The sequence below is a fragment of the Ylistrum balloti genome, unplaced genomic scaffold, assembly GCF_031769215.1.
Source record: "Ylistrum balloti isolate Yb309-2 unplaced genomic scaffold, AGI_CSIRO_Ybal_v1 Utg371090, whole genome shotgun sequence".
NCBI lineage: Eukaryota > Metazoa > Mollusca > Bivalvia > Pectinida > Pectinidae > Ylistrum > Ylistrum balloti.
In genome coordinates this window covers 110697-232578 of record NW_026782601.1, presented here as the reverse complement: position 1 = coordinate 232578, position 121882 = coordinate 110697, and the positions used below count along the sequence as shown (strand labels likewise).

General features: G+C 35.1%; 3 protein-coding genes across 3 annotated transcripts; 2 read left to right on the top strand and 1 right to left on the bottom strand.

Annotated features, from left to right (window-relative positions):
- Positions 1-8517: 8517 nt before the first annotated feature.
- LOC132560653 (AP-1 complex subunit beta-1-like) lies at positions 8518-23409 on the bottom strand. The gene is made up of 22 exons (XM_060225318.1): positions 23392-23409; positions 22775-22852; positions 22357-22462; positions 21774-21909; positions 20767-21012; positions 19358-19482; positions 18182-18317; positions 16856-17010; positions 16331-16471; positions 15803-15968; positions 15493-15581; positions 15112-15214; positions 14875-14973; positions 14099-14358; positions 12791-13043; positions 12384-12476; positions 12004-12149; positions 11002-11131; positions 10690-10861; positions 10328-10482; positions 9865-9939; positions 8518-9561 (listed from the first exon to the last, which is right to left on the bottom strand). Exons 2-21 carry the CDS (start codon positions 22809-22811, stop codon positions 9865-9867), a joined length of 2823 nt encoding a protein of 940 aa, XP_060081301.1. The 5' UTR covers positions 22812-22852; positions 23392-23409; the 3' UTR covers positions 8518-9561.
- Positions 23410-23467: 58 nt separating this feature from the next.
- Positions 23468-29532, top strand: LOC132560651 (peroxisome assembly protein 12-like). Its single transcript, XM_060225316.1, has 8 exons — positions 23468-23636; positions 24391-24499; positions 25054-25163; positions 25893-25976; positions 26503-26723; positions 26993-27164; positions 28311-28399; positions 29308-29532. The coding sequence occupies exons 1-8, from the start codon at positions 23514-23516 to the stop codon at positions 29423-29425; spliced, it is 1026 nt and encodes a 341-aa protein (XP_060081299.1). The 5' UTR covers positions 23468-23513; the 3' UTR covers positions 29426-29532.
- A 23955-nt stretch (positions 29533-53487) lies between these two features.
- Positions 53488-116709, top strand: LOC132560649 (DNA repair protein RAD50-like). Its single transcript, XM_060225313.1, has 27 exons — positions 53488-53637; positions 60380-60461; positions 61484-61635; positions 61792-61864; positions 62047-62211; positions 64150-64245; positions 65749-65760; positions 70143-70238; positions 73961-74092; positions 75610-75792; positions 76354-76587; positions 76907-76939; positions 80260-80338; positions 103359-103533; positions 103941-104594; positions 105189-105266; positions 106367-106438; positions 107775-107890; positions 109355-109517; positions 110494-110658; positions 112251-112373; positions 113114-113292; positions 114184-114289; positions 114658-114816; positions 115114-115122; positions 116319-116403; positions 116672-116709. The coding sequence occupies exons 1-27, from the start codon at positions 53488-53490 to the stop codon at positions 116707-116709; spliced, it is 3609 nt and encodes a 1202-aa protein (XP_060081296.1).
- Positions 116710-121882: the final 5173 nt, after the last annotated feature.

Below are 121882 nucleotides of genomic sequence, written 5' to 3'. Positions count from 1 at the left end.
CTTGCAAAATTTCTGATGAACAGTTTCAATGTCTTTTTGGTAATGTGTACCCCATAACTCGGCACTGTAGAAGAGTATGGGGGCGATCATTGCATCAAACAGTTTAAAGGCCACAACTGGGTCCCTTCTACCCAGTTTTACGAGACAACTCTTAACCATGTTGAGTGCTTTGGATGCTTGTTGGGCAAGCGTTTTACATGCCTTCCCCCATTTAAGCCGACATGAGAATATTAGGCCAAGGTATTTATAACAGTTCACAGTTGACACAGTATTTCCGTCGTAGGACCATTTTTCACGTGATGAGAGATGCCCGCCATTTTTAAATACAACAACCTTTGTTTTGTCTAGATTTACTTTCATGTTCCATTTTTTACAGTACTTCGATAGTATATTTAACTTTCTCTGGAGACCAGCTACTGAATCACTAAGAAGTACAAGATCATCCGCGAATAACAGATGAGTAATGTTCCTGAATACATCCGAGATGTATATGCCCGTCTGGTACATGTAATCACTTCCATCATTTAGCATCGTAAATAATTCGTTAATGTACATAGCAAAAAGAAACGGGCTGAGGATACACCCTTGCCTCACACCAGATTTGCAGTGAAACAAATCGGATAGACCATCACCAGCTTTCACTTCCGCTTTAACATTCGCGTATATGTCCTGTAGTACTTTAATAATGCGGCCATGAAGGTTTTGCTTTACCAAAAGTTTTTCATGATTTACACAGTCAAACGCTTTAGCGAAGTCTACAAAACCACAACAGAAAACATTTCCTTTTTTGGATAAATACTTCTGTACGAGTCCTTGGAGATTGAATATCTGGTCCACGGTCGAGTATCCTTTACGGAAGCCAGCCTGTTCCTCAGGGAGTTCATTGTTGGAATCAGCCCATTTAGTCAACCGAGTACATAATATTTTCGTAAATATCTTGCTCATCACTGATAGCAAGGAAATCCCTCTGTAATTCCCAGCGTTATTTATATCCCCCTTTTTATGGAGCTGGACAATAATACCGGTGTGCCAGTTTTTCGGAAACTGGCCAGTCTGTAGTATTAGGTTGAACAGTTTTTGTAGAACCCGCGACATACCTAGATGTAATGTTCTTTTGAAAAATTCTCCAGGAATGGCGTCTTCCCCTGGCGATTTGTTGTTTTTGAGGCTATGGATTGCCTCCTTCACGTCTGTTTCAGTTATGTCATCATTCAATAAAGAATTCACATGAGGTAGTTCACATTTATCACACTGGTGGTGATGGTCTTGCACAAAGTTTGACACTTCCACATTAAACTCAGTAATTCCTGATGATGTAGTAGGGTTCAGTAACTCTTTAAAATGACTCCACCAGTCACCAGGGCTTATATTATTAGTTACAAAAACTCCTCGTTTGAGGACCGACTTCACTTTGGTCCAGAAAGAAAGGGAATTTTTCGCCGAGGCAACTGAAATAAGGTCTTTTTCTACTGCTGACTTGTACTCACTTCGCTTATTTTGACACATTGCACGATATTGCTTTTTAGTTTCTATATATCTCTCCAACACCTCCGGATTACTGGTATTACGGAAATGATTTAGTAATGCACACTTTTGTTGTTTTAATCGAGAACATTCCTCATCAAACCATACCGCTTTACGGGGTAGAGTATTCCCTTTAGATACACAATTCATTTTTGACTTATTACCAACATCACATAGCAATTCAGTAAGTTTGTTAGTAAGGTCGTCTACACTCAATCTTTCCTCGGCCAACAAATTGTCTAACTGACTTTGAAAGATATAATCATTCACTAGCTGATCAAACTTTTCTACGCTTTCAGGTTTCCACTTGTACCGGACATAAGGATTTGAGCTTGAAGCTGAGGAATGAATAACATTATTTGTACTAAATAGTTTCAGATCAAATTTTACAGGAAAATGTTTGGATAAATCACAAGATAATATACAAAGACTTGAAACATTGGTAAATAATGACTTGTTGACAAGTATGTAGTCTATTTGGCTACCACCTGAACCACTTATATAAGTCAAATTTCCTTGCATATCATTTTCCACTCGACCATTTGCAATAACCATGTCCTGTAGTGCACACATTTCCACCAGTTCATACCCATAGTTATTTAACCTTGTATCTACATTGTTACGTGTAGTGATAGCAATTATATCACTTACATAAGCACAGTCTAATCCTGGTATGTGCGCTGTGGAGTCACCAATGATATAGTCTCTAAGGGTACCAGACCTGGCATTTAAATCACCTGCTACGAGAACCTCATAATCCACATAATTGTCTTTCACATCAGTAATAGCTGTATCTAGAATACTAATACCACTGTCAGAGTTTTTATTTTGGTAAAATACAGAACCTTCCGGGGGTATGTAAGCAAACCCTATGATAATGTTAGAACTAGCTCCAACCTGTTCTATATCAAATTTAAGCCATACCATCTCTTCATATTTATCTAACATTATCTGTGATATATACTGACATAGTTTTGACTTCACAAACACAGCAACACCTCCAGAACATCTTCGTACATCTGATTTTCTTCTATTTTCAAACACGGTATAGTCACTAAGGAGATTATAGAACTCGTTTGCAAACTTTTGAAATGTTTCTAAGAATGCAACAATGTCAACATCTTTAATTGTTTCATAAATTTCAGCAGAATTGTTAGACATTTTATAACGCAATCCTTCAATATTCCATGTTATGCAAGTAAGATATTCATTGTTTGAAAACATATTTACACACTGCGGGCTTTGGCCGAATCCCTATCTTCCATTTCTTTGTTGAGGGGAATGGACAGGTGTGATGTCATTTATTGAATCGTCATATTAGTAGAGTATACCATCTATCAGGATTTTGTCATAGCGCATTGATACTTTTGACCCTTCTTCTCTTGCTCTTACGAAAAAAGAACTCAGTTTCCTTCGTTGCTCTTTAACCTCAATTGGGAAGTCTTCTGATATCCTAATATCACCTGGCAGTAACTTGGCGGCTTTAGCACTTCTCAACACTTTGAACCTGTCTTTTAGTTTAATTTATTTCTATTAACCAATATTTGTTGGTCACTACAATTAGATAAATAATGGAACTCGTCTCCGATTTCGTGAATATTACAAATGTTACAAATTCTATTCTCTCTAGGTACATTATTCCATCTGCCGATTTCAACAGCTAATTCTAAATTACAAGTTCTAAATCTACAATGCATGTACTTACACAATCTGGAAGGGAAATCCAGCAAATATTTCTATAGAACCAATTCATGTTTTTAAATTCTATAATTTGTTCCTTTGGGGGAATTAAAAACTTAATTTTTCCAGCTATAAATTAAATTATTTTTAAGAGTATGGAAGATAATTTTTTCAGGCAAGGTATATTGATGACTTGTTGGGATTCGAAATCACATTCTTCAAAGATATATTTGATACATTTAGACCACTGTGTATTATAATTATTAGTTATCTGATACAGTTAATGTCTCAACTTGTTATGTGAAGATTCTATCAATTTGGCCCAAAAAACGACCATTCGTATTTTGATATTAATACTAAATGGAAATATTCCGAGTTCACAGTAAACCATGAAGTTGGGGGTCGATATTTTCAATTTGAGAATATGTTTACAAAATTTTTAATGTAGACTTTTTAAAAGTTCACAAAATCCTCAAACTTCACAACCGTATACAATGATGGGTTTTGTAGCTTTATCAATTATATCTAATTTACAGTCAAGGGAAAGATTCTGATTTCTACATTTAGCAATAGCACCATATAAGGCTCTTAGACCCTTTTCATATAATTGTTTAATATTAAATTGAGTTAAACCATTACGTGTGAAATAAACGCCTAGATATTTGAAAATGTTCACTATCTCTATAAGATTCCCGTTATAGGTGAACTGTACATCATTCGACGCTCCCCCTCTACCCAAAGCCATTACTTTTGTCTTTTCAATATTAACCTTAAGGTGCAATTGTTGTGTATACTTATAAGATGTATCAAGTTGTTTTTGTAAATCTTCGACAGTGTCTGCTAATAAAATAGTGTCATCAGCGTAATATAAACTTGTAGTTCTCTCTCCAAATTCTCTGCCAAATTTGATAGACCATTGCAATTATGCGTTATCAAAAAAATTGCTAAGTCATTTAGAAAGATAGAAAATAGGAATGGCGATAAATTTTCCCCTTGTCTTACTCCAGAATTACAATTAGAAATATTAGATACATAGTTACCTTTGATTACTTTATCTTTAGTACGATTATACATACTATTTATTACGTTAAAACATTTTCTACATATATCACTAGTGATTAATTTGTTCCATAGACCTATTCTCCAGACACTGTGGGACGACTTTCCGAAGTCTAAAAAGCACAGTACATACGATTTTAAAGTTTTTGAGGGTTCAATTAAAGCATAGAGTGGAAATATATGATAAATGGTAGAATGTCTTCGAAATCCAGCTTGATTTTCAAGAACAAGTTGGATACTGCCAGCATATTTATTAAGACGTTCATTAATTATAGCAGTGAATGATTTACATAAACAACTAAATGGAACTTAAAACTATACCCCGTTATTTTTTTGTATGATCTTTGAACTATTTTCATCGTTGAAAGTATAGCAGTCGGTTTGAGCTATAGTACACAATTTGGCAGTGAACATGATACCGCGTATTTTTTTTTTTTTTTTTTCGTGGTACACCTTGGATTTCTTTCACTGTTGAAAAGTATAGCAGTCGGTTTGAGCTAAAGTACACATTTAAATATTTGTAGTTAAAATATAAAATAGTGAAAGCATAAATTTGTCGGACACTTACGCATACAGCTGTGTTATTCTAATGCCTCTGCTAGGACACAACTCGGGACCCCGGGCTACAACTGTTACCATGGCTACATCTACCCCAGAGCTATTACTTTGGTTTACCAGGGCTACATCTACCTAAGGGCTGTTACTGGTCTGATTGTCATAAAAAGGGAGGCGGGATAGCGGCGGCAGTTGATCACTTATGTGAAGGAATAAAGATACTTGTAAACATGCGCAGCGAGGGGAATTCCAGAGATAACAAATACGGTACTTGGTTTGAGTTTTTGTGAAAAAGATTACACATCAACATGTTGAAGTGCTCCCCCCGGTAAACATTTAAGGCAGTGTTTTTATATGAGCAAAACGTTTACATGGATTTTGTTTATTTCTCATATTTTGTACGACACTCTTCACTGCTTATCCTACTGAGACGGGTCGGTATTAGACCGAATATTCCTATCCTATTGAGACGGGTCGCTATTATACCGAATGTTCCTATCCTATTGAGACGGGTCGCTATTATACCGAATGTTCCTATCCTACTGAGACGGGTCGCTATTATACCGAATATTCCTATCCTACTGAGACGGGTCGCTATTATACCGAATGTTCCTATCCTATTGAGTCGGGTCGCTATTAGACCGAATGTTCCTATCCTTTTGAGACGGGTCGCTATTATACCGAATGTTCCTATCCTACTGAGACGGGTCGCTATTATACCGAATGTTCCTATCCTATTTAGACGGGTCGCTATTATACCGAATGTTCCTATCCTATTGAGACGGGTCGCTATTAGACCGAATGTTCCTGTCTCTAGAGCGATATGAGTATAATGAATGAAAATATTTTTAGGCGTGAATATTGACATTAAATTATTAATTCTAAAGACAGATCTTTTTGGTCTAATGTTTCACATAGCACAAACCAGCCGGTAAGGGCCTTCGAACATCTCCGAGTTAACACATACACGTCCCTAGTAGCTGCGACCGTCAGCTGTACGCAGGAGCAATGACCGCTGTATTACTTCTCATTAATCTGATGACATTCGGCACATACATGAAAACAATGTCCCGTCGGTTTGGTCTCCCTGATCAGACCAATTAGCTCCAGTTAAATGTGTTGTAGGAACAAAATGTGTACGAAGGCCCACATCGGCCGGCCACGGAGTAGGTGGATCGTAGCCATTGGCTAAGATGAGTGAATATGTGGATGCTCTTGGCTAAAAGGAGAAGGTTTGTGGTAACCTTACATATGGCTAAGAGGAGAAGGTGAATTATACCCTTGGCTAAAAGGTGTAGGTGAATTGTAACCTATAGGCTGAAATGAGTAGATGAATAGTAGCCTTTGTCTAAGAGGTGTAGGCATAGGCATGGTATCTTGGATGGGAGTAGGTGAAAGGTAAATTTTGGTTAAGAGTATGGGAATGGTAGCCTTTTGCTAAGAGGAATAGCCATATGGTAGTTCATGGCAAATAGGAGTAGGTGAATGGTAACTTTACCCTTGGCTGAGAGGAGTGGGTGAGTGGTGACCTTACCCTTGGCTAAGAGGAGTAGGTGAATGGTAACTTTACCCTTGGCTGAGAGGAGTGGGAGAGTGGTGACCTTACCCTTGGCTAAGAGGAGTAGGTGAATGGTAACTTTACCCTTGGCTGAGAGGAGTGGGTGAGTGGTGACCTTACCCTTGGCTAAGAGGAGTAGGCGAATGGTAACTTTACCCTTGACTGAGAGGAGTAGGATGGTGACCTTTGGCTAAGAGGAATAGGCACATGGTAGTTAATGGCAAATAGGAGTAGGTGAATGGTAACCTTACCCTTGGCTGAGAGGAGTAGGTGAATGGTAACTTTACCCTTGGCTGAGAGGAGTGGGTGAGTGGTGACCTTACCCTTGGCTAAGAGGAGTAGGCGAATGGTAACTTTACCCTTGACTGAGAGGAGTAGGATGGTGACCTTTGGCTAAGAGGAATAGGCACATGGTAGTTAATGGCAAATAGGAGTAGGTGAATGGTAACCTTACCCTTGGCTGAGAGGAGTAGGTGGATGGTAACTTACCCTTGGCTGAGAGGAGTAGGTGAATGGTAACTTACCCTTGGCCGAGAGGAGTAGGTGAGTGGTGACCTTACCCTTGGCTAAGAGGAGTAGGTGAATGGTAACCTTACCCTTGGCTGAAAGGAGTAGGTGAATGGTAACCTTACCCTTGGCTGAGAGGAGTAGGTGAATGGTAACCTTACCCTTGGCTGAGAGGAGTAGGATGGTAACTTTAGGCTAAGAGGAGTAGGCAGATGGTAGTGCTTGGGTATCAGGAATATGTAAATGGAAACCCTTAGCAAGTAGTAGTAAGTGAAAGGTAACCTGGTGTAAAGAGGAGTGGTTACATCATAACTGTTGACTCTGGAACATTCAGAAGAATTTTCTGAAGGATTATATACCTATCTACACATACTTTGCCCTTCTCTTGGTTAACATGTTGTCATACCAGGCTAAATTATCAACAAGCTTATGAGATATATTTCACATTTTGGGGCTAGGTCAACATTTGGTAAATATAGAGTCAGTCTTTGGTGAATATTTTTATTAAGGTGCTGAATGTTTGTCTTGTCTAAATATACACCATCAAGAGGTATTGTTTTGACAGTATGTGTTGACCTCAAAATGTCATAAATAGGTTCAAAATACATCTGTAACAAGTTATCAAGCTGGTCAATGTGAGCCAGGGTCTCTAAATTTACATTTTGAACACAGGTGAAATCTAAATAAACTAGTAAATAGAAATTCTTATAACACAACCAGTAGAAGATTTGAGTGTGACGATGACTACACAGACACCTTAATCTTATAACACAACCAGTAGAAGATTAGTGTGTGACGTTTCGATGACTACATGGTCAGCTTCATCTTATAACACAACCAGTAGAAGACTAGTGTGTGATATTTCAGTGACTACATGGTCACCTTCATCTAACAAATGACCAGTGTGGAGCATATTAACAGCAGGTAGGTAGTGCACAAGATGGTAAGGAATAGACCAATTTGTGGTTGTGTTATAAGAACTTCATCCTGGGTAATCCAGGGGTTATGATCACTTTTGCTCTCTGCACCCCTGGAACATGTCATGGCAAAACTGAAGGCACAGGCGAAGTAATTTGATTTGTTCTGGGAAAAAAACCCTGACCAATCACAGGCCAGTACACTCTGTATGAATATTACAAAGGTGCGACACCTAACTTCAAAGTCATTACAATATAGCTGTAATTGACCTCGAGATTCATTTGATATATATTAAAGGATCAAACTAGCCTTTTTGTCTTGTTCAAAATGTATATGGAGCCTTCAATTTTGCCAGGACATGTTCCAGGGATTCAGAGAGCGGAAGTGACTGTAACCCCTGAAGTATCCTAAAGTATCAAGGATTAAGAAATTCTATTGTCTTCAGAAATAGCTATAACTTGTCAAACTCCAGGAGGATGTTTTTCGGGTCTTTGAGTAATTGTAATTGTCTGGACAGAATGTATCCTCCCAACAACCATCTGACTTCTGCTATTTGACTGTGGGTGGTTGTATGGTGCAGTGGTATCGCACTTGTCTTCCACCTAAATGTCTGGGGTTCAATTCCCGCAATGGACGTGACAAGGTATGGGGTAACCCGATTAATAATACCAGTTTCATATGTCCATGTGACCAATATAACAATGTTAACAAAATAATCACACTTTAACATTTATTACTGAAGATCCTGAATACGACAACATACAGAAATAAATTATAATGATAAGGATGAACCTTATTGTTTACACAGTAGGAACTCAGTGAGAACAACCTCTTTTAAATTCATGTACATGTATATACCATACTGTGAAAAAAAATTATGATCATAAACTTTGTTCATCGAGACTGAATGTTGAAAGATTGGTTTCCACAATATTTGGAGGGTTTTAAGTTATATAACACAATTCCATTTTCTGGAAGAAAAAATGGAAGCCACAGTCTGGCTTTGGCGTCTCTTACCACATGCTTCAACAAGGGGTATCATGGAAGGGACATAACTCGACAGAAAATCGTTAAATCAAAAATTAAGGGTCCGAACAAGCAGCATGGCCAGCATCACTCCAGACAACTTTTGTCCACAGAAGTTAAAGACCTGCACTTGATTTCTTTTATCAAGATACAAACAAGGGTGTTTGATTTTAAACTGTATTGTTACTGTATTTATAAAACGACCAAACACAATGAATAATTCCGTGGAAGAAGATCAGTTCTATGTTAACCTGGATGGCCCTAGTAGATATGTTTAGGGGATTGCCTAAATGATAAGTATATACAGTTTTTATGCTTTTTCCCTACACTTTGTTCACTACAAGTATGTCAAGCTGTATTGGTAACTCTGGGAACCAATTTTTGTCGTCTTGTTCCAGATATGGATTAAAAGAAATAGCATATATATTCTCAGATTAATAACTAACTTTTGTTTTATGAAACACATACTTAAATACTGATAATATTTTAATCGAACGACATTTCATCCAAATGTTTTGGTGAAATGTGCCATGTAAGTGTCCAATAGTATTATCATTCTTCTGAAACATAATTCAAAATGCTCCACACAAACACTCAGTGTGATGACAAATACTACAAAGCTGTCTATAATTTTTTCTGAATCAGGGTTAGGCATATTTTCCTCTGATAAGTTTTGTAAACTGTAGTAAACACATCTAACATTGCAGTTCTTGTCAGACACTTCCATTGGAAATCTAAAAAAAGAACAAAAAAACACCAAAAAATAAACATTATACAAAAATGTCATATAAAGATATGTTCTACTAACATGATTTCCGTCAAAACTGTATGAATTAACAGCGAATTTAGAACTTTCACCTGAACATTTTAAATATCTTTGTGATTGACAGCTAAAATCTGGGATTATTAAAGCAAAATACTAATTTGAAATTTCAATGTTTGATGAAGAATAAAATATAAAAAAAACCTTTTGTAAAATGATTTTGCAAGTTGACTGTTCCTTAAAGCATTAACAAATTAAAATACAAAGTATGTACCTAGTTGTGGAGGATAGTGTCATAAGCCTGCTGTACACCAGGGTAAACATCTGTCGCTCTGGCTTTCAGTGACAACTGTAATTATAAAAAGAAACGGAAATGGTCAGAAAAGTGTAAATTCAAAATAAAGAAGTAACATTCATGTGAAATTTGAAGTGAATAACATGAGTTCATTAATTAAAATGAATTCTCCATCTGATTCAGACAAATCACCTGAAAGATAAAAAATATCTCCATTTGATATGCTTCCTTTTCAAAAGATTGCCACGCAAAATAAAACAGATTTTTTTTTTTTTTTTTTTTTATAAACCTGAGGTTTGGATTTAATTGTCAACACATCTAAACAAGCATATGAACAAAACTGTCCCAGGAGTCGAGAAATTCAGACAATAATGTTAACAAAACTGTCTACCAAATGCCGTAAATCACATGAGATGGCATGTCTACTACAGAGTGTGCATACCATGAAGTTCTGGTTACTGGGCTGGATCTTGAGCTCGGCAAGGACCCATATTCCATTAGTGAGTTTGAGTGACTGATACAGCATATCCTGGCCCTCAACATTACGCTTAGCAATCGTAAAAATGTTACTGTTTCTTAACTTCTGTTGCACAGTATCTGAAACAAAACGTAAGTGTTGATATAGTTAGAAAAAATCATTTGTTATTGATTACTAAAGGTATCTTACCTGCCTAGAGCAAAGATTCAAATGAGTACAGCTCTGGAACTGTCTCAAATGTCACACTTTACAACTTTACAAAGTTACATTAGAACTCATGCAGTCTGATTTATCAATAAAATGTTACATCTTCCAAAAATGCATACCTGCATTGTGCTGCACGTTAGATATAGTACTCTGGACCTCGTTAGTGGCAGGTATATCCTTCCAGGTAGCCAGGAACACTCTCTTGTCCATTTCACCATCCTCCACGAACAGCACATGCATTGGGATACTACAGCTAAAGTAGAACACATCGATATTGTTCTTAACGGCCACCTGTAAAACATAAAATATATCAATCTGTATTCACACTAAAACATGTATTTTCAACTTTAATATCAAACCAATGAACACTTTTTCCTACCTTGTGTACACTAATTAAGAACCATTAAGATTGTTCTGGTGTGACTTTATACCTGTAGATTAGTCAGGGGATCCATCTTCTGTACTGGGCCCATGTGATTAAGCTCAAGAGAGGCTGATGCCCCTTGGTTAGGAGGCAGTGGACTTTGAACTTGTAAAGGTGCTGCAGCCGTCAAACCAAAACTGTCAATTAAAAAATAAAGGAAATAATTTTGATGTAATTAGCCTTCAAATGAACACCATGGAAACACTAAATTGAAGTGAATCGTTTTCTTGTCATTTATCATATATTAACAACTATCACAAATACTAATCAAAGTGACTTTGCAATAAAAAGCCAATTTGTGAAAATCTGAAGTTGAAAGACACACAAACAGCTACATTGAAGATTTTGAATAAAATTTTCTCAATACAAAAAAAACTATGAACCAAGTCCACAAATTTTTATTTAAATGTATGGATAATGTAAGATTCAGTTGATCACTTAACTAAAATTCCTTTGCAAATATTCGATCTACTGTTTTAACACAAACTTAAGTAAAAGATATTATTTTTCACAGTAGAAATGAAATGAGTTCTGGTTTACTCTCTCCATTTCATTAATTCTTTGATTTTATTTCATCCAGGAAAAATTCAATCCCTGAAAAAACAGCATTTGTGACAAGAACATTCCCAAGTTCAAGGAACTTTTATCAATTGTGAGTAAATAATCATCATTCATTATCAGAACAGTATAAAAACTTCTGAATTGAACAAATTAAATATGATTTTACAGTCATTTCTTTCAAAGACAATTCAATTACCAATTTCAACGCTGAAATCATGAAGAAGAGTCTCCACGTAACTTTTTATAAAATACATTATGCCATTGATACATTTTCAGAGGGCTACCCTTTCCATACGGAAAGTTAAATTGAAACCCGATTATTTCATACATGTGTTCTAAAGATCATGCAACAAGCTTTAAATAATGGAAGTTCTTCAGCCAAAGCAATGCTATGGAATCAGACATGTGATCAGGAGGTGATAGTGATGTGACAAAGCACAACATTTACCTGTTTTTATTGAACTGAACAGCAAATCCTGACATTGGCTGCATAGCTTTATTTGTAAATGTAAACTCCATATAAACTGCATTCTGTTTGCGTGAGAATGTTCCGTTAATTTCCAATCCTTTACCTTTAGCAGCTTGTAACCAAACCTGTAAAATATGATGAATTTTTCAGTAATTATTGCTGTTTCTTTTCAATAATGATGAGAATTCTCTCAATTGACACAACAGTTTTTTTCATTAATTGACAAAACATTGGTTTTCAGTTGAAGAGAAGAAACAGATATCTTAGTGATTTTTTTTCATTATTTGATAAAAGCATCTGATTACAGCTGATGTGAAGTGACAAACATCTGTTTTCAGCTGACAAGGACCTGTACTTACTTCTGATGGTGGGACATAGGACTGCGTCTGTGGCATACCAAAGATGTCCCCAAGTCCTCCTAATGTATCTCCTCCAGTCACTGGCCCGCCAAGCTACCAAAAAACATAACAGATAAAACATGCTTTCTAAAACCAGAAAAGAAGGTTTTTTCATTCACACCCTGTTTTTGTTTGGCTATCGTGTTATATGTAACCAGATGTCTCAAAATTTTGTGAGGAGATTGACAAGCGCTATCTATATAGTAACCTAATATTCTACTTGACATCAGCTAGTTTTCTTTGCTTTTAAATGTTTAGCATTTTGCCATAGGAGTCAATAGTTTCATTCTTTCCAGTAAAATGTACCCTAGAGAACTAGTCTAAGCACTCCCATGTAAAACACTTGTTTTCTGACATGGTATACATACAAGAGAGTCGAGACCCTCGCCAAGGAGATCCATAGCCCCAGAGGTCTGTACAGGGGTTTGAGAGGTTGGGTTGGAGTACATCTGCTGCTGTTGCATGGAGGGTCCCCCCAAGTCCATGTCGAGGAGGTCCCCAATAAGGGAGTCCACACCCGGGATGACTGTTGCCTGGGGTGGAGGCTGGGCTGATGGCATTTCTCCCCCGGGGGAAGCAGTATCTGGTGCTCCCATTTCCTCTGTGTCACCCAGATTTCCTCTGTAATATAGAATTACCATGTGTTTAAACATTCTCTAATTACAATATTTAAAGCTTGTTTAATAGACTTTCATATCATATTTGTCTCCAGGAACAGCGTTTTAAACCCCTACCTTACTGGAGACTATCAAAGTACAGTAAAACACAGATCAGTTGAAGTTGACGGTCCCAAATGAAATACTCAACTTATCCAATGGTCAGTCACATTTCTAGGACTAGATCTGCACTAATGACTCTGTTCTGTGAGGACTACAACCATACTTACAATTGTGACCTGTGTAGAAAAGAAGTGTATTCATGGCTGTGACCTGGGAGGACTAAAACCGTACCTACGACTGTAACCTGGGGGAACTAAAACCGTACCTACGACTGTAACCTGGGAGAACTAAAACTGTACCTACGACTGTAACCTGGGGGAACTAAAACCGTACCTACGACTGTAACCTGGGGGAACTAAAACCATACCTACGACTGTAACCTGGGAGAACTAAAACCATACCTACGACTGTGACCTGGGAGAACTAAAACCATACCTACGACTGTGACCTGGGAGAACTAAAACTGTACTTAAAACTGTGACCTGGGAGGACAAGAACTGTACCTACGTACCTACGACTGTGACCTGGGAGAACTAAAACCGTACCTACGACTGTAACCTGGGGGAACTAAAACCGTACCTACGACTGTAACCTGGGAGAACTAAAACCGTACCTACAACTTTGACCTGGGAGAACTAAAACCGTACTTAAAACTGTGACCTGGGAGGACAAGAACTGTACCTACGACTGTGACCTGGGAGAACTAAAACCGTACCTATGACTGTAACCTGGGGGAACTAAAACCGTACCTACGACTGTAACCTGGGAGAACTAAAACCGTACCTACGACTGTGACCTGGGAGAACTAAAACCGTACCTACGACTGTGACCTGGGAGAACTAAAACCGTACCTACGACTGTAACCTGGGAGAACTAAAACCGTACCTAAGACTGTAACCTGGGTGGACTAGAACCATACTTAAAACTGTGACCTGGGTGGACTAGAACTGTACTTACGACTGTGACCTGGGAGGAAGTGCCCTTTTGAATGAGGATTTGGATCCCTCTACAAACGAGTTGGGTGGCTTGTGGTAGACTGATGCAAGACTGGAAATATGACAAATAAGCTCGTCTAGAAGTGTTGGCTCAATCAGGTCAGTCTCCTCAGAGATGAGTGGTTTCTCTGCTAGAACGACATCCTTTGCAGCTGCTGGATCTGTGGACAACAGTCGCCAGTAGATGTAGCCTCGGTCGCGAAGATCAGGGTTATCACTGTCCTGTAAAACAAATAAAAAATGCCAAATGGGCCAATACTAGTCTATAGGTTAAGGACTGAAGAGCTAAGTTGATAACAGTTCCACACGATACTGGTTAGTTTACTCTGAACATTTCATTTTAATTTGAAGGAATTCCCAGGGAACATGGTTGTGATCTCTGATATCAGGATATCTATTTCCCACAAAGTGAACTTGTATGCAGCAAACTGAATGATATGCTGTATCTACTTGTGTGTACCTGAGGATAAATGTAGCTATATCTTCCTGTGTGTACCTGGGGATAAATGTAGCTGTATCTACTTGTGTGTAACTGGGGATAAATGTAGCTGTATCTTCCTGTGTGTACCTGGGGATAAATGTAGCTGTATCTTCTTGTGTGTACCTGGGGATAAATGAAGCTGTACCTACTTGTGTGTACCTGGGGATAAATGTAGCTGTACCTTCCTGTGTGTACCTGGGGATAAATGTAGCTGTACCTTCCTGTGTGTACCTGGGTTTAAATGCAGTTGTACTTACCTGTGTGGCTAGACTTAGAACTTGTTGTACAAGCTCCTGAGTGTCAGTGGGGCGTTTCAGGAACAGTTTCACAATGGCTGTCAACAGCTGTAGCTGTACCTGTAGACATTATAGTAAGTGGTTAAATCAATACTGTCAACTGGTCTCTATCATTGTTACTTCAAATCATGAATTGAACATCTTTACCTTAATAGCATTTCATTTTAATAAAAATTTCTGTTAATCAATATACTGCACCTGTGTGTTCTCATCCTGGAAGCCCTCCAAGAAACTTTCGAGTAGCTCATCAGCATTGTCAATTCTCTCAGCATACTCCCCAATGATCCAGATCATAGAAGCCCTTGTGATTGGAATTGAAATCTCAATTTTTGATGTTTTATCTCATGTCATTTCAGTACATTTAATTAAAAAGACATTAACATAAAATACATCTTTTAACAAAAATTCCATTTTCTCACTCAATAACATTTTTAGTTTGTGTTCTTGTGTTCCAATAATTTCAGTCAACCATCACTAAGGATATTAAAACAATGAAGAAAACAGTGGTTTTAAGTGGTTTTCTGCTCAAAGTGTTAAATGCTGTTTATTTTGATAATTATAATGACCACCCAATACTACCTGGCTTCTGGTTCATCCAATGTGTCCAGATTTTCACATAAAGTGGCAATAATGCTCTCATACTTGTTGGGGTATTTTCTGAAAATATCCTGAACAAAAGATCAGAACATAGCTGTAAGTCTAAGGATACATTACCTAAAATAAATAATTGTATACCGAAATTAACACTAAATTTCAGTGATGTGTTTGCGAAAGTAACTTAAGCAAATTTTGACATGACTGCAAATTTTGACATGACTAGTTAATGAGTTGATATTGAAGGACATTTTCTTAGGAAGATAATCTTTTCAGGATTGTAAAACATTTTTACCTTAATGACAACAATGGCTTCTTGTACAACATAGTTGACCTTGGTCTGAATGAGGTCAAGGAGTGTGCTCACACATCTTTCGGCAGCCTGTTCTACCTTAATAGCACAACGCCCTATAGCACGTACAGATTTACGCACAAAGTCCACGTCTACTTCTGTAGCATACCTGTATAAACCAAAGATTTTTGTTCAAAATTCACCACATAAAATTCTGTTTTACTTTATATCATTTAAAAATGATAATTCTCAAAAAAATACAAGTCTAAATTCGTTATGATTGTTTGAAGATTTGGACAAATACTAGATCTTTCTGTTTATAGACAGTTATCATGCAAAATACAAAATGATTGTGTTGTGAAACCTAGTGGTTACAGAAGTTTGTTTTTCATTTGCAAAACCAATATTTTTTTTTCATTAGTGAAAAATCCTTGCAACTAAAATACATTTATAAGAAAACAAGACGAAAAAATCCTCACAGAGTTTGTTGGTTTTACTAATGAAATAGACCAAGCTGTTTTACACACTTACTCCTTGAGTTCAGCCAGAACCTGAGCTATGTTAGCCTGTGTGGCAAGACGAATCATGATATCCAACTTCTCCAGTTTCACATAGATGGGGTCATTGTATTTGACGAAGAATACCTTCATCTCATTCTTCAATATGTCAGGTCTACAACAGATATACACATCAACACTTCATGGCTCCCATGGCTTCTCCTACTGAGAGATTTCCCAGTTAAACTAGTTTTACTGTGAAAAAGTATTTACCTCCTTCCAACCCAATTAAAAATGTTTGATTATCTTAAATATTTTGAAATTTGGAGAGAAAATTAAGATGTAACACAACAAAATTTATATGAATGTGAATTAATTTCACACAATAAACCAGACAATTATTTTGTTCCATATAATGAACAACTGTAAAAAGAAAGTCTTTAATTCAATTGAATGATAAACGTATTGAGAATATTTTAATCCTAGACAGTATTAGAAGAGGCTTTTAAGACCTTGCTGGTATATTTACAACTGTAAAGAAAAAGTTGAAACTGCCTACCTTTTCTGGACAATGAGGTTGATATTACGGAGGGCAACATATTGGATTTCAGGTTCTGCAGACAACAGGGTGACAAGGGGAGGAGCTAATTTCTTTACCAGCATGGATACATATTCACTGTTTGGTTCTAACATCTCCATAAACTTCATCACAACCTGTTACAAAATAAAGCTATCTATCATCCACTACTTACTAACACAAGTACGAAACCTAAACAAAGGGCAATCACTCTGATTATACTAAATCAAATACTTGATTTAATTTCTGATCTGTCCCATCTGATAAAGTACATACATCATTTCTTGTCATTTATACATGGCAAAGCATATAGGCTAGTTTTTGCATTTATATACGTCCCTAGTGATTTGTTACAACAATTTACTGGCAAGTAACATGTATATCATATTTTCTGGATTATAAGCTGCATCGTTTTTACTTCGTGAGTCGGGTGTGTGGCTTACGTACCAGTGTGACTTATATTTAGATAAGAAAATTGGCAAGATTAAAAAAAAAAACAAAAACAGGAAGTCATACCAGTACACCAGACTGTACTGTACTTGCAATCATATGCAGGATGATTTGAAGATTGATATAAAAACAACATTCTCATGGATTTAATTTATCATACTTTTTAATATGAACCACTATGATATGTTCTGAACTTTCCTTGTTACTTCCAAGCCATGGCAGAAGTTAACAATAGCCTTTTGCACAATGAGATTGATAGGTCATTGAGTTATAGGTCTAATTCCAGAACAACCGCCATGCTTGTTCACGATATGAATTGCTTTGTGTAATTTACAAGAAGAAATGATATGAGACTATAAGAATTTGGTCAGCATACAAAAGCCTTCATTAATATTTAACAGGACAGACGCTGATGGAGTTTAGTAAATCGTCTGGCCCTATATCTGTGCATAGATAATCTGTGAAGGCACCCGAGCCAAACAAGATCGATACTTGCTATTTTACGTTTTCTGAAATACATCTATGATTATCTAAAATTATCTGTGTAAAATTTATTTGCAAATTTAATTAGATATTTCTCTAATGATCTTGATAAGTTGCCCTCTGTTGTCTGTTATATGAACAAACTTTGGTCAGCGTAATGGTAACCACTTCGTAGGAACTGCCTTCTGATTTCTGTTACCGGTATATCAAATGTCAACAAGTGATCACCCTATCATGAGAAAGGGTGCAGCTTATATGTGATCCAATAAAAAATGCAAAAGCTGGCCCTGCAGCTTACATACCAGTGCGACTTATAACCCGGAAGAAATAGTACATTCAGTTAACATATAGCATTCAACAATGGCAGTCTCTTACCTTGACTGCTGATAGGACAACTGCGGCGTTGGCATGGGCCAGGCGAGGAGTCACTCTCTCAGAGATGCTTTGGGCCTCCTTGTCATCCTTAGGAGTATAGTTGGAAATGGCATCCAGGATAAACACCTGACCCCACCTGTAAATATTACCAGGTCATCAGATAAATAAATGAAGGATGAACACCTGACCCCACCTGTAAATATTACCAGGTCAACAGATAAATAAATGAAGGATGAACACCTGACCCACCTGTAAATATTACCAGGTCATCAGATAAATAAATGAAGGATAAACACCTGACCCCACCTGTAAATATTACCATGTCATCAGATAAATAAATGAAGGATGAACACCTGACCCCACCTGTAAATATTACTAGGTCATCAGATAAATAAATGAAGGATGAACACCTGACCCCACCTGTAAATATTACCAGGTCAACAGATAAATAAATGAAGGATAAACACCTGACCCCACCTGTAAATATTACCAGGTCATTAGATAAATAAATGAAGGATGAACACCTGACCCCACCTGTAAATATTACCAGGTCAACAGATAAATAAATGAAGGATGAACACCTGACCCCACCTGTAAATATTACTAGGTCATCAGATAAATAAATGAAGGATAAACACCTAGCCCAACCTATACACATTACCAATAAGACTGAGAATTGTTACATTATAAAGAGGGGAAAATTTATCTATATGAAATAGTGCTATTCACTGAGTGTCTTTTGCACAATCTTGGACATTGCAGGTGAAAGACACTGCTGGTGGACTTTTAGTCCCCTACGTTTGCTGAAACCTGCATGCCACATTTTAATTCATTCAAACAACAGCATGGTTCAGAATATACACATGTAGTTGACGTAGTTCAAACATTGACAGATATATGAAAATTTAGAAATTTAATGCATTATGGAGATTAAGCACCTCCCAATCTAGGTTTTGATTTTTCTTTTTATCACTTTGGATTTTCCTCACTCACCTCCTAGGCTTCAATATTAAAGCCCTTAGCATCACTGACGAGCCATTGAAGGATAATCCATTTTAATTAATTGTTTTTCTCTACTGTATCTAACTCTAAATTTGTATTAAAGGTGCTATTTAATTGTCTTTTGTACAGTCTTAAAGAACAATAAAATGTTTGTTGACCAATATTTCTACTTACTCTGTACACTCATTGAGAGCGGTGAGAAGCTTGTTAATGGTGTTACCATTCATCACCAACACCTGTTGAGCAGTCGGTGATGACTCCAGTATCTCCGTTATAGCTGCTACAGCATTGGCCACTACCTGTAAAACACTGAAGAATTCAGTAATCCAGTCTCAATCAATCATTTCTGTCATTTCTGTTATAAAAATTAACCTCCTTTTCAGTATAAAGGATTCTGAACTTTGATGTTTTAAGATAAGAAACTTATAATTCACAGATTTTGAAATTTTTCTATGAAAAAAGGCCAGTAATTGCTCAAGGCATTGTCTATTTTTGAGAGTACCTTTTCTTCAGTAACATAAAAACATCACTGTAAATTTCTAGCCAGTAAGCCACTGATAACCTTATGAAACACTGCAGAGCAAATACAACTCCAAGATTTTTTTCAAATTTCAAAATCTAATTCCCTCATCAAAATGAATAACACAAGCTATCCCACCTCACCAAATGGTTACAATCTTTGCCTAAATGTGCTTTTCAAAAATGTTACATGCCTGTGAACAAACGAGTTTGATGACACTTTTAATTTATCATGTCAAGCATGAATCGGGACAGATCTGCAAATATCAATACAGACTTTGAAAAGTTTAGTAGAGATTCATCAGGAAGCATGTACCATCAAAACCTAAGTAATGTGCACAGGTACATTTTGGGGCTGAAAACATGAAAAAAAAACCCTTCTATTCGCATAATGTGTGCACCCAAAAATTCCAGTCAATATTGATCCCCAGGAGCCAAGAAATCAATCTCAGAATTTTCAGCCAACACATCAGATCAACGATATAAAGTCCAAAACTTAAAAGTATTCTCCTCAGGTTCTGTTTTCACTTCATTTACTAACTTTTCATTACCTTCAATTTTTAAAGGTATAACACAATTACAAAAAAAAAACAACAAAAAACAAAAAAAAAACAAAAAAAAAAAAAAAAAAAACTGCGTAATGTTTGTGTTGAAATTACAGGTACAAGTCATTATCTATCTATTGATAACCAAACCAGGTAATTACAATCTCTGTGAGTCAAGTTTTCTTTCGTGTCTCTCGGTCACATGCATGCGCCAGCTGACCTAAATTGTGGCCCTAACTCTGTATATGCAAGCAATCTGTACACAGGGCACGGAATGGCATGGCAAGGAATGTAGTGTAGCCATGCATATGTGTCACATTACACATTTTAGTAAGATAATGGTGCCTGGACTACCCCTTTATTCTCTCTCTCTCAAAAAAAAAGGAAAACTGTGCACATTACATGGGTTTTTACAGGAAGATCAGTAGGCTGTACTTCTTTCATATTTGAACAGCCCTGGTATAACTTGTCAAACAAATAAATAAAAAAACCCAAGACAGGTGGTTATGTGTTACTTGCCATTGGGTTGGAGTCAGACAACATATCTTTAAGGAGATCCAGGAAACCTTGGTCCTCCACCAGCTGAGCATTGATATCATGGAGCTTTGCCACACAAACTGCAGCTGTCTTTCTCACATAGGGGTCCTCATCCTTCAGACAGTTCCTCAGAGGCTGACATAGGTAGTCAATGATCTTGTCCACACGAATGCAACCCATAGTCCTTACAGCAAGAGCTCGGATCAGAGGATTAGCATCCTCACAGTCCTATGTTATTTAACATAAAAAGTTTTGAAATTCCCAATACACATATAACATTTTAGGCCTGGTTTACTTTCCTTATTTGTACATAAACAATTTAAAAAAGTTACTGGTATGCATTTTTATATCAGGATGTTACAAGAATTTCGTCCCTTTAACAAGTAGAAATCAATATCAGTATAAAAGAAGAAGTACTGCAATATGTTGAATGCATAGAACTGTTGGAATACATTTCAGCATCGGATTGAAAAGTAGATTTCAAATTAAAAATAGCCTGAAAATTAATCAAAAGATATAGCCTTACTGTAAAACCATAAAATTATGTTGCAGATTTATTGTGTTGATTTTGTAGGCAATCTTTATTGAATGAATACTAGAGGATTTCATGTGTTGTTTTTATCCATGATATCAGGTGTATATCAACCCCACAAAAATAAAAGATTTTTTACTTTTTTTAAAAAATTTTTTTTTTATTTTACTACAATAACCAAAATAAAATCTTGAACAATTCCTATAAAGAGAAAATGTAGTCAAATTTGTGATTCATGATCACATAGGTTTAGCTTTGTTGGCTAGAACAGCCATTTATAATCTGGAGGTCCTCAGTTCAAAGTTAGCTACAGCTAGGTGTTATTACGGTAAGAACATACTTAACTAAAGTAGAAACTTTAAGAAAAGTATTTACAAAGTGTGAGTATTTAATAACACACCAACACAGGAGTAGAAACACATGATTAATTTAGCAACTGCAGGCAGTATGACCTCACCCTGACAAATGTGTTGACAGCCATAATAGCCATGTCAGGCTGACTCTTGGCATAGTTCATCAGGTATAAATACACCAGTTTCTTCAGCTCTAAGTTGTCTGTCTGTATGCAGTTGACAACATCTGGAAACAGGGCACTGAAAATATACAAAATTATTTTCTATATTTAGTAACACTTAAGAAATCAGAAAACAATTTGGAAACAATAAAATGTCTATAGACCATGAATTTCTCTACTTATATACAAATCAGTATCACTGTTTGAGAGATTACAATAAATGTTAATTGATATCAAATGGAAAATCTACAACCACTCTAAGGTCTTCTCATACTTAACTGATGCACAAACTTTAATTGATATTCCAACAGAAATGATGTACAAAGACTGAGTGTTTGTGAGTAGATTTTACCAAAACTATGATAGAATATATCTTGTATATTTGGTTCTCCAAAGTTCATTCAAAAAGAAATGTATAACACCTGAAAATGTTGATTCTTTTTCTACGGGTACTTCATACATCCTTTTGACATGCTTGCCCCTATTATTTTCTGACCTGACATTCTTGACTCAGTCTTTCACTTACCTCACATCCTTGCCAACTGTCATACTAGCGATAACCTTCTTTACAGCCTCTTTCTTCTTGTCTTTCTTATCGCTTTGGAGCTCTGCTTTCAGTTCAAATATTTCACCTGAAATTTGAAGATCACTATATTTGAGCAGTTATCTATCGTCTGTAGTTTTCTCATGATTGTAGTTTTTTGGGGATCTGTGTTGAAGTTAACTTGTGTTTTCTAGAGCCCACATTTTTTGACCACCTTAATGAAGTGTACCTTATTATACGTGTGGTAGAGACTGTTTGACTATCATATTGCTTTTGTCTAAAAGAATGGGGGTGGATGGGGGCTGCAGAACTTCAAAATTACCATTGGGTAGCCATGCCAATAGAAAAAAAGGTAAGAAAGTGAACTCTGAACTTGAAAAAAGTCCTTTAGAACCTTTACCTTTTTTGGTGGTAGTGAAATACTTTGAATCTGTCATCTTGGTTCAGCTAACTAATTGCACTATCAGGTGAAAAAATCCTGAAATAAAACAACACACAATATACAGATATTATATATTTTTAAATAAACTGTAACATTGAGTCGTTTGACTTGTTAAGTGTTGAATCATATATTACGTTTACTGGTCCAGTGATCCTCTTATTGTTCTACATGTAAAGAAATGTATACACAGCAGCAAAAGGGGGTGTGTCAGGATCACTTACAAATCGATATATTTAGATTTAGTCTCGGAGTTTTATCATCCAAATGAAATTTGGCAAAAATTTGTCTTGCGTATCTAAACTACTTTAATTCTATTAAAATAAGAATGAGAAAAAATTCCTGATATCCTGATAAAATACTAAAAATCAACCGATTCTACACTATTGACGTTTGGCAGTCATTAAACCGGAAGTAGCCGGTGAAAAATAGAAGATGAATATTGGGATAAAAGGAATGTTCATATAGAATAAATCACATCAGCCAAGGAAACACCACATATTCATTGTTCTGTTGATAATGCATTTCAGATTGTCTGCCAACCGATGTTGTAGATATAAGGTAGGTTGCTTACTTACTGCAAATAACTTCCGTCGTCGTCGACACGACACCGACCTTCACCTTTTATCCAAAACCGGAAGAAGAAGACTGCAATCCAAAAACAATTGTAGTTAGATGTTCCTTTACATATTTATCAACCATGGCAGAAAGGGCTGCACACATTACATCAGCGTCATTCACAACAAAGCCATCAATTTTTGAAATTTTAGCCCAAGAGAGTCTGATGACAACAATCCGACCAGCCTTAAAGCACGCAGTAAAGGTACAAGCAGTCGGGTCTAGATCTGTAGCGGTACAGAGTGAGTGACTGGGTTACTGACTCTGAAATCGCTCAGCCTTTGTTGTCTTTTTTAACATGATACAATTACGTATTTGCCAGTGTTTATATTTATCTTATGTTAAGTACTATCGTTTACAACATTCTTATGATTATAAGTTATTTTATCGTTAAGGGGAGGTAATTAAAGCATCACAACATTTGCTGAAAAAGGGGGCAGTTTACGCATCATCTTATACATGTTCTGTCTCTGGTGACTATGGTCACATTCAGTATTGATAAAATATAAAGTATTGATGACAGATCGATAGAAGTAGCCAAATTGGCTTGAAGACTTGGCTTCAAATAACCAAACGATTATAAAGTATCACATTTACACAAATTCAGCTATTGGACAATTCAGATGAAATTTCGATATACATGGGCAGTCATTGCATACAATAATGTACATTGTGGTTTGGGATTTGATTTGACTATTGCACAGTTTTACATCATTCTCAATAGAGCTGAACGATAATATGTACCCAATCATAGTGTATATTGTCTGTTGCAATCTGTATGGAAAAGTTTAAAATAGTGTTTTGATTTGTACTATAACACTACTCTCAAGTAGGGGTTGTAGTTTAAACAATCAACACAATTTTATTAAAAAAAAAGTTGGAGGAGGATAATAATACTTTAAATATGGTACATTTTAAATCAGAATAGAACATTTAACTTTCAAATCACCCAATTACAGGTTTTAGCTGAAAGCAGACCAGATAAGTTTGGCTGGATGATACGATGGTATGATGAAATTTACACAAGTTTGGACTTGGTTCTCCAGAATTTCTACCTCCGTAATCACTGTAAGGTTAAATAAGTTTCGAATAAATATTGTATTATAATCACTTGACAGATTTATTTCTTCTCTTCATACTTTGTGTATCCTTATTTACGTTGAGAATAGATATGATTACTATGTAAAGATTTTTATTGTCATTGGTTCAAATTTCCAAAGTTACCCTAAAAGCTGATTATAAAAGGTGTATATTTCTCTAAAGCCATGAAACAGACAAGATGATTTTTTCTATCCATTTTTCAAGATATTTATAATCATATTTTGCTGTCTGATTTTGTCTTAAAAAATTTACAAAAATTATTTAAAGTCTCAAAAATAACATCCTTCACTTTATTTGAAATGTAAAACTTAATGTGTGCTAATGATTTAACAGCAAGATTAACAAATTTTGAATTTTTTTAACTTCCTGAAACTGTCAGATTGAGGAAATTCCAGATGAAGCCTTTATTTAATGAAAACTTTTTGGTGCAGCTTTTTTTTTTTAGCTTTTTCTCCCTGAGTTAGAATGGTAATTACATTAACATTTTCACCCTAATACAGATAGTATCTAACAACTTACAGGTTCTTCATTTGCTGAGAATTTCTATGGGATCAAGCGAGTGCCTTTATCAGGAATGAGTGTTGGTGATAAACTTCCTCCTCAGATTTTCTGGAAATCCATTGTCTGCCTGGTGGGTACAACAACCAGTCTTACCTTTACATCACTGATGATTTGACCATAGTTGTATAAAATAAACCCCAGATGATCGTTTCCATGTAATAAAATGTATGACGTCATTGAATGTATGAATCTTCGATCCTTAGTCCCTGACCAAGACCTGGGGGACTATAATTTGCATTCAGTCCCTCAGTTCATTTATTCTTTTGTCTATCCTTCCATCTTTCTCTCTTTCCATCCATCATTTGTCTATTTTGTCCAGGCTCTATCTCCTAAATTTCTTGTCAGTGAAACTTCATACTTTGGCTATAGGTACACCTTGGTGAGACAATTTGCTTTGTATAAAAATAGATATCTGGCCTACATTTTGACCTATGACTTATATCAAAGAAAAAGTTGGTCTGGGATCTATCTGCTACGCTGCTTGTCACTTTAACTTTATATTTGGGATATGAGTTCACCATGGTTGGGCATTGCTTTCTTGTCATATAATTTCATGTTTGGTATGGGACTGTAAATCACTGTATTGTATTGTTATACCAAGTTTATAAGGTTTGTGAAACCTGAAGAATTGTTAAAGAAATACTATATTATTTGGTCATTCTGTATGATAATCATAATATATGCATAACTGAACTAAAAGGAGATATTCTTTTAAATCAGCTATTTGGAAAATACCTGCTTTAGAAAAATCATTTTTATGTACCATATGTTTGGACATGTATTATTATTTGATTTCTAGGCTTTAATACCGTATATCAAGCATAAGATTGATAAAAAGTTTGAAGACATGCGGCATAGACTGAACATTGGCAACATCTCCCAGGTACAGTTGTTTGTGTGGTTACTATTTAAACCTTAGACAGTTACAGTTATGTGTATAATTACTATTTATATTCAGTTACATTTGTTTTGATTACTACTGCTGCCCTGTCAGGTATAGTTGTTTGTTTCTGTTACATTCAAGTGAAAGAAATGAGAAGAAAGAAATGGAAATGGGACACATTTTAATGTTTAAGATTCCTGTGTTCAACAATGAAAACCAAAAAGAAACATCAATTTTTGACACTGCTTTTACCTGTTTGTCTGCTCATTGTCTGAGATAGAGCAGGGTTGTAAAATATGGTATAGTTTGTGGTCCATGCTATTCTTTGCTGAAGTCATATTACAGTATTGTGTATTAGTCCTTCACAGTGTCTGATGTCCTAAGTCTCTGATTGGAGACATGCATTTTGTAGCTTAGTCAGATAAACCAGATATTGGTTACAATATGTACCCAAGATCTCCACAGCATTCAATATATATAAGGTATACATGTACATTGTTTTTCACTGTCATATTGCTTGTTTCAGCAAAGCGTTGTTGGAAGTCTATCAAGAGCGTTTGTGGGAGTATATCCTTACATCCACATGACCTGGGAAGGTAGTGTGTTGTGGTATCAGTTAGCATACATGTTCGGTAGAGGAAGATGGCACACACCATTTGTCAAGCTGGCTGGGGTGGAACTCTGTCATGTACAAGAGGAAGATCTTGCTTCTGCTGTTGGTTCACTTGTAGACTGGAACTCTGCCAGGTATTGTACAATCTATGAATAAATATGTGGAGGTTTGATAAAGTCTCAATATTACACTTAGATTGTCCATGTTTGGCCAATTCTTCAGTGAAATGTATGACCTTTTAAATGATTAGCTGATGGTTATGATAGAATTAAAATAAACTAATTTATTCACCTATGTAGAAATAAGGTTTACTGTTATTTATTTAAAATTAGCCAAATAATTTTAGGATAGGTCATTAGAGGCCATACAAGTTTATACAACAATGATTACTCCTTTATTGTAGTTCGTCTGAGCGACTCCAATACATTGCGGAGAGGGCCTTGAACCTGACGGCCACCTCCTTGTCCACTGGACTATCTGTAGGCGTGTTCTTCCTGCAGTTCCTGGATTGGTGGTATACCAGTGATTCCAACGCCCCAATGTTGATGTCACTTCCTGTCCCAGAGGCACCAAAAGTAAATCAAAGTTCACAACCTCTATTGTAATACCATTAATAGATTTTAGGACCAATTAGGGTCATGGAAATTTTGCATTACTTTTACCTTACCAGCATTAGATGGTGTGCAATTCAAATTGTGCTGTGTTTGGTCCGTTGTCCATCTGTCCATCCATCCATCTGTAAATGTTATAGTTATCAGTATTTCTTAGGAACTACAGGATGGATCTTTCTGCAATTTCATGTGTAGGTTCCTCTTGGCCCTAGCTGTGCCTGTTTGATCGAAGTAACAAAACTGTTGACAGGTGGACATCTTTGAATTTGACAATGAATTGTTATCACTGTTTCTTGAAAAGTTCAATTTAAGTGGACTGGACACGATTTTGTATCAGACTGGCCTGAATTTACCAACTTTTTTCATTGAATGTTAGTTAGCTATGTAATGAAGATTTGATCAGTTTTTGTTTGAGGAAAAAAGGTAATTCTTATACCTCAAATCTTTTTTATTGCACGGTTATAAAAATTGCTTGTACCTTGTTTTCATTAAATGCATTGTAGAAATTCAAAGAACCCTTCGAACACTTTGATAATATACATAAATGAATTAGAATATATAAATATTTGTGTACATCTGTTTGAAATTTCAGTAAGAGTTGTGTTAAAGGAAAGGATGTAAAACAGCATTGTTGGATTTTGTCTTTTTACTTGTATTGCCTTATAAATTTGTCTCTGTCGTAAAATTAAAACTTCTTCTTTTGAAAGAATATTGTGATTACATACTTTTTAAACATTTGTTGAATATTTGTTCTTTTATTACTATATCCCCCACTTACATATGGGAGGTGGTGGTGGTATATATTTATCACTTTGTCTCTATGTGTTTGTATCTGTGATAACCTTGGAAATAGAAAACTTGTGTACAAGATTTTAATATAAGATGATTAAGATATATGTTTGTTAGCCCCTGCTCACATTGATTCTGGTTTTTGTTAAAAGGTAACAGAACGGTTTCAAATTTTGTAAAGCTGAAAATGATTGTATATGGTAATTAACTACATTTTACATCGATCTGAATGTTAAGTAAATATTGTTTGGTTTTAAAGATAAATTTACTACTTATATTATTTGAAAACTTGAATATTTTGTGAGAAATGGTTTGTTTTAGTGTGATGAGGACCTGTCAACGCCCCCTTACAATGTCTGTCCAGTTTGTTTAAGGACGAGAACCAATGACACAGCCTTATCAGTGTCAGGGTAGGTAACGCATCATATATTGTTGACAAAAGATTTATTTGATTTTGATATGAATTGTAAAGTAGGGAGTTTGATTATTTCTTAGAAAAGTGAAAATCTACACAACTGAAAACAGAGAATGTTCTTTTTGCTGGGATGTATAAGGAGTGATAGTTCCACTTGATATGAACTGTCTTGTACATAGTAGGCTGCTGTCTGTAGATTGTTGTAATCAGACTTGACAGCATTTTAAGCGCTCTTGGCTGAGACAGGATGTGAAAAATCTATAAATAGTACTTGCAATGACCACTGTTTTATGAAGAAAGATTTGGATGGGGATGTTTGATAATGAAAGTGAGAGGTTCCTTCCCAAATGAGGGACCAGCAAATTATGCTGTTTGAAATTAGTCACAGTCCAAGGGAGATAAATCAGGCTTCCTTATCAATTTACCATATTAAATGTTTTCCAGTCTATAAATTAATTTTTTTTTTCAAATACACTTTTTTCTATCTTATTTTAATCGCTATTGTTGGCCTTGGAATCAAACTTCAAATGGCAAGGTGGAAGGGGAGTGTGCTAACCCTGTATCAACTGACCACACCTATCGATTGACATATCAAAACCTGACCGTTATCAAAATGGTCAGATTTTCAAATATCATCTGGACACATGACCTGTAGTAACCAAGACTTGTTGACCATGACGAAATGAAAATTGACATGCTGCCCTTACTGTCCAGGTTGTGACCGTTCATTGTAATTGTAGATTAAAACAGTCTATATGTAGACAACTCCTAATTATATGAACGCCACTGTCAAACAACCTTGTTAAGACATAAACTTCATTGTTTCATGTAAAATATTTAATATATGGTAGCTTCAGCTTCTTTATTTTCATTACAGTTGTGCTGAAAATATTTCTGTTTTAGGTATGTGTTCTGCTATCCATGTATTTATGAATATGTGAACAAACACCGATGTTGTCCAGTAACCAGCTATCCAGCCTCTCAAGAACACTTGATCAAACTGTATCCTCCAGACTCTTGACAACAGCTGCTCAAGCCAAACATCTGAATGATTGTGTATGGTGGGACATATATTTATAAAATTATTGTGATGAGTGTTTAAGCATGATTGTTAAAATTTCGTTAATTATTCAAAATGTTATTGTTAAAAATTTTATGAAGAATTTTGCATGTTTTTAATTAAAACTTGAGTACTACTAACACTTCTTGTATCTTTTCTCTTGCTTACAATGTACAGAAAGTTTGTGCTTTACACCAAACCATGGTCACAGGATATGCTAGTAGTATATGACCTCACTCAACCATATCATACTTTAAGTTTTGGTTAAAGGGTCTTCACCAGCAAAGAAACAGATGATTTTCAAACAGCTTTTTTATGTAGAAAAAAATGCCCAAAAGAGATGAAAACAGGAAAGTTGAAGGACGAGAAATTCATTGATTTATTCAAACTCCAATATAAATTATACAGTATAATGTCATAAAATAAACAAAGGATAAAATAAATTTATCTCGATTATACTTTCCACTTGGTAAGCCTCAGTGTGATCATGCATGTGTGTGTCTGTAGCACAACGCTTGTGCACAACATAACTCAAACATCCCTGAACATATTTACTTAATATCAATGTGATAGAATCACATCATCAAGATCGAGAATTGATTGGAGAATGATGGTCATCGGTCAAGGTTAAGAGGAGGGTCAAAGGTCAATTGATATAAAATAGATTCCAAGAATGTTTAGAGTTTTGGTGAAGTCTGATAATCAATTGATATTAGATAAACCTTGTGTCAGTGATCAATCAAAAGTACATGGTTGTCTGAAGATTATAAGAAGGTTCAGTATGTTTTAGAGTGTATAGCATCAGCAGAATTAGGTGTCAGAATTTACTGTGTCTAGTATCAGCAGAATTAGGTGTCAGAATTTACTGCCCTTAGTATCAGTGGATCTAGGTGTCAGAATTTACTGTCCTTAGTATCAGTGGATCTAGGTATCAGAATTTACTGTTCTTAGTATCAGTGGATCTAGGTGTCAGAATTTACTGTCCTTAGTATCAGTGGATCTAGGTGTCAGAATTTACTGTTCTTAGTATCAGTGGATCTAGGTGTCAGAATTTACTGTTCTTAGTATCAGTGGATCTAGGTGTCAGAATTTACTGTTCTTAGTATCAGTGGATCTAGGTGTCAGAATTTACTGTGTCTAGTATCAGTGGATCTAGGTGTCAGATCTAGGTGTCAGAATTTACTGTTCTTAGTATCAGTGGATCTAGGTGTCAGAATTTACTGTCCTTAGTATCAGTGGATCTAGGTGTCAGAATTTACTGTGTCTAGTATCAGTGGATCTAGGTGTCAGAATTTACTGTTCTTAGTATCAGTGGATCTAGGTGTCAGAATTTACTGTTCTTAGTATCAGTGGATCTAGGTGTCAGAATTTACTGTTCTTAGTATCAGTGGATCTAGGTGTCAGAATTTACTGTTCTTAGTATCAGTGGATCTAGGTGTCAGAATTTACTGTCCTTAGTATCAGTGGATCTAGGTGTCAGAATTTACTGTTCTTAGTATCAGTGGATCTAGGTGTCGGAATTTACTGTGCATACTATGATTTGATCTTGGTGTCCATAGATGCCATTTTCCATATCCTGTGTAAGGTTGCCTGGATTTTACTGTCAGTTTGTATACAAATTTCACTGAAAAAGTATTCTGATTGTGTGTTAGATAAATCTGTCAATTGAGCAAAATACTGGCAGAAACACAAGGTTTTGTTTGAGAGCTAAAGACAAGCACCTGTCCTACATTTCTGAATTAAAGGTCAAGATTCAACATGAATGTGATTTCTTTTAAATCTACAACCAGACAGTGGTAAATGGTTTTCCACCTGAAGGAAAATAACACTGACAATGATCTGGATTCATTTAAAGTCCTTGTGTCCTTACAAGTTTTAAGTAATCCAATTGGTGCTTTGAATAGAAACAATATCAAGTCTGCATTCAATTACATTACATATGTACAAAGTTTTGAGATACAATGTATGTAAACTCTTTTAGTATTCCTTATGTAATTCATTAATTGCTGTGGAAGAAAACTCCATTAAGGTAATAAAACTTAAAAAGTTGATTTTTAACTCTAAAGCTTTAAATATTTTAAATATCTAATCATACATAAAAGTTTTCTAAAAGGAATTTTGGAAAGGAAACTGAAAAAAAATTAATGGCTTCTAAAAATAGTAATGACTCTGTAATACAACTCCTAGAGAAAAGTTGGTGTAAACCAGATGTTGCTGTATATTGAAAATATTAAAACTTCAGAAATAGCTGAAAAATACTAGTTAAATAGTGTGGTCAGATCTCATTTCTTTTGATGAAAATATGAACTACAGATTATTTTATCTGTACACAGTGTCTGTGGTTCAGTCTTTAGCCCACCACCTCTGGATCATAGGTTCAAGGTCAGTGTGGAAAATTTGCCAGGTACTGATGGCTGGTGGCTTGTATTCCTCCACAAACATTGGCTTACCTCTGCCACCCAAACCTGGCACACCCTTAAATGACTGGCTGTTAACAGGACAAATTTTAACATTAACTCAAACCACATTTATCTGTACATTACATTATCAAGTATATAATTATATTTACGTAACTATCTCATGCTTATAATGCTATTTCACGTAGGTTTTATTTGATGTGCATTGTTCGATATGCGCATTTGTAAATGTTTGAAAATGTACCATCTTCCTAGTATCACACTTATATCAAAGACTTTTAAGAGGAACATTTTATCAGTAATTGAATACTGTTGTATGGTGTTCATGAATCTGTAATTACGGTAGCTGTCCTTACGTTTCAAGTCTATGATTTATCCTTTCTGAACAAACTTTTGAAGGATTTTGATTTAAGATCTACCAGGTATGTAATTTTTAATAAAAAAAACAAATAGAAAACTGTGGAAAGTGCTTACTATCAGAAATTAGAAATACTGACTTATATTCATCACTTTGTGCGTCTATTTCTACATGACAGAAACCTGTGCTACCTTCTGATATCATTGATAGATCCAAAGTTCTTTACTAATAGCTTCAAGTCTACATTTCTATGTAAGGAAGGTTCTGAGTGAAGCTGGTTGTCCAACTATTTGTCGTTGTTCTGGAGGTCACTGTACTTATGACCTTTAAAACAATAATATTCTATATTTCTTTATCAACTGAACTAAACCACCACAGTCAAATATATTAGTGTTTTGGTACAAAGGTTAATCAAGTATGGGTTACCTATATGAATAGTGTCATGAACAACACTACCTCATGTTTGTGTGTCTCGTGTCTGTTTAGACTCCTCAGGACAATTCACACTCCAATGATCGCTCAAAGTGGAATGAATTTGTGAGTCCGGAAACAATTTAATGGTGTATTGTGTATGTCAGGGTAATTGTTGCGAGTCATTGATTGTTGTCGGTACCAGCCGTGCGAGAGAATCCGACCGTTAGGTGTATTTTAGTTGTCCACCATAGACTTCGCCCTACTATTACAGTCTGGTTAGCTGAGTACACTGTATCTGTAAAACATATTTTCTAATTTTTTTTTAAATTAATTTTTTTTGCCAGTATTTTAAAGTTGAGAGAATTGTCCTATTTGTTTTTATGTCTGTCTTTTTTCTTACACCAATTTTTATCTTAAAAACTGAATCATTTTAATTCAAAATGAAAGCCTGCAGTAACTGTTGCTGTGCTGACTAGACATAGCAGACTGACCTTAAGTAAAACAGCATCATTGTCATCACTGAAATCAGTGGATAAATAATATATCATAATCAGTGATTTTATTTTTCACTATTTTATTTGAATATGGATCTGAATTGGACCTTGGGTCTTTAGTTTCAATGACATTTGATATAAAAACAGAAACTTTCCTAGATGTCACTTTGTAAACCTATAACAGAGGTGAATAGGGTTCTATAATACACATATTCTCTTCTGTTTGCACAGATGATAAAAGTATCTTATGTCATATTTATCAGACATTAAACCCAGGAGTTAAATATTTAATCTCAAATCAACACTGGGGGGATTGAGGCACAATGTCTCACAATCGATTAATATATTGGTAAATTCTTCGGGGAACTGCTGTGGATACAAAAAGTCCTCACTGAAAAACGGTAGAATGTAGGACGTGAGTGAAGGCAACAGGTACAGCTCCTTTTCCAATCACAATTTATTTGTGCATCAAGTTGTTGACATGTTTCAGGTCCAAGTCTTCACTCTCGACCTGAATTTAAAATTCTCATGTGGCATTTTGCTGAATGCAATAGATGCTGTGGATTTAATAGCAGGCAGGTCTTTATTGTCAAAGGAAAATAAAAACTAAAATGTTACCACGACATGTTTCTCCTATAGAATTAGGAACAAATGCTACTTTAAAGTCTTAATCAATGTATGTATATTATATAGGTAAGAGTTTCCTGAGTGTTATAACTAACTAGCTGTAGGATGTTGTCTTTTTGGATTAGCAATCCATCATTAAAATCATTATACATCATTGATTTACAGCTGAGGGTATTTCATATATGGAATTCGGCCACACTTTAAGACAAAAGCTGATGACAGCAGTAGGCCTTCCTTTTGTCCTGTACCTGACCCCCGACGGGACATTTAATGCCATTGACATGCTATTAACCAATCAGGTTTGAGTATTGGAATCAACCCTACTGGTAGTAATACTGTGTCAAAGTATAAAAAAATCTGTATGATCAATAGCTAGAAGCCAGGTGTGTCAGAGTGTATTTACATACACTGTAATATATCTACCTGGTCATTTACCTGTTGGTGAGGAATCTACCTGGACATACACCTGTTAATGAGAAATCTACCTGGACATACACCTGTTAATGAGAAGTCAGGTGTGTCTTTATGGACTCTTTTCATCTGTTGGGTGGAAGTGTTCTGACCAATTCTGATGGACCATTAGGTGCTCTCTACAGATGGAGGTATTGAGTGCCATTACACTGTCAGTGTGGCCCCCTGGTGGGTTTTAAATTTCGGAGGTTGGGATATAAAGTGCTTTGAGTGTCAGAATGGCCAGTAGATATATCATACAAAATAGGAAAAAGGTAAGTTACAACATGTTTATCCAACACAATTGAAATTCTTTATATAAATATCGGTTTTTCTGCTTAAATTTCAACAATTAAGAACTTGAAGCTACACCCTGGTTTTCAATAGGTATCAAATAGAGAATAAAGTGTTTGAATAAGAAAGTTTGAAAAGTTAGTAGAGAGAAGTTATCAGGACTCTGATAAAGAGATGTGTGATTGTTTGGTTTGTAGATAGACAGGGAGTAAATGGAATTAAATCTCTGCTTTCTCTACTGATTGATCTCGTAAATAACCGACCTCAGATAGCAAGCACACACATATAAAGATTGACTACAGCATGATATAATGGTCAGAATTTCACCTTCTATAACTCGTATCATCAGTTTCTCCCAGTCGATGATGTCAGACCAGGGTTCCACTCCCTGGATGTTTTTGGACCAGGGAATGCTGCCACAAGTTTACAGCAATTTACCTACATTTTATCAAATCTGATATATCTCTGGAATTCAGTTTGTCAAGTAGAAGAATCGTATCATTTTAAGAGGTGTTATTGACGAAAACTTACTGAAGTTATTTCCATGCAGTACTGATGGCTAGTGAAGTTTGGGTTTCTACAGGACTCTGGCTTTCTACAATAACCTTCTGATTCACAATGGCACACATTTCACGACAGTGCATGGAGAAAAAGTTATTTGATTTACTTTTCAAAACAGGATCAGTAACCCAATAATTCATGTAAGATTTCTCAGTGAAGATTTGAATTCTGTATTGGATTTATATTTGGAATAAACTGATGTATTTGATATTGTAATAATCTGTATCTAATCCAGGTGAATTTTCCTGAATGGTGATGTATATGACATTAACTCCTGTTTGTTGAATGTCTTGGTAGGATTATCAATATTTCTGCTGTGTAAAGATTGTGTAAGTTTTGGATTAAAACTGGATTTACATGGATGTAATGTAATTCTGATGACATAACAAGTACACAACAATCAATCAGTTTTCAAACATTGGAAAATATATTGCTTCCATTCAGGAAAACCTTGTATACTTGTTCAATGCCTCACCACACCACAGAAACATTTAGAAGTAGATCAGTTTGACATATTGGCTGGATCTGATGTAGAAAATTCAATAAAATGGAATCGGTGATGTCATGGCTTAATTCCTCTGATCAGGTGAGTTCTGTCAACCTTTATCTAATGTCCTGATGTGTGACATTTATTCAGAAAGATAACTCCTGCATGTGGTGTACATTTGAACTTAGATTTCAGACAAGTTAGATTCATGAGGTGCTAGACCAGTATGCATGGCATGTCAACACTTTTCCTTCCTTAGTTCCTAACAACAGGATATCGCAATAAATAGCAAACATTTTGATGAATTGAAGGTTGTTTCAGGAATAGAATGAACATTTACAGAATCATTAATGCTACGATTACCAAAGAATAGATTTATAATTCAGTGTCTTGATTTTTTAGTGGTTAACTATTAATTTACCTACATAGAGTATATATATAGTATACATAGAGTCTCTAACTAGGCTGTCAGTATGAAATGTAACAGTTGATTGAGGTCACATCCAAACAAAGTGTTGTGCTGTGGAACAGGAAATGAAAGAAAATCATGATTACACATCTCAAAAGATTTATAACACTCTTGACTAATTCATATTTGACTGTTTGATGATTTTGTTTGAGTGAAAACTTAAAGTTAATTGCAAGTAATTGAAAGTTGATAATAAGCTTACTGTATATTTTTTCTAAAACAAAGCTAACAAAAGAAGATGATCTGTAGTGAGAAGCTAGTGTACAAGATATCTCACACCTAAACAAGTTAATTCCAGAAATTATTGTATGATTGTGTTCTACGTCTGGTTAGCTTTAGGTCAAGGTCATAGGGTTCAAGGTCCACCATGTGTTAAGAATTCCTCATTACTTTGTCACACTATTCTGTTCCTCAGGGAGAAATTGTCTTTTACCTTTATTTGTTTGTGAATCAGTTTTATCGTATAACACTAATACTTTCATAGAGGAATCAGTTTTATTGTATAACACTAATACTTTCATAGAGGAATCAGTTTTATTGTATAACACTAATACTTTCATAGATGATATAATTTTATCATGAGGAAAGTTAAATGACATTGAAGTTGAATATCATATCTAATTTCTGTTAATGTTTTACATTTAAATAGATTTAATGATCACTCAGGTGAAGGGCAGAGGTCATTCTTCATAATTTCTGAAGTGTATGTAGTAATTAGGAGTGTGGTTTGAGTTAATGGTTTGGGCTATGTGTTATATTACCAAGGTAACCTAGATAACCCCTATAGTCAATTAGGTTTTACATTAAAATGGAATTTGACAAATTTGATGAATCATCTGTTTATTTTACTCTAGTATACTATTCTAGGGTAGAAAGTTGTTGACAGATTGATATAGTTGAAATTTACCTCAGGTAATGCAGGCTCCAGTAAACAGTCATTACTACAATGACAAATGATGTAATTCCCACCACCCCTAACCCTTGCCCAGTATGTTATAGACATAGATTAATGAAATCCCATTACTATTGGATTTATCACAAAATGTCAAAATACACTTCTTACCTGTATTGAATAGAGTATGATACTCACAAAGACTGGTTACTGCTGTGCTTACACTTGCCAAAGATACATGTACATAGAATTTTAGATAATAATTACCTATTGATGGACAGCTTTTCATTGTCAACTTTATCAAGAGACTGAGAAAAAGATTAAATTAAAAAAGTATTAAAATTCCTCAAGATAAACAAGTAAAGAATTAATAATGCACAGCTGTAAATGTTGGATGTGTTTGATAACATGCAATACAAAAAATCATATTCAGTGTTTATTCCTTTGTGGAGAAAATACATTAATTGATGTAAATCATATATAATGGATAATGTTTTGATCTGAAATCAAGATTAAATTGTTAATATCTCATTATCGGACGTTCGATCTTCACATCAAGTTTACCTTAATATCCTCGATATATGGATGTCTTACACCCTGGAAGCCATTAAATGAAGAGAATGTCATGAAAATGACCATATCTGATTTGTTTGGTAAAGCATGAATTATTGTGATTTAATATCTGTTGTTAAAAACACATTCTTAGTATCAAAATGACATTGGATCAATCTTTATTTGAAGTAAATGTTGTTTCTATATCTTTGAGGTGTCTGTAAGAAAAGTGCTATGTTTTGTATAGATTGGTCATATAAGAACATCCTGGTAACATCAAACAAATGCAAGTCTATTGGAAACATCAACAATGCTTATTCTTTCAAAAGAAATGATAATTTAGTTTAACCTCTGCTCCTTTAAATAATTTTATCTTTGTTTTTTTTAATAATTTGATCTTAACAATGTTCCTATAAGTAATTTGACCTTTGTTCCTTTAAGTAATTTGACCTTTGTTCCTTTAAATAATTTGGCCTTTAATTTGACCTTTGTTCCTTTAAGTAATTTGACCTTTGTTCCTTTAAGTAATTTGACCTTTGTTCCTTTAAGTAATTTGACCTTTGTCCCTGTAAGTAATTTGACCTTTGTTCCTTTAAGTAATTTGACCTTTGTCCCTGTAAGTAATTTGACCGTTGTTCCTATTAGTAATTTGACCTTTGTTCCTATTAGTAATTTGACCTTTGTTCCTCTAAGTAATTTGACCCTTGTTCCTATTAGTAATTTGTCCTTTGTCCCTCTATTAATTTGACCCTTGTTCCTATTAGTAATTTGACCTTTGTCCCTTTAAGTAATTTGATCCTTGTTCGTCAAAGTATTTTGACCATTGTTTTTTCAAGTAATTTGTCTTTTGTTCCTTGAAGTAGTTAGATCTTTGTTTCTTTAAGTAGATTGACTTTCTTCCTGAGTTTAATTATATAAATAATAGGGGCTTTGGTTATACAATTGGTAGCGCAGCAATTCTGGTGAAAATCCATGGTGTGTTATTCTACAATTCTTACCAGTGCAGTTTATGCATCTTAAAAAATGAGATCACAGATTGTCCTTTGCTGTCATGATGGTCTCTAAGAGAAAGACAATTTACCTGAATAGCAAGTGGTGGGCCTCCTGCATGTTGTTCAGTATAATAGTCCATCAGCTTTTGCAAGGAGACCCTGCTTCAAAATGACCCTGTTTGTTCATGGGGCAGTAAAATCAACAAACAAGCAAGCATATTGGTTTCTTTTCTGTGACAAAAATTACAACTTTATTGGGTTGCATATGTTTATTGCTTCAATGAGTGTTGTACAGTACTGTTCTTATAATGGTATATACATCTGTTGGGTGTATGTATTGAAGGTATCTGTTTGTAAACATGTACTCAATGACTCCAAGACTGATATATACCATGGCCATGAATACAGTGGAGTTGATTGACCAAATGTCTTTAATTTAAAGTCAATTAACTTATGAACCTTTGTCTCTTTGTGCGGCTGTCTGCTCTGTGATACAGGAGTACCATTTGTACTAATTAAACATTATTTGTGATATAGCAGTTCCTACATTCACATTAATTAAACATTACTTAGACAAACATCTAATGAACTGTTGAAACTGGGTTTTATTTTGATTTCACACACTGATTTAATATTGTCAATTGAGTGAGCATTTAATACATCTATTGATTGTTTGGATGAAAAACAACAACATTAATTAATTATAATTGGATACTGAAGGTAACCCATTGTCTGGATTATAAACAACAACATTAATTAATTATAATTGGATACTGAAGGTAACCCATTGTCTGGATGAAAAACAACAGTATTGGTAAATTATAATTGGATACTGAAGGTAACCCATTGTCTGGATGAAAAACAACAACATTGGTAAATTATAATTGGATACTGAAGGTAACCCATTGTCTGGATGATAAACAACAACATTGATAAATTTTAATTGGATAATGAAGGTAACCCATTGTCTGGATGATAAACAACAACATTAATTAATTATAATTGGATACTGTAGGTAACCCATTGTCTGGATGATAAACAACAACATTGATAAATTTTAATTGGATATTGAAGGTAACCCATTGTCTGGATTATAAACAACAACCTTGATTACCAGATGATAATAATTGGATACTGTAGGTAACCCATTGTCTGGATGATAAACAACAACCTTGATTACCAGATGATAATAATTGGATACTGAAGGTAACCCATTGTCTGGATTATAAACAACAACCTTGATTACCAGATGATAATAATTGGATACTGAAGGTAACCCATTGTCTGGATTATAAACAACAACATTGGTAAATTAAAACTTAATACTGAAGGTAACCCATTGTCTGGATTATAAACAACAACATTGGTAAATTACAATTGGATACTGAAGTTGTGTTTTAGTCGGTGAAGTGATGTTTTTGAATTTTGTAGTTGCTCGTTGAAAGATGAAAGTTTGATGTGTTTGATGGAATATCTGGAATATGTTTTGTATCTGCCATTTGTGAGGTATATTTAGTGAATTGTAGGACGTTTATTGGTGCTTTTTGCCTGTCCCTTTAAAGGCATATTTGATCTGTGATGTGCAATATTTGATAGTGCAATTGGTGTTTGTGAGATAGAACATTTGACCTGTATCTGCCCAATATTGAATTGGTTCTTGGTTCAAACTTGTACGTAGGGATCTTAAATATCAAACACTCCCTGATCTTGGGAGATCTGTAGGTAGGATTATCTTTGTCACTCCTGTAACAAGTGATGATATGTCACTTTATTTCTCTGACTTATCGCCTGCTAGGGACATTTGCTATTTAGCAATTTATAATCCTGATTGATTTTGCAGCAATCCTGTGATCGAAGAATTGACAGAAGTGCTTATAACGGATAGGCCCACTTAGTCAGGAATCAATGTGCTTTGGTCAAAGTGGTAGTCACAGTGGGGATGGGGAATCAAAGGGAGAAATGGAGGGTTTAGTTTCAAAGGTCAGGAAACAGGTGACCTGATCATATCTGGTACAAAGGTACATGTGTACATTGGAATGAAGTATTTTTTTTATATCAAATAGGAAATTGTAATTCTGAGGTAGGAAGTTATAACTAATGGACATTAATTTTTCCTTTAAAAGGGACATTGGTTAAAAGCTGAATAATTGTTTGGAGTTTTACATCTGTCATCCAGTAGGAGTTGTGTAACACTTTCACAGCAGTGTTTGAAGCTGAACCAGCTTTGACTCTGCTTAAGTTGATGATTGTAACCACTGTTTGGGGAGGTATACTATCAGACAGTGGTATTAGTGTCATTAGTGTGACTTGTCACAAGTAGCCAACACCAAGGCCCTGTGAGGTATATACATATGTGTGTCAATAGTGAGACTTGTCACAAGTAGCCAACACCAAGGCCCTCTGAGGTATATACATATGTGTGTCAATAGTGTGACTTGTCACAGGTAGCCAATACCAAGACCCTGTGAGGTACATAGGTATGTGTGTCAATAGTGTGACTTGTCACAAGTAGCCAACACCAAGGCCGTGTGAGGTATATAGATATGTGTGTCAATAGTGAGACTTGTCACATGTAGCCAATACCAAGACCCTGTGAGGTATATACATATGTGTGTCAATAGTGTGACTTGTCACAAGTACCCAACACCAAGGCCATGTGAGGTACATACATATGTGTGTCAATAGTGTGACTTGTCACAAGTAGTCAACACCAAGGCCCTCTGAGGTATATACATATGTGTGTCAATAGTGTGACTTGTCACAGGTAGCCAATACCAAGACCCTGTGAGGTACATAGGTATGTGTGTCAATAGTGTGACTTGTCACAAGTAGCCAACACCAAGGCCGTGTGAGGTATATAGATATGTGTGTCAATAGTGAGACTTGTCACATGTAGCCAATACCAAGACCCTGTGAGGTATATACATATGTGTGTCAATAGTGTGACTTGTCACAAGTACCCAACACCAAGGCCATGTGAGGTACATACATATGTGTGTCAATAGTGTGACTTGTCACAGGTAGCCAATACCAAGACCCTGTGAGGTATATAGATATGTGTGTCAATAGTGTGACTTGTCACAGGTAGCCAATACCAAGACCCTGTGAGGTACATAGGTATGTGTGTCAATAGTGTGACTTGTCACAGGTAGCCAATACCAAGACCCTGTGAGGTATATAGATATGTGTGTCAATAGTGTGACTTGTCAAAGGTAGCCAATACCAAGACCCTGTGAGGTACATAGGTATGTGTGTCAATAGTGTGACTTGTCACAAGTAGCCAACACCAAGGCCATGTGAGGTACATAGGCATGTGTGTCAATAGTGTGACTTGTCACAAGTAGCCAACACCAAGGCCGTGTGAGGTACATTGGTATGTGTGTCAATAGTGAGACTTGTCACAAGTAGCCAACACCAAGGCCGTGTGAGGTACATAGGTATGTGTGTCAATAGTGAGACTTGTCACAAGTAGCCAACACCAAGGCCATGTGAGGTACATAGGTATGTGTGTCAATAGTGTGACTTGTCACAAGTACCCAACATCAAGGCCGTGTGAGGTACATACATATGTGTGTCAATAGTGTGACTTGTCACAGGTAGCCAATACCAAGACCCTGTGAGGTACATAGGTATGTGTGTCAATAGTGTTACTTGTCACAAGTACCCAACACCAAGGCCGTGTGAGGTACATAGGTATGTGTGTCAATAGTGTGACTTGTCACAAGTAGCCAACACCAAGGCCTTGTGAGGTATATAGGTATGTGTGTCAATAGTGAGACTTGTCACAAGTAGCCAATACCAAGGCCGTATGAGGTACATACATATGTGTGTCAATAGTGTGACTTGTCAATAGTGTGACTTGTCACAAGTAGCCAACACCAAGGCCTTGTGAGGTACATAGGTATGGGTGTCAATAGTGAGACTTGTCACATGTAGCCAACACCAAGGCCGTGTGAGGTACATAGGTATGTGTGTCAATAGTGAGACTTGTTACAAGTAGCCAACACCAAGGCCCTGTGTCACAAGTAGCCAACACCAAGGCCCTGTGAGGTATATAGATATGTGTGTCAATAGTGAGACTTGTCACAAGTAGTCAACACCATGGCCCTGTGTCACAAGTAGCCAACACCAAGGCCGTGTGTCACAAGTAGCCAACACCAAGGCCCTCTGAGGTATATAGATATGTGTGTCAATAGTGAGACTTGTCACAAGTAGCCAATACCTAGGCCCTCTGAGGTATATAGATATGTGTGTCAATAGTGAGACTTGTCACAAGTAGCCAACACCAAGGCCGTGTGTCACAAGTAGCCAACACCAAGGCCCTGTGAGGTATATAGATATGTGTGTCAATAGTGAGACTTGTCACAAGTAGCCAACACCAAGGCTCTGTGTCACAAGTAGCCAACACCAAGGCCGTGTGAGGTACATAGGTATGTGTGTCAATAGTGTGACTTGTCACAAGTAGCCAACACCAAGGCCTTGTGAGGTATATAGGTATGTGTGTCAATAGTGAGACTTGTCACAAGTAGCCAATACCAAGGCCGTATGAGGTACATACATATGTGTGTCAATAGTGTGACTTGTCAATAGTGTGACTTGTCACAAGTAGCCAACACCAAGGCCTTGTGAGGTACATAGGTATGGGTGTCAATAGTGAGACTTGTCACATGTAGCCAACACCAAGGCCGTGTGAGGTACATAGGTATGTGTGTCAATAGTGAGACTTGTTACAAGTAGCCAACACCAAGGCCCTGTGTCACAAGTAGCCAACACCAAGGCCCTGTGAGGTATATAGATATGTGTGTCAATAGTGAGACTTGTCACAAGTAGTCAACACCATGGCCCTGTGTCACAAGTAGCCAACACCAAGGCCGTGTGTCACAAGTAGCCAACACCAAGGCCCTCTGAGGTATATAGATATGTGTGTCAATAGTGAGACTTGTCACAAGTAGCCAATACCTAGGCCCTCTGAGGTATATAGATATGTGTGTCAATAGTGAGACTTGTCACAAGTAGCCAACACCAAGGCCGTGTGTCACAAGTAGCCAACACCAAGGCCCTGTGAGGTATATAGATATGTGTGTCAATAGTGAGACTTGTCACAAGTAGCCAACACCAAGGCTCTGTGTCACAAGTAGCCAACACCAAGGCCGTGTGAGGTACATAGGTATGTGTGTCAATAGTGTGACTTGTCACAAGTAGCCAACACCAAGGCCTTGTGAGGTATATAGGTATGTGTGTCAATAGTGAGACTTGTCACAAGTAGCCAATACCAAGGCCGTATGAGGTACATACATATGTGTGTCAATAGTGTGACTTGTCAATAGTGTGACTTGTCACAAGTAGCCAACACCAAGGCCTTGTGAGGTACATAGGTATGGGTGTCAATAGTGAGACTTGTCACATGTAGCCAACACCAAGGCCGTGTGAGGTACATAGGTATGTGTGTCAATAGTGAGACTTGTTACAAGTAGCCAACACCAAGGCCCTGTGTCACAAGTAGCCAACACCAAGGCCCTGTGAGGTATATAGATATGTGTGTCAATAGTGAGACTTGTCACAAGTAGTCAACACCATGGCCCTGTGTCACAAGTAGCCAACACCAAGGCCGTGTGTCACAAGTAGCCAACACCAAGGCCCTCTGAGGTATATAGATATGTGTGTCAATAGTGAGACTTGTCACAAGTAGCCAATACCTAGGCCCTCTGAGGTATATAGATATGTGTGTCAATAGTGAGACTTGTCACAAGTAGCCAACACCAAGGCCGTGTGTCACAAGTAGCCAACACCAAGGCCCTGTGAGGTATATAGATATGTGTGTCAATAGTGAGACTTGTCACAAGTAGCCAACACCAAGGCTCTGTGTCAGAAGTAGCCAACACCAAGGCCGTGTGTCACAAGTAGCCAACAACAAGGCCCTGTGAGGTACATAGGTATGTGTGTCAATAGTGAGACTTGTCACATGTAGCCAATACCAAGACCCTGTGAGGTATATAGATATGTGTGTCAATAGTGTGACTTGTCACAGGTAGCCAATACCAAGACCCTGTGAGGTATATACATATGTGTGTCAATAGTGAGACTTGTCACAGGTAGCCAATACCAAGACCCTGTGAGGTACATAGGTATGTGTGTCAATAGTGAGACTTGTCACATGTAGCCAATACCAAGACCCTGTGAGGTATATAGATATGTGTGTCAATAGTGTGACTTGTCACAAGTAGCCAATACCTAGGCCAATATTTATCTTTCTGTCATATTTATGATGCAGATTGAACACTTTATTGACCAACATCTTGTGAAGTCCCAATATCCATGTTAATTTATGGTCTCACAAGTGTCCAGCTGGGATTGTACAGTTTGATAGCCTTGTCCTGGTGTCAGCTGATCAGGTATGTTTACGTGAACCATTTCAATGCTTTTTAGATATACATTGCTGTTTCCCTTCATACGTAAAGTTGATATTCCATTAATGGAGATATCTTGTGTTTTAGTTGTGTAACTTTGAATGTATATCTAAATAAAGGCTTGAATATATCTAATATTTAATGAAATGTGATTACATCATTTGAATGGAACTTTTGATGGTGGTTTGGATGGTAATTCAGATTCTACATTGAATGTAGATCTTAGAATTCAAAATTAAATATAGATTTTAAAATTCAACATGCAAAGTAGATTTTGGAAGCCAAGATTGAACGTGATTTTTAGAATTCAAGATTGAACATAGATTTTAGAATAAAAAATTGAATGAAATTCAATTGAGTGTTGAAAAATGTTTTGATACAACTTTGAATATGCTCATCTGGAGTTTCGGATGTACATTTTAGTATTGTGCTGAAATATATATGAAATTTGAAGTGTGCAGATTACAAAGATATAATTCAAAGTTTGGAATCTTGGTTATATTTACAATCTCAGAATAATATTGATATTTACAATCTTCAAAAATGTAGCAATGTTTGTAAGCTAATACTAACATTCTTAGGAGTATGAAAAGACCTGGTGTATTTATTGAGCACTCAAGAGAACCTCTTGTGATTTGGAGATTGATCAATATTGGTGAATTTTGGTATGACAAGCTTCCCTATTCTGGTGGCGTGGGTCAAGTGGGACTTTCAGATGTTTGCCTGTTTAGATGTTGAGCAGATTGGAAATCAATTATGGTGTGAAAAGTCACATTTGTTTGATTTGTTATCACACATTCTTGGTCTACAGAAATATTTTTCGTTTCAACTAATAAGTGCCATTACATGAACAGTTCTGATTTGGTCTACCATGTAACTACCAAATGATAAAGATTGTGTTTGTTTTGCTTGATATCTTATATATACAAATCATTAGGTTGTCAGAACTTCTGAAACACAAAGATTACAAACCATTTGTGAAAAAAGAAAACAATTCTAAAATAAAACAAATGTTTCTTATTGAATGAGAAGAAAACACATACATTCTACAGTGAGATAGATATAAAAGAGATAGAATGTATTACTAGAGACAAACCTGTCTAAAACAATATGTAGCAAAACCTGTCTTAAGGATCATCTGTCTACAATTTCATTCAAACTTGTGTTGGAGATCACCTGTCTATAACTACAGTCAAACCTGCTTTAAGAGACCACCTGTCTATAATTTAAGTCAAACCTGCCTTTGAGATCATCAGTCTATAAATAACGTCAAACCTGACTTAATGAACACCTCTTTATAATTCAGTCAAACCTGCGTTAAAGGACCACCTGCCTATTACTACAGCCAAACCTGACTGAGAGACCACCTGTCTATAACTACAGTCAAACCTGCTTTAAGGGACCACCTGTCTATTACAACAGTCAAACCTTCCTTAGAGACAATCAGTCTATAAGTAACGTCAAACCTGACTTAATGACCACCTGTTTATAATTCAGTCAAACCTGATTTAAGGGACCACCTGTTTATTACTACAGTCAAATCTGCTTTAAGGGACCACCTGTCTATTATTATAGTCAAACCTGCTTTAAGGGACCACCTGTCTATTATTACAGTCAAACCTGTTTTAAGGGACCACCTGTCTATTACTACAGTCAAACCTGCTTTAAGGGACCACCTGTCTATTATTACAGTCAAACCTGCTTTAAGGGACCACCTGTCTATTACTACAGTCAAATCTGCTTTAAGGGACCACCTGTCTATTATTACAGTCAAACCTGCTTTAAGGGACCACCTGTCTATTACTACAGTCAAACCTGCTTTAAGGGACCACCTGTCTATTATGACAATCAAACCTGACTAAGATTATAATAATCTCTAACAAGTCAAACTTGTGGATGACATTTCTATACAGGTACATTGTACCTTTTCCTTCGTTCCCTAAATTTTTGAATAGATTGTTTTTTTTATAGAATTAATTTCTGTTTTTTACTTTCTCTTTGCTATCATTATAGACAGATGTGATGAAATTGTGTGAACTATGCTATAAGGACACGTGTTGCTGATATATTACCTTGTGGTGTTTTATTTTGATGGTGGAAATAAGACCTACCAGGAATAGGTAAGATTGAGTGTTTGATAAAGTATTGAATTTGTACTGTCAGAGTTAGATTCAACACCACAGTATGGATAGGTCTATCATCGGGTTTTAATGGGATCAAAGTGGGCTGGTTTATTTGATCGATCTGGGTAATGCAATACCTGAAACAATGAGGGGACTGTTGCTGGTGTAAATGTAAAATTTCTAGGTTTACAGTATTGTACCAGGGAGATATAGGAGCATTATGTCAAAAGACAGGAAATAAAATCTGTTCCATTGATACAGGACAGGTTTTATATTTCAGTAATCAGGTCATCCGTTTCTCTAGTGTAAATCTCGATTACGGTATGTCACCTCTATCTCCCTAGTTTAAAGTTGCTCTTGGCCAGCTCCATTTCTCTAGTGTAAAAATGGACCCTGCCAACTCAAGTTGTGTTATTGTCCTGTATTTTTAAAGTCATGAATATTTGATATTGAATATCAATGATGATTAATAAAAGAGCATAGTTGGGGGCCTCTGCTTGTAAATGCATGTTTTGCCAGATGTAGAATACCATTTTGATATGTTAAATACCTCCCGAGGATCTGTTACCTTGTCTTATTGAAGAAACTGAGATGGAATCATATATTTACTGAGAGTGATTTTAGCAGGTTTTATTTATAAAATTGAAATGTGAACAGTTTGATGAAATTAATTAGAAATTTTAGAGTTACAAATTCAAGGGAGATAATTTGTAAAGCCTGTCTAAATTATAAATGATACAAATGTAAATAGAAGTTGATACTTCAATACCAGGAGATTTATATTTGATGAAATCTGATACGTACACTGTTCCGCTCAATCATTTACATATAAATGTGTGGCGATTTAATTGATGATATTAACTAACCTATAGAGTTCCCCACCAAAGTGACACTTGATATATCTGATACAAATCTATCAAACCTAGAATTTAAATCATCCAGACTCTAGACATTTACTACACAACATTTGCACATATTGCTAAACACTGCCTCACACATGACATGACAAGAATTTGGAGGTCTCAGGAATACGATAGAAGTTCAACAGAATATTTCTAAAAGGCTGTATTTTTTTATTGAAAATTTCATATAATCCTTAAAATTATCATATTTGTTGAGTCTGGTTACCTTTTTGAGCCCCTGGTCACAAATACACTTTCTCTTGACACAACCTGCTATTATCTAGTAAAACATGGGTACTCTTGAAGAACATAATGTGAACAAGACAGAGATCGTGATGAATCCTGAGTAATCATGACAACTCTTGGGAACTTTTGGGAAGGGGTTGTTAGTGTACAACAAGGCACCTTGTGGCGTAGTCTTGGAGTAAGGTTGTTTGGTATGCTGTCCTCATACTCCTTAGAGCTATATTTACTTGCTACTAAACAACATCACCGTGTATGACTATAGTCCAATCCCTACAGTACATATAAGAACATTCTTAATTTAGTAATTGGTGGTATCTGCCTTTCATTTCTGTTCATCCAGGACCAACTAACTCTTGGCTGGTCCTAGTAAATAGCTCTGAATGTCAGCCAGAACTTACATGTGTAACTGAAACTTTGTAAAGGGAGTCTTTTAAATCTGAATATCTTTATGAACATGTTCATCTTTTGGATTTTCACTGTAATTGAATCTGTGTTCAGGGTACCTGTGTAAACCAGACCCTTTATGTACAAAATGGTTTAAAACATTAAAACAATGTAACGTTGATTGTCGTTTTAGAATTTATAGCCAACAAAACCGAGGAACATTTAAACATGGAAGTTAATCAATACTATATATGTTAACCATTTAACTATTATGTAATGATAATCTTAATTGATTATTTGAATGTTTGTGCATGTCCCCTGCATTGATTCAAAGTCACCTTGTCAAATAAATAACCAATTCAAAGATATGTCTTCTATATGTTAATGAGATGGCATATGTCGGCAAGCGTCACGGAGTTAAAACAATGTTTGGAAAGTAGTTTACAATTTATCGTTAATCCTGAGGAAGATATTATCACATAGGTATACCCTGTAATACTGTGACACTGATATTGATCACTTCAACTAGCATTACCATTGAGAAGTTACTAATTTATTTTCATTTTGAAATAAAACCTTATGTTTGTGGTTATGGATTGGTGGTATATTCATTGTTCTTTTACATGAATAAATGGTATATTTATCAACTTACTGACTAAATTGGTTGCATTGACACTTTAACAACTTAAAGAATGACTTTTGGAATGTGATGTAAATAACTGTACTATAGGGTTGATTAGGTGTACCTGTTACAATTTACCTGTACTACCTTCAACACACAACAGGTAGATTCAGGTACGGCTAATTAAGGCAAATGTTCTAGTACAGCCTTCAAATGCCCAATTTGTCAATCACAATGACATTCCTTACAACTTTCTAAAATTGTCCTTCGGTAGACAATGGTTGGATGGTTTTTAAAGGTGTGTAATATGTATTACCTTAATTTGATTTTAATTTTAAAGGAAGGAATACTAATTTTAAAATTTAACAATTTAAAGTAAAATATGGTGAAACTCATCCAGAAAACAGAACATTTGATTGTTAGCTAGTGTTTATAAGTCTTTTTCATCTATTGGTATATTGAACGTGTAACAATAAGTAGTTCAGGACAGTATAATATGCAGTGGTATGATTTTCTCACAGGCATATCAATGTTTTTACTGCTGTGAGATATCACTGTTCAATTCAAGAGTGAAAGAGTGGTGGGGGAGGGGTGATAGGAGGAGAGGTTGGGATGGGGTAGGTTTGGTGTTAGGGATCAGATTCTCCAGTAATATTAACTGTGAAGTCACAGCAATTTGGGGGATCTAAACTCAGAAAGACTCTTAAGCATCCAAACACTCAGTAAGCCTCATGTTTACCTATCTATTTCACCTCTTTATAGGTGAAGGATTCTATAAATCCTTAAAAGTCTTTTGCTGTGTAGTAGGAAACCAGGGGAATGGAAACTTAAATTTCTGTAGCAAGCATTTATTGAACCTTAAATGATTTTCCAAATGACTGGTTTTTCATAAGAAGGACTACCTAGGAGATCTCGCATTTAACATATTACAGTTAACTGACTTTATCATAACTTACAATATATTTTTGCCTGGCATCATGGTTGGTGTATGAAAACTACACCATTTCCAATCGATTTTGTTTTTAATCTGATGTTACCTTACATGATGTCGATGGCTTCCAAGGCTAATACTCTGATTACTATAGGAAATGTGATGGCTCTCGGGGATAACAAATATCTGACAGGATGACTAGACAGTATTGGAATATTGGCCATTTCATGTGTATGTTAAAAACGGTGCATACAGTATTGTATATTGTGTCCTAATCAGTCCATTGTTGAATGACAGGCAAATTGCAGTCTGCTAACTTTTATATTTTCTGTATAAAATACTTTAAACAGAAAAACGAATTTGACTTATCCAATATATACTATCATTTTCCTTACCTATATATCCCATAATATTTTTGTTTCTTTTTGCAAATTTACTGAGTTGACTTATGATAAAAAAGTTTCGTGTTTTCAATCCTTATTACATATCAAGTTTATGTAAAAGTCTGATACATCACAAGTATAAATATACAAGGATCTACACACGTATGCAGTGAACATGTTGTTTATATAACGACATACCTGACAGTCTGCCAACTCAGGTACATACAAATCCTGACATTGGTATTTAAAGCACCTGTCATTTGATATCTCTGACCAATGTGGAGTTTATTTCTGTCGATTCCAATACCAAACTATCTAATCATGTTGGTTTCTCTCTGAATGCAGTGTTCAGGAATCGTATTAACGGGTCTCGGTGATATTGTACTGATGAGTGGGTAAACCACAACCTGTCATTACTCAATAGCTTGGGACCGATCAGGATCAAAATACTCTCTTATAGGTCTCTAATTATCCGGCTTTGAAATTTTTTTTCTTCTTACAATTCAATGGAGAATTTCAATCTTTTTATATACAGAGATGGGATTCTAACTTAGAGTCAGACAATATAGTAATATGTTTCAAAGTGTTAAGAATATTATCACTAGTGGATCAGTGTGTAGGTCCAGGGTAGGTAAAAAATAACATAAGATACAAAGTACCAGGTTTTTATACAAAAGGTCAGACAATATTGTAATATGTTTCAAAGTGTTAAGAATATTATCACTAGTGGATCAGTGTGTAGGTCTAGGGTAGGTAAAAAATAACATAAGTACCAGGTTTTTATACAAAAGGTCACAAGGGATGACACATTCTTTCTAATGTTTTTGTGTTACACATTTTAATGCAGAAACCTTTTAAAGAAGTCTCAAGTTGTCTTTCTGATATGTTTCATTTAATTACAATCTCATTTAACTTATTATTCATTAAGTCTAAAGATTTAACTTGGTGATTGAAGAAAAGAAAAAAACATCGCTAGTGTAGTCATTGATATACAAGAAAACCAACAAAGATATAAAACAGGATCCTGGATAGTTTACATGTAGGTAGATTAATCTTTCATCAAATATATCTAGGTAAATGTATTTTTCACAAAGGCTAGTGTGAAGTATATGTGTACTTATGTCAGCTTTTGTAAAGTTACAGGAGAACAATTATACACTGAACTATCAACTCTACTGATGTCTGAGGTAAATCACCAAGTGTTAAGAAAATCCGTTAATAAAACGCAACCTATAATGGACACTTTAATTGTCACTTCAGAGGGTACTGTTAAATTTCAAAGGTCACAGGTTCGAATCCAAGTCAACTTTTTGACCTCAATGTTCAAAATGTTACATGTGCTCAACCAGTGGGAGGGCTAATGGGATGTTTGTGTAGAATATGGAGGGATGCGTTTTATGTTGTGCTGATTTCTTGTCTTTTATATTTCAGTGTAACCAAGAATTACTTGATGTCATGGTCTGATACGGTTAAGATCATTTTGTGGCCAATAATTTTGTAAATATCCAAAATAAAGAAACAGTAGTCAAGTATACAAACTTGTTTATTTTGTGTTTCCATAGCAACCACTATAACACAGGATGTTAATCAAGGAGACACCACACAGATAACCTCTAGTGTGTTAGATTCACAGTGCTTTTTACCTGTAACTAACATTTTGAAAATTTAGATTCAGCATCATGTTAAGTTTGAAGTACAGCTTTACAAATCAGATGTAATATAAGACCTTACTTCCATTTCAGTATCATGTTTTATGTTTGCAATTAAAGAAAAAAAATCAAAGCAAAATATCTGAGTAAGACCTCGGACATTTAACTGCTGTTTTAATTGCCTCTCAATGGCTCCGTAAAATCCATTTTGGCTCTTTTCAAGCATTTAATGGTGTAAAATATTAAAGTATTGAGTTGTAAGGGATCATAAATTGCCCTATCTCTAACAGTTTACTGCCTGACCAAGTGATTTTCTATTGGTTCTTACTTCAGTTCATAATCATAGTTTTCTCCTACTGGCCAGCACACTGGTCAGTTTGGTGTGGTGAAGTAGCCTCGACTCGTCAATTGTACTTTGTAGTGGCTCAAGTAAGGAGCTGCAGTCTGTTACAGGTAAGTCAGAATTAATTCAGATTAAAGTTTCAGTGTGAATTTAAAATTGTTTAAAGACTTTATTCAGAGGACATAATCCAAATTTAAAGTTTAATTCTATTTTACTAAAGCTTTAAAGCACTAAGTGTATGTCCTTTTGCAGTAATCTTGTGAAGGGTTGCATTAAACAAATCTCGACCTCTGTATCTGCAGATATGAGACAGCTCCAGTAAATATAGCCTGGAATCTGTTTCAGGTAATTGTGTGAATGAAATCTTTTTAAGTGTTTTTATGTGAATTTAAATGTTTAGGGATACAGAATGCAGATATACAGAGGCCATCAGGCTAATTAATTGGTGCTGTAAAACACATTGAAGATATTTGTGATATACAGCAATCCTTGCTGTCGTTGTACATTCTTCTTGCTGACTCTAGTATCTGTCTGCTGTAGAGTGGTGGGCCTGTGTCTCTGTGATCCTTTGTAAACAGTAAAGGATCAACTAGGACCGTGTGGGACTTATATCACCCAGATCTCTGACAGATACACAGATTCTGTCCTAGATCTATAACAGACACATAGATTTCATGTCATTTGTTATATATCCTGTCACATATACTTCACAGGGGGCATATATTTGGACACCTGTCTGTGTTGTATATCAGCTGTACTTTCGTAAGCTGTTTCCTCGACTGTTGTAAACTGTATACATATTTGGACACCTGTCTGTGTTGTATACCAGCTGTACTTTCGTAAGCTGTTTCCTGTACTGTTGTAAACTGTATACATGCTGACAGGTGTTTGTGCACATTTTATTGATGCAATTATCTTATCTACAGTGCACCACTGCCAGTGCAGCATTATTTTTCAGCTTTCCTGCAGTATTGCTCCAGTATATTTCAGTATTGAACCAGTTTCAATGCAGTACTGCTTCAGCTGATGACTGCCATTCCTGCAGTACTGCTCCAGCTGATGACTGCCATTCCTGCAGTACTGCTCCAGCTGATGACTGCCATTCCTGCAGTACTGCTCCAGCTGATGACTGCCATTCCTGCAGTACTGCTTCAGCTGATGACTGCCATTCCTGCAGTATTACTCCAGTATAATTCAGTATTGTATTTGGTTCAGTGCAGTTCTTCTCTGTCTTGTAGCTGACTGGTTGTATGACTCAAGCTGCATATTGAAAACAAATTAAAAAAGAAAAGAAAAATAGATTAAAAAAAAATATAGAAAAAAGTAAGGTAGGTGATGTCTGTGAAACTAGATATACCACAATCTGTTTTATTTATCATGTATGAAATTTGATGACTGCCTGAAGTCTAAACAGTATTTATTTATGTACAAATTAAAGAACCTAATGAAATAAGTTCACCTATTTCTCTCTGTGTTCACATAGATGTAGACCAATATTTTCCATACACATCAATTCAAATCTTTTATCCATTGTGTTTGTGTATTGAAGGGCCACCTCTGTCATAACTCACCAACATTCTTACCTTAAATACATGTGTATGTGCTGGGACATGACTTTATCTATCACTACCACCCAATCACTACTTGCGCATGGTGTTGAATATAATGGTACTGTGATGATCACTGTGATGCTGGTTATCAAATAATCACAATTTAATATCCCCATAGATCCATTGTTTCTGTAATATAAGACAGTCTAAATCTCTATGATCTCTTACTGATTTTTGCCAGACTTGATTTGAATACTTTTGTAAAATAGATGTCCCCAGATTTAGTGAATTGTTAGTGTGGCAAAGTTGATCTATTTCTATTTAATCTTGACATAAGTACATGAAAAATGTCTGACAGTATTGCAATATGTTTATAACTTCTTACTCATTAACACCACTTGATTTTACAACATGATAACATGGCCTAATCTCTGGCCAGTTTTGTTTGGTTACCATTACATCAATCCATTTTACAAGTTCCATTTAGAATCTGACCTAAATACATTACAAAAAGAACATGAAGAGAATGCTGTACTGTAATATTTTCTTCAAATTATGACTGTTTTTGTTCTATATAATTACTGATAATCATGATTGTTATTGCTAAGTGGCACTAAGTTCATAATGCCAATATCGAACTTGATTAATTCCTGAGCCATCTTCATGTTTCTTCACCGTTATCTAATATACTCATCTTATCAAATTTATTTCTTTTACGAAATTCTCCACCCTTATTCCTAGGCTTTGTCTTGTGAACAGCAAACACACTTCAGAACACCAAGGTTAAATTTTAACTCCAAAATAGGATGAAAATACTGTGTTATATAAAACGAAACAGAAAGTGTGATGTCACAGAAGGATTGATTTAAATTAACTCTCACATAAAGATGATATGTAAAGGTAATATATGAGGTTAACATATAGTTAATATGTAATGTAACATATACCCTTAACTCTTACTTAATTAGGTAAATAAGTAAAGGTAACATATACCCTTAACTCTTACCTAATTAGTCAATAAGTAAAGGTAACAGGTATCCTTAAGTCTTACTTAATTAGGTCAATAAATAAAGGTAACATATACCCTTAACTCTTACTTAATTAGGTCAATAAGTAAAGGTAACATACACCCTTAACTCTTATTTAATAGAGTCAATATTCAAAGGTGACATACACCCTTAACACTAACATGGACGTAATATGTGCACTTTGGATCAGAAACATCAGCCATACCCTGAGGCTATGACCTGATCTTGCCTTGTCACGTAAATTAACCAAGCAAGTCTGTCCCATTTATATCTATTGAAAAGAATCTTTAACAGAATGAAAACAGAACAGTAAATATTAACTTAAAGGTAAATGTGAGCTCTGTGTGATTAAGTATGTGGAAGTACTGACTGGTATGGATAGGGTTTACAGTTGCCTACAGTAATCACAGTTATACTTAATTAGGTGTCCTCAAAACAACAATGAAAAGTAGTATTTCTTAGATCTATATATTGAAATTATGTTTTCTAATTTTTCTGAAACTTGAAAGGTTCTTCGTCTATGTATATGTAAATATCTATGTATTTTCTAAACAATTTATTTGTCACCATAGACAGAAATAACTTGTTTTAATTACCAAACAAAATGTTTCTTGCTCAGATAAATATTAAAAATAAATGGTATCTATGGGAACAAACCGTGGTTGACTTGTTATTGTTTTTGTACAAGGCTGAATTTATTAAAGAGCTAATCAAAACAGGTCACAAAGAACTTGCAAAATCCTATCATTTCAATTTCAGTATGAACCATGTGCATCATATATACCCATCAGAATTAGAAATCAAGGATACACCAGACTCTTCTACATCAGCTGCTTACCTCTATCTTTTCCTATGGCGAAAACCAGTAGTGACAGATTTCCACCAAGCTATCTATGATAAGCATGATGATTTCAATTTTCCTGTTGTGAATTTTCCATTCTTGGATAGCAACATCTCTACATCCCCAACCTATGGTGGTTACCTGTCTCAGTTGATTCTATATTCTAGGCCTGTTCTCAATATCACTATTCTTGTACAAGATGTCAGCAACTGACAAAGTCACAACACAGGGTTTTAAGACATTCAGGTTAATGATGGGGAAGCCTTTTAATTGTTATAATTACCACATAAAGAAATATCTCTGTATGGTATTAAGCTGGATGTATTGGATGTTTGTTAGTTTGCCTTGTGGTTCTGTTGTTTACTTTGTTCTCATTTGCGAACATTATTTACATTACTTACATAAACTTACCAAGATTTACTTGGCGAGTGTTGTCGATGAAGCAGAAGGCTCTGACCCTTTCTGAAATGCCTGGTCTTATTCTCCTTGTACTTTTCAGAAGTCTACACGTAAATCTTTGTGTTGTTCATATTTTGCAAAGTTTAATCCTAGTTTTGTCTGAATTTGTTGATTTCTGAAAGGGGAGACTACCATTAATTACCAGCAAACTGCTGCATTATGTTTACACTTGTTGAGGAACCATACTAAAGAATAATGGAGCCTGGAATAATTCTACTCGGTTCTAATGGTCTGTCTCAGACAAAATAAAACTATGTGCTTGTCCTGATCCAAACTTAACATCATGAATTTATTCCTAGTTTTCTTTTGTCAGTCCCACAGGTAAAGTATGAACTTAGGAATAAAAAGCTTGATGAGTTGGTGAGCTAATATTTTACCAGGGTGATTCAGGGCTAATACTAAAACAGTAAATGTTTTATCTTCTGCTGAATATCAAAAGGTATACAAATGTCAGATGTCATTGTAGATAAAGGCTTCACTGTGATGTATTTTAAAGTTCCTCATCTTATCCAGTAATTTCTCAAACTTGTTTCATTTGAGAAGTTGATGGTATAGTCCCAGGTCTGTGTATTGATAAAGGAATATGTGACCATGAAATTGTAATCTTATCAATTTTCGATCACCGATCTATAAATCTGTTCGTAGGTCGTCTGTCCTCCCGCAGGTCAATACAAAGTCTTTTGTGAGAAACTACTCAAGTATTAGACAACAAACTTGGTCAATTTGTCAGGGGATTACTTTCGATTGTCACATCACTATGTGAGGATTTATTTATATAGAGTGGCTCTTTAACCTCTACCAACCTGGCGTCAGAACCAGTGAAAGACATATAACATGAAAGTGTGAAAGTTGTCAGCTACCTGTTACAGAGATGGTGGCCATAGAGTTACCTTATGAACGGAAAGACAAGGAGACAATTTCTCTGTCGAAGATCAATACATATCTGTGGTGACATGGACATTTCTGTAACATTTTATTTCAACAAACTACATAACAGTGAAGTATTAAATAGATGTACATTAGTACTTGACTGGATGACTATCACTCACTAGATAGTGTAGATTGTTATAAGGCACTCTGTATAGAATTTGGAGGATAGCTAACCATTACCATCCATTAGAATCCAATGCATTGATGTCTATTGTTTTACTGAGTAAAACAATCCATTGTTATTCAAAGCATTGCTTTCCCAAGCATATCTAGCCATTGTCTAGTTATAAACACACAAACTGACATTTAGTCAGAGATATTGTGTCAGTGACCCTGAAGCTTTTTGCATGATAAATATGGAGATTGAAAATCCTAGTTTCAAACAGAAATATTTGCCCAACATGTACAGCTTAAAACATTTCAGATTATAGATGTTAAATGTTTATGATGCCCTTGTGTTCAACAGAACCCTAAGTTTCTGGATCATTATTGAATGAGCTGAAGAGAAATGGAGACAAAACAAAGCCATGTTGTTTTATTAGATTTAAATACTTCCCACTTAGGAAACGCAATGTCAGTTTTTAGGTGAATTATCAAGCTTACTTAAGAGATAAAGACAACATCTTTTATATATCCCCAACATATTTTATTGGAGGAGAGGGGGTCATATTGTCTTACTCATGTCTGTTTGTTATTTTTTGAATCAGTAAAACATCTTGAGAATCTCTCAGCAGGTAACATCACATTCTACACCTTATTAGACTCTAGTTTACATACCCTGTGTGAGGCATCTTGTCTTGATAGACATATTCTAGCATTTTTTAGTATTTTTTAATTTGGAACTTACCTGGTGCAGGTGAAATAAATTACTGTTCACTATCTGCACTATGAACTGAATGTAGGACCTTTAGTTTATTACTCCTACTTGCTGTGGAATAAGCTAAATTAATTCTGTACACTTAAATTGATGGGAAGCAGCTAGAACAATGCAGATGGCATAAAAAATATCCTAAGTTCAAAATCAGCTTTTTATATTGCTTCAATGCATTCAGTGATAATCTTTGAAAATAAAGTTTCACATTTTGCCAACTTCAGTCAGTGCATTTGGAACTGAGTATATGAAAATTTATAATAATGAACCAAGGTCTTTTTCATACATGATAAACGAAATTTAGAAATATTTACAGGTGTATATCCCTACAGTAAGATAGTTTAGTATATAGATGATTAAAACGTCTAAAGCGTTAAATCTCGTCAGATAAAGAATGAATTATCTGCTGGAATGTTTACTTCGCGAGGCCACGGAAATACCGCAATCTACACACAGGTGAAACTTAAGCCATACAAGAATTCTAACTTAACATCTTAAATGGGAATGTTGAAAACATCGGTTTTAAACTTAGATGGTATTCATAAGGGACCATAATGTCTCAGATGAATGAGAACTCATTTTTTTGACACATTTGGATAAAAAATCTATTTTTGATAAATGATTAAATTGACAATTTAAAAATCCAGGTCTTGGGACAGCCAATATTGACTCTTGTCATAAACACAGACAATGTTATCAATCTGTACAGAAAATATTAAACCTCTTGGATACCAGGATCAATATTAATGAACTCTTTCTATACTCTAATATTTAATAATGAGACAGTAAACATGATTTATCAGCCGATATCGTTATAATTTTGACCTTATCAATGTGGAACGAATTCTAAAAAGCTAGGGAAAAGAGTCATGATTCCTAGATGATAAAAATTCTGGCATTAGTTTTTAAAAATGGTTTTCTGATTGTAGAAATTTTCTTTCTGATATTTTTTTGAAAATATACAGGAGCAAAATATAGTTTGTGAAAACTGTATCAACATACATGTACAAGTATTTGGATTAATTTTTGAAATAAATTTTGATAGTGAGTGTGAAAAGGTGTCTGTTATTGTATTATATCAGATGGACATGCTTTCTAATCCCAAATTATTTGGGATGTGTGTTCAGTTTTTAAATGTTTTGAAAACAAATTTTAAAACGTGACCTGTATGCTATTCATGTTTAAGCAAATAGACCGGAATATAACAGGTTGAGTCCTTTTAAAAAATTGACAGAAAAATTACTGTGTATCATAGTTTCTTACTCAAAAATTAAATAGTAGAAAAATACAAGGAATACATTTAAAATAATCTTTGATGTTTCATTCAGTCGAAGGTTGTTGAGTCTCAGGGATAATTACCGTCACTTGATTTATTTCCACGGATCTTCTATATAAAGTCTCAGGTTTAATTAGTGTTTATGTACACGTTTCACTGGATCCCAACAGATTAGGCTTAGTTATCTTTGCCTTACATTTATGTAATATTTCCTAATTTGTTTGTAAAAATTGTTCTATTTTTTTCTCTTTTGGGGTTCTAGTCTATGTTTAAAATGTTAAATACATGTATATGTATGTTTAAAATGTTAAAATACATGTATATGTATGTTTAAATTGCTTCTACAGTTTTGTAACTTGAAATTGAAGTACTGTTAAGCTAAGCTGATGGCTTGGCTCAATAAATACACAGACTTCAAACCTGTTCAGACTAGAAAAACTGGAAAATTAATAAACACACATTTCATAGTGTTGTTGTGTGATTTCTGTCTGTAATGTTTTAGGAGGGAAAGGAAGTATGTAGCATCAATTTCAAAGTGTTTTATTGGACAATGGAAATCTTCAATATCTTTGCATGAATTTAATATTTCATTGGTGAAAACCTGCCATATCTTTGCTTGGATTAAACATTTCATTGGTGAAAACCTGCCATATCTTTGCTTGGATTAAACATTTCATTGGTGAAAACCTGCCATATCTTTGCTTGGATTAAACATTTCATTGGTGAAAACCTGCCATATCTTTGCTTGGATTAAACATTTCATTGGTGATTTTTTCTAATGATTGATATTTGAACACTGGAATTTGGCTGAACTTGAAGCCTTCAGCTGATTAAAGGATTTTTTTGGGTTAATAAAGGAATCTGAGTTAATTTGAAGACACAGAATCCTCCTAAATGTGAAAGTACAGACTTACCAGCTTCTAACTACTGTGTTCAATTTCCCTCTATAATTACATGTTACAGAATGGGATGGTGAAGGGTCAACTGATTTCCAATGATGCTGATTGGAGTGATGAAGATGGTGTCAAATCTGGCTCAGCAACAGGTAAGGTCTTGCAGGTATTACATGTAAGGTAATACACAGCCATAACTATTACCTACATTACAAGTAAAATATGTAAGGTAACATACACCCTTAAGTCTTACACAAATTACAGGTATAACATGTAAGGTAACATGCACCCTTAACTCCTACACAAATCACAGGTATTGCATGTAAGGTAACATACACCTTTAACTCCTACACAATCACAGGTATTACATGTAAGGTAACATACACCCTTAACTCCTACACAATCACAGGTATTACATGTAAGGTAACATACACCCTTAACTCCTACACAATCACAGGTATTACATGTAAGGTAACATACACCCTTAACTCCTACACAATCACAGGTATTACATGTAAGGTAACATACACCCTTAACTCCTACACAATCACAGGTATTACATGTAAGGTAACATACACCCTTAACTCCTACACAATCACAGGTATTACAAGTAAGGTAACATACACCCTTAACTCCTACACAACCACAGGTATTACATGTAAGGTAACATACACCCTTAACTCCTACACAATCACAGGTATTACATGTAAGGTAACATACACCCTTAACTCCTACACAATCACAGGTATTACATGTAAGGTAACATACACCCTTAACTCCTACACAATCACAGGTATTACATGTAAGGTAACATACACCCTTAACTCCCACACAATCACAGGTATTACATGTAAGGTAACATACACCCTTAACTCCTACACAATCACAGGTATTACATGTAAGGTAACATACACCCTTAACTCCTACACAATCACAGGTATTACATGTAAGGTAACATACACCCTTAACTCCTACACATATCACAGTATAATGTGTAAGTTTATACTAATCCTCAATCTTGTACAAATCACAATCTACTTTGGGAATACTCTGAATGGGAACGATGAACCAAAGATGCAGTTACCAATCTTTGTGATTTGGAACAATTTTCATCAGACCTAAGATTTGGGAACATTGTTGAGAGTGTACGATTTATAGGGCTGAATGATTTCAGGTGTTTCTGAGGCTGAAAATGACGACTTGAACAAGGGGAAGCAGAAAGCAATAATCATGGCCAAGTCTCTCAATGGCAGAAAGTTTGATCCAGTCAACATCATTCTTGACAAGATTGATGCAGAGTTATCTTCTCTTGGTAAATCACAGTCGGTAAGTCTTATGTAGATAATTTATTATGATAAATGTGAATGTTAATACTCTTCTCTAAACAAAGTCATTACATGAAATATTAATTAGGTGTTTTTCATAATCTGTAGTGACTATTTTTTCTGGTTACAGGTAAAGTGATATTTTCTTGTTTTGTAGAGCTCAACAACAGGAAGCACAGTGTTACGCAAGCCAGGTTCTAGGTCTAAGGGTTCTGATGGATCTCGTTCTGGTTAGTATACACAATACAGATACTTATCCTGAACTGAGTTCAAATGGTTTGATTATTTGGAGGGTGTTGAGTTGGGGGTTGGGGATGGGGGTAGGGGTGGTAGGATTGAAATTAATTTTATTGAATTTCTAATGACTGATTAAACAGAAAAAAACTCATATGCTGTAAATCTTTTATTGTAGGTGGATCTCACAAAAGCTTGTCAAGTAAGGATGGAACAGACACAGGCCTTGGGACGGCCAGTATCCATGACAACCTGTCAGAAGGTGGGGACCTGCCTCGAATCAACGGAACAGCTGAGATATACAGCGACATTGGAGCTGTTACCACTGATCACTATAGTGATGGTAAACAACTTTGTAATGATTTCGCTAAACATGCTTCTGTTCAGCAGCTCAATGTCTCTTTTTTTCAAACACATATACTGAAAAATTCCTGAAAGGACAAATGCAAATACTTGTGCTCAACTTACTGTGTTGTAAATATTAAATGTAGAATTAAAATGGCTGTATTCTTTCTTTAAATGTATTTGTTATTTGCTAGCTATCAAATTTAGACCATGCAAATTCATTTTTGAAATACATATATAATATAAATATTTGTGATAGTCATCAAAATCAAGTGATATGAAGCATTGCCCACATGAAAATAAATGGCATTATTATATGTTGGATAGCTTAGAATATATAGGGGAAAATGTGATATTAACTGGAAATGACATTAACAGATGTGACATTAAGTGGGTTCCACTGTACATTTACAAATTTTGATCTTGTAAAATCATGTTGAATTTTAAAACGATTGCATTTACCAGAATGCTGAGTTTTCAAACGTTGTTTATGTGTAAACTTGACCAATACTCTAAATTACATTTCTTATCGTCTTTCACACAATATGCTATCTAGTATCTCAGTGTTACCTGAGCTAATTTACCTGTAGAAATACACACTTCACATGTACTGGAAATAACTCACATATTTGGTCAATCTCCCTGTATTCTGGTCCTGGAGATTACAGACTTATCATCAAGTGTAAATCCTGTTTTATCAGGAGGGTTTCCTTTGATGATCAACTATTGGAAGTGAGATCAGTACTTAAATCTTGATGCTTATTAATCAAACAAAAATAATAGAATTCTCCATTTTGGGTGGTTGTAGTTTAATGTTCACCTTTGACATGCAGGCTTTCACAAGTGAAAATATGAAATACAGATACTTATTTGTTCTGAAAAATCCAGAAAGCTTTATCATTTTTTAAGTATGTTTTAACTTCTGCTAGTTTGATATCTGTATCTGATAATAAATGGATAAGAGAAATTTTTTGACTTCTGTAGAAGGTAAATGTATACAGTGACGTTGTAAAGACCAGAGAATCGTGTGACAGATTTGTGTATTGGGGTGTGAGAGATTTAAGTCCTGTAATCCTTACTTATATAATCTATTCTGAGACTCACTTTTATAGCTGTTGTGGTATACCACCTATTTGTTCCTTTACATATAAATATTTCACAGACAAGAAGTAAACCACATACCGTTTTATTCTGCATGCCGTGAATAAATTTAAATCGTCCCTACAGAATGGATTTGAAGTATTCATGGTGGACCAGTGTATACATTAAATGTAATTCACTCTAGATTGGAATATACTGAAGGGCTGTATTAACGATTTGTGTACAAATAGGAAAAATGTTGTGAATATCATGTGTGTATTTACAAAACCATTAATGTGGATGTGAGATTGGAGTGGACTCACAAGGAATCATATCAATCAAATATATTTATATATAAACTAGATTTCTTATGTCTAGTTCACCTTTATGCTGTGACATTAGTCAGTAAGACTGTGGACAGAACTCTACCATCTATGACCTTTAAAACTTGGCACAAAATTTAATTTCTTTTTAAACCTGAGGACAAATTTGACTGACACATTTTTCTCATTGGATTACAAAGACCACTATGGTTCATTGATAAAATTAAGTACTTATTTGTATACTTTTAAACAGTCAAAAACATTCAGTGTAAAATACACTTGTTCATTCTTGTACTTTGCTGAAATGACAACTTTCAAGATTTTATCACATTTCGGATGTTGTAGACTCAGAAGTGGATTCTTTGAGATTGTCTGTGTATCTGCTTTGTGATGAGTCTGTAATAGTTTCAATTGTGTTGTACAATATGTACTGATATAAAGAGATCAATCTTTATTCGTACATACATAGTGTATATGTGTTAGTGTCTTATTGGATGTAATAAATAATATGGCCACTTATGATGGTTTGACAGAGGATGCTAAAAAAACAGGACCTCCAAGTGACCTTGACTCTGTCACAGCCCAGCAAGTTGATGCAAAGTTCAAGGCCATCCTACGCAAGAAAAAAGGTGAGACTTAGTTAACTTACAAAGTATCCTTGTTCATGAGATGAAAAAATTGTATCCTTAATATCTTTCTAATATATCACCAATTAAAGGAATTTGAAAATTTGAGAAAAATATTGCAGTTAGGAAGAAAAGATAATTTTTTTCAATTGGGAGGACATTTCCGTTTTCCTGTCATGACAGAAATCATTAGAGGAAGTGCTTATTAGTCCTCATTTTGAGTTGCAACATTTTTAAGTTCTTGAATAAGCATAACCTTAAAGATCTTTTAATAGGTCATACATTTGGAAGGCATGTATTGATAGAGTTTGAGGGAACTTTGGTTGAAATACCTTTCAAGAATTCAAATCAACTGCACCAAATGCAATTGCTGATGTTTTTTTCTAGTACCTCTCTACCTGTGTCTCTGACACCCTTGTCCTTCGCTCTATGTCTCTGACACCCTTGTCCCTTGCTCTGTGTCTCTGACACCCATGTCCTTCCCTCTTTGTCTCATACACTCCTGTCCTTCCTTCAGTGTCTCTGACACCCATGTCCTTCCTTCAGTGTGTCTGATGCTTCTGTCCTTACTTCTGAGTCTCTGACACCTTTGTCCTTACTTCTGATTCTCGGACACCTTTGTCCTTACTTCTGAGTCTCTGACACCTTTGTCCTTACTTCTGAGTCTCTGACACCCATGTCCTTCCTTCAGTGTTTCTGACACCCATGTCCTTCCTTCATTGTCTCTGTCACCCATGTCCTTGCTTCAGTGTTTCTGACACCCATGTCCTTCCTTCAGTGTCTCTGACACCCAAGTCCTTTCTTCTGTGTCTCTGACACTCTTGTCCTTACGCTGTGTCTCCGAGGCTCTTGTCCTTCCTTCTGAGTCTCTGACACCTTTGTCCTTACTTCTGAGTCTCTGACACCCATGTCCTTCCTTCAGTGTTTCTGACACCCATGTCCTTCCTTCAGTGTCTCTGACACTCTTGTCCTTACTTCAGTGTCTCTGATGCTCCTGTCCTTACTTCAGTGTCTCTGATGCTCCTGTCCTTACTTCTGAGTCTCTGACACCCATGTCCTTCCTTCAGTGTCTCTGACACTCTTGTCCTTACTTCATTGTCTCTGATGCTCCTGTCCTTACTTCTGTGTCTCTGACACTCTTGTCCTTACTTCATTGTCTCTGACATCCATGTCCTTTCTTCTGTGTCTCTGACACTCTTGTCCTTACGCTGTGTCTCCGAGACTCTTGTCCTTCCTTCTGTGTCTCTGACACCCTTGTCATATCTCTATATCGATGATAGTCTTGTCCTTACCTTTGTATTTTCTGTTATGAATTGCAAACCTATGGACACATGTCCTATTGCAGTTTGATTGACTGAAATCTTTTTAGGGTGAATTTCATTTTTTCTAGGTGGTGATGTATGTCACCAAAGAAAGAACAAACACTAACTATTAAGCTTGATGTAGGTGTCCTTGCCTTATGCATTAACTGAACTTAATCTATCTTGGATATTTGTATTGTAACAGCATACCGGAAAGGTCAGTATGATGGTGTTAGTACTGTGGGTAGCAGCTTATAGACCCAAGATTTGGTTGTGAGAATGACTGGTGGTGGTTTTGGGGCTACTGACTTTCTGACATCGGGAATATTAAACCTGGGGTTGTACTGTAAGGATTATAAAATGTACATAACACATGTATTTAATTGTGGATTATATTAGTCCTGCTGATCACTTTGACCAATCCATGTGGGATTAGAAAGTGTCAGCACACAGTGTGGTGTGGCAGTAAGGGAGAGTGAAATACCAACACACAGTGTGGTGTGGCAAGAAGGGAGTGAAATACCAACACACATTGTGGTGTGGCAGTAAGGGAGTGAAATATCAACACACAGTGTGGTGTGACAGTAAGGGAGAGTGAAATACCAACACACAGTGTGGTGTGACAGTAAGGGAGAGTGAAATACCAACACACAGTGTGGTGTGGCAGTAAGGGAGTGAAATATCAACACACAGTGTGGTGGAGCACTAAGGGAGAGTGAAATACCAACACACAGTGTGGTGTGACAGTAAGGGAGAGTGAAATACCAACACACAGTGTGGTGTAGCAGTAAAGGAGAGTGAAATACCCACACACAGTGTGGTGGAGCAGTGAGGGAGAGTGAAATACCAACACACAGTGTGGTGGAGCAGTGAGGGAGAGTGAAATACCAACACACAGTGTGGTGGAGCATTGAGGGAGAGTGAAATACCAACACACAGTGTTTGTTATATGCCTGTGTAGTGGATATCAGTAAACAGACATTGAATAACTTAAAAATATTAGTCCTGCAAAATTAAACATTTGTACATTGTATGTAATTGTGTGTATATGTGCTTTGGTATTGATGATTGGCAGTAAACATCCTTGTTGTTTATTATATATGTGTTGGTATTTGTGATTGGCTGTAAGAGTCCTTGTTGTTTATTATATATGTGTTGGTATTTGTGATTGGCTGTAAGAGTCCTTGTTGTTTATTATATATGTGTTGGTATTTGTGATTGGCTGTAAGAGTCCTTGTTGTTTATTATATATGTGTTGGTATTTGTGATTGGCTGTAAGAGTCCTTGTTGTTTATTATATATGTGTTGGTATTTGTGATTGGCTGTAAGAGTCCTTGTTGTTTATTATATATGTGTTGGTATTTGTGATTGGCTGTAAGAGTCCTTGTTGTTTATTATATATGTGTTGGTATTTGTGATTGGCTGTAAGAGTCCTTGTTGTTTATTATATATGTGTTGGTATTTGTGATTGGCTGTAAGAGTCCTTGTTGTTTATTATATGTGTTGGTGTGTGTGATTGGCTGTTAGAGTCCTCATTGTTTTCTATATATGTGTTGGTGTGTGTGATTTCTATCTGTGCTCTCTTTATGTGGAAGTGAACAGGTCAGAAAAAACTAAGAATAATGAACAAGAACAGATTGTCTTGGAGAAGTTGACATTTTAATCATCTCTTGATAAGATGTACTTATAAAGTGTTTCATTGAATCACTTTTGAGGTGTAGTCAAGGTATGAGTGACTGTGACAACCCATGATCAGTAATACCTTGAGTTTTTGTGTCCTAGAATTTACCCTGACCTTGACTTTTTGTATTATAGAATTTACCCTGACCTTGAGTTTTTGTGTCCTAGAATTTACCCTGACCTTGACGTTTTGTGTCCTAGAATTTACCCTGACCTTGACGTTTTGTGTCCTAGAATTTACCCTGACCTTTCCTTCTTGTGCCATGGAATTTACCCTGACCTTAACTACTTGTGATCATTTGGTCATAGTGGGCGTTAAAATGACTGATACTAAACTTTAAGACCATGACAGCAATAGTTCTCTTATGATGCTGCAGGTTTAGTTTCTAAATACTATTTGTTGTATAACGTACGTCTCTTCTGTTTCCCTTTCTTCTTGTGTGATGTGTTATTAACAGAATCTTAGATCTATATAGAATAGCTGATGAAAAGGACCCTAATAAATGTCATATTTCAGATAATGGCTTTTCCACTGAATTTTTTCAGCTGAGAGATGTTATCTCTGAATGTCTAATTTTAAATTCCACAGGTCAAGAGAAACAGAATCTCTTTGCAACTAACCCTATTTTTCAGCGACAGCAATAAGCCATTGTCTGATAATTATCCCTCTAATGTCTTTTACAATGAAGATAAATTCTGTTACATTGTCCTACAGTAAGGAACTCCTCTCCTGATGTTAGTGTTTACCTGCTGGGCTTATTTCTCATCAATGTTTTGCGAACATTTAGATTTGCATTTTCAAACAAAAGGGTTATAGATAGATGAGTTTCTGCGAGCTTGTAGATGACTGGAAATTTGTGACGGAATCCTGCAAATTTTGTTTATTGTCTTTCATTAAACAAGATTGCAGTAAAAGAGACTGGTATTATTTAGGTGTAGCACAGGTATCCATCTGGCAATTGGATTCTATTTAGGTGTAGCACAGGTATCCATCTGGCAATTGGATTCTATTTAGGTGTAGCACAGGTATCCATCTGGCAATTGGATTCTATTTAGGTGTAGCACAGGTATTCATCTGGCAATTGGTTTCTATTTAGGTGTAGCACAGGTATCCATCTGGCAATTGGATTCTATTTAGGTGTAGCACAGGTATCCATCTGGCAATTGGTTTCTATTTAGGTGTAGCACAGGTATCCATCTGGCAATTGGTACCTATTTAGGTGTAGCACAGGTATCCATCTGGCAATTGGTATCTATTTAGGTGTAGCACAGGTATCCATCTGGCAATTGGATTCTATTTAGGTGTAGCACAGGTATCTATCTGGCAATTGGATTCTATTTAGGTGTAGCACAGGTATCCATCTGGCAATTGGATTCTATTTAGGTGTAGCACAGGTATCCATCTGGCAATTGGTTTCTATTTAGGTGTAGCACAGGTATCCATCTGGCAATTGGTATCTATTTAGGTGTAGCACAGGTATCTATCTGGCAATTGGTTTCTATTTAGGTGTAGCACAGGTATCTATCTGGCAATTGGTTTCTATTTAGGTGTAGCACAGGTATTCATCTGGCAATTGGTTAGGGTTATGTACTGTAAACATACTTAATTTTAGCTCAACTTATTATTTTATGGCAAATTAGTGCAATGACAAACCAGCACATCCAAAATGTTTGCTATATAAACAAAATACACAAACTGTACTTAGTGCAATTATATACATGTATGTTAATGCAATACTTTCAGCACAAAAATGCAAAGATAATGTCACCACTAAAATATGTATGTTTACAGTATCAGGGACTAATAAGCATACTGCAGTAAATGCTTGAACAGACAAAATATATGGTTACAGTGTCTGAGGTTGAAAGATTCTAGGATTGTGGGTGATTTTATAATTTTATTATTTTCTGTGTGTAACTATATTGTCTGCTTCTTGACAGGAAAATAATTAATATTCTTTAACAAAACAGATTGTTATCTAGGTATTGTTATACAACATGTAATTTGAGCAGTTATGTTTCATTTCTTTGCTCCCAGATAGAATCACACTTCAAACTGAAAAATGTAATCACAGTTTCTGTTTGTTGTTTGTTTAGCAATTAATTGTGGATAAAGAAATTTTTCATTTTACTACTTGACCAAAAAAGAAAAAAATTCTAAAAGTACATTGTGTAAAATTTAAGTTCATTCAGTATTGTCTGAATTTTAGATGGTCAGCGTACATTTGGAATGCCATACGTGTGTATATATCCCAGATGTTGAATTTGTGAGAGGTTAAAGTGAAATTGAGCTTAAATAATGTGTTGTGACACATGATTGAATGTTCTTATAAGATAAACATGTTGTTCCCAGTATCCCTGTGTCCACCAGTACCCTGGTACATTTACGATATTGTTTGTGTATCTGTTGTGTGTACCTCATCATTATTTATGTGACGGTAGATTCTCTATGAGATATACTGATTTTGAAGTTAATTACCTGTAAAAATCAATGCTTCTGGTCTCCAGTGTATTGGTTTGTATTTATAACTATGCTAGAATGTCTGGAGATCAACGTGGTCAGACAGGAAAACATGTATTATATAACACATCATCATATCCAGAGAATATGTTGGAGGCCAGAGATGATGGAAAAGGCTGTGAAATTCCTCACATTAATGGCTGGTGGCCAATTGTTTTTATGTGGACATTTAATGTTGGAATCATACATATATACTTCACTGTGAAAATTCAAATGTGGTTTCATTCACCTCTAGAGTATTTTGAAAAAATTTGAAACAACCAAAATGTGTATGATTTTAAAGCAGGGAACCTCATGGTTTCTCTAAAATTTCATGAAAGTGGCAGTTCTGATTGGTAACAAAATGAAATGTCATTATTGATAATGAAATGAAAATATCCAATTTTTATTGACTTAAGGTGGTTACCTTGACAACCTGAAGGCTAGTGACACAGAGACAATAAGGACTGAGGATTTTGAGAATACATTCAAGGAAGCACTTGTGTACCAGTCAGGTAAGCCAGAGTTACCTCCCTTCATATAACCATTGTACGATACTCGGATGCTTTTGTTTGTGTGAACATACTTGCTCATCCCTTCATTTTTGGAATTAGATAATAATGGATCAGTTTTGTCCTTAAGGCTGAAATAGCTAAAAATCTCCTGAAAATTGTAGTAAGTCTGCAAAGCCTGTACTTGTTTCTTATTACAACAGTTAAAAGGTTTTGGTGACAAGACTTTTGCTCAACTCACATCAAAAGCACCCTGTTTAGAGAAAGAATCTCATCACTTTAACCCTGCATATTTACATTGTAATACCTCGACAATAGCTTGTTATCAAAGTTCACTTAACTATCTCTGTTTAACCTGATACACATTTATATTGCTATGATATGTATACTAGAGCAAACATTTTACCCTTTCTTTTCTTGGAGTTATCTCCCTTTATATATATATATATATATATGTATATTTTTTTTTATTTAATCATAGTATCCAATAGATTTCTTTTTGTGGAAATCACTTTTTAAGCAATGTGTCAAAGATAAAGGTAAAATATATCCTTAACTTAAATTCAGTTAAGGAGAGATGTCATGAATATTGTATATATACATATAGTTGTATGACATTTGTAAGTAAAATGATCTCCAACAAAGTAGAATTAAATGGTAACATCAACTTATTTCGTGTCTTTATCCAAGGACCTGTTAAAGCTTGAGTGAATTTTGATATCATTATGTTTTTCATACCTGTATATAACATTGTATACACTCAAAATCTTGCTAAACTGAGATGTTGTCTTGGAAGTTGGAAGGTTTTGATTTCAATATGTGAATATATATACAGTATGTATATTGCTGACTAATTATACCTTCTAACTGCATGGTTTGTCAAAACCTAGCCTACTTATTCATAGAGATATTTTCTAATGATTAAAGCAAACAGATTTTGGTACATGATTTGTGTATATGTTATACCAGCCATAAATGGAAATAGTCAATTTTATTGTTGTTTTTGAAATATTGAAATTGGTGAAAATATTAGGGATGAAAAAATGAAACTCTCAGTGCATGTTTAGACCACAGTGACAGTGCTGTGACATGGTTGTGTTGGTCATTGGTCACTTATAGTTAGGAGTATCAAGACTAATAGAGATTTGTTAATAACACACAAACTAGGTAATAGATCATTATTTCATGTGTAGAAGGGAGATAATTTTTTTCTATGGTCTAAACCTCTGAATTTGATGTAATATGGTGTGTTTATTTCATTTGATAAACCATTAGATTATAGATCTGTCATAGAATTAAGAATTTATCATCATTGATTTAAACATATTTTATTATCATTGTTAGATAAATGGATCAGATTTATCATCATTAAAATGAAGATTTATCATTATTAAATTAAGATAAATAATCAATAGATTAAAGATACATCACCAGTAAGGTATATTGTAAATGAATGGAAGATACAGCAGAAATGAAAATAAACATGATTATATGATAATCGCCAGTGATTCAGTACTTAAGAATTTATGTTGATGCAAAATGTGTGTAACTATGGTAATATGCCAAGTGTAGATAGTTTGACATTTAACTCAAAATATCAATTATAGAGGATCACAATATCTTTATTATTATTTAAAGTTTTTTTTATCAAAGAAAATCATTGTAGATTTCTAGATTTTCTTTGTATAAAAATGATAGAAATATGTTTTTTTTAATACCTTGTTGCTCTCTATGCTATCATGATAAGAACTGGTTTATGTACACACAGAATAAACCTTTCCTTTTCACGTATTATTGGAGCATGTATTCAGTGATTTTATTATTTATGAAATAGAACTACATAAATTTGTCAGAAGAGTTATGTATTACTTGTGTATGACATTGACTTGTGATTACTTGTTGTTATGTAATACTGACCATGTATCTGTAGATCTGCATGCTGTTTGTGTAATACAATATACCTAATGTCTCTATACAACTTCTGCTTAGTTCTCACTGCAGTTGTAATTAACCTTGTTAAAACTGCAAACATTTCTATATCAGTGATATGGTTTTGTACCATTAATGATCGTGTTGAAGCTACTGTTTGTTTTCCTTTTATCAGCTACGATACATTATTACTATTACTACTATTGTAGTAATATTTCAAGGTTATTTTCTTAATTGAAACCTTACCTTATTTGGAAAATAGATTTTGTCATACAACAGTTATATGTCATCAGTATGTAATTTTATATGAAAATTAATATTATAATCATTGTATTATGGTTGTTATAGGGAAGAATAAATTCATTAAAACAATCTTTTCATGCTGAAATCTGATATAAATCTTATGAGTAAAATGGCAGAAAATCATATCACTGATATAAGTACATTGACAGTATGAGTATAATATAAGTATGTAAGTATTGAATTTGTACATGATCTGCAAAGACCTTTATTTCTGCTGGATGTTTTAGAATTATAATGGAAGCTACATCTGTTATCATTAAATGATCCACTGAAGTGGTAATAGACATCTTTTGAGTCAATATTAACTGAAGCACGTTTCAATATGATCAACATGTAATGTCATTGTGGATATTAAGGTTTTTGCAGTATATTTCATAATTCTTATGTAAAATACTGAAAACAAATATACTTTTTCTTTTATTAACCCATGCATGTAAGAGTTTCAATATATATGTGATCTTAATTGTGTACTGTAGATATGCATGAAATCTATAAACATATTGTAGCTCTTCTTTACCATATATATATATATGATCTATTAAAAAGTGTTTGATTTCACAAAAATGTTCAGTAACTTATCTTTAATAGATTCCTTAAACCTCTCATTAGATCCTTACTGTGTGCATATTAGTGGTGTGAGTGGGGAAATATGTGAAAATTGGATGTGAGTTATTCCCCATGGATAAAACCCTCCTTATATGCAGAGTTATTACCCTTTGATATAATCCTTCTTATATACAGAGATATTGCCCTTGGATATAACTCTCAATATATGTAGAGTTATTGCCCTTGGATATAAGTATCAATATATACAGAGGTATTTCCCTTTGTTTACCAAATGTCACCATGGACATTTCTTGTATACTTTCACCTGTAATTAGCAAATTTTGTATGGAAGTACCTCTTAGAGTGGTAAATTCTTACAACCTAATATTGAATCACATTGCCCATGATAAAATATATGGTCCTTATTTTTTGATACAAGAGTTTGGCCGAGGGGTATGGGACTGTTGATTGCCTCTCCTGATTCTTGGTTCGACCTAATTGGATATTTTTTGGCCTGGACATCTGATGCAAAAAAAAGAAAAAAATTAATACAGACTAGAAAAATTGTGAAACCTGTCTAAACAGCAGTGTTTATCTTAAGAAAAAAAATTACAAACTAAACACATCTCATTGTATACATAGTAAGGATTATGTAAAACTAGCATGTACTGTCTCGTCTCGAATGCTGTATCAAGTTAGCCCTACATTTTACTTGTACTTTTAACTTATATCGTTTGAAATTCCAGCAAAAATGATAAGTTACCTTGATTTTCTATGTAGAAGTGTTTGACTAGATAAAAACAAAATTCTTTCACAATTAATTGTGTAAGAAAATAAAGACGTTGGAAATATGGTAATAAACAAACCAATGTTGGACTGCCAGTGTAACTGTACTATGTCTTATTGAATGTTGATGGAAAATTAATTAATCACCATGTCTCGGTCAGACTCCGACACACTGGAAAATATGTCTGACGAAGACAGCGATAATGTGTCCGGTAAACTGACCGACAGTGGAGCCGAGACTCCGACCAAGGCTGACCTCTCCTGGGATTACTATGACACTGACCAGTCGAAAGGTGGGCCCTAAATCTGTTGTCCAGTGACTTCTACAGCTGAAATGCTCAATTTTAATTTTTTCATTTTAATTTCTTTCATGTTGAATGATGTTTTTAGTTATGTATTTGAAGTGTTTATAAATGTTTATCAATATGGTCAAGATCTGTCTGGGATTTGGTTCCTTTTATTTTTGTGTCTATCATTGTTGTATGAGGGTTATTTTAAGAAATGTAATTTTACCAGTTAATTAATGAAAGATCTGAATTATGATAAAAAAGTGAAAAACTTAAAAAAGGAAGTTTTTGTCTGAAAATGGACTAGAGTATCTTTAAAAGTAATGCTACTTAAAAGTGGTCAATCAAATTTTTATTTTTTAGTTGAATGTGATATACAAAAATGTCAGATTTCTTCAAACTTAGAAATATATCACACATCAGAATGCATGCTGTGTTCATAGGCTTGGAATGTTTTTGTGTGCTGTGTGTTACATATATCGTAAACATATCAGTTATAATCAGAAGCTATGAACATTTGGAATATCATTTATATTGTGTTTAGCAGTTTAGTGATAATTTGACGTAGAAATGATAAAACAAAAGCTTTTAGTACAAGATTACATATATATATGCATCAGTTTACAGACAATTAGATATACAGCATCTTAGTTTTTGTGAGTGAATCAGTCTGTGTATCAATTTTTACTTACTTTTGCATTTGATGTAGATTTTAGCAAATTTGATTCTTAATCAGAGTTTCATGATTCATTCATTAACACTTTCATCATCACGTTTTGGTTTTAATTAGATTGGATTGATATTAATTATTATTAATGTCTAACACATGGAGTTATCTCCCTGTAACTGCATTCAAATCTACATGGAAAGGAGTCATTGTTTACCATGGGACAGACTGCATTCAAAACGGCAATGATGATAATATGAGCCTCACAAATGGAAAATTGTCTATTGTAGTTGCTTTTATTTTGAATTCATGTCTTGGTTCAGTTAATGAATTATATTTACATGTATGTGTCAAAATTTTTGATATACGCTTTGGTATTGCAATATAAATCATTGATTTATTTTTATTTTTTCTAATTTGTTCTTTTAAAAAAAAATTTTTGTTTCTTTCTTTAGTGAATAGTCACATAAAAGTTCATAAATTATTTTATGAAATCAATTTTTTAATGGGAGGCACAGAATCCATCAGTATAAATATTCTAAATATCCTCAGCTCATCAGCAAGAGTCCATTTGGAGATGTCTTTGGTAGCTGTTAAGTGTTATCCTTCTTGGTCTTTAATGTTTATGTTTACAAATGATTCAAAATCACTTAAACAGCACCAACATAAAAACTCTTGAGTTAAGTTCAACATGTATATTGATATGACATGCATGTCAGGAAAAAAAATTACAGTGATAATATATACAATGTATAACAAAATGGCATAAATTTAAGAGAATATTGTTTTTATTTAAACCAAGATATTTATAAATAACTTAGACATCAGCTGATGAGAGTCTAATATTTACAAACAGCCAATAGAAACACTGATGGTGAAGAAAGAGTGTTCGAACGACCCCTCTCTCCATCTGGACTCTCTCAGAACAGAACTCCATCACAGCCACTTCCTTACCCATCTGATCCTCCCAGGAATGGAACCTTGTCCCAGTCTAAAACTGTACGACAGACTGAAAACAGACTGAGCTCACAGCCCAGAGGTAAGATGTAGCCAGGGACAAAACCATAAAGGATTGAGCAAATTTTACACTATGTGAATTTACTTCTTTCCTTTAAATTTTTGGAAATATTCCTGTTGGTGTAGATTGTAATCCCTGGAATTGTGAGGATAAGAACTTCTGAAGTCAGTTTTAATCAAGATCATCATTATTCATGGAAAATTGTCAACTAAATCAATATTGTCACTTAAGCATCTCATTTCTTCTTAGGTTTTGTACAAATATTATACACATGTAAAGTATGGGAAAGTCTTGTTTGGTTTACTTTATAAGGATTCCAAATTCAAAGTATTGTAGAAACATGGAAAATTGTGATCACTTCTGCAGCTTGTCTTCTCAAATCTGGATGAAATTTTCCTATTGACTCATGTTTCAGGGTAATATGGATTTTCACTAACATTGATTGTTGTTATTCAATAAAACAGGTTTGAATTAACATAGGGGGGATATTTTGTGTTCCAGACACTCAACAGTTATATACCATGGTAAACAGTCTAGAAAATAGACCTTACCTATTTGATTTAATTAATTATCTTTTGTAAGGTACAGAAAGACAGTCAACTTTTCATGGATCAAAGTCATCACCAAGACGACAAGCTAGTTATTCCAGGAGAAAACTTGGCAACATCAGTGACGCAGACTCTATCAAGACAGAGGATTTTGAAGTCAAATTTCAGGAACTTGTTTTTCGACCTTCAGCTGAAAGTGAGACTGACCATACAGAAAATGACCCTCTACATGCCAAAGTCAAGGAGATTCTCAAGGTCACTGCTCCATGTAAGTCCTATTTCATATACAATTAAAGTAGATTTAAATAGAGTGTTTCAGATATAACAATATTGAAGTGGTTGAAGTTACAAAGGATCTTAACAAGGATTAATTATCATGATCCTACTACATCACCTCTACAGCTGGAACACTATGTAACCAGTAGCTTTGTTGTATATTGATCTGTCAGATTTGTAAGACAATATCATTGTGTGTCACTCATGATTAAGTGCCTGGTTTGAGTTTAGAAGCCTTATTTATGACACATGAGAGACTTTGACTTTTCTTGCTGATTATATATGATATATTATCACAACTAACACTGTAGTGATGCTGCTGAAGGGACAAATCAAATGGTTGGGTAAGTTATCTCCCCTTACTGACTCAGTGTCCGAGATGCTGTGGGTTTGTTGAACCTCGTGGTTACACACATGTCTAACTGTCCCTCTTGTCATTGTCACGTGTGCTTTTATTAAGGTGTTACTTGATCTCCTCTCAGCAAAGCTGAATTTCTTAACCTTCTGGACACAGGAGCTGAAGTGGTCTCCACCAAGTTTGTCACTTTTAAAAAAAAGACAAGTTTTTCACAGCAATTAACCAACACTACAAGCTGCCACCATCTTATCACAGTGTCTAAACCCCTCCCCTCTCCCCACCTCCATAAAGGAAATTATTAATTACTGTAAGTTGATGTAGGTAAGCATTGATTGATTGGCCTGAAACAGAATGTCCTTTACACATCTTGAAATGGTTTTTTGTCTAGGATTGGCAGGAATCATTTGCATAATACAATGTGAATATATCATACCGTAGACTTGGTGACATTCACTATTATTAGAGATAAGATTCACTGTAAATGAGACTGCATACCTGTAGACATGCCTGATTACTGTGACAGTTACAAAACATAATCCCTTTGAACTATCTTTAATGAGACAAACTGAACTAATAACCAAGCCAAATTAAGCAACTGAACATGACTGAGAAGTAAATATAAAGTACCATTTTTTAAATTTTCAATCACGTCACAGTGAGTGGGATATTGATTGGATATTCATTTTCTATGATATACTGGCTGCACACAGAGAAACAGTTTATACCATTTTTATCATATTACCCAGTAATTATGACTTTCTGAGCTATAAATAAGACAACTTCTAGATTTGTGTAAATTATGATTAATTTATGAAGTAATGTTACATTATAACAATTACAAACAATATATAATTAATGTAGATATGTAAATTGTCTATAATACCTAAGTGTTTTCCCTACCAATCTGTTCACGATAAAATACTACCTTTCTAAAATGACGAATATAAATATGTTTGAATATAATCATGTATAGTTTTCTAAGTCATTTTGTTATATCATGTTGCCTCAAAAAGTAATCTGATCTAAAACAAGTCGCTCCACAATTTATTTCCATAATCTATAAATTTTAAGAGCTCACCTGTGGAACTCAGTACAGATTGAAATGAATGAATTGTAAGGAAAACATCTAAGATAAAGTTTAATTCTGAGTTATCCAATATTTATATACAATAACATCTACATCTATACGGACAGGAATGTTCTTGCTATTCTATATTGATGTAATTCTTATAATTTTGAACGTCAATAGTAGCCAAGACATTTTAGTGTTAAACGTAAATCGTGAGAGATCGTAAAGAAATGATAAACATATAGATCATTGAAATACAAATCCTTCAAAACTTCTTCTTTACGTACATATGTAGAAAAAACATGGCACAGGTTCCTAGGAGATCAGTGATACGTATGGCAGTGAAATGAGAGAAAAATATATATACCTTCAGATTTTAAATTACAATATTTTAGTGCTTTCAAAACAATCAGTATCCTGTGCCTATGTATAGTATGTATATACATACTGAGTCATTGGATTCTGAAAAAAGAATAGTTCCAAAGAGAGACATATTATATGTCATAATCTGGATGACATTGACTAGAAATGAAGGTGACTATTGGAGGTCCACTGTTCTATTGTAATGTGTAACGATTATAGGATTACATTTATGGAAGTTAGCAAGGGGAGACAACTGGTTTACTATAAAAATTCTGGGATTATGTTTTTGGAAGTTAGCAAGGGGAGACAACTGTTGATACTTTTATAATCTTTCCAGAGTAGAACATCCACAACAGTTTCTGAGTTTGAGTTCACTGATTTATTACACTTGTCAATGTGTTTGCCCTGTTCAGGCTTCATCAGGATGGATTACACAAATTTTTACACCCTAACTTTTCTATAGATAGTACTACTTCACCACTTAACATTCGTTATTATGAGGTCCCGCCATACACTTTTATTGAAATAACTCTTACGATACTGCACATTTCATTAAGTAATCGTATATATTTCTAATATTGTATCCATAATGTACATATTCCTATAATATACCATACCAATTTCCCGTCACGGTTGATAAATCTTTACTGATATCATGGCTCTGAGATTATTTTTAATAATGTTTATTATGACATAATGTCTGAGGGTTTTCTGTCTATAATTCAACAGTCTATAATCCTGTACCACTTCCACCTTCCCTGCCTCCTATGTACCAGTTCCTATGTAATCAGAGATTCCAAGTCACTGAGCCCAAGATCTTCATTTTCATTGCTTTGTCAAGGACTGGTCATGACTTATCTGTGGGACCCTCGCCAATAAGTTATCCCAAATAATCCAGAATTTCACCCTGTTCAGTTGCTGCGTAGTTAAGGCCTTAAACAGTCTTTTCGACTATGGTTTTATTGCATCATAACTTGTATTATCGTTAAAAATATCCGGCTCTGACTCTTAAAATGTAGTATGAAAACTCCTTATTAGGTTTGTTAAATAATTTGCTACCCAGGCTTCTGTCTGGTAGTACGTAAATAGTAGTGTCTAGGAAGTTTACTTCTCCGTCACTGACTTGAAACGCAGACTTAATCGTGGAATGGTATGTGTTAATAGCTTCACAAAAAGGAGATTAAAATCCCTTTTGAGTGTGTCCAAATGAAGAAAATGTCATCAATAAATCTGCCTCAGACTAAAGGTACCAATACCTGTGACCTTGAGAATTTTCCATCTTTATTGTCAAGGAATACACTATCTTAGTACTGGTGCAGCATGGTACTGTGAAGCATTGGGAAACGAACCAGGGTCAAAAATGGTGAAATGACCTCCCCCTCCTCCCTCCATGGTAAAGTGAAGCCACTTTATTTTTTGTTTTCAATTGATGTTTCATCACTTAATTTCCTATCACTTTGGTAATTAAATTCCTCCCAACATAATAAAACTGAAAAATAACAAGGGTAGGGAAATTTAGGGTGGAGCAGGGCCATGGTAAAGTGAAACATTTCAATATTTTCTTACTAATACAGATAGTAAAATTAAGAGGGGAACAACTCTCTCTTTCTGGAAACTAAAGGGAGTTAACACTGCAATATCTGTAGGATTCTCTGCTGTTTGAAACATCCTTTTCCTGGGATTTTTCTTAAGATGACAATTACCAAGAGACTCATGTTAGTTTCTCTTACTCAGAATTTTCTTTACAAATTAATTATATTAATTTGAATTTTTACTTTCTTTATTTTACAGATATTTTTTCTGAATATTTTGGTCTATAGGAAATGTTTGGGATCTCAGAATGGTATCTTAATCAATATTTTGTTGATTTTCAGACCGACAGAAGAAAGAAAAGAAACCTAATGGTCGTGTGAAGATAGATGAACAATTATCACAGAAGACTTCTCTGAAAAGGTAGAATACTTTTCTACTTAGAAATATAGAAATTTGAAGATGATCCTTCAATAATATTTATAATTATAAGTGGAAAGGGTTTCATATACAATGTACACACATAAGTCACTGAATGAAATCATGTGACATAGACCCCACAAACAAATACAGCACTAACAGGTTGTTTATTTGACATCACTTGTCTTATTACATAGGGCTGAATAAATAGGAAGAATAAAACAAGTGACAAATTTATTATAGCAACAGACTCACTAGGTTTACATGCATTCATGTATATATTTTGTTGTCCTCATATTTCTTGGAATATACCAGATGTAAAATTTAGCAAGGGTTTAGATCTCCAGAAGAATCAATATGTAGGATAAGGCTATGAAACTATTATCTCTTTTGTCCTTCAACAAGTAATCTGACAACCCGTCAATTATTTCCTACACCTGCGTCAACAACATTACCAGGTAGCTGACTATTGAATTTACACTGCATCAGCAACTGAAAAGCATCACAAACCTTTAGTCAAGTTATCCTGTAAACTGTTAACAGGTACCAGTTATATGGACAGATTGCTTACAGGTACTCTGTATTTCAACAATTTTATACTAGAACAAATGTTTTTCTATTTCTTCCTGTTGTGTTGAATATTAATATGACAATCCCTGAGGTTAGAATCAGTTTCATATTACAGATGAAAATGATGGTGAAAGGATGTGTAGACAATAATGCACAGATATTTTGTGAGTAATACACAGGTGTGCAGACTAAAGTATATACTGATGAACAGGTGTGCAGAAAAAAATCACATAAGTGTGTGGACATTTGTACACAGGTGTGCAGACAAAAATACACAGGTGTGCAGAAAAAAAGTACATAAGTTTGTGGACATTGGTACACACGTGTGCAGACAAAAATACACAGGTGTGCAGAAAAAAAGTACATAAGTTTGTGGATATTGGTACACAGGTGTGCAGACAAAAATACACAGGTGTGCAGAAAAAAAGTACATAAGTTTGTGGATATTGGTACACAGGTGTGCAGACAAAAATACACAGGTGTGTAGATGATAATTCACAAGTGTGTAGAAAACTCTAGGAGAAAAGAATGGATTTTTGGGGAGAATGTATTGATGCTATTGCAATACTGAAGATTTTTTGGAGAAAATAACATTTCATGGTTGTGTGGAATTTAACATATAAAATAAAACCCTGTGCAATGGCATGGTGAGGATAATGAATATATAAGAATAAAAAAAACAGAAAAGACAGAAATGCAAATATCTAGCAGTAAGACAATGCCCAGAGAAATAACATTCTGTATATAATTAGGTATTTATTTAAATTACAAACAAAACATGAACTTTACCTTATAGACTGGCAGTGATACATGTACATGTATAGGGTAAAGACAAGGAGCATGCAGCAAAAATTCATATTGAGAATAAAATATCTTGATTTAAGTATCTTCTTAATAACACCTGTGATAAAAAAAGGCTTGAACAATCTACATTCTTATTAAATTAAATCTACAGTAGGACTTAAACTGTTCAACTTCAAAATTAAATCTACAGTAGGACTTAAACTGTTCAACTTCAAAATTAAATCTACAGTAGGACTTCAACTGTTCAACTTCAAAATTAAATCTACAGTAGGACTTCAACTGTTCAACTTCAAAATTAAATCTACAGTAGGACAAACTGTTCAACTTCAAAATTAAATCTACAGTAGGACTTCAACTGTTCAACTTCAAAATTAAATCTACAGTAGGACAAACTGTTCAACTTCAAAATTAAATCTACAGTAGGACTTCAACTGTTCAACTTCAAAATTAAATCTACAGTAGGACTTCAACTGTTCAACTTCAAAATTAAATCTACAGTAGGACAAACTGTTCAACTTCAAAATTAAATCTACAGTAGGACAAACTGTTCAACTTCAAAATTAAATCTACAGTAGGACTTCAACTGTTCAACTTCAAAATTAAATCTACAGTAGGACAAACTGTTCAACTTCAAAATTAAATCTACAGTAGGACTTCAACTGTTCAACTTCAAAATTAAATCTACAGTAGGACTTCAACTGTTCAACTTCAAGAATTAGGAAATGTCATAATGAATGTTATGTGAGAAGGGAGGATATCAAAAATGGCATCGTGATGTAGAGGGAACAAACATCTAATGACATCTGGAATTCTCTGTCAAAATCAATTTAGTTGTTCGTGCAGAATGAAATGGAGAAAACATCGAGAGAAGAATATGGATATGAAACAACTAGCATCATTAAAGGTAAGTTATTAAAATTTTATCTCCTTTAAGTGTTTTATGAAGGTGGCATATGGATGTAAAAATATGCATGCATACATTTTTTTTTTTTCAATTTTTTGTTATGAGGGGTACAAAACAAGTATATGCGTATGTAAGGATAAAAGTATTGGTATATATACTTCAAATAGATCAGACTCTCCCTTATACAAAATTAAGTCCCCTTCTCCCTAGAGCACATTTTATCAAACAAATTTAATTTGTAAAAAAGACAGACTTTTAAGATTTACTTTCACTTCTTCTCCTGGCCAATGCCCTCAGAGGGAATCAGATCCTCCAACTATCATAAAATCGGCAAGGTTCACCCAAGGATGCTCCAGACCGAAGTCACTCAAAACCCACACCAGTATTCAGGGGAAAAATTCTGTTGATAAAGAGACAGTAGGTGTAGCACCATGATATAATCTCTTTGTCCTTGGACCAGGAAAGCTTAAAATTATTCATCAACTTTGGTAACTCTTTTGATGCATAATTGATATCAGTACTGAACTAGAACTGATCACAGGGTGTCTTCCATTTGTATTTTAATGTCGCTAAAGGAAAAAAGGCTTTAGTCTGGAAAATGTTGATAATTTAGGATTCTGCATACTCTTAAACATTACGGTACGATAATAGGATCTTATATTTACAGATGTTTCTCATGTAATATGAGACTTACCACCAATATACAGGTATTTCTCTTGTAATATGAGACTTACCACCAATATACAGGTATTTCTCTTGTAATATGAAACTTACCACAAATTTACAGGTATTTCTCATGTAATATGAGACTTACCACCAATATACAGGTATTTCTCTTGTAATATGAGACTTACCACCAATATACAGGTATTTCTCTTGTAATATGAGACTTACCACAAATTTACAGGTATTTCTCATGTAATATGAGACTTACCACCAATATACAGGTATTTTTCATGTAATATGAGACTTACCACAAATTTACAGGTATTTCTCAAGTAATATGAGACTTACCACAAATTTACAGGTATTTCTCATGTAATATGAGACTTACCACAAATTTACAGGTATTTCTCATGTAATATGAGACTTACCACCAATATACAGGTATTTCTCATGTAATATGAGACTTACCACCAATATACAGGTATTTCTCATGTAATATGAGACTTACCACCAATATACAGGTATTTCTCATGTAATATGAGACTTACCACCAATATACAGGTATTTCTCTTGTAATATGAGACTTACCACCAATATACAGGTATTTCTCTTGTAATATGAGACTTACCACCAATATACAGGTATTTCTCATGTAATATGAGACTTACCACCAATATACAGGTATTTCTCATGTAATATGAGACTTACCACCAATATACAGGAATTTCTCTTGTAATATGAGACTTACCACCAATATACAGGTATTTCTCATGTAATATGAGACTTACCACAAATTTACAGGTATTTCCCATGTAATATGAGACTTACCACAAATTTACAGGTATTTCTCATGTAATATGAGACTTACCACCAATATACAGGTATTTCTCTTGTAATATGAGACTTACCACCAATATACAGGTATTTCTCATGTAATATGAGACTTACCACCAATATACAGGTATTTCTCATGTAATATGAGACTTACCACCAATATACAGGTATTTCGCATGTAATATGAGATTTACCGCAAATTTACAGGTATTTCTCATGAAATATGAGACTTACCGCCAATATACACGTATTTCTCATGTAATATGAGACTTACCACCAATATACAGGTATTTCTCATGTAATATGAGACTTACCACCAATATACAGGTATTTCTCATGTAATATGAGACTTACCACCAATATACAGGTATTTCTCATGTAATATGAGATTTACCACAAATTTACAGGTATTTCTCATGAAATATGAGACTTACCGCCAATATACAGGTATTTCTCTTGTAATATGAGACTTACCACCAATATACAGGTATTTCTCATGTAATACGAGACTTACCACAAATTTACAAGTACTTGTCTTGTAATACGAGACTCACAACAAATTTGTGGTTCTGCTGTAGTTCACTGTGAAGACAGTATTATGATTTTAGGAGTTGATAAACATAAAGCTACAATTATGATGGCTGCTAAGGAGTAAAATGTCTCCATGGCAACAAAAGATAAGTCCTGGTGACCAGACATCAGTCTTATTCTTCTGCTGCAGTGAACTGTCATCAAACAAAGAGGCTGATTTGTGTAGTTTAGAACTGCAGGCTTACAAGCTAACAGGTAGCTTAGCAACAGAACAGGTAGACAAGAGAACAGCTATTTATAGTAGTATGGTGTTAGTCCAACATGGTTGTCACGGAGATTGTATCAGTAGTGTGGTGTCAGAAGGATGAATACTGTGATGATATGATGAGTTAAGCCTTTATAATACCCAACAAAAATGTAAGTGTATGAAAGTATAATTTGTGTAACACAAGTAAGGGTTGATAATCACACGTCATTAGTATGTATAGAAGACAGCATGTCTTGTGAATCTGGTATACATATGTATTTAATAGTGTGTAGCCTTTGTTGAGTAAATAGTGGTGAAGCAACTGCCAGTCATTCCATTAAATAAACCATCATGTAATTCATATCTGATTGTAGGAGTTAAAATTTGCTTTATTGACCCATTCATATTAATTGTTACAATTAGTGGTACATGTGTAGTATATGCACAAACTTGATGTTTTCAATCCATTTAATATCCAACTTTTACAAAATTGATAAAGGTTATTGGGCCATTGCCCTCTTCTTCATTTTTATTAACAATTTTAATGTCAATCTTTATGGGAAAAAATGCATGAAATGTTAAATGTGAACTTCTTGTTTTTTCCAGGAACTCCAAAGGTAAATGGCATTTTAAGCAAAATTACCAGAGCTTTTACAGTTGTGCGCATCCTTACTCTTCGTTAGATAGCACGTCGTCAGGAGACAAAATATCCAAAGTGTTGGTGAGGAAGCAACATCACAGTGATAAGGAAAGCTTGCTCTCATCTTCCTTTGATTTGTCTGTTGACACTGATAGTAAAGACACTTCACATGATGAAGGCAAAACATTGACACTCAATCCAGCTCATCTAGAATCCTACGCTAACCAAAGACGACTTACTTCCTTAATCAATAATATCTCCCAATCATCCAATAGAAGGTGTCATTTAAAACATGAAGACACATCTTTGGACTCAATTGAACAGTCAGCCAAACACAAAGTTTACCATGAGGACAGCTACCAGACTTCTTCCATCGACTCTTTCCCACTTTTTGATCACCAGGCACGAACAACCCCTGATGAATCCTTACGTTCAGCAAAACATCAGGTGTTGAGTTCTAACAGAAGTCTAAGTACTAGAAACAGCTTGTCAAGTATATCTACTGGGTACCTTGGATCAATGGAAGATGCAGAAACAAGTAGCAACGCTCAAAGCAGTATTCACTCACATAGTGATTTCTTAGGATGCTCTGAGCCATATCCCAACTTACCATCTCCTCTACTTGATCAGCTGTTCCAGAGTGTCAGTGTATTGCAGACTCCATCAGATCAAAGTGTTGGACAAGTACTGATGGATTCTGGTTCTGGAACCTTTGAAAATTCTTTAAGCAAAGGGATGGAATCTTCAGGAGATAATCTGCCTGAAAGATGTAAAACAAGGAGAGATGTATTTCTACCCGAGGATGAGGAAGAATTTCCTTTCTCAAGGTATACATTCAATAAAAAACCTGAAAAAGAGGTATTGAGCACTTCTTCGGAAAAGTCAACAAGTTCATGTGACTCTGTGACATCAGATTGTCCATCTCTGCCAGGTGGTCAAAATCTTAGACAAAGTGGTCAGTCTTGCAATTCCTTATTCTATCGCACTTCAGCTAATGCTGACCATATTAAACCAGGGCCACATCACCCCACTGGCCTGTACCACACTTCCATACCTTCTCACTTCCTACAAAGGGATAGCTTGTGTGGTGGACTGGGGTATGGACGGGAAAGTTTCATGTCACATGGAGAAAACCCGACTGATCAGTTGTACAACTTGGGATTTGGCGGTGTGGAAAACTTCCTGCCAGATCGCTTTGCTAGAGACTGGTACCAGAAGCTACAAAAAGCCCATCAGGAAAGGATGGACCAGCAACGTCTGCAGTTGTTATACCAACAGATGTGCCCAGATCAGAACACCCAGCCACAATCGGGATGTAACTCTGGAATGGCTGAGCTAATCAAAAACAAAGATGGCCGACTGTTTCATCAAGGTCCAGGTACCAAACCTGGCCAATTGGATCCACTGAAAAGAACTCAAACTACACTGCAAAAGCTACATCAATTACTGACTCCAGACTCTAGCAGTGTGACTCCCAAGGGCAGAGATGTGGCCTACAGTAGGAATGACAGCAATTCTGTTCTTCAGATGTGGGACGGTGAAGCAAGAATGGGTAGAAAGGACAATGACTTGATAGGAGAGAGGCGAAGAAAACAATTTTATGCAAACAGACAATACTCTCTTCCATCCTACCTTGAAACTCTGGAGGAAAAGGATGAAAAACTGATGCAGATGCAATACAGAAAATTCAACCCCCAATCCACTGTGGATCAGAGTGATTCATATTCCAGTGGTGAAGTAGTCTGTGAGGACACATCCAAAGATGTTGAACAAGATAAGAGGGTGGAAATAAACAACAGCATACTGCATCAGGATAGTTCAAAATTGTCATCTGAAGGTCAAGGTCATCAAGTTCTAGAATCCAAAGTCCTTGGTAACCTAGATCAAAAGAACACTAAAATCAATACAGCTGAAAACACTAATGTAGAATATCCAGCTTACCAAGGTCAAAGTTCAAATGGAAACAATGGCAGACAGGTTCAGGGGTGTGATCAGAATAGTTCCAAAGGGCAAGGTAACTTTGACAAAGTTCATGTGCCAAGTATCCATATAAGGCCTACCACAATTGACTCCAGGAATGATAGTTTGGAGGTGGCTGAGATTCTGGTGAAGATTTCACAGGCAAACACTCCTGTTGGCAAAGTACGTAAGTCTAGCAAGATTAGTAATCTTCTCCATGTCAGTGATGACAGAATGTTGACATTAAGTCCACATTCTGGGTCCTCCTCATCTCCAGCAGTATTCTCTCCAGTTACTGTGATTGAGTTCAACCTTGACAACCAGAGTGACAACATGGACACAGAAGAAAGTAACAACACCTTCAGGCAAAATGGCTTTAGCTCGACTAATCCCCATGAATTAGATCCAGGAGGACACGCCTTTCTTAATGATAATCCTGATACGAACAGAAGTGTGCGAAGAAATAGTTTCATTGACACGCTGGCTTTCAAGGATTGTAGAGAACGCATCAACAACAATGACATTAAGAGGAGATTATCTCTAGACTTCATTTATAAGAATAGTAACACGGACGAAAATAGTCCAGCAGTGAATGTTACAAAGCAGACTACGAAAGAATTGGTGAATACTTCGACTCCAAAATCTGATGTTTATGGTTGTCATACAAACGGTGTTCATAAACAGGAAAAATATGAAAATTCTTGTGGTGATGATAACTCAAACAGTAACGATGTGTGTATTCAAGCAGATGATGGAAGGCTGTCTCCTCTGTTACGTTGGTCAGATGTGGAAAAACTTTTACAGTGCCTGGAGGTGTTTGATGGTACAGAACACTCTTACTATCTGGCTCAGGACCGAGGCACTCAGTGGATCAGCTCTGACCTCCCTGACTCCAGTGACTCTTTGTTGGGTGACCTCAATGATGTAATTAATAAAGAGAAGAATTGTGGTCTAATTGACACAGGACACAAAGGTACCGCCACAATGACTACCAAATTCACAGATGTTCAAAGACCAAACCTTGATACCAAATATGGAATACCTTCTAACACAGGGCACTTAGGCACAAAGTCTACTGTCTGGAACCATAACATTTCCATGAAAATGCACCAGACTTTTGACAAAGATGATGCTGACCCCATGGAGGAGAACCAGGGGAAGAAGGCAAACCAGAGGCTGGATTTTGGCTGTGCTTCACCAGACAGGAAAACTGCAGGCAACTTAAGGACAGGAAAAGGAGCAGCACTGGATGGTTCACCAAGTAGTTCGAGTCAGGTTACCATAGTTACAGTGAAAGATAGCTCTGTATTTCCAAATACTTCTAATTTTGAGTTGGAAGATAACTGTGACTCTGGCTTCCCTGTATTTAATAAGCGTGAATCTGTAGACTCGCAAACTATGAGGAAGTTTTTTTCTAGTCAAAAACTGGACTCAATCCGACAAACATCATTGGATACCTTCAGTCAAACCACACGGACTGATGTAACGAATGCTGTTGGGAATGTGTTTGATCACTGTAACAGTAGTGACACTTCAGAGGCCGGTCACCATAATCGCAGACATTAAAAAAATGTGAAATATGTAACATATGAACAAAGGAAAATTGTAAAGAATGAATTGATCAACCTTATGGTGATATAACATAAAGTAAATATGAATGTATTAAAATTCTTTCCTCTTCAAACCACTCTGTTAAGACTTAAAGATAAACCAATTTTTAGAATCAGATTGGGAATTCTTATCCTCATTTACTGATATATATCATTATTATTATTTTTATCTCGATGTGTAAATAATTTCCCTCTCTTAAAATGTCTAGCTACAGAGGTTACATTGTTATTTATGTAACTGGAGAAGAAGATGTGTCATAATGGTGTGTTAAATCATAGTGGAATGTGTGATGTATCATAGTGGATTGTGTGTTGTATCATAGTGGATTGTGTGTTGTATCATAGTGGATTGTGTGTTGTATCATAGTGGATTGTGTGTTGTATCATAGTGGAATGTGTGTTGTATCAGAGTAATTGTGTGTTGTATCATAGTGGTTTGTGTGTTGCATCATAGTGGATTGTGTGTTATATCATAGTGGATTGTGTGATGTATCATAGTGGAATGTGTGATGTATCATAGTGAAATGTGTGTTGCATCATAGTGAAATGTGTGTTATATCATAGTGGAATGTGTGTTGTATCATAGTGGATTGTGTGTTGTATCATAGTGGAATGTGTGTTGTATCAGAGTAATTGTGTGTTATATCAGAGTAATTGTGTGTTATATCAGAGTAATTGTGTGTTGTATCAGAGTAATTGTGTGTTGTATCAGAGTAATTGTGTGTTGTATCAGAGTAATTGTGTGTTGTATCAGAGTAATTGTGTGTTGTATGTATCAGAGTAATTGTGTGTTGTATCAGAGTAATTGTGTGTTGTATCAGAGTAATTGTGTGTTGTATCAGAGTAATTGTGTGTTTGTTATATCAGAGTAATTGTGTGTTGTATCAGAGTAATTGTGTGTGTGTTATATCAGAGTAATTGTGTGTTATATCAGAGTAACTGTGTTTTATATCAGAGTAATTGTGTGTTATATCAGAGTAATTGTGTGTTATATCAGAGTAATTGTGTGTTATATCAGAGTAATTGTGTGTTGTATCAGAGTAATTGTGTGTTGTATCAGAGTAATTGTGTGTTGTATCAGAGTAATTGTGTGTTGTATCAGAGTAATTGTGTGTTATATCAGTAATTGTGTGTTGTATGTAACTGTGTGTTATATCAGAGTAATTGTGTGTGTGTTATATCAGAGTAATTGTGTGTTTGTTATATCAGAGTAATTGTGTGTTATATCAGAGTAACTGTGTTTTATATCAGAGTAATTGTGTGTGTGTTGTATCAGAGTAATTGTGTGTTGTATCAGAGTAATTGTGTGTTGTATCAGAGTAATTGTGTGTTGTATCAGAGTAATTGTGTTTTATATCAGAGTAATTGTGTGTTGTATCAGAGTAATTGTGTGTTGTATCAGAGTAATTGTGTGTTGTATCAGAGTAATTGTGTGTTGTATCAGAGTAATTGTGTGTTATATCAGAGTAATTGTGTGTTGTATAGAGTATCAGAGTAATGTGTGTTATATCAGTAATTGTGTGTTATCAGAGTAATTGTGTGTTGTATCAGAGTAATTGTGTGTTATATCAGAGTAATTGTGTGTTATATCAGAGTAATTGTGTGTTGTATCAGAGTAATTGTGTGTTGTATCAGAGTAATTGTGTGTTGTATCAGAGTAATTGTGTGTTGTATCAGAGTAATTGTGTGTGTGTTAATTCAGAGTAATTGTGTGTTATATCAGAGTAATTGTGTGTTATATCAGAGTAATTGTGTGTTGTATCAGAGTAATTGTGTGTTGTATCAGAGTAATTGTGTGTTGTATCAGAGTAATTGTGTGTTATATCAGAGTAATTGTGTGTTATATCAGAGTAATTGTGTGTTATATCAGAGTAATTGTGTGTTGTATCAGAGTAATTGTGTGTTGTATCAGAGTAATTGTGTGTGTGTTAATTCAGAGTAATTGTGTGTTATATCAGAGTAATTGTGTGTTGTATCAGAGTAATTGTGTGTTGTATCAGAGTAATTGTGTGTTATATCAGAGTAATTGTGTGTTATATCAGAGTGTGTGTTATATCAGATATCAGAGTAATTGTGTGTTGTATCAGAGTCAGAGTAATTGTGTGTTGTATCAGAGTAATTGTGTGTTATGTATCAGAGTAATTGTGTGTTGTATCAGAGTAATTGTGTGTTATATCAGAGTAATTGTGTGTTGTATCAGAGTAATTGTGTGTTGTATCAGAGTAATTGTGTGTTATGTAATTGTGTGTTGTATCAGAGTAATTGTGTGTTGTATCAGAGTAATTGTGTGTTGTATCAGAGTAATTGTGTGTTGTATCAGAGTAATTGTGTGTTGTATCAGAGTAATTGTGTGTTGTATCAGAGTAATTGTGTGTTATATCAGAGTAATTGTGTGTGTGTTATATCAGAGTAATTGTGTGTTGTATCAGAGTAATTGTGTGTTGTATAAGAGTAATTGTGTGTTATATCAGAGTAATTGTGTGTTGTATAAGAGTAATTGTGTGTTGTATCAGAGTAATTGTGTGTTGTATCAGAGTAATTGTGTGTGTGTATCTATAAGAGTAATTGTGTGTTGTATCAGAGTAATTGTGTGTTGTATATCAGAGTAATTGTGTGTTGTATCATCAGTAATTGTGTGTTGTATCAGAGTAATTGTGTGTTGAGTAATTGTGTGTTATATCAGAGTATCAGAGTAATTGTGTGTTGTTATATCAGAGTAATTGTGTGTTTATATCAGAGTAATTGTGTGTTGTATCAGAGTAATTGTGTGTTGTGTGTTATATCAGAGTAATTGTGTGTTGTATCAGAGTAATTGTGTGTTGTATCAGAGTAATTGTGTGTTGTATCAGTGTGTTGTTAGTAATTGTGTGTTGTGTGTTATATCAGAGTAATTGTGTGTTGTATGTGTGTTGTATCAGAGTAATTGTGTGTTATATCAGAGTAATTGTGTGTTATATCAGAGTAATTGTGTGTTATATCAGAGTAATTGTGTGTTGTATCAGAGTAATTGTGTTTTATATCAGAGTAATTGTGTGTTGTATCAGAGTAATTGTGTGTTAATTCAGAGTAATTGTGTGTTATATCAGAGTAATTGTTTGTTATATCAGAGTAATTGTGTGTTGTATCAGAGTAATTGTGTGTGTGTTGTATCAGAGTAATTGTGTGTTGTATCAGAGTAATTGTGTGTTATATCAGAGTAATTGTGTGTTATATCAGAGTAATTGTGTGTTGTATCAGAGTAATTGTGTGTTGTATCAGAGTAATTGTGTGTTATATCAGAGTAATTGTGTGTTGTATCAGAGTAATTGTGTGTTGTATCAGAGTAATTGTGTGTTATATCAGAGTAATTGTGTGTTGTATCAGAGTAATTGTGTGTTGTATCAGAGTAATTGTGTGTTATATCAGTGTGTTGTATGAGTAATTGTGTGTTGTATCAGAGTAATTGTGTGTTGTATCAGAGTAATTGTGTGTTATATCAGAGTAATTGTGTGTGTGTTATATCAGAGTAATTGTGTGTTATATCAGAGTAATTGTGTGTTGTATCAGAGTAATTGTGTGTTGTATCAGAGTAATTGTGTGTGTGTTGTATCAGAGTAATTGTGTGTTATATCAGAGTAATTGTGTGTTGTATCAGAGTAATTGTGTGTTATATCAGAGTAATTGTGTGTTGTATCAGAGTAATTGTGTGTTATATCAGAGTAATTGTGTGTTGTATCAGAGTAATTGTGTGTTGTATCAGAGTAATTGTGTGTTGTATCAGAGTAATTGTGTGTTGTATCAGAGTAATTGTGTGTTGTATCAGAGTAATTGTGTGTTGTATCAGAGTAATTGTGTGTTGTATCAGAGTAATTGTGTGTTGTATCAGAGTAATTGTGTGTTGTATCAGAGTAATTGTGTGTTGTATCAGAGTAATTGTGTGTTATATCAGAGTAATTGTGTGTTGTATCAGAGTAATTGTGTGTTGTATCAGAGTAATTGTGTGTTGTATCAGATCAGAGTAATTGTGTGTTGTATCAGAGTAATTGTGTGTTGTATCAGAGTAATTGTGTGTTATATCAGAGTAATTGTGTGTTTGTTATATCAGAGTAATTGTGTGTTATATCAGAGTAATTGTGTGTTGTATCAGAGTAATTGTGTGTTATATCAGAGTAATTGTGTGTTATATCAGAGTAATTGTGTGTTGTATCAGAGTAATTGTGTGTTATATCAGAGTAATTGTGTGTTGTATCAGAGTAATTGTGTGTTATATCAGAGTAATTGTGTGTTATATCAGAGTAATTGTGTGTTATATCAGAGTAATTGTGTGTTGTATCAGAGTAATTGTGTGTTATATCAGAGTAATTGTGTGTTATATCAGAGTAATTGTGTGTTGTATCAGAGTAATTGTGTTTTATATCAGAGTAATTGTGTGTTGTATCAGAGTAATTGTGTGTTGTATCAGAGTAATTGTGTGTTGTATCAGAGTAATTGTGTGTTTTATCAGAGTAATTGTGTGTTATATCAGAGTAATTGTGTGTTGTATCAGAGTAATTGTGTGTTGTATCAGAGTAATTGTGTGTTGTATCAGAGTAATTGTGTGTTGTATCAGAGTAATTGTGTGTTGTATCAGAGTAATTGTGTGTTTGTTATATCAGAGTAATTGTGTGTTTGTTATATCAGAGTAATTGTGTGTTATATCAGAGTAATTGTGTGTTGTATCAGAGTAATTGTGTGTTGTATCAGAGTAATTGTGTGTTGTATCAGAGTAATTGTGTGTTGTATCAGAGTAATTGTGTGTTGTATCAGAGTAATTGTGTGTTTGTTATATCAGAGTAACTGTGTTTTATATCAGAGTAATTGTGTGTGTGTTGTATCAGAGTAATTGTGTGTTGTATCAGAGTAATTGTGTGTTGTATCAGAGTAATTGTGTGTTGTATCAGAGTAATTGTGTGTTGTATCAGAGTAATTGTGTGTTATATCAGAGTAATTGTGTGTTGTATCAGAGTAATTGTGTGTTGTATCAGAGTAATTGTGTGTTGTATCAGAGTAATTGTGTGTTGTATCAGAGTAATTGTGTGTTGTATCAGAGTATTTGTGTGTTGTGTGTGTGTTATATCAGAGTAATTGTGTGTTGTATCAGAGTAATTGTGTGTTGTATCAGAGTAATTGTGTGTTGTATCAGAGTAATTGTGTGTTGTATCAGAGTAATTGTGTGTTGTATCAGAGTAATTGTGTGTTATATCAGAGTAATTGTGTGTTGTATCAGAGTAATTGTGTGTTGTATCAGAGTAATTGTGTGTGTGTTATATCAGAGTAACTGTGTGTTATATCAGAGTAATTGTGTGTTGTATCAGAGCAGAGTAATTGTGTGTGTGTTGTGTTGTATCAGAGTAATTGTGTGTTCTGTTGTATGTAATTGTGTGTTGTATCAGAGTAATTGTGTGTTGTATCAGAGTAATTGTGTGTTGTATCAGAGTAATTGTGTGTTGTATCAGAGTAATTGTGTGTTATATCAGAGTAATTGTGTGTTGTATCAGAGTAATTGTGTGTTATATCAGAGTAATTGTGTGTTATATCAGAGTAATTGTGTGTGTGTTGTATCAGAGTAATTGTGTGTTGTATCAGAGTAATTGTGTGTTATATCAGAGTAATTGTGTGTTGTATCAGAGTAATTGTGTGTTATATCAGAGTAATTGTGTGTTGTATAAGAGTAATTGTGTGTTGTATCAGAGTAATTGTGTGTTGTATCAGAGTAATTGTGTGTTGTATCAGAGTAATTGTGTGTTGTATCAGAGTAATTGTGTGTTGTATCAGAGTAATTGTGTGTTGTTGTGTGTTGTGTGTTGTATCAGAGTAATTGTGTGTTATATAATTGTGTGTTGTATCAGAGTAATTGTGTGTTGTATCAGAGTAATTGTGTGTTGTATCATCAGAGTAATTGTGTGTTGTATGTGTGTTGTATCAGAGTAATTGTGTGTTGTATCAGAGTAATTGTGTGTTGTATCAGAGTAATTGTGTGTTATATCAGAGTAATTGTGTGTTATATCAGAGTAATTGTGTGTTGTATCAGAGTAATTGTGTGTTATATCAGAGTAATTGTGTGTTATATCAGAGTAATTGTGTGTTATATCAGAGTAATTGTGTGTTATATCAGAGTAATTGTGTGTTGTATCAGAGTAATTGTGTGTTATATCAGAGTAACTGTGTGTTATATCAGAGTAATTGTGTGTTATAATTGTGTGTTGTATCAGAGTAATTGTGTGTTATATCAGAGTAATTGTGTGTGTGTTATATCAGAGTAACTGTGTGTTATATCAGAGTAACTGTGTGTTGTATCAGAGTGGATTGTTGAATTATATAGATTGATCTTGACAAATATATAACATGGTTGCAACAACCTGACCAGATAAAGGCCATTTGCTTCATGGGATGTGTGAAATGTATTTGTATTGTTCCTTTGGTATGAAGACACTAAATCTCAGAGCTGTTCTGTGGTTGTATTTTCTGTATGTGTATAGATGTATCCCATTGCATTCATACAACAATAAATGCAATAAAAACACTGTTTTATCCCTATGTAGTTGAGTATCACTGATTTAATTTAGGATATGATTAATTCTTCACAGAATTACACTTAAAATCACACATAATTTATTGTCACAACCTGTTCACAAGATGATGTTTGAAAGATTTAAATTTGATATCACTTGTTCACTGTAGTATTGAAATAAAACAGGTGTTAATTTAAAGCCATTTTAAACTAAGACCTATCATGTGACTTAGGAAATATTGCTGTCAATGAGATATGACATTGACAAGTGACTGGTAAGGTTTCTACTGCTGATGTAGAAGATTTCACATAAATTTCAATTGTGTGTAACAAACTATAAAGTGAAATATATCAGTTATTTTAACAAGTTTAATAAATTCTGCATTAACATGAGTTTCTATTTATTATAGAACTTAAATGCAGTTAGAGAGAACACCCATATGATATATGGAACTATTGACTTGGTTATTTTGATGCAGATGTGATACTTTTAAACGTTGAGACGCTATTGTGTGTAGTCATTATTTCTTTATGCGAATGAAAAAAAATTGGAGAATTTCTCTGTGAGAGGATTTACATTATACAAAAAGTTTTCTTCTCTTGAAATGATCCTTCCTCTAAAACACTACCCTAAATTTCTCATGTAATGGATAACTCCAAATGGTCCTATTAAGAAGTTTTACTTTAAAAAACCATCTACTCTAAGCTTATAATGCCTCACTCCTTATAGTCTTGTTTAATAACCTTTCTTCTGAAATAAGGCCTCTGCTACTTTTGGATCACTTTGAAATAAGATCTGAATTTTTAAATGTATGAGACGTAAACTACCCCTGTGGAGGATTTGTACAAGGAAGGTTCTGACTTGGTTCAACAAATTTGTCCAGAAGATTTGTGAAGTATAAAGTAGGTTTTGACTAGTCCACACTTCAGCACATCAAGATCTGACTGATACCCTTCACTATTGTATCACCTTGTCTTAACCTCTCAAGCCTGTCATTGGGCAGGGCCCGAACAGGGAATTCCGTGCTGTGACATCTTCTCATAATATGACCTATTCAAGTTGAAGTGTCTAATTAAATTCTGATGAATTTTAAAAATCTTTATTATGTGTTAAAGTAAAAGGTCAAATACATACATGTTTGAACATATTTTTATTCAATTAAAATATTTACATTATGGAAAGAAAAGATAGTCATTATAATTAATTTTTTTTAAAATTTGGAAATACTGAAAAATAAAAATCTAAAATCTAAAATATTTATAGATATGCATATTACTGGTGTGTTATTAGATACAAAGGGGGAAATGTATATAACACAATACTAGTACCCCTAATAAACCCTTAAACAGTCCTGTTAAACAGCCCTAGATCCTCACTCATGATAACACACATAGGTATTGGCTATCAGACCTGTACAACACCAATCACGCTTTGTCATTTAACGGTGTAAAACAATTCTTTCAGAGCTGTTACATTGTGACAAATGCAGACAATTATCAGTTAATTTTGTAAATAGTTTACCGCCTTGCGAACAGTCTTGTGCTTTCCTGACTTCAGTCATCTCCAATCCAACATGGAGTTTCCGTTAGGATATCAACAATGATGCACTGTAATCAGGGACTATGATACAGATAAATGCCACCAGTGTGATGTATAGGAACTTCATTCCAGTGGATCAGGGTTTAGGGATTCAGCAGTAGAACAGGAAACAATCCAGTGCAATATAAGTGATAATTTTACAGATAATTAGAAATTGTACATAGTTTGATAAATTGGATTTTGAGGACCATTACTTAGATACAATGGATAAACCAGAAACGCCGGAGGTTGGAGCTAGACGTCAGAAACTTATTAAAGCTCTGGAGACAATTAATGATCTCTTTGGCAAAGCCATCAACAGGTAATGAGCTCTATACCTTATATACAGCTGGTACTGGGGTTATATTAGACGTTGATTTCCTCAGGTATCTCATCATCCATACATGTTATTATGTGATTTATAATTTCTGGCCTCATTGTTAGCGTTGTGAATTTTCTGTGGAAGTTTTCGGTATGGTATTTTGTTGTGTCCTGTACACAGAGTATGTAACATAATATCATACATGTTATACAGGTTTTTGTCTTCAGCTAGGGATTCATGAGGTACAGTTTTATGGTACAGTTTTATGTATATGTATATACCTGCTGTTTGAAATAGATATAATTTACCCCCTCAATGTTAACCTATATATTCTACTGAAAAATATGTCATCTCTCAACAAAGGGATTTATATAACTGGAATTAAAATAGAATTCATCCAAATTTATATATACCTGTAGATGATAGACCTGTTTACCTTTGTAATAAGATACTCATTATACCTGTTATCACACTTAGATAAAACTATTAGGAATCTTGGCAAGTTGCCAAGAGCTAATTAGGCATTAGACTATTGGTTTGATCTGAGCAGTAATACACCTGGTAGTTACCTGAAGTTAACAAAGATTTATGAATGACCTTATTGTGTAGCATGTTACAAATTAACACTATCAAATAGGTGACCTAGCAGAACATGATACTTATTGAGACTACATTGAAACTTACATAAATAGTTTACAGGTGAAGGTACAGATTGAAATTTGTCACATGTGTCATACAGGTACAGAAATTATAGGTAGTACACATGTTTACAGGATCTGTAGGTACACTTTAGGTAGTACACATGTTTACAGGATCTGTAGGTACACTTTAGGTAGCTTACATGTTTAGAGGATCTGTAGGTACACTTTAGGTAGTACACATGTTTACAGGATCTGTAGGTACACTTTAGGTAGTACACATGTTTACAGGATCTGTAGGTACACTTTAGGTAGCTTACATGTTTAGAGGATCTGTAGGTACACTTTAGGTAGTACACATGTTTACAGGATCTGTAGGTACACTTTAGGTAGTACACATGTTTACAGGATCTGTAGGTACACTTTAGGTAGTACACATGTTTACAGGATCTGTAGGTACACTTTAGGTAGCTTACATGTTTAGAGAATCTGTAGGTACACTTTAGGTAGTACACATGTTTAGAGAATCTGTAGATACACTTTAGGTAGTACACATGTTTAGAGGATATGTATATACACTTGAGGTAGTACACATGTTTACAGGATCTGTAGGTACACTTTAGGTAGTACACATGTTTAGAGAATCTGTAGATACACTTTAGGTAGTATACATGTTTATAGGATCTGTAGGTACACTTTAGGTAGCTTACATGTTTAGAGAATCTGTAGGTACACTTTAGGTAGAACGCAGGTTTACAGGATCTGTAGATACACTTTAGGTAGTACACATGTTTATAGGATCTGTAGGTACACTTTAGGTAGCTTACATGTTTAGGGGATCTGTAGGTACACTTTAGGTAGCTTACATGTTTAGAGGATCTGTAGGTACACTTTAGATAGTACACATGTTTACAGGATCTGTAGGTACACTTTAGGTAGTACACATGTTTACAGGATCTGTAGGTACACTTTAGGTAGTTTACATGTTTAGAGGATCTGTAGGTACACTTTAGGTAGTTTACATGTTTAGAGGATCTGTAGGTACACTTTAGGTAGCTTACATGTTTAGGGGATCTGTAGGTACACTTTAGGTAGCTTACATGTTTAGAGGATCTGTAGGTACACTTTAGATAGTACACATGTTTAGAGGATCTGTAGGTACACTTTAGGTAGTACACATGTTTACAGGATCTGTAGGTACACTTTAGGTAGCTTACATGTTTAGAGAATCTGTAGGTACACTTTAGGTAGTACACATGTTTAGAGAATCTGTAGATACACTTTAGGTAGTACACATGTTTAGAGGATATGTATATACACTTGAGGTAGTACACATGTTTACAGGATCTGTAGGTACACTTTAGGTAGTACACATGTTTAGAGAATCTGTAGATACACTTTAGGTAGTATACATGTTTATAGGATCTGTAGGTACACTTTAGGTAGCTTACATGTTTAGAGAATCTGTAGGTACACTTTAGGTAGAACGCAGGTTTACAGGATCTGTAGATACACTTTAGGTAGTACACATGTTTATAGGATCTGTAGGTACACTTTAGGTAGCTTACATGTTTAGGGGATCTGTAGGTACACTTTAGGTAGCTTACATGTTTAGAGGATCTGTAGGTACACTTTAGATAGTACACATGTTTACAGGATCTGTAGGTACACTTTAGGTAGTACACATGTTTACAGGATCTGTAGGTACACTTTAGGTAGTTTACATGTTTAGAGGATCTGTAGGTACACTTTAGGTAGTTTACATGTTTAGAGGATCTGTAGGTACACTTTAGGTAGCTTACATGTTTAGGGGATCTGTAGGTACACTTTAGGTAGCTTACATGTTTAGAGGATCTGTAGGTACACTTTAGATAGTACACATGTTTAGAGGATCTGTAGGTACACTTTAGGTAGTACACATGTTTAGAGGATCTGTAGGTACACTTTAGGTAGTACACATGTTTAGAGGATCTGTAGGTACACTTTAGGTAGAACGCAGGTTTACAGGATCTGTAGGTACACTTTAGGTAGTACACATGTTTAGAGGATCTGTAGGTACACTTTAGGTAGTTTACATGTTTAGAGGATCTGTAGGTACACTTTAGGTAGTACACATGTTTAGAGAATCTGTAGATACACTTTAGGTAGTACACATGTTTAGAGGATCTGTAGGTACACTTTAGGTAGTTTACATGTTTAGAGGATCTGTAGGTACACTTTAGGTAGTTTACATGTTTAGAGGATCTGTAGGTACACTTTAGGTAGTTTACATGTTTAGAGGATCTGTAGATACACTTTAGGTAGCTTACATGTTTAGAGAATCTGTAGATACACTTTAGGTAGTACACATGTTTAGAGGATCTGTAGATACACTTTAGGTAGGTTACATGTGTATAGGATCTGTAGATACACTTTAGGTAGAACACATGTTTAGAGGATCTGTAGATACACTTTAGGTAGAACACATGTTTAGAGGATCTGTAGATACACTTTAGGTAGTTTACATGTTTAGAGAATCTGTAGATACACTTTAGGTAGCTTACATGTTTAGGGGATCTGTAGGTACACTTTAGGTAGCTTACATGTTTAGAGGATCTGTAGGTACACTTTAGATACACTTTAGGATAGGTACACTTTACATCTTTAGAGAATCTGTAGGTACACTTTAGGTAGTACACATGTTTAGAGAATCGGTAGGTACACTTTAGGTAGTACACATGTTTAGAGAATCTGTAGGTACACTTTAGGTAGTACACATGTTTAGAGGATCTGTAGGTACACTTTAGGTAGTACACATGTTTAGAGAATCTGTAGATACACTTTAGGTAGTACACATGTTTAGAGGATCTGTAGGTACACTTTAGGTAGTTTACATGTTTAGAGGATCTGTAGGTACACTTTAGGTAGTTTACATGTTTAGAGGATCTGTAGTTACACTTTAGGTAGTACACATGTTTAGAGAATCTGTAGATACACTTTAGGTAGTACACATGTTTACAGGATCTGTAGATACACTTTAGGTAGAACACATGTTTAGAGGATCTGTAGATACACTTTAGGTAGTTTACATGTTTAGAGAATCTGTAGATACACTTTAGGTAGGTTACATGTTTAGAGGATCTGTAGATACACTTTACATGTAGAGTAGAACACATGTTTAGAGAATCTGTAGATACACTTTAGGTAGAACACATCTTTAGAGAATCTGTAGGTACACTTTAGGTAGTACACATGTTTAGAGAATCGGTAGGTACACTTTAGGTAGTACACATGTTTAGAGAATCTGTAGGTACACTTTAGGTAGTACACATGTTTAGAGGATCTGTAGGTACACTTTAGGTAGCTTACATGTTTAGAGAATCTGTAGATACACTTTAGGTAGTTTAGAGAATCTGTAGGTATGTTACACATGTTTAGAGAATCTGTAGATACACTTTAGGTAGTAGATGTTTACACTTTAGGTAGAACACATGTTTAGAGAATCTGTAGGTACACTTTAGGTAGCTTACATGTTTAGAGAATCTGTAGATACACTTTAGGTAGTTTACATGTTTAGAGTAGACACTTTAGGTAGAACACATGTTTAGAGAATCTGTAGGTACACTTTAGGTAGTATACATGTTTAGAGAATCTGTAGGTACACTTTAGGTAGTACACATGTGTAGAGGATCTGTAGGTACACTTTAGGTAGTACACATGTTTAGAGAATCTGTAGGTACACTTTAGGTAGTACACATGTTTAGAGGATCTGTAGGTACACTTTAGGTAGTACACATGTTTACAGGATCTGTAGGTACACTTTAGGTAGCTTACATGTTTAGAGGATCTGTAGGTACACTTTAGGTAGTACACATGTTTAGAGAATCTGTAGATACACTTTAGGTAGTCTAAATGTTTAGAGGATCTGTAGATACACTTTAGGTAGAACACATGTTTAGAGAATCTGTAGGTACACTTTAGGTAGCTTACATGTTTAGAGAATCTGTAGATACACTTTAGGTAGTTTACATGTTTAGAGGATCTGTAGATACACTTTAGGTAGAACACATGTTTAGAGAATCTGTAGGTACACTTTAGGTAGTATACATGTGTAGAGAATCTGTAGGTACACTTTAGGTAGTACACATGTGTAGAGGATCTGTAGGTACACTTTAGGTAGTACACATGTTTAGAGAATCTGTAGGTACACTTTAAGTAGAACACATGTTTAGAGAATCTGTAGGTACACTTTAAGTAGAACACATGTTTAGAGAATCTGTAGATACACTTTAGGTAGAACACATCTTTAGAGAATCTGTAGGTACACTTTAGGTAGCTTACATGTTTAGAGAATCTGTAGGTACACTTTAGGTAGCTTACATGTTTAGAGAATCTGTAGATACACTTTAGGTAGGTTACATGTTTAGAGGATCTGTAGATACACTTTAGGTAGCTTACATGTTTAGAGGATCTGTAGATACACTTTAGGTAGAACACATGTTTAGAGAATCTGTAGATACACTTTAGGTAGAACACATGTTTAGAGGATCTGTAGATACACTTTAGGTAGAACACATGTTTAGAGGATCTGTAGGTACACTTTAGGTAGTACACATGTTAAGAAACCCATCTCTTTTAATAAACATAACTGTACTCCTTAGGAGACAAAAGCATGTCTCTGTGAAAGAGCCTCACCTTTCCTGCATGGAAGGTTGCTATACACAAAGTCAGAAGTAATGAAGGAGAAAGGTAGAGAGAATATCAACAGATGCAGCAGATTTATGATAGTATCTATAAGCTTATCAAGGACAGGTCATCAGTATCGATGTATAGAAGTGTGGGTTGGTGATATTGACAGCTTACACACCATAGTCCGTTAATCCTAGTGCTTTTGCTGGAACACAGTCATGTAACACTGGATTATACTCAGGTGATAATACCTATCACACCTAATACAAAAACAAGTGTTTGATTACTAGTAATTCTCATCAGTGTCTCCACTAGGAATCAAACCCAGGACCTCTGGCTTACTAGTCTTACTCTCAACAGAAAGAGCTGAAGAGAAGTTCTCTTTTATTTAAAAACATGTTAAAAAAGGTAATAAATCATAACCAAGCAACCAAAATCAATTAAAGCTGTCTCAACAGCAGATCAGCTATAACTGGATAAGTAATTTCCATAGTAGATTAAATACTGATATTGTATTTACAGGTCACCGATCAAGACCTCATCCTCCGTAGATGATGTTCGTAGAGAGATTGATCGAGAGTCTTCCAGGATTCAGCAGGAGATAGAGAATGAGAGGCGGGCCAATTTGCCAGCATCAAGAAGGGATTCTAAATCCCCAACTAGGACACTTATTGACCTCAGCACTAGCATGGACAAGGTAAGGCACTGTTTGTAGGGCTTATAAGTCTATAGGTAGAGTAACCATGAAAATGTACAACTATGACTCCTTCGGGAGCAGAATGTAAAACATCAGTTGTGGTTTACAATACTTAACCCGAGCATGATTGGTAAACATTTCAGGTGCTAATGTTAACATATTGAAATGCTTACGTTCTCCAATTTATGTATTTGCAGTTTAACATTAACATATATGTGTATTGTTACATGAATTTACAGTAGGTATGTATATTTGCAGTAATGTATAAGATCATACCTGTGTAAATGTAAAGACCTACCAACGGAGCTACCTAGTCCTCATGATCGATCCAGTCAAGTTCCGCTACACTATCACAGTTTGAGTACATTTATGATACATTTGATGATGTTTTGTTCACTGTTTTACAGCCAGCCTTTAATGAGATAAGCAGTGAAAAGTCTGGAGGTCATGATTCCAATAAAGATATCTCCTCCCCTTTGGGTCGATCCAGTCCCACCCTACAGGACTATGAAGACTCTGGCTACAAAACACCTCCCAGGGCTCGCAGCCCCATTCTACGTGCACGAGACAGGATTAGTGGCATGCCTCCCATGCATCCTAAATCTGCCACATTCTCCAGAGAGGAATCACATAGGACAGTATCTTCCTCAAGGGAAGAACCATTTCGATCTTCCTCACCTAACCCAAAGTCTAGAACTTCTCTCACAGATTCACTGAGACCAGGTTCTCCACGGCTGGATTTCCCGGATCCAAAGAGGTCAGTTTCTCCCATCCTCCGAAGTGGTAGTTCGTCGTTCCAGGAACAAGATCCTTCCTCTAGCTTTTCCAGTTCCCGTGCTGGCCATGATGAAGAACCACATTCTCATGGTCCAGAGCTTATGGTGCCAGTCACCCCTAAATACCAGGATTTGTCTGTGCTACGGGCTCGCTCGCTTAGTCCTAAATCCAGTGACAGGCCAAGAAGTCCTCTACAAGGTGTTCTCAAGGATAAAACCTCTCTGACAGGGCCGCGCCCAGCCAGTCCCCGTCCTGGATTAGATCACTCCATGCGGTCAGAACTGGTAAGTTTTACTCTTGTCTTCATATTTAAGATATTAAAAAGTTGTAACAAGTATAAGCTTGTTTTTCTACCACTTGTGTATAGATAAGCTTCCTATGTCTCACCTGGAACACAAGGTTTTTTATCCCTTCAGTGATGAGATCTCAACACAAGGTATGCTAAATCTCATATAATTGAAAGAATTTATTAGTCAAGCTTGACATCATACCTGCTCATGATTGACTCATTAATGCAAGAAAAACATGTCAAATTACAAAAAATAGGACAGAGTGAAATGTATCTATCATTGAGGACAATATTGCAGATTTAGTGAAATTCTTGTAAAGGAACTGATTTAGTGAATTCTTCACTGGGAAACTTATGTAGTAAAATTTGTATACAGGAGACCAGTTAGTGAATTCTTCCATGGGAAAATGATTAATTGAAAATAGTTCCATGGGAACTGATTTAGTGAAATTCTTTCATAGGTAACTGATATGATTTACATAGAAAATTGATCCAGTGAAATTCTTACACAGGAAACTGATTTATGATTTTGAAAGAAATCTTAAACAACCATGTTCCTGATTTTTCAAAAGTGTGTGTTCCTTTCCAGTCTGTATCCTTTCAAGACCAGCTTCCCTCATCCTCACAGAGGTCACATGCAAGGTCACAGTCTGTTGAGGGTCGTTTGGTAAGTTTATGACATTATCATGTCCGGGCCATAAAACAGTGTTGTCCGTGTCCGTTCCGTCACTTCATGATTGAATATAATCACCGAACAACTTCGTTAGATTTTAGTCAAACTTTATACAAATGTGAATTATAACTAAACTTCAGACATCATTGCAGGGGCCCAAGGTCAAGGTCACCGTTGCTATGTGTAGAATATCATCAACTAAGTCATTTTAAACTCTTAGTAACTTTACTCTTGCTTGGAATTGGGTCAAATTTTTCTCAACAATCAAGTATGAATGTACTTTAGACATTGTTGTGTTTGAGGAGTCCAAAGTCAAGGCCAAGGTCAGCAGTGCTCTATAATTTTATGGAACACTGAATCTAATTTCACTTGGCAGAAGGGGCATTTATGTCCTACAGACATTTTCTAGTTAAACAAGCACCTGACTTATGTTCATCAAGTTATGTTAAAATCTTTAAACAGCTTGTTCTGAGAACAATCATCAATAGATATAGATAAATGGGTATTCTCCCTTTTCTGAAAGTACTTGTTGACTTGACTTGTAAAATTAATAGTCTGTTGCCTTGAAGTATAGTTTATGATGTGTCCCAGGAATTTTGATATATGCACAACTGCGCCATGCTGTCATTAGTGCTTTGGTTTTGGCAAAGAATCTTTTAGAACATCTCATGTTATAAGTTTAAAATTAGTCTAGAAATTAATATTCATGAATCAAGAAATTGCTCAGTGAGAAATTTGATGCCTTAATTTGCAATTAAAATTCTGTTGAAGGCAATATCTTCCACTTCATTTCTTAACAGCTACTACATGTATATGCAGGACAAATTGGCCACTAGTTAATAGTGTTCATTCTTAATACACTTCTAACAATCATAGTGTGAATCGTATACCAGGTAGTCTAAGACTATGCTAATTTTAATCTGGGTTGTCAAGCATTTTAGATTTAATTAACTTGTATGGTTCTAAAAAGATTTTAGAGAAAAAAAATTTAAAAAATGCTGTATTGAAGTGATATTTTAGTGATTGGGACACAACACAGTTTGTACGTAAGTAGGACTCACTCCGTATCTGAACATAGACCCTCTCTTTTTTAGGTGTCTGATCTACAGGGGGACAACAGTAATTTAAGGTTCAATCACCGACGAAGAAACTCCTATGATCCAGGGGTGAGTACCAGTAAACAGGAGACACAACAAGGACTTGACGTGGCAAATTGTTTTTTACCTTTGTTTTTACCTTTATGATGTATAGAAACTATTTACCTGTACAGAATGGATTAAGTTGCAAATCATTTGACTAGTGTATTAGGATGGTCAATGTAAGAACTGATGTGGACATCTTAAATAGTTTGGTATTACAACAGTGTTAGATAATATCTCAGATAAAAACATGTGCTGGAAAATAAGGAAAATATGATAAAAAGAAAACTTAAAATTTGGAAAAGGACATTAGTTATTGATAGTTGATATTATTTGGAAACAATTATTCCCTGTGTATATGAATAGATCAGATATACAGGTAATTGTTGATGTTCCAGCAGAGTGTCTGTTATTCCTGGTGGGCCTTACATGTTGTTGGATCAAATCCTTGGATCCTTCAGTCATTGATTCATTCTGCCTTTGTCTTCCAAATGTAACAGAGCTCATTGTTTATTTCAGTGCCTCCTTTAGGATTCAAACCTCAGACCCCTAACTTACTAGTTTAACACTCAACCAAACGAGCTAAAGAGAAGTTCACTGTAGCAGCGTGATAGATTGTACTCAGTTTTTACCAGGGTTACATATATATTTTCCCTCCAGAAAATAACTCATCCCTGAGTGTCCATTGGTTACAGCGATGTATTCTTGAGACCCTACATGGGCACCAAAAGGTCATTATTTATTCCTCCTGTAGGATTCAAACCCTGGACCGCTGGCTTACTATACTCGACCGATTAAGCTAAAGAGAAGTTCTCTCTAGCCAAGCGGTATATTGCGACTGGTATTGAACCAGGGTTACATACTTGCCCTCCAGGAAAGAACTTGTCCTCAAGTTCCCAGTGGTTACAGCAATGCTTGTGAAAGTAACGTTTAGTATTATTCCTGAGTCCTTACATTGGTTCCAATGTAACACAGGTCATTAATCATTTCCATACCTCCCCTTTAGGATTTGAACTTGGGGCCTCTTGTTTAATTCTCTGACACACAACTGATCAAACTAAGGAAAAGTTCTCTCTCGCCAAACAGTATGTTGTGGCTAGTATTAACAAGGGTTACACAAATATCAATGTCATGGATGATAGAGAAAAAGAACATAGGCTAAGGGAAGCAAATCTTAAAAATTTTAAGATTTTTTTGGTGAAGCAATCTAAATATGTTTTCCCCACTTTTCTTCACTTTGCCGAGTAATAAAGTTCAAATATAATTTCTTTTTTCAATATTTCATTGATTTCATGCATTTTATATGAGAAAGCATCAGGAAGATGAGTTGATATTTTGTCTAATGTCACTCCTTTGCTTCAAGGTGGACTCGGCAGAAGAGATGGAAAATAGCCGGGGTACGTGGAAAGCTTCACGAGCCGAGCTCCAGATAGCCGAGAAAAAGCTGAAAGGTGTTAATGCACAGATCGAGGATGCCAGGTAGGCTAACATTATTTTTGGCCTTTAAAGCTTGTAATAAAACTTTTAAAGCTTTGATGTCTCTCCATATTGAGAGACCCTGTGGACATGTAGGGAATGTCTAGTGTTAACATATTATGAGAGACCCTGAGAACATGTAGGAAATGTCTAGTGTTAGGATATTATGAGAGACCCTGAGAATATGTAGGAAATGTCTTGTGTTAATATGCTATGAGAGACTCTGAGAGCCTGTAGGAAATGTCTAGTGTTAACATGTTATGAGAGACCCTGAGAACATGTAGGGAATGTCTAGTGTTAACATATTATGAGAGACCCTGAGAACATGTAGGAAATGTCTAGTGTTAGGATATTATGAGAGACCCTGAGAATATGTAGGAAATGTCTTGTGTTAACATGCTATGAGAGACTCTGAGAGCATGTAGGAAATGTCTAGTGTTAACATGTTATGAGAGACCCTGAGAACATGTAGGAAATGTCTAGTGTTAGGATATTATGAGAGACTCTGAGAACATGTAGGAAATGTCTAGTGTTAACATATTATGAGAGACTCTGAGAACATGTAGGAAATGCCTAGTGTTAACATATTATGAGAGACTCTGAGAACATGTAGGAAATGTCTAGTGTTAACATGTTATGAGAGACTCTGAGAACATGTAGGAAATGTCTAGTGTTAACATATTATGAGAGACTCTGAGAACATGTAGGAAATGCCTAGTGTTAACATGTTATGAGAGACCCTGAGAACATGTAGGAAATGTCTGGTGTTAACATATTATGAGAGACTCTGAGAACAGGTAGGAAATGCCTAGTGTTAACGTATTATGAGAGACTCTGAGAACATGTAGGAAATGTCTAGTGTTAACATGTTATGAGAGACCCTGAGAACAGGTAGGAATTGTCTAGTGTCTAGCAGCTGTCCACTTCAAGCAAGTTTTTGAATATCAAATTTGGGCATATCTGTGGATTGGTGTCCTTATATACAGATATAGCAGATATTTTGTGTAATCTTTATTCATACTGAAGATGTTTGCTTTGTGTTTAATTTCACACAATCTTTACTGAACATGAATATTGAGTGGTTATGTTATCAATGGATGGTTGAATGGTGCAGTGGTAATATATTGGTCTTCCATCTTAACATCTGGGGTTCGATTCCACAGATTGACGTGGAAAGGCAGGTGGAAACCTTCCAGAGTACCTGGGTTTTCTAAGGGTACTCTGATTTCCTCTCAAATTAAGACCAATTAAATGCTTCAATCCGTGATTAATGTAAGCTTTAATAACTTGTTTCACATTTGTTGTAAAATAAATAAAATTTCTATATATAATTAATGTGCTTTATTTTCAGATATGTCATCTTTTGCCTGTTGTATTTTCATCAACTGTCTGTCATTTAGTTTTAAATTTGTGATAACAAACTGTTTTTATGACAAGATAACATTAGTGTGTAATTTTTGATGACAGGACTCAGCTTATGTTGACTGAGTTTAAGCGAGAGAACCTCCTGAAGGACTATGAACGGATGTCTGAAGACCTTCAGAGGAAGAAGAAAGAGATGAAGGAGGTTGAAGAACAGGAAAGGACTCGTATGGGAGACAGGAGGCGTCCCGACATGAATGATGACAAGGTAAGGCTCGTATGAAACCATTCTCATACCCATGCATGATATCTATTCTCATCCGATTTTTAGAATTCACTTACATCATGAAATAGAGATTTTAAAGAAAATGTGGCCACTCATGATATCAACTAAACTATCTACACTCTAGCAAAACATACCAAGTCATTTAATACTTAAGCTATCTGGGGCTACTCACTCAAAATATCGGCTTAACTGTCTACACTATCCTAAGCTACCTGGGGGGTACTCACCCAGAATGTCGGCTTAACCATCTACACTATCCTAATCTATCTGGAGGTACTCACTCACGATATGACTAAACTTTATAACCAGAAGTTAACCTGAGGTTCCACTTAACAGCAAGCCTAATATATTCACGAAGCCAGACAAGACTCTTCCAATTGACTCGAGAGATAAGTAAGAAACGACTTTAAAAATATATTACCAGTAAACTTTCCTTCAAGATGAGAAAAACTGACTCAAAAATCATGCAGGATTGTTTGTTTGTTTTTTCTAAACTCCATGAACAGCTGGGGTTGTTTTGAGATAAGGCCTCCTTGTATTAGCTTGAAGTTACTTCACTGAACAACAGATGTCAGATCTTTCACATGTCATTCAGAAAAGTTTTAGGATAAATGTCATCCCCATCAAATGTCATTCCCAACAACACAACCATGTCAGCACAGACCAGTCCATTTCTCAGCTTCCTGAGAAACACATACTAACACAGATAGAAAATGTTGAACCATGCAGTTAAGACAGGTATATTCTAAAGACATGGTCGATAAGTATTGGGGGTAAAATCATCAAAGAATTAAAACCCGGAATAAAACAAAAAGATGAAATTAAAAAATCTTGTGTGATTGAGACCCCGAAGACATCAGCTTTTGTGATTCAGAAAACTTCACCCTATGTTTATATTAAGACAAGTAAGACCTAGGTGATATCACTGGTCACTCTATTTGTAACCTTGTATTTGTAGACTCGTGACCTTGTGAAGGAAAATGACAGTCTCAAGATTCGTCTACGACAGATGGATGCTTTAGAGCTAGAGCGAGATGAAGTAGTTCGCCAGCTGGAGCTTGCCAAGGAAGACTTATTCAATGAACATCGTAAAGCTCGCAAGGAAAAGGAAGATCTCAAAGAGGTAGCTTAGTGAGATTTCATGTCACATGTTGTAGTAATAATCCCACCTATCCACTAGCATCCCAGTAAATATAACAACAAGGTAATGCCACTTATCCACTAACATCCCAGTAACTATAACTACAAGGTAATCCCACTTATAGCATCCCGGTAACTATAACTACAAGGTAATCCCACTTATAGCATCCCGGTAACTATAACTACAAGGTAATCCCACTTATAGCATCCCGGTAACTATAACTACAAGGTAATCCCACTTATAGCATCCCAGTAACTATAACTGCAAGGTAATCCCACTTTTAGCATCCCAGTAACTATAACTACAAGGTAATCCCACTTATAGCATCCCAGTAACTATAACTACAAGGTAATCCCACTTATCCACTAGCATCCCAGTAACTATAACAACAAGGTAATCCCACTTATAGCATCCCAGTAACTATAACTACAAGGTAATCCCACTTATCCACTAGCATCCCAGTAACTATAACAACAAGGTAATGCCACTTATCCACTAGCATCCCAGTAACTATAACAAGAAGGTAATGCCACTTATCCACTAGCATACCAGTAACTATAACAACAAGGTAATCCCACTTATCCACTAGCATCCCAGTAACTATAACTACAAGGTAATCCCACTTATCCACTAGCATCCCAGTAACTATAACAACAAGGTAATGCCACTTATCCACTAGCATCCCAGTAACTATAACAACAAGGTAATGCCACTTATCCACTAGCATACCAACAAGGTAATCCCACTTATCCACTAGCATCCCAGTAACTATAACTACAAGGTAATCCCACCTATCCACTAGCATCCCAGTTACTATAACTACAAGGTAATCCCACTTATAGCATCCCAGTAACTATAACAACAAGGTAATCCCACTTATCCACTAGCATCCCAGTAACTATAACTACAAGGTAATCCCACCTATCCACTATCATCCCAGTTACTATAACAACAAGGTAATCCCACCTATCCACTATCATCCCAGTTACTATAACAACAAGGTAATCCCACCTATCCACTATCATCCCAGTAACTATAACAACAAGGTAATCCCACCTATCCACTATCATCCCAGTAACTATAACTACAAGGTAATCCCACCTATCCACTATCATCCCAGTTACTATAACTACAAGGTAATCCCACCTATCCACTATCATCCCAGTTACTATAACTACAAGGTAATCCCACCTATCCACTATCATCCCAGTAACTATAACAACAAGGTAATCCCACCTATCCACTATCATCCCAGTAACTATAACAACAAGGTAATCCCACCTATCCACTATCATCCCAGTAACTATAACAACAAGGTAATCCCACCTATCCACTATCATCCCAGTAACTATAACAACAAGGTAATCCCACCTATCCACTATCATCCCAGTTACTATAACTACAAGGTAATCCCACCTATCCACTATCATCCCAGTTACTATAACAACAAGGTAATCCCACCTATCCACTATCATCCCAGTAACTATAACTACAAGGTAATTCCACCTATCCACTATCATCCCAGTTACTATAACTACAAGGTAATTCCATTTATCCATTGAACTGTATTGTAGGAGGTGGAAACGCTGAACATGAAGTTAGAAGAGAGACATGATGGTGATGATGTAGCTCTACGTCTCCACAAGATGGATGCAGCCTATAGACGGATGGAAAAGGAAAAAAATGAGATCATCCATGTAAGGATTTATGTGTCTTTATTTGATGTTCTTGTCTTAGTTGAAGTTATCAGGTTGTGACCATCAGAACACTTGGTCAGTATAAGTAGTGAGCAAGCCTTGTTTCTAGTAGAACTGATGAATTTTCTTCAAAAATTTAAGTCATGAACATCATTAGATCACTATGAAAACATTTCTTTATAAATTCTTAAGTATGGAGTGTTTCATATATTTCCTGTCAAATTGAATTCATCAGAAATGGATGTCATATGATTCTTAAATTTATCACTGAGAAAACTGAAATCAAACTTTCCCTAAAGATGACTCTAACAGAGACACAAGGTCACAAAAAGTTTGAATGATATACTTACCTCTACTAGATACTATACAATACTTGACATTCTGTAAATATATTTCTTCCTCATAAGATCATCTTTGGAATTATATATCATACTTTAAGCAGTGTTTATTTAGTGAGATCACTAGTAAATATAGAGGATTGTAAAGTTTGTCCTTCTGAAAAGCACACCTCTATGCTACAGAGATATGATCATACAGTCAATATTGGTCCAGAACTTCTTGTTTGTCCTTACTGTTCCTTGTATGTTCTGCTGTCCCCATGGTAACGCTTGAGTTGGGTATCTCTTGCTGTCTCTGTACTCCTTCAGTATCTGATCTACAATGAGTACAGATAACCATTAATCCTTCTGATAATAAATGATGATCTGTGGATATAAAACCATTATGTTCTGTCCTACCAGGAGAAGACTAAACTCTATGAGGAGTTGCGTGACAAGTCGAAGGCTAGCATGACTGAAGTTAAGCGCAGTGTCACTCGTGAGTCTGGAGAAATGCGAAATGAAATTGACGATCTTGGTCGTAAAGTTAACCTGCACCAGGAGGCCATCAAGGAGAGAGATGACATCATAGCTAACCTCAGGTAACCAAAGCAATGACTGAATTAGTCTGGTAACCATAATACCTTAGTTAACCTCCAGTAACCATAGCAATGAACAGTCAGGTAACCACAATATCACAGTTACCCTACAGTAACCATAACAAAGAACAGTCAGGTAACCACAATATCATAGTTAACCTCCAGTAACCATAGCAATGAACAGTCAGGTAACCACAATATCAAATTTTACATCCAGTAACCATAGCAATGAACAGTCAGATAACCACAATATCACAGTTACCCTCCAGTAACCATGGCAATGAACAGTCAGGTAACCACAATAACACAGTTACCCTCCAGTAACCATAACAAAGAACAGTCAGGTAACCACAATATCATAGTTTACCTCCAGTAACCATAGCAATGAACAGTCAGGTAACCACAATATCATAGTTAACCTCCAGTAACCATAGCAATGAACAGTCAGGTAACCACAATATCACAGTTACCCTCCAGTAACCATGGCAATGAACAGTCAGGTAACCACAATAACACAGTTACCCTCCAGTAACCATAACAAAGAACAGTTAGGTAACCACAATATCATAGTTTACCTCCAGTAACCATAGCAATGAACAGTCAGGTAACCACAATATCAAAGTTACCCTCCAGTAACCATAGCAATGAACAGTCAGGTAACCACAATATCACAGTTAACCTCTTGTAAATATGGCAATGGCTTTGTCACTTAGTCACGCACCTGCAACATTAAAGCTAACCACAGGTAACAAATAGCAATGACTTCATGACTTATTCAGGTAACCTTAATATCGTAACTTACCTCCAGTAACCATAGGAATGACTTTGTTACTTTGTACAACTTTGTTACAAAAAGTTTGACCAACATAACCAGAGTTAGCCTCTATTTTTCAGTGAGAGAAGTACAGATCTTCAGCAGAGGCTGACAAGGGAGATAACTACCAAGGATAATATGATGGAGGATCACAAACGTACACTTCAGAACCTTAGGAAAGAGATGGTAGGTTGTGAGGAATTGTAGAAAATTAGATTTTATTCTTAGATAATGACTTAGAAGAGAGCTCTGTCTCAGATGTAATACCTATAGAATTTATTCCCATCCTTTATCAAAACAGAACACTGTACAGTCTACAGAAAGTTGTCAACTTTTCTATACCTCTCCTCCGTTAATGAATCATTAAAATGCCTAAAAACATCATAGTGACCAAACTTCAACAAAGCAACAAGTCAGATTATTGTACATGAGAACATGGTGAACTTTCTGAAGTGAAAACTGAAGCTGGAAATTCAGAATACCAGGTAGTTTACGGTGGGAAAGCATGAACAGTATGGTTTACAGAAATTTCTGACTGAAATTTCTTTTTACAGGACTCGGCCATGATTCAGCTAAGAGAGAACATGTTTCTGGATAAACAGCAAGCCCTGGATACACTGCGTCGAGAACTCGAACAGGAACGCCGTGATACCACAATGCGTGCTGATGATAAACTTTCGCACCACATCACAGAACATGTGAATCTTGTCAAGGTAAGAGTTGAATGGTTATCTCCCCTTGTGTGTGCCTTCTCTGTTGAAAATAAGTCTGCAATTCTAAGGGTGAATTTGTTGTGAATGCATTGTTTCTTTTGTCTTGATGGTGAAGGGATTGATGAGAAAGTTTGTTTTGTTTTTATGTTTTTTTTGTGATGTTGAGATAAATTGTCAGTACGTTTATCACACGTAACGGTAACCATTGATGAGGATAAATGTTTAAATTGGTGATGGATATGTTGATACATGTGTAATGTGCTCAGTGTTAATCGTGTGTATATATTTGGTTTCCAGTATAAACAGGTATCACATGTGTTGTGTTTTCATGTTGTATTCACTCCTTGATTAACATGGTTTTAACTGCAATAATTTCTTGTTTTGGTAATAATACTGCCTGCACTGTTTGATATCCCTCAACACACTGTAAAGTGTTTCTGTAGAAAATGTTTGACTGATTGTGTGCACTGTTAGAGATATGAGCTCAGTATGTGTCACAGAAATAATTATCTCAGTGTAATTTTGAATTTGAACTGGTGTGTGTCTGCCGTTTATTTTTGTTCATCACATACAAGGATAACATTATAACTTTTCTAACACATTGTATGTTGAAGGAATTTTGAAAAAAAAATTCTAAATTAAAACATTTAATTTTTACACCAAATATTGCACAGTTTGTGATTCAAAAGTCAACTGCATATTTCATTGACATTGAAAGTCATTAGTACAATGTATGTAGTTTAATGAAAGAGAAAACACATCAGGATGAAAATTCATGGTTAAATATTATTTTTCTCATAGATATTAATCACTCCTACGTATAATAACATTATCAATTAATGCTGATCGTTGTAGGATTAAAGTAACATGACCTTGATGTTAATGTTGATAATTTCTATTACTTTACTTTCACACTGAAATTAAACACATACTTACTATCTTTTCTAAAAACATAACTAAACCAAACTTACAGATAGGTTTCCATCAAAAGTAATTTGAAAACCTGCTTATATTGGTATACAATGTATATCTTTACCTATTTCAACAGGCCTCCCATTAGCTCTTCATGTATACGTTTCTTGGGTTATTAAACCTTTATCATATCACAACTTATCTAAAATGACCTTCCTGTAAGATCTCTTTAGAATTACCTATAAATGGATTACTTGAGTGATCTTTTACATTTTGATAATTTGGTTCTGATTTACAACATCTATGTATCATTAGGGACATACATGTCTTGTTAGAGAGGTAAGTTTTGATTTCTATAAGAGTTATCTTCCTTTAATAAAATACTGAAAATTAATTTTCTTCATAATGTATTTCTTCTACACTCATTGATTTTGACAAAAATAATAAATAACAACAAAGAAATGTAAAGCTTTTCAAAACTTTTAGTTTAATTGAGATGATATTATACCATTTGACAGAATTCCATGTTTTCTTCTTGTATGTACAAAAATGTATGTATAAGGTTTGTGACAATACATTCTGTGTTTTAGGCCAAGGAAGATGAGATTTCTCGTCTGATTGACATGGTAAAAAAACTTGAGGAGGAACGACGGGATACTGAGAGGAAATTGAGGGAGGAAGCAAGAGAGGAGGTACATTTTAATTTATTACATAAAAGTAAAAAAGTATAAGCTTTTGACCTTAAGAAATTAGAAGCATATGCCTAGAAAAATCTGTGAAAGGATGGTCTGAGAATACCCTGTTACTTACAGGTGCGAACACAGGTGGAGCGGGAGGCACAGTCCCTTCATGCTGATCACCGCCTCCAGATGTCCCGAGAGCGTGAGCAGATGGAAAAGGAAGCTAAGGTGACATTACGAAAACTGACCAATGAGCTGGACGAGGAGAGGCGACAGAGGGAACACTTGGCAGACAAAGTAACTCGTCTTACCAAGGTAGGCCTGTCTCAGTCCAATGAGATCACCATATAATCTACACATGTTCTGTCAAAATTTTTGTTTAATTTGACTTGTTGGGCATGTGATATCTTACATGCAATAGTGCTGCCCCCGGCCATCATTCTGTCATAACATAGTCATTTTCTCAAAGCTGGAGGTGGATGTTGAACTGAGTTTTGATCTGTAATTGAGAAGATACAAGTCAAGCTAATATTTGGTTCTGGTGAGCTTTATCCCCTGTGATGAGATAGAATCAGCTGATGTGCCCATTCTTTTCTTTGTAAACAAGCTTTCAACGGCTACGCATTCCTTCATTTTTTCAGCAAAGTCTTTTCAACTGAATGTGATGCTGTAACTGAATGTAATTTTGGCTCTAATACAAATTTTCATTTTGACCCCTTTTAATAAGAGTTATGGCCTTTAGTTGACATTCTTCATAAGAATTTGTCCAACTATGACATCGTGTATTTTTTCAGGGAATGTTTTCACAGAGGTTCATCTGGATAAAAGTATATCATAAACCACAGATATCTAGTGAAGATTATCACAGGTTTTTGGAAAAAATATAATTTTCAAAATTAGTTCTTCAAAATATATGTGTAATGTATTTGTTTGAGTAATTATTTCTGTGTAATGGCCTGCTGGAGAATTCCAGCTACTTCTTATGTTTGTATTTTTGTGGCCTTAAGGCTGGTATTAAGGAGGTATAATCTGGATAAGTAGTCCGAGTCATTTTGTGTATGTTTAACTATTTATGATCTGGATTAGTGATCATTAGGATTTTATGGGACGATTTAGGGCAAGTTAATCAAAGCAGTATTTCATGTTTGTGGGACAATTATGGTTAATTATTTTTACGATTTTTCTATTGGGGATATATTGCCTCGGGCTTCTGTAATCAATCTTAGTATCTGGATGGTATTATGTGCCATGTACAAAACACTTTGGGTAAGACAGCATTTACAGGGGATGGAGAATATTTTATATGAAATACTCTTAGTATCTGGATGGTATTATGTGCCATGTACAAAACACTTTGGGTAAGACAGCATTTACAGGGCATGGAGAATATTTTATATGAAATACTCTTAGTATCTGGATGGTATTATGTGCCATGTACAAAACACTTTGGGTAAGACAGCATTTACAGGGCATGGAGAATATTTTATATGAAATACTCTTAGTATCTGGATGGTATTATGTGCCATGTACAAAACACTTTGGGTAAGACAGCATTTACAGGGCATGGAGAATATTTTATATGAAATACTCTTAGTATCTGGATGGTATTATGTGCCATGTACAAAACACTTTGGGTAAGACAGCATTTACAGGGCATGGAGAATATTTTATATGAAATACTCTTAGTATCTGGATGGTATTATGTGCCATGTACAAAACACTTTGGGTAAGACAGCATTTACAGGGGATGGAGAATATTTTATATGAAATACTCTTAGTATCTGGATGGTATTATGTGCCATGTGCAAAACACTTTGGGTAAGACAGCATTTACAGGGCATGGAGAATATTTTATATGAAATACTCTTAGTATCTGGATGGTATTATGTGCCATGTACAAAACACTTTGGGTAAGACAGCATTTACAGGGCATGGAGAATATTTTATATGAAATACTCTTAGTATCTGGATGGTATTATGTGCCATGTACAAAACACTTTGGGTAAGACAGCATTTACAGGGCATGGAGAATATTTTATATGAAATACTCTTAGTATCTGGATGGTATTATGTGCCATGTACAAAACACTTTGGGTAAGACAGCATTTACAGGGGATGGAGAATATTTTATATGAAATACTCTTAGTATCTGGATGGTATTATGTGCCATGTGCAAAACACTTTGGGTAAGACAGCATTTACAGGGGATGGAGAATATTTTATATGAAATACTCTTAGTATCTGGATGGTATTATGTGCCATGTACAAAACACTTTGGGTAAGACAGCATTTACAGGGGATGGAGAATATTTTATATGAAATACTCTTAGTATCTGGATGGTATTATGTGCCATGTGCAAAACACTTTGGGTAAGACAGCATTTACAGGGGATGGAGAATATTTTATATGAAATACTCTTAGTATCTGGATGGTATTATGTGCCATGTACAAAACACTTTGGGTAAGACAGCATTTACAGGGGATGGAGAATATTTTATATGAAATACTCTTAGTATCTGGATGGTATTATGTGCCATGTGCAAAACACTTTGGGTAAGACAGCATTTACAGGGCATGGAGAATATTTTATATGAAATACTCTTAGTATCTGGATGGTATTATGTGCCATGTACAAAACACTTTGGGTAAGACAGCATTTACAGGGCATGGAGAATATTTTATATGAAATACTCTTAGTATCTGGATGGTATTATGTGCCATGTACAAAACACTTTGGGTAAGACAGCATTTACAGGGGATGGAGAATATTTTATATGAAATACTCTTAGTATCTGGATGGTATTATGCAATATATTAAAAAAAATTTGGGTAAAGAAGCACTGACATTTTAATTTTGACACAGTTTTTTATTACTTAAACTGCCAGCAGCTATAAAACTCTCATGGTTGTTACACATCCATCATCAAAAACAAACTGAGTCACTAACATACTTATGACATTTATTTGTCTCACATCTTCCCTTTTTTATAGAATCCATCTCAGTGTGATTATATACATTGGGGGACACTCCATCAATAAACAATATTGTCAGATAGGGGATTTGTGATATAATGAAATAGATCAACAAATCAATATCATAAATGTCACTGATCAAGTGTCTCACGATTGTGTCTGTTTATTATAAGTCATCACTGTCTGTCACGACTGTATCTTTAATTTATCATTATATACTCAAGGGGTAAAGAAATGCAGGGTAAATGGCCTGAGCGTTCTGAACTTCCGTCAGCCGTGCCATTGTTTAATGCTATCAGGAATTAAATAAAAATATTGGAAAATGAAATGTCTTGATGAAGACTATCTAATGGTATGAAAAGCAGTGTAACACAATGTCACAACATGTACACTGCTGTGCATGAGATTTTCCTGTTTCGTGCTTTCCCTGGAAGACATCGTCACGCAATACAATAATGCAACTTTCGATACAGGACCATGTGCACTGTAACCTAGAGAGTTTTTCATTGTTTTTGAAGAATTCATTCACAAGATATTGCAAATAATGTCATCCTGTGTTTCTTTAACCTTTGAGAATACATAAAAATGTATCATTAAGGTTATACAATACAGAATTATTACCCCTGTGTCTGTTTACTATCATTACTGTAAATTAATTGTGTTGTTCTGAAATTGAATTTTTTTTTACTTTTATTTTGGATGTTTTCATCATTTGAGCATGTCTATCTATCACATTTATAGAAAATGGCATTTCAAAATGTTAATGCTGATAGCTAAGGAAATTAAATATATTTTTCATCTTTTCACGTAATTCACCAATCACTTTTTTCAGTTATTGACTGATAAAACCTAGATCTTCTTATCTCAACATACATGTACATGCCAGTTTATATATTAAACCAACAATGATTTCTGAACATGCTCATACCAATAACAGATAATTTGATTATGAATCAGTATAGAACATGTAAAGGTATTTGTTGAGTAAATGGTTCAGTGGACATGATAGCTTTCACCTCCACCAGGTGTTTGTGATATGCTCCATTGATATACCTGCTGTCTTTATTGCTCGTTTGTTTGATGTTTGCTTTCTTCAGGTGAGAAAATCAATATTTCTTTCTGCAATGATTTCTCTATATATACATTATCAAACCCTGAAAATGTTTCATTCATGAAAAACTACAAACTATTCTGTTGTGAATCGGCCCCTTTTATTGACCAAGTTTTGCCTGTAGGGTCACATGAGAACCTGGACTTTGTAAATATATATATAATGATTCTGATAGTACTGGCTTTGATCTTTGTAAATATTGTCCAATTGAAAGGCATCCTCAACCAATCAGAACTTCATATTTCATTTGTGTGTTAAAGATAAATTTGATAAACTTTTATCAGTTAGGAATACTAAACTTGTAAAGATGAGAATTTTCCTGAGATTTTCAGCTAATTTTGCAGTTAATTTACTTGTCCCCTTCTGTAGAATACTAGAACTCTAGCTGTAATATGTATAGATCATATGAAATGAGTTATGGATTCCACAGTGTAAAAAATTTTTAGGGTGTGAGTTACACACTTGTATGTCAGGATAAGGATTCCTTATAGTGATCCATTGTTAATTTAAAATACAAGATTTGAAGTCTATACCTATATAAATGGTACATGATATAGCTACTAATGAGGTTTCATGCTTTCAATACTTAATCCATCAATGTCAAACTCACAGTGATCTATAACCAAGTCAGGTACAGAAAATAGGATAGAAAAGGACAGAAGTTTAAGAAATGCTAAGTGCTTTCTTGATTATAAACTTTTATATTTAAAAAAAAATAAATAGATAAAAAAAGATTTGTTCCTAATTGAAAATGGCATAGAATGTAGATTGGTTTTATTTCTAATTCATTAGATTTGAATGAAAAGTAAATTTCAAAAATCAGGTTTTGCAAAAATAGAAATTAAATATTTCATTATTAAAGTATACTGACTACTTAATATTGAGGCACACAAAGTATATTATGAAAGTTTACAGAAAAGTTTCATCAATATTTTTTTATTCACTTATCTACTTTTGTCAATATGCCGTTCTGAAATTGAACTTGATAATAATATTAATACACAGAAGTCATCCAAGTTGAATAATCACACATTTATTGCCAAATTGACATATAGAGGAGATTTGTAGATTTGGTCAAATCCCTGACACCTTCAGAATAATCAGCCTTGAAGCATTTTTACACAAAGCTCCAGAGAGTCATTACCATGCTGTTTAATATTTTATAATCTTTGTATATATTCAGGCAGGCCTAATCAAGGTGTATACAATACATTATCTCTGGTACTACTATATGGGCCATGTGTATTTGTAAATGTTGAAGTTTCCCTTTCTATAAGTGTTTACCAATATAATATAAGCAGTAGATCTACCCAAGCTTACCTCTAATACACCTGAGCCAGACTGACAGGTAGCCCTTCTATGCAACACCTGGAATTTTTACCTGTATGT

Coding starts and splice junctions, on each gene's coding strand:
- LOC132560649 (XM_060225313.1), top strand. CDS start 53,488: ATGACTGCCATTCCTGCAGTACTGCTCCAGCTGATGACTGCCATTCCT. Junction 60,462..61,483: donor CAAATCTGGCTCAGCAACAG/GTAAGGTCTTGC, acceptor GAATGATTTCAG/GTGTTTCTGAGGCTGAAAAT. Junction 106,439..107,774: donor GAAACTCCTATGATCCAGGG/GTGAGTACCAGT, acceptor CTTTGCTTCAAG/GTGGACTCGGCAGAAGAGAT.
- LOC132560651 (XM_060225316.1), top strand. CDS start 23,514: ATGGCAGAAAGGGCTGCACACATTACATCAGCGTCATTCACAACAAAG. Junction 23,637..24,390: donor CCTTAAAGCACGCAGTAAAG/GTACAAGCAGTC, acceptor ACCCAATTACAG/GTTTTAGCTGAAAGCAGACC. Junction 25,164..25,892: donor GGAAATCCATTGTCTGCCTG/GTGGGTACAACA, acceptor TTTGATTTCTAG/GCTTTAATACCGTATATCAA.
- LOC132560653 (XM_060225318.1), bottom strand. CDS start 22,811: ATGACAGATTCAAAGTATTTCACTACCACCAAAAAAG. Junction 21,013..21,773: donor CTGTCAACACATTTGTCAGG/GTGAGGTCATAC, acceptor TAAATAACATAG/GACTGTGAGGATGCTAATCC. Junction 16,472..16,855: donor AACCTCATTGTCCAGAAAAG/GTAGGCAGTTTC, acceptor TATCTGTTGTAG/ACCTGACATATTGAAGAATG.